We start from the raw sequence: 114,889 nt of genomic DNA, 5'->3' as shown, positions 1-114,889 counted from the left end.
TTCAAGCTGAAATATGCATTGACCAAACTGTGCATAACTTGCCGCATAAGCTATGCAGATCTGCATAAGGAGAAAGATCACTGTTCAGAACCAAATTAAATGTGCATTAGGAGAGTGCATAGCTTATGCACATTCTCGCCTCCCTTATGCACATTCACTAAATGGTGCATAAACTATGAACCAAGTCATGCAAACCGCATAAGTGACCTGAACCAGCTGAAAATCAGATAAGGGATCGCATAACTTATGCATCCACTTATGCAAATCCCATGAAGAGTTCATTAATGAGTCGGTGAGATTCCTCAAATACTTCCTCCTAGAACATACCATTTTAGGGCTCCATGTCAGAAAAATGCTATAAATAGTCCCATTTTCTCATTTTAGAAGGGAGGCAAGGAGAAAAGAAGAAGAGGAGAAGAGAGGCAGAATTTGAGGAGTCATTTTCACCTTCCACACCATTTTTAACCAAGATTTGCATTTCTTCCTTCCTTTACATTTTTCTACATTCCTAGTGTTTAATTTCTTACTTCTTAGCTTAGATTAAAGCTTTATTTCCATTTAAACTCATCATATCTTGTAAGCATTATGGATAGTGAGTAGTTTACTTTTGATTCGGAGTAATGGATTTAATATTTTAGTTATTTTTGTGGATTTGAACTGGGTTAGTCCCAATTTAATGAATTTATGAGGTTTAATCCATTTCTTGTGTGATTATTCACATGCTTAATGAATGGCCCCATTAAGTTATGTTATTAATCCTTGTTTGAAGCACAGAAAGGAGAAAACCAAGTGATAGTTAATCAAGAAATTGGACTTAATTAACTTAGATCTAGAAATAGACTAAGGGTTAAGAGGGTTTTAATAGATTGATTAAAGAACCTAATGGGTCTTGGTTAATTTTAAACTCCACGAAAGTAGGATTAAGTTAATTAAGGCACTCTTTGTCTCACTCGAAAGAGTTTTCAAAGGATTTTAGAATTAATCTCCTTTAAACCCATAAATTTCATGGATTGGGCTAGCTAGGGAAAATCCCAAAATAGCTTGAATATGAAATCCCGAACTCCGGAATCGCCTTTTTATCATTGTTAATTTCCAATCGAATTTAATTACTTGCCATTTTTAACCTTGCCATATTTCAACTTGCTTATTTCAATTTGATGCAATTTTAGTCTAATTAATACATTGTTGAATAGAATATTAATTTTGCACATTTAGATTTCATACTCCATTACCCATTAATCCATTATTTTAATTTCATAAATACTTCAATTTAGTCAACTTTTATATCGAAAATTCAATCATTAACACAACTCCTCGTGGGATCGATATTTTTCTATACTACTTGTACGACCCGTGCACTTGCGGTTGGGACGCATCAAGTTTTTGGCGCCATGTCGGGAGTTGTTTGTTTAAGATTGAATTCTTGATCATTTTAGTTGTTTTTAGTTTTATCTTTGTTATCTTTTCATTTTGTGTTTGTTTGTTCTTTTTCAGGTACTTTTAATCTTTTATGAGAAGAGCTAGAAGCACAAGTGATACATCCTTATTATTCAACCCTGAAATTGAGAAATTTTGTAAGGCCAACAAGAAAGAAACCAGAAAAAGAAAAGAAGCCTTGATAGAAACTGAATTAGAAGCATATGGTGATGAAAGAATTAGAATTGGTGTTGGTAATGCTGAAAATGGTCAAAATAATGAAAATGCAGCCCATGGTGAAGAGGTAGTAAATGCTAATCATTTAGGGAAGTATGATGGATCATGCTTTTCCTCGCTTTGATGACTTGAGAGAGAGCATAGCAAGACCAAGAATTGATGTAAATAGTTACAAGATGGATTTTGGAGTCCTTCAAATGATTGAATTCTCAATTTGGGGTCATCCTTCAAAATCCACACACACATCTCAAGAAGTTTGCTATGATTTGTGACATGCAAAAACAACTGGAGTATCTCGATGATGCAAAGAAGGCTAAAATTGTTTCCATTCTCTTTGAAGGATAAAGCATTGGATTGGCTTGATTCTCTACACCATAACTCGATTATAAATTGGGAGCAACTCACTGATGCATTTCTTGCGTAATATTTCCTACTTGGAAAAACTCAAGAATTGAGGAATCAAATGATTGCTTTTAGACCTAGAGAGGATGAGACTCTTTATGAGTAATGGATGAGATGGAAGGAGTTAGAGAGATAATGTCCACATCATGCCATTCCTAAATGGATGATTAACCAGAATTTTTATACAAATGTTACTCCCGCTATCGAGGAATCATTGATGCTCAAACCGAGGGGAATTCATCATTAAGCATGAAGATGAAGCTTATGAGTTATTAGAGAAAATAGCAAAGAATAGTCATCTATGGAGTAGTCCAAGAGGGTCAACTCCAACTCAAAAAGGCAAGTTCTTTGGAATGTATGAGCTTGATCCATTCAACATGATCAATGCCAAATTTGATGCACTCACTAATGTCCTTGCTAAGAAAATGGAGGATTTAAGTATGCTAATCAGTTCATCATCATGCTCTGGAAGTTCTCAACAAGTTACTTATGCAGAAGGAACAATTAGCTGTGGAGTGGATTATCCTTCATATGCTTGGAGGAATCATCCCAATTTTTCATGGGAGAATCAGAAAATCAAGCTTCAACTCGTAACTTTCCATCACAACAACAAGAGCATCAATACCAACAACCTAGGCAACCACCACCTAGTTTTCAAAGAAAAGAATGCAAATCGCACCTTTACCAAGACAAAGAAGAACAAAGTTCCACCACAGAGGCTTTATTACAACAAATTCTTGCTAATCAAATTAAGCGTGATGAAGAGTTGAGAGAGATGAAAGCAAGGCTGGAACAAATGCAAACACACAATAGGATCTTTGGAAAATCGATTGCACAACAAGCATGCTCATCAAGTACCAATTCTATGGGGAAACTTCCTAGTAAAACAGAAAATCCAAGGGAGCAATGTAATGCCATCACACTTAGGAGTGGTAAAATAGTGCATAATGAGAATTGTGAAAAAGTTGAAAAGAGAGTATATGAGGATGATTTTGAGGGAGATGAAAAACAAAAGAGTGAAAAAGGGAGTGCAAGAAAAGGGAAAGAGGAGGTTGGAGAGAAAGAAGAGAAATATATACCTCCAGAGCCTTACCAGCCACGCCTTCCTTTCCACAGAGATTTCAAAAGCCAAGCTTGATAAGCAATTTGGGAAGTTCTTAGAGGTTTTGAAGAAGCTATATATAAATGTGCCTTTTATCGATGCTCTTTCCCAAATGCCTTCTTATGCTAAGTTTTGAAAGAAATTCTCTCAAACAAAAGAAGACTTGAAGATTATGAGATCAGAGCCTTAATCGAGGAATGCAGTGCTATCCTCCAAAGGAAACTTCCTCCAAAGCTCAAGGATCCAGGGAGTTTTTCAATTCCATGCCATATTGGGGAATCATGTTCTATAAAAGCTTTATGTGATTTAGGGGCTAGTGTAAGCCTTATGCCCCTCTCCATCTATGAGAAGCTTAACATGGGAGATCTTAAGCCAACCCACATTTCTCTTCGGGCCATGCAGATCAATTAAATATCCGTATGGGATCTTGGAAAATATACCATCAAGGTTGGAAAATTTTACATCCCCTTGACTTTGTCATTTTGGACATGGAAGAGGATTCTCATATGCCAATCATTTTGGGGAGGCCTTTCCTGGCTACAGCTGGTGCTTTGATTGACGTGAAAGGTGAAAAGCTTACTCTTAGAATCGGAGAGGATCAGTTAGTCTTCAATATTGGCAATGATAAGAAGAAGCAACATGAAGATGTAGACTCTTGTTTGAGAATTGATATAGTTGATGAGTTAGTAAAAGAGCACTTTAGAAAGAGCTATCCGAAGGCTTCTCTTGAAAGTTGTCTTATCCATGAAGGGAGTATCAATGATGAAAATCCAAAAGAGGCTGCATTTGCACAAGATTTGAATAGTAATCCACCTTGTCCTATGGCACCAATCTTTCAAGTTGAGGAAGTGGAGAAAAGTGAAGTAAAGCAACCATCTCTCAAAGAAAAAGATGCACCAAAGGTTGTCAAGAAAGAAATGGTGATTTTTAGACAAAGCAACAAGGATCTTCTCATGTGATGGAAAGAAAATGAAGTATAGATTCATTGAAGCACCTATTGGAAACAGAGGCAACAAATTCCAATTTCAGCCACCATGAAACATGAAAAGAGTCTAGCTAAGGACTATAAATTAGCGCTCTTGGGAGGCATCCCAAGTCCTTTTATTTTGCTTTTGTTGATTTACTTTCATTTTCATTAATTTTGTTTTTATCTTAAATTTCCTCAAATTCAATTTTTGACATTATTAAATCTTGTCCCTTGTAGATGTATATCAATGAAGAAAGGCTGGTGAACTATTGGGAGCTGCAATCTGGTTATTGCAGAGGAAAATGCAATCTGCAGAAAAGGAAAAGTCTCAGCAGATAGATTCTGTCCTTGAGCCGCAACTGGTTTATGCAGAGAGGAAGAAGAAATTCTGCAGCAAAGAGGGTGTTTGCAGCAGATGGCTTGTGTTTTTGGTGAGGTTGGGTGTGAGACTTTTAAGTATGTGTGATTTTAATCTTAATATGTTGGTAAGTGAGTCATTTTTGCAGTTTTGAGCTTCTTTGGGTTGTAGGATTCAAGGTAAAAATGCTGCATTTTCTTGGCAAAACTTGGAGACTTCATTTCATCATTTGTGGTTAGATGCAACTTCATGCAAATTTTATGGAGTTTTATGTGCTAAATGTTGATTTGCAGAATTTGTCTTAAAATGGCATAGTTCTCAAAGGTCTTTTATGTAGGATCCATTTTTACATGCTTGTGTGATGCCTTTTTGATATACTTTGTATATATTGATGTGTTTTTGGTGAAACTTCTCATGGTTTATGCTTCATGGAATTATATTTCTTCATTTTAGGGTATTTTTCACACTTGCAAATCATGTTTCTTTGCAATCTTAATTTTGTTGAATTGTGCATAAGCAACTGCATAGCTTATGCAATCCTGCATAACCACAATTCTTGCCATTTTTCACCTTTATTGCAAGTGCATAAGGAGAGTGCATAGCTTATGCAACTCTGCATAACCTCATTTTGTCAAATTTCATATCTGTCAAACCTTGCATAAGGTGAGTGCATGACTTATGCACATTTGCATAACTTCAAATCCTTCATTTTCTCTCTCTGCCGAAGTTTGCATAAGGAGAGTGCATGACTTATGCACTTCTGCATAACCAAAAATCCAAAACTCCAATTCTGCCGAAGGGTGCATAAGCAGAGTGCATAACCTATGCACTTCTGCATGACCAGAAACCCAGAAAAATCAAACCTGCCGAAGGGTGCATAAGCAGAGTGCATAACCTATGCACTTCTGCATGACCAGAAACCCAGAAAAATCAAACCTGCCGAAGGGTGCATAAGGAAGGTGCATAAGTTATGCACTTCCGCATGACCAGAAACTCCAAAAAATTCAAACTTGCCGAGGGGTGCATAAGCAGAGTGCATAACCTATGCACTTCTGCATGACCAGCAACACAGAAAAACCAAAGTTGCCGAGACCTGCATAAGCAATGTGCATAGCCTATGCACTTCTGCATAACCAAAGATTCTGAATTTCAAAACCCACCGCAGAGTGCATAGCTTATGCACATCTGCATGACCACCAACCAAAATTCCAAAAATTGCCGAACAGTGCATGAGCAGAGTGCATAACCTATGCACTTCTGCATGACCCGATTTTCTGAACAACCACTTCTGCCGAGAGATGCATAAGGGGAGTGCATAACTTATGCACTCCCGCATGACTTCGCTCCTCAAAATTTCAAGGGTCACCGAAACTTGCATAAGGAGAGTGCATAACTTATGCACTTCCGCATGACCAAAAAAAAAAAAAAAAAAAATTTTGCAAATATTTTACATAGCCTATGCAACCCTTATTGCCACTCATGCAGAACCGCACGGCTTATGCACCCTACTTATGCACATGTTCTGGAAAAGTTAAAACCTGCTGAGACTTGCATAAGGAGAGTGCATAACTTATGCACTTCCGCATGACCAAAAAAAAAAAAAAAAAAAAAAATTTATGCAAATATTTTACATAGCCTATGCAACCCTTATTGCCACTCATGCGTAATCGCACGCTTATGCACCCTACTTATGCACATGTTCTGACAAAGACTTTACTCTGCATAACCTGCAGACCTCTTATGCATCACCATTATTCCTTGAATTCTCATCCGCTCTATACTGTAACTCTTTCCTTTTGCTCTTAAATTTCACAATTCCTGGTAATTTCTCTTTACTTTGAATTTTGATAATGCACTACTTGAGACATTGAGGACAATGTCTAATTTTGAGTTTGGGGGTGCACATTCATTTTGATTTTTGCTTCATTTTTTTTACATTTTGAGTATAGGAACATCTCATCCCATTTCATTTACATATATTGTAAATATTTTACATATACATCCATACATACATATACATAACACATTTACACACACATTATACATCACTTAGAAATTATACACTTTGCACACAAATAGACTTCTTCCATTTAGTTAATGCATTGCTCATTTTTAGGAATCATGCATCATGCATTAAAATCTTTTGCCAAATCCCTTGAGTATTGAAAAGTTGCCTATGAGAGTGATTTGACTTACCTTTAGTTGGGTTTGTGGATTGAAAGTTTCCTAAGAGGTGCAAAGTTTTGAAGTGTCTATCCCTTGCCTATATCTTCTTAGCCAAAAAGCCACCCAACTAGTCCTTTAGAGATTGGAGTGTTTAGAGGGAGTTATTGGATATAAGGTAGTCAAATGATGTCTCACCAATCCTAGAACAAATTTTCTAAACCTTTCAAGGCGAAATATCAGCTTATACTTGAAAAGAGAGATGATTAGGCATTCTTTGATTTAAACCTTCTCATTTTAAACCTTTGGCCCTTTTTCCTAATTAAAATTGACCTTTGAAAACCCCTTTGAGCCTTTTTATCCCTAATTTTTCTTGAAATCCTTATTGCTACCTAGCCAATGAACCAAACACTCCAACCCTTTTCATGAGAATAATATTGAATATTAGGTACACTTTCTAAAAAAAAAAAAAAAAAAAAAAAAAGAAAAAAAATACAATAAAAGGGAGAAGAAGTGCTTGTCATCTTGTACAAGTGCTACTATATGTGATTTTCACTATTGTCATTCAAATTGAAAGAAATCCACTCAAAGTATTAAAAGGAATGAGTTTGGGGGTGGCAATTTTAGGGACAATCATAAAAAAAAAAAAAAAAAAAATGCAAGATACAAGTTTAAAGTATCAAAATGTCCCTCCATTTTTATGTGTTTTGCTAGCACTTGACAATTCTCATTGTGTACTTCTCTCCTCCATATATACAAAAAAAAAAAAAATTATAATAAAATAAGAAGTGTACCTTATGTTGTTAAGATTTGAAATATTCTCATGCTTTGAATCCTTTTTACCCATTCTTCTTCTTAGCCTCATTTTGAACCCCATGGCCCCATTACATCCCTAAAAAGACCTTTGATCTCTTGATAGTATTTGCTACATTAGTGGAGATAGGAGTAGGGAATTTGCCTATGGGATTGGAAAATTATCCATTCATTCATTTAATTCCATCATTCTATATAGAGACACTTTGACTATTGATTGTTCTAGAATTCCTTTTGAGCATGACTCTCTCTCTTTTGATTGGTTGGTTTGGGGATTTTGAATGATAATTGACTTGATGGCTAAGCGGTGAAAGCTTGGATAAGCATTAGATTCTTTGCATTTTGAAGGATGGGTATATGGATTGTTAGTATGGCTAAAGGTATGTTTAGTTACTTTAATAGGTAATTTTCATAGCTCTTTGGATAAGGCACCCCTAAAAATTTTGCATTACATTTTAAAGTTTGCTTGAGGACAAGCAAAAGCTTGAGTTTGGGGGTATTTGATGCATACATTTTGCATAATCATTTAGGTTTAATTTCATAACCATTTTTATTTGATTATTAGTCATTTTTAGCTAATTTTATTAGTTAATTAGTTAGTTTTTCATAATTGTCGATTTTGGATTAATTTGTAATTTTTACTTTGTTTTGTAGGAAAAATGGTGTTTTTGAAGGACTAAAGAGAATTTTGCCATTGAGGAGTATCTTCTACAGCAAAAAGATGTCAAAAACAAGTTTTCAAGCTGAAATATGCATTGACCAAACTGTGCATAACTTGCCGCATAAGCTATGCAGATCTGCATAAGGAGAAAGATCACTGTTCCAGAACCAGCCGAAATGTGCATAAGGAGAGTGCATAGCTTATGCACATTCTCGCCTCCCTTATGCACATTCACGAAATTGTGCATAACCTATGCACCAAGTCATGCGACCGCATAAGTGACCCAGAACTGGAAAGCGCATAAGGGACTGCATAACTTATGCGATCCACTTATGCGATCCATGAAGAGTTCATTAATGAGCTGGCAGGAGATTCCCTCAAATAATTCCTCCTAGAACATACCATTTTAGGGCTCCATGTCAGAAAAATGCTATAAATAGTCCCATTTTCTCATTTTAGAAGGGAGGCAAGGAGAAAAGAAGAAGAGGAGAAGAGAGGCAGAATTTGAGGAGTCATTTTCACCTTCCACACCATTTTTAACCAAGATTTGCAGATTTCTTCCTTCCTTTACATTTTTCTACATTCCTAGTGTTTAATTTCTTACTTCTTAGCTTAGATTAAAGCTTTATTTCCATTTAAACTCATCATATCTTGTAAGCATTATGGATAGTGAGTAGTTTACTTTTGATTCTGGAGTAAGGGATGTAATATTTTAGTTATTTTTGTGGATTTGAACTGGGTTAGTCCCAATTTAATGAATTTATGAGGTTTAATCCATTTCTTGTGTGCTTATTCACATGCTTAATGAAGGGCCCCATTAAGTTATGTTCTTAATCCTTGGTTGAAGCACCGAAAGGAGAAAACCAAGTGATAGTTAATCAAGAAATTGGACTTAATTAACTTAGATCTAGAAATAGACTAAGGGTTAAGAGGGTTTTAATAGATTGATTAAAGAACCTAATGGGTCTTGGTTAATTTTAAACTCCATGAAAGTAGGATTAAGTTAATTAAGGCACTCTTTGTCTCACTCGAAAGAGTTTTCAAAGGATTTTAGAATTAATCTCCTTTAAACCCATAAATTTCATGGATTGGGCTAGCTAGGGAAAATCCCAAAATAGCTTGAATATGAAATCCCGAACTCCGGAATCGCCTTTTTATCATTGTTAATTTCCAATCGAATTTAATTACTTGCCATTTTTAACCTTGCCATATTTCAACTTGCTTATTTCAATTTGATGCAATTTTAGTCTAATTAATACATTGTTGAATAGAATATTAATTTTGCACATTTAGATTTCATACTCCATTAACCATTAATCCATTATTTTAATTTCATAAATACTTCAATTTAGTCAACTTTTATATCGAAAATTCAATCATTAACACAACTCCTCGTGGGATCGATATTTTTCTATACTACTTGTACGACCCGTGCACTTGCGGTTGGGACGCATCAAGCAGCCAATCTAAGCTCCATATTATCAGAAAAAGAAGCAGATTCATGAAGGGGTTGCAAACAATCTCTAAAAGACACAAATCCATGCTCATTTGAATATATACCCAACAAAGACCCAAACCATATGAAGCTCTAGCATGAGAACAAAAGAAAATAAGATGTTATAAAGATTCCTCAGCTTGATAACATAGAGGACAAACTGGAGAGGGTGAACTTCCCCACTTAAATAAATTCTCTCGAGTTGCTAGGGAATTATGACATGTCCTCTATAAAAAAATTTGGATTTTTGGAGGAATTTGGAGTGCCCAAATCATCTTCCAAAAGATTGGGGAGTATAACTCGATGAAAAAGGGACGTTGAGTTGCACATTTCAAGTCTGATAGAGCTTTATTTGGAAATACACAGACCTGACAGATAAAAGGCCATTAGAGATTATATTGCTATATATATAGATAGAGAGAAATTGGCAACGAAATAAATTGAGTTTAAATTAATGGGGGAGCTAAAAAGATAACATAAGTAATTTATTTTAGAGATGTTAAATTTGGATGGATAATTATTATTAGTAGTTTATATTATTATTGGTTGGAAGATAGGGGTTACGAAGCTCAAGGGAGAGATGGGGAGATGGAGGGAAGGAATCTGAGTGAACGAAATGGGCAGCTAAGTGTGTTTGCCACAATGAACAACAAAATAAAGTAATTACTGTCATTACATGCTTCGGACATTGCTTAAAAAGCCCCACCTGACTCTCCATACCACCAACGATCATCATACACGGTAACACACATCCACCGTTTGATCTACATGTGAGGTTTCGTTTGAGAGTATTAAAGATTTATGAGCATTTATTGATCCGACGATAGCTTCTCCGTTGCCAACTTTCCAATCTTCAACAACATTGGCACCTCACCATCCCTTGACAGAATCTAAGAGCATTTCCCAACTCTTATCACACATCCAGATTCTCCTCCGCCGCAGGCCTATACTCGGGCCATCTTCAACTTTGCCAAGATTGTGGAAGCTTGTCGTGGAGTCCCATAGGGATAATTAATGTTAGAATGTTACCTCCACAAGTCCATTTGGTGATTGCAGCAAGATCTTAGCTCTTAACCCTGTGTGCATCTTGAGACCACGGCCTCGCTTTTATATACTATTCGTTGCTTCCATTATTGTCCACGCAATCTTGAAGACTTGAAACTCTTGTACAACTCATTCTTGCATACAAGGCCAAGTAGAAATCAATTTTAATGGAAAATTAATTGATCAATTTTTTGATAAATTGATTCAGTTTCAACCACCATTATAAATTTTTTTTCTCTATTTAATTAGTTCAATAAGAAAAACTAATATCGAACTAAATCATGTGTTAAGGAGAGAGTGAATTTATTAATGATAGATTTGTTAGAGATAGGGAGATTTTTACATAAGAGGGAGAATTATTACAGGATCTAACTAGGATTACTAAAAATAAATTAAATAAATATTAAAACTAGTTATATATAAAAATATTTTATTAAGCATCATAAAAAAAATAAGAGATTTTGAAATTGTTAAATTTTCATTAAATTTAAGTATATCATTAAAATAAATTTAATAATTTGAAATTATAAGTTAATATGATAGAAAATGTTGTAAAAATTACACTCACATAAATTAAAGAATATAAAATTTAATGTGATTCGGTGTAAGCCTATTACATCAACAAATGAAAAATAATTATAATTATTAATATATTTTTCTTTCTCACAAGTCACTCAAAGAAACTCACAATTTGCCTTATTCAATTCGATGCATTGCACCTCTTCCTCTCTACTTCGTGATCTCTCTTCAGTACAATATAATGGCCAACCAACTATTCATATATATAGACTACGAAAATCTAGTTCTTTTGAAACTTTAATTATTAAATTTCATAATTCATATTCTACTAAATTTCTTTTTTTATCTAATATCTTAATTTCAATTTAAATTGGACTCTAACAATCTTTTACCTCCAAGTCAAATGAAATTAATTTTTACAATTTCTGCAAAAGTTAATTTGCTCTTGGATATTTCCTTGCACTCTTGATTGTTGATGTTGCCTCTTACTTCAACTTGCGTTCTTCCAATTAATGTGTTTTCTTCCAATTTGTAGAGACTTTTCTTCTCACTTTTCATGATCACAAGAGTACATCAGCTAACTCTCATAACTCCACCATAAATCGAATACCCATAACCTAAAGAATCCAACTCACGCAAGGAAATTAAATTCCTTTCAAATTTTGGAACATTCCTCACTTCATTGAACACTTTTACTCGATCACCGTGCACCTTGATCTTCACTCTTCCAACACCTTCAAGTTCCATCTTATTCCCATTGACTAGCTTCACTTTCTCTCTTTCCTTCTCTTTAATCATATCAAACTACTATTTCTTTGAACAAATATGGAATATTGAGCAAGCAAAATCCATTAACTATTCACTTTATAAAGGATCTTTTGCCTTTTTTTTATCATTATCTACAATCAAACATTTGCCGTCAATACCATCATCAATTGCAATTGCAGCAGTTCCTTCTTTTTTTTTTTATGACTCTTCTTGAATTGTTTAAACTTTGCAAGATCTTCATTCATCTTCATATAATAGTATTGAATGTGGTATTTCTCATAACAGTAGTAGCATCTTTATCTTCATGGTCTACCTGTAGTCTCGATCTCGATCTATTATTCATTCTCTAATTATTTCCACGTGAATTGCTTATACCACGACTATAACCAACAATAAGAGCTCCACCTTCATTGACTACGGTAACTTCCTCCACCTTCAAAATCTCCTTCCTAATTGTTAAAGCTATTACCAAACTTTAATAAGATTGTGGGAGAGAGATTAGAAATAAGAGGGCTTTATCTTCATCATCTACATTCGCATCAACACCAACCAATTGGGTAATTAATTTATTAAAAATACTGAGGTGATCCCTCACATTAGTACCTTCATCTATTTTGAGTTGGTATAACTTATTCTTCAAATACAAGCGATTTGTAAGTGATTTTAACATGTTCAAACTCTCTAATTTCTTTCACAAAACAATTGGTAAAATCTCTTCCAAAATATTGTACTTTACATTAGGAGTTAACGTCAATCTAATCGTACTCACGGTCCTTTGTTGAAACTCCTCCCAATTATTATCTTTCATGGTCGCCGGTTGCTTCTTGTTCAATGTTTTAATTAATTCTTATTGTACAAGGACATCTTTCACTTTCACATGCATTGTCACAAACTGAAATTATTTTTCCCATCGAACTGCTCCACCTTAAATTTTATGCTTGTCATCTTTGACATCTTAAAATACAGCTCTGATACCACTTGTTATAAAAATTACACTCACAAAAATTAAAGAATATAAAATTTAACGTGATTCAACATAAGCCTACTCCATCAACAAATTGACTATCAAGAAAAAATAATTACAATCACTAAATTATTTTTCTCCCTCACAAGTCACTCAAAGAAACTCACAATTTACCTTACTCAATTCGGAGCACTGCAACTCTTCCTCTCCACTTCGTGAGCCCTCTTTAATACAATATAATGGCCAACAAAGTATTCATATATATAAGCCACTAAAATCTAATTTTTTTGGAACTTTAATTATTAAATTCATAATTCAAATTCTACTAAATTTCTTATTTTATATAATCTCCTAATTCTAATTTAACTTGAATTCGAACAGAAAAAATAGTTTTGTGAAAATTTTATATTACAATAAAATTACTTGAGTTAATGAAAAATTAATTTAGTTTAAATTTTTACATTACAAATTTCTTTCAAAATGTAATTAAAATAATTTTTAATTACTAATAAAATATTATTATATAAATTAAATGTCAATATTGAGTATTAGGTCAAATGGCAATCATATAAGCATCTTATTTCAAGTCGAATTAATAGCTTTTTAAATTTATGAATAAAGGTTATATATATTAATTTTCTCTCATAAATGAAAGTGCATTTTCACTTATTTTCAAATCAAATCATCAATTTAGCAGAGTAATTACTTTTTTTTAGTTAATCATTGTATCATTGAAAAGCAGATCCATTTTATTACGATAAGATCAAATCAAATTTGGTTGAAATTTATGCACGTGAATGATAATAGATCAAAGTGTTTGATTTAGCTTCATTGCTTTTTTTTTTTTTCCACCTTTAAAATGTAAAGAGTAGAGAGACGTTAAATTTGACTCTCTCAATTTACCTATTTTGATATTATTCATCTTTATAGTGAGAAAATAAGATGAATATCTCTCGCTATATAGTCTATCAATTATTGTAACATAATTAGATCGTTCGGATTATAGAAAAAATAACTGAACTTAATTCAACAAAAAAACCAGCTTAAGAGGATATTTAACACAAAATTCTTATCCTAAAACATGGATCCACTTGATTAAAAGAGATTTTTTTATGTGGATTGTGTTTTAACGGATAATTAGTGGTTGGATGACCATTATTAAGAAGAAATCCTGATTTGGCTTTATTTTGTTTGCATTAGCGAGACACTACAGTCTATAGATATGGATGCAACCACAGACGCTAATGCAATATCCTTATCTCATCTCACAAAATCTAGTCTTAATAATTATATTGAATTTGATTTATGAGAAGAGAAGAGATTCCATTATGAGCTCTATTAACGCTATGTTTGGATACAAAATGGGAGAGGTAGGAAAATAAATAAAGAAAAATATTTTTTATTTTTTATCTTTTTATTTAGAAATGAAAGAAAAATAATAAGAAGAAGGAAAATAAAGTTTATTTTTGATTGTCTGAAAAGATATAAGAGAGGAAATAAAATAATATTATTTTTTAAATTTATTATTTTACTCTTAATTTTATAAGTTATTTAAAAAGTTAAAATAAAAAACAAGAGTATATAGATAATTTTTTTAATCAAAATTTTTTTCTCTTGATTAATTTATTTTTTCTCAAAATAAAAAATAATAATAAATATAAAATTAATTTTTTTTTTCTCTCAATATTTTTCTTCTATCTTCAAATATAAAAAAAAAATAATAATCTCACTGTATTTTTTATTTTTTATCATTTATTTTCTTTACTCTCCCCTTTTCATATATCCCAATCAAAGGCTAAGGGTCTACACTCCAAATCCGATTAAAACCAGTCAGTTTGGACCCCTATTTCAACACAATTTTAGGTCTCTCTCTCCCCCAAGACCACAGCCATGGGTCCCCTGAAAACCACCTCCAGCTTATCTTCATCAACTAATCATCATCCCATCTTTTTTTTTTTAATATTTCATTCAATGGTCAAAAGTTCATAATGTTAAATTCAACAAGTAAAGGATAGAATGGCAACTAAAAACTAGAAAATTGGAGTTAAAAGAAGGTAGGATACAATGCATCTGCAACTGCAACTGTAAGAGGACTGTGAGGATCAAAGAGGGTACTCTGTTGTCTACGTTGAAAACTGTAAGCGGAGGAGGAGGAGAAAACTGGAACTACAAGAAAACTGCACACGTGTGGGGTCTGATCGCTGAATGTGACAGTGGTGGGTCCAACCCACACGAGGGGACATCTCAGTGCTGGGATTGGCTGCTGTGGTCCCCTCGCTCTCTCTCTCTCTCTGTACCTTTTTTTCCTTTCCTTGAATTGCTTTTTGTGTTTTGTCGTCTTTTTTCTCTATCTTCTTGCTGGCCATGACCCATCATCCACGATCTGCCATCATCACATTCACATTACCATTATCATACATCATCATCATCATCATAATAAAATCTAATTTCGAGCATATTTATAATATATTATTTATATTAATTTACACCTTAAGCCTAACCAATTTCATGTGAAGAGACTGAAATAATTTAGTAGTTTTATTATCTATCAATAATTTAAAGAATTGGTTGACAATGCGTGGATCTAATCCATAGTCCTTAGCTAGAGCCTAACTAACTACAGTTAGGCTTAGGTTAATGTCAAAAGGTTAATTTTTGAAAAAAAAAATTTAATATTATTGAAAAATAATAAAAAATAATTATTTATATAATTTTTATAATTGAATATATTAAATTTAAATATAATAGTCAATGAGATTATCTCTTCAAGTTTGAGCAGTAATACATTTGATAGACATTTCATATATATATATATATATATATATATATATATATATATATATATATATATATGTGTGTATATACACACATATTAGATTCATAACCCATATCTGTGTTGCCCCTAATATATCAAAATCTCTCTTGTTTAGACAACAATTACCAAATCCAGACCAATATTATACATGCATGGAAGCCATTAATTCATGAAACAATGCACGAGTAGAGGTACGAGATGCAGAGATGTCTCACAACAAAATTTGGTAAGAAGGGGGCCATCTAAGACCCTCTACACCAATCAACCCAAATATCACATGTTTCATACTTTGACAATCTAGCTTCTGCTCCACATGTCTTCATTTGATTCCTCGAAAATTCATGCAAAGAGCGATCATAAAGAAAATGATGAACACGATGAGATACCCATAAGCGACTGTAATTGCAATCTGCAATTTTTTTAATTAAAGTAAATGTAAAGATTAAAGAAGATTAATTTGGGAGGAAGCCCATTGATTAGGTGCTCCAATGGTCACCGCACGAGGCGCAGAAACTCCATGACTGTGAAGATTGAGAAAAACTTTGGAATGATGACACTGGGTATCTGCTCTATATGACAATGAAATTTGATTTCTTTCTATTCTACTGAATATGTTTGAAGGACCCTTTGGATTCCACGTTAGTTATGGGGTGTGCATATATTTAAGTTATATATGAAATAAAAATCTCTTTAAAATTATTATAATTTTGAAGTATAATCTATTTTTATCACTGACTCAAATATATGTATATTTTTATTTAACGAAAGAAAAAATAGTAACTTTTATTGTTGTTTCTGGAGTGATCGACGTGGTTAGAGCTTGATTGAGATTCTATGTAAAATTCTTATGATTTTAAGGTATGATTTATTTTTTTCACTAATTTAAGTATATATGTGTTTTTATCTAATGAAAGAAAAAAAATGTGTTTAGAGCACATTACTGAGTGAATATTAACACTAATATAATAATTAAATATTATTTTTATTTAAAAATATATTAAAAATTAATTATAAATTATTTAATAATTTATTTTATTAAATATCATCTCAAATTTAATGATAAATTACTTTTTATATTATTAAAGTATACAGAGAACATCAACCGTCAACGCTAAACCGTGGGTTTAAGGAGGCTAAGGATTGGATCTTTTCTTTTTCAATTCTAACCTCCTAACTTAACTGTGCTTAATTTGACTTCATAAAAATTCACTTTTATAATTGAATGAATTAAAAGTAATAATAAAAATAATATAATAATTAATATAATATTGGTGGGCCACGTTAACAAATAAAAAGGCAAACAGAGCCAACTTGTCCTGTTCACTACCCTAGGCTCGCCTCGCCACAATAATTCTAAAATGACGTCATCCATGACATCATTCTCCCGACAAAACTGTGAACTGTCCAACTATCTCCACCCTCCACGTGGCATTATCTAGTCCATCTAACCTTATATCATCACACACTATAGCCTACCTTGGCCCTTCTTTATTTCTTCTACTTTTATTACATAAAAATCTGTCTACCAAAGACAGGCAGGAGATTTCAAGAAAAAAAAAAAAAAAGGGTTAAAGGGAGGAAGCCGAGACTGGTGTATTGAAGAAGGCTGAAACGAGGGTTTTCGGCGTAAATTTAGTGCAAAATGACTAATATAATGAGCACAGAGCATGATAAATATGCTACGATCAATTTCGAAGAGACAGAATTGCGTCTGGGGTTACCTTGTTCTGCAGGCAATGCACATGAAGGTGAGATTGCCAAGAGTAATGGAAAGAGAGGGTTCTCGGAGACTCTAGTGGATTTGAAGCTTAATCTTTCCACCAAAGAATCTGCAAGGAAGGATATTGGAGAGGAGAAGATGAAGGAGAAAGCTGCTGTACTTCCTTCTTCTACTGATCCAGCAAAACCTCCTGCCAAGTATGTATTTTTCTCTAAGGCTTTTGCTTTCCTTAATTTTATCTTGCTGCTGTTGTTTCTTTTTCTCTGTTAAACCAGCCATATCAATCTCATAATCCTTTAGAAAAATTCAAGTTAAAAAGTGTGTGTGTGTGTGTGTGTGTATTTGATCTTAAATCTTTGAAATTTATGTATTTATTGTGTCTGAGATAGGCGTAGAAATGGAAGTCTTCAATTAAAACAGTTCATATGATTAGCAATGATATTATGAACCAGCTACAGAAGATTTCATTGAAATTCAGAAATTCAACTGTCATAATAGACTTTAATTATTTCCTACTATTTTTTTATTGCACATAATTAAATTTTCTTCTTTTCTTCTTTGTAAAGATGATAATCATTAACAATATTGGTGGAGGAATTTAAGAGAGAGATGCAGGGCATCATAATTTCCTTGAAATGTGGATTTTTCATGGCTTTGTTTTGGTTGTCGGGAGCAGAGAAAAAGAACAAAACATAAGGAATCTTTACTTTTCTTGACAGCCAAACAACTCAGGATAAGAGGAAAAAGGAATAGATAGAAGTGTACTACAGCTAAGCAACCTAACAGACAATAAATAAAATAATTCAGTCGTACGAATTCCCCAAATAAGAAAAATTCAGCTCATTTTGATTTCGTTGACCTATATATATATATATATATATATATATATATATTTATATTTTCACCTGCAAAATAAAATAAATATTTTCACCTACAAAATAAAATAAAAATATTGAAGAGATGCGAAGGGTTAAAGGTTAAAATCTTTTACCAAAATCGTTTGAAAAAATGAATCTAATGCTGTGCCTAAAGCTATGAGATTTAAGATTGTTAATAGTGGAAATGATTTCAGGGCACAAGTTGTGGGTTGGCCACCAATTCGATCATTCCGAAAGAATGTCATGTCTGTACAGAAAAACAGCAGTGATGAGGCCGCCGGCAGTAGCAGCAGCAGTGCTGCTTTTGTGAAGGTGAGCATGGATGGTGCGCCATACTTGCGAAAAGTGGACTTGAAATTGTACAAGAGCTACCAAGAACTCTCTGATGCCTTAGGCAAAATGTTCAGCTCCTTTACCATTGGTAATAAAATATATAATTTTACTTATTTGACTATAAAATTTGTATTTATAATTTAACCAATCTTATTAATTATGAATTGAATGTTTTTGAAGGTAACTGTGGATCTCAAGGAATGAAGGATTTCATGAACGAGAGCAAATTGATAGACCTGTTGAATGGTTCTGAGTATGTTCCAACTTATGAAGACAAAGACGGAGATTGGATGCTTGTAGGAGATGTGCCATGGGAGTAAGTTATTTTTCAAATCTTACATGTTGGATTAATTCTGAAAACATTTGATTAAACCACTAATTTTCTTTCCTTCTCTTCACAGAATGTTTGTCGATTCATGCAAACGATTGAGGATAATGAAGGGGTCTGAGGCAATAGGACTTGGTTGGTAGCATCCACAGATCAAATTTTCATCAGTAGTAATACATAGCTTGTATAACAATATGCTAATATGATTTCAATTAATCGATTTTTACAGCTCCAAGAGCTGTGGAGAAGTGCAAGAACAGGAGCTGAAGAGGAGTTTTGCTGTTGATTCGAGAAATGGAATCCATTGACTGAACCTTCAAAAGGAAAAAGCAGACCGGCTCAAGAGGAATTAAGCAAGGAGTTTGGATGTCTGTGTACATGGTTTTTTTTCCTTCATTTTTATTTTCTCATGACGTATATGAATATATGAGGAACATATTCGGAGATTTATTAGGAATATCAAGTAATAATATATAGGAGATGTTTATATATATATATATATATATATATATGCAACCTTGCTCTTTTTCCATTTTTAATATTGTCAAATGGGTTGCTTAATAATCATCGATACCTTCCATATATTTAATCAAGCTGTGATGAGTGTTTTTGTTCATTTTGTAATTTGAAAATTTATATTTCGAAAAATTAAAAAAATTATGTGATTGGTTGAGATGGTAAATGAATAAGGTCCATCAACAAAGTGATAAGGTGGACCAGACCCATGTGGTTGCTGTTGGGGGCATCCTCTTCATAGACTATGTTAATTTAATGTTGTCCTGTCCTGGCAACACACCAGATCCATTACAGGTTGCTTCAGACCATTAAATATCTTTTTTTCCCCCTTTCTGTAGCTGTCTTTTGTAAATGATTTGTTTATTAATTGAGTTTATTTATTTTTGTCATTGAAAAAAATTTAATGATTAATTGATGTTTTAGGTGAGAAATGCAGGAATTGTTTGGGCTCATGCATGTGTGTTATAAGATTTCCAACATAATGCTGGGGATTTATGCAATTGTCTTCTCCTCTTTAAAAAGATCCACAATTTCTCTTCTTAATCTCTATGGTATAATACTAGGGATTTGTAAGATTTCTTTATCTTCAAAGATTCTTGAAACCAGTAACATCACGAGTATAATCCTCCCTTCTTTTAGCGACTAATTAATTTTTTATTTAAAAAATAAAAATATAATATAAATATGAAGTACATAATTTCGTATTATTATAATTTTATATAAAAAAAATTAAAAATAAATTATTTGTATAAAATATTATAATAATTATTTTGATTTTAAGATCTTAATTGAGTTAATAGCGCATTTGAATCGGTAATTTAATGGAAAATACTTATTTGGTGATAATTTACCTTATACGGCATTTGTATTCAATTTAAAAATTATTAAATTTTAATATTTTTATAAAAATTTTTTATTTTCTATTATTAGACTTTTATCCAAATAACAAACTAAAATACCTAATAATTATATATTAAAAAAATAAAAAATATATCCATATAGTATAGGAAATACTAAATCCTCAACGTTAATAAATCCCATGAAAGGAGAAGATAAAATTCAAACAATCCGAGAACAAATGCAAATATGTTATAAAATATTACAGATTTGAGGATTATTAAAAAAATATAGAATAAATATAAAAAAATATAAAAAGAAAAAAAAGAAGCAATAATCGATGAAAATACTTATCGGTAATTGTCAAATAGCTCACAAGTGAAAAGAAAGATGAAAAAATAATTGATAGTTTGGTAGTTGTCACTCTCATTCTTAAGTTAGAGAGCGATTCATATCATATGAGAGAATAATAAATCATACTCATGGCGGAGCCAGCATGAGCGATTATTGTATGAGCGAATCATACTCATGGCGGAGCAAGTATGGCTGGACTGCATTCTGTGATCCTGTTGGACCACACGGACAGGCCTCCTGTGGAAAGTGCTTAAGGGTAAGAAAATCATAAACTCTCCTAATTAATTATATTAATTAACCTTAATTTCGAGATTAAGATGAATGTTAATTATATATGTAGGTGACAAATACAAGGACTGGAGCTAAAACGACAGTGAGGATTGTGGATCAGTGTAGTAATGGAGGACTAGATTTAGACGTGAATGTCTTCCGTAAATTGGACACAGATGGGAAGGGATATAAACAAGGTCATCTTACAGTGAACTACGAATTTGTTAATTGTGGAGATTCCTTCAACCCTCTATTCTCCATTATGGATCATCAGTACATTAATTATTTAATTAATAACATTGGGTAAGTCAATTGTAATAATTAAGCTTCTCAAGCAATAATAAGCAACAAGGCCAATTAATAATGGCTACTGTAATAACTTGTGAATTGTGATAGATTTTATTCAACCAATATGCAAAGTGGGTTTGGCTTGGAAAGTTAGAATTTCTCTTGTATAAGATTGATTGATAAAAAAAATAATAATAAAATAAAATTAAGTCTAATTTTTCAATATAAGGGATGAAAATTTATTTGAATTCAATTCCCAACTTGCTTTGGCTGGACTGAAAAATGAACATGTTTATTGATTATGAGAAATGCGAAATTGAGCCTTTTTATGTTTTATTTTGTTCAATTGAGTACAAAACTCTTATTTTATACAGTAGCGGATTCAAAAAAAAAAGTTTATTCTGGGGTTAATATACAAAAAAATATAATAAAATATATTATCATAATTGTATTCAATAACTTTAATATATATTTTTTGTCAAAAAAGGATTCAAAATTTAATTTAAGATTGATTAATTTATAATAATATTTATATATACATAAAAATAATTTTAAAAAAATAAGGGTCAATTAACTCTTATTTACATTCACACATCTGCCATTAATTTTATCTTCAATTGAACCTTCAAGAAATAAAACAATATAAAAATTGCTGATTAGATAAAAATTTGGTTACTTTTATAATTTTTTTATATTTTAATTAATTTATAAAAAATTTGAAAAAACGTATTTTCTCTCTCACTAAATTTTCTATATTCTTCTCTTTAATTCCTCTCTATTTTTTTTTTCATTTTCTTAGAAATTATCACGACCCAACCTATGGACCGGACCGGCACTAGGACCTGGGACAGTTTAAAGCCCTCGAGACTCGTAGTAAGCCTAACTATTCCTTAACCTAATCCTAAGGCCCATATTGAGCCCAATTTCAAGAAATCAACCGGATAGGGTCCGACCATAATGTAGACCATCCAACGAGAAGTTTTTGACTCACCTGACCTGTAAGCACAATATATAACAATTTGGGAAGTTCAGCTCACCCTCTACATACTCATCATGTCATAAAATCAAATGGGAGTTCAGCTCCCTCATCCAATCCAATCATACATGCATTTAATAGATTTACAGATCCAACATGGCATTATATTACAGACCCAAATCAAATAAAATACTTCTAACACATGCGAAGGAGAGAGGCAGGTTAGAACTCAATAAAGGACCTCTTGTATCCTGAAAAAAATAGGTGAACAGGAGTGAGCGTTCGACTGAGAGAGTAAAATACCAATTTTAAGTACAATTTTTATAGTTATCTAAAGCTAATCTATCCTAAAGAGTGGAATGCAACACTTTCATAGTTTTCATACACAAATCATATCATAAATAACAAAAAGGTAATTTGGAGCACTCACACACCCATATAATATTCAAACAGTACATATATGGGAGCTGATCCCCTATACAGCTCTCTTAATCCAACCTCTGCCAGTGAGTACATCTCAAGCCGGACTTTCGCTTAATAGACTAAATGCGGGGGCCAGCGAGATCATTTCGATACCGTGCCTACCCCGACTTATTCATAAAAGGATCGAGTCCCAGCGAGTCAAGCTCTAGCCGTGTCTATCCCTCCTGTCCATATCCAATACCACACACTACACGCACGCCAACACACGCACACTGCTCCAAATTACCATAAAACAACATCCATAACATTTCAACAATTAAGAATGCAATATAAAACGTGCCTAGTGTTTAACTATATAGATATATATTTATAAGTGATGCATAGACATGCCTGAACATATAATAATATCGAAATTATAATTAAAATTAATATTTTAGTCACATACGTAAACTGAGGTCAATGTGGTGGCTGGGCGGATAAAAAAGACAGTTTCGGCTTACCTAACAATTACATTACATTTATTTAATATAATTGACTCAATATAACTTAAAAAGAACCAAAGACACCCTAAGTTGTGCCGAAAATCTGGCAGAGTTCTCCTTATACCTAGAACTTACTCAACTTGCAAAAGGGCTCAAAAATATACTTCTATATCCACAAGTCACACAATTCAATCACATCACATGGCCCCTCTTGGGCCCATCCAAATAGTCAACAACCATAATTTTAAAAAATTATAATTTAGTCCTTACAACTAATACTTTTTGCAAAAACTACCAAAATGAGCTCTAAAAATTCTAAAATTTTACCCTGCGGTCCTTAGCAATATTACTAATCTAATACAAAAGGAATTATAATTTTCTAACTACCTACGAATATTTTATGGAATTTTATTCTAAATCCAGCACTATAAAATTGAAGAAACTCGGAGTTCGGGTTTACCTATGGTGAATTGAGCTGGTGGGCTTCTTATACCAAGCTTATCCTTCTTATTCTCTTCTTAGTTAATTGTCAGTCCATTAAATCAATTCAATCCAGCCTTTGTTCTAGCTTAAGTCCAGCCTTTTGCTCCAGCTTGCTCCAACTCTCCAGTCTACTATGCTCTAGTTATCTGTCAGGTCCCCCCTCAAGATGGAGACTCGTGTACATCATGGAGTCCCATCTTGTAGAGATGCTCATTGAACAAGACATAAGTGAGGGGTTTTGTGAACAGGTCAGCAAGCTGATGTTTAGATGGTGCATGCACAGTAGTAATGAAACCCTGATTTAGTTGCTCGCGGACTACATGGCAGTCAATTTCAAAGTGCTTCGTTCTCTCATGGAAGACTGGATTTGCCACAATGTGCTCTGCTGCCTTGTTGTCACAGTGAAGGGCGATGGGAAAAGAAAGTTGTATGCCAAAATCATTGAGCAGGTAACTAATCCATTTTAGTTCACAAACCGTTGTTGCCATGCTTTTATACTCAGCTTCAGTGAGGATCTACTCACGGTACTCTGCTTCTTTGCTTTCCAGGAAACTAAAGAGAGCCCTAAGAAGATGCAAAAGCCAGTAATAGATTTTCTGCTCATAGGGCAAGATGCCCAATCTGCATCACAGAATGCTCGGAGCTTCAAATCATTGTCTTGTTTGAAGAATAAGCTCTTGGAAGGGCAACCTTTCAAATATTTGAGAACTTGGATAGCTGCATCCTAGTGCGATTGACGTGCAGCTTGCATAAACTGACTCAACTTTTGAGTTACGTGTGAAAGATCTGGCCTGGTAAGTCCCGGGTATAGCAATCTGCTTACAAGCCTCCTATACTTATCTAGTTCCTTTAATAACTCCCCTTTTTAATTATCCAACTTCAAACCCTTAAGCATAGGGTATGGGCTTGATTTTGCATTTTGTAATCCCATGTCTTTGATTATGTCCATGATATATTTCCTTTGATTCAGTAACATCCCTTTCTCTAATCTGGCAATTTCAAGGCCTAGGAAATATCTGGCATATCCTAGGTCTTTAATGGAGAATTGCTCATCTAAGAATTGTTTGACTTCTTTGATGTGAGCTTCATCTGCTCCTGCAATTAACAAATCATCTACAAAGACAATTAGTGAGATAAAAGTGGAGCCAGACCCTTTTGTAAACAGGCAATGATCAAAAGCTGACTAATGAAACCCAAATTCTTGTAATTTTCCTATTAACTCTTTATTCCATTGCCTCCCTACTTGCTTAAAGCCATAGAGGCTGCGAATCAATTTGCATACTTGTCCTTTACCAGCTTTTGTGTAACCCTCCGGAGGCTGCATATAAACATCATCATCCAAGTAGCCATGTAAGTATGCATTATTAATATCTAATTGATGAATAGGCCAGTTATGGCTAGAAATATTCTCACAGTGACCAATTTAGCTACAGGTGAGAAGTTGTCATGGTAATCAATTCCAACCAATTGACTATACCCTTTTGCAACCAACCTGGCCTTGTACTTGTCTATAGTGCCATTTGGCCTATTTTTGACTCTGTACACCCACTTAGAAGCAATTGCCTTTTTGCCTTTGGGAAGGGTGGTAAGGACCCAGGTATTATTTCTCTCTAAAGCCTCCAATTTAATTTTTATAGCAAGATTCCAATTACTATCCTCCCTAGCTTGATGGTAAGTGTGTGGTTCATGAACAGTAGATACATTTTCCATAAATGTTATGTAATCATGATTATATTCTGGTTTTGAAGGAAGATATAAGAGAAGTGGGGATGAAAAAGTACCTGTTGGATCTGAGAAGGCAGTAACAAGTGGGACAGCAAGAAAATTTTCTTTCTCAACTTGTGCCACAAAGTCATTCAACCATTGAGGTCTTATTGTCACCCTTATGCTTCTTCTAACTGGTAAAGGACTATTTGGTGTTTGAGTTGAGCCTGAAGAAGGTGGGGAAGATGGACTGACTACTGTGTCAAGTGGAGGGACAATAGTTTCTTATGTGTCATCTGAATTGTGTGATAAGGTGGTATCAAAGGAAGGTGAGTTGGTTCTATATCTGTTGTTGTTAATGGAATGACACTGGTATCTTCTTGCTCAGAATGCCCACTTGTGTATGGAAAACAGTTTTCATAGAAAATCAAATCTCTTGAAATGAGTATTTTCTTGTTATGCAAATCATATAATTTATATGCCTTAAATCTTGAAGCGTAACCAATAAAAATGCATTTGAAAGCCCTTTCTTCAAATTTGTGCTTTTGTGGTCTGATGTTAGTAGCATAACATAGACAGCCAAAAATTTTGAGATGATTATAATCTGGTTTTTTGTTGAATAAAATTTCATAAGGGATTTTCCAGTTTAAAACAGTGCTTGGCATCCTATTTATGAGATAAGTTGTAGTCAAAATACTTTCTCCCCAAAAACATTTTGGGATTTTTGATGCAAACATTAAGGCCCTTGCCACTTGCAACAAATGCTTGTGTTTTCTTTCCACCACTCCATTTTGTTGTGGAGAATATGGACAAGTCCTTTGATGTAAAATCCCCTCATTTTTGAAAAATGTGGAGCATTGTTGATTGATGAATTCAGTACCATTATCTGACCTTATTATTTTAATTTGTTTTTGAAACTGGTTTTGGACCATGTTTAAAAACTCAATCAATGCATTGTAAACTCTAATTTTATCATGCAATAAATATGTCCACGTGACCCTTGAGAAATCATCAACAATGGTGAGAACATACTTGGAATTTGAAATAGAATGCACTTGATATGGTCCCCATAAATCAATGTGAATCAAATCAAAAATAGAGTTTGTAGTAATTTTGCTTTTTTGGAAACTGAGTCTTTGTTGTTTGGCAAGTGGGCATACCTCACATATTTCATGACTTTTGTGCTTTGGTGTAATGGCTGTGATGTGAGACAGTTTGGTGTTTGATATATGCCCAAGTCTGTAATTCCACATTTCATAAGAATTAGATGAGGCAAATGTTTGATGAACTTCATTCATTTGAAATTTGGGTTGAGTACACCAGATTTTAGAAGCAGGATTACAATTGTTTTCATAGACCTCATGCATGGTTACACTTATTCCCCTTCAATATGTATAACCCCCCCTACAGTTCTCCTCTTGCTACTACTTTCTCAGTCACTGGGTCCTGCAAAATGCAATGGTTAGTGAAGAAATGGACATTTATGTTAGATTGCTTGGTAAGTGCGCTAACAGATATGAAATTGTATTTGAAGCTTGGTGTGTGCAGTACATGAGAGAGGTGTAGGTGTGGGTTTATTTTGATGTTTCCTTTGTATTTTACTGGTTTTGAATTTCTATCTGGTAGGGTAACAAAACAGTGGTTGTTCAACTTTGTGGGGTTTTGGAAGAGAGAAAAATCATGACACATATGTATGGAGGCTCCTGAATCCACTATCCACATACCACAATCCTTACCATGTCTGCTAGGAGAGTAGTAAGTTGGATTCTGACCTGCATAACCAGTAAAATTAGAGCAGCTTGCCTCATTTGCTGTAGGATTTTGGTACTGCATATACTTGGCAATCTCAAGCTGGATCATACTTCCCCAGTCAACCCCTGCTGCCTCATTCTTGTGTTCAGGTTTGCTCTCACATTCAGGTACCTTCTCATATGCATTAGCTGCCATATTTACCTTAGCTTTGCCTTTTTTTTGTTTTAGTTCAGTAAACCATTTTGGACAGCCATGAAGCTTGAAGCATGTGTCCCTAGTGTGACCACTTGCATTGTAGTAATAACAGGTTCTGGTTTCTTTCTTCTCAAACTCCTTTTTCTTGCGCTGAAATTTGTCTTTCTGAAATTGTCCCTTGACTGCCATTACTGAGTTAAACTCTTCTGCTGTATCAATATGGATCTCTCTCTGTTTCTCTACTTTTAGCACCATGGAATATGCCTTGTTGAAGCCAGGTAATGGATCCATGAGAACGATCTGGTTTCTGACATGGTCATAAGTTTCATTCAACCCCATCAAAAATTGGATAAGTTTATCCTGACTGGTAATTTCATCCATTTGTTTTGCCGCATTACACTCACATACTGGTAGAGGCTTGAGACATGCCAATTCATCCCACAATCTTTTGAGCTTAGTAAAATACACTGAAACAGATGTATTTGCTGGAGTTAAAGTACTTATCTCTCTTTTCAGCTGGTATAGGAGAGGTCCATTGCTCTTTCTAAATCTCTCCTTAATCTCTTCCCATAGGTTCTTTGAAGAAGTAGCATAAATGAAGGCATCAACCAGACTCTGATACCATGAAGAAATAGCTATAGAATTTGTAAAATTGAGCAGAAGATAACTGCTTTGTACTGAATGAATTGATGTCTTTATATACAATCTCAAAGAATAATCTAGAATCAAATTAATTTCCTATTTTGCCCTACCATATTTATAGGATATAAAAAAGTAATCTACAAAAAATTTGCTGGAGCTAAGAAACGTGAATGATGAGCTGGAATTCTTCTAGCTTCTTCTTGTTGCTTCTGTTGAGAAAGTATATGGTGAATTGAGTTGGTGGGCTTCTTATACCAGGCCCGTCCTTCTTCTTCTCTTCTTAGTTAATTGTCAGTCCATTAAATCAATTAAATCTAGCCTTTGTCCCAGCTTAAGTCCAGCCTTCTGCTCCAACTCTCCAGTCTACTCTGCTCCAGCTTGCTCCAACTCTCCAGTCTACTCTTTGTCAAAAACAACAATAGCATTAGCACCACCAAACTTTTGAATATTTACTAAAATCTCTTTTTAAATAGCTTTATTATTTATTTTTTTTAGAGAATTTGGAGTTTTTAAGAACTTTTTGAAATTTTTTAAAATTTTATCTTTCATTAATTGTTATAAATAAAAATTATCTCTTTTATTTGCAGGACTAGAAGACATATAATCCTATTCTTTATAAGCCCTTGAGAGTAGAATGATAAAAGGAAAGGCGTGAATCAGGTAAATGCACTGAATTAATATATAGACTTTTTAAGTCTGTTCTTTTATTAAGGATAAGGGATTGAATGCCAAAAATTTTGTTGCACAGGAGAATAATGAAGGGCTCCAAAAAAGGAAAACCTCAAGTTGAGCAGATCTCAGGAAACAAAGTTGAAGAAACTGGAGGTGTGTCGTGCTTGAATACGGATTCTATCTTGCTTTTCTTCATTTTTATGTTCATCAAAGTTAAAGACAGCTTTTGGTTTCTGCAGCATTGATGCATGCATTTAATATCATCATTTAGGAGTAATTTTTGCACATAATTTACCCTTGTTTGTAGCCATTATTATAGATATTAGTATATATTTAGTCAATTTTACAATTTTCACATTTCTTAGTTTAATTTTTGGAATTTATTTGTTTTGTAGGGTAAATTTGGAGAAATTTGATGTATTTTGATCAGAGTAGCCATTTGGAGGAGATTAAAGTCGAATTGCAAAAATTTTGAAGTTGAGTAAAAAAATGGCCGAGAGCGACACAACCTGCAGCACAACCGATTTAGCTTATGTCGCAGGTTGTGTCGAATCGTCAGATATTCAGGCAGATTGTTGCACAACCTGCAGCACAACAGAATTAGCTTATGTCGCAGCTTGTGTCGATCGTCAGATATTCAGGCCGAGAGCTACACAACCCACGACACAACCCGCGACACAACCGACTCAGCTTATGTCGTTTTTACTGGAAATGGCTGACGTGGCATTCTCGTTACTCTGACTTTTTACCTTACTTTCTCTGGAACCTTCCCCCTTTTTACCCATTCTAGGGCAGACCCTTAACCCATATAAAGTCTCATTTATCATTTTCTTTAAATAGAGAGCAAGGGAGGCATTTTTGGCAAGAATAGAAAGAGAGAAGGAGGGAGCACGGGATTCATTTTTCCAGCAGCAGCAGGAGCACGTTTCTGCACTTTTCTGTAGCAGCTTCATCTGCATTTTTCTGGGTTTTTCTACTCCTTAGCTTACATTTCCATTATTTCTTCATTTATACATTTGGGTTTGTCTTGAAACTATGAATAGTGAGTAGTTGTTTGAGATTTTAGAGATGGGTTTGTAAATATTGCTTTGTATTGTGGTTTTGAATTGATTTAGCCATTTAAATGAGGTTTGTTACATTTTGATTTGTTGCTTGTGTGCTTATTGCCTTGCTTGATGAATGGGCCCTCATTAAGTTAAGCTTTAATCCTTAATAGATGGACTGAAAAGTGAATATTAGGGATAGATAATCTTGCAATAAACTTTATTTTCTTGGTGTTAGAGATAAGCTAAGAGGATTAAGGGGAACTTTCCAAAAATCAATTAGAGCTTTAAATGGGTTTTTGTTAGGTTTGAAATACCGTGAAAACAGTGTTTGATTTAATGAAAACCAACTTTGGAATGCTTGAAAAAGGTTTCAAAAATTTAAGAATTGATTTCCCTCAAAATTGCAATTCTCATGTGTTTGGCTAAATTAGGGATAAACCACATGCAAACAATATTGAAAAATCCAATCTCTAGAATCACTTTAATTTTTATTAAATTTAGATTTAATTCCTCTCAAAATTCATAAATAGCAATTTCAAATTAATTTTTGGTAATCTAGTTTAATTAATTTTAGTTAATTGTTTGATTTAGCATTAATTCCTTAAATACCAATTTTAATTCCAAATTTCATTTTACATCTTTAAATTTTGTCACTCTAATTAGCTTATACTTTTATTTCCAATTTAAACACAATTCCCTGTGGGATCGATATCATTTTTTTTAAACTATACTACTGTGGCCCGTGCACTTGCGGACACACCACATCAAGCATGAAAGGAGAAAGCATTTTTACTGGCAAAAAGCACTGAGAAGTCACTGCCTTTTAGCCCCCAGATGCTTAACTTTTATTTTTTCTGTTAACTTTTCAGGAAGCTTTTACAAAGTATGAAAACCACTATAAAATTATTTTTTTAGGAAATACAAGATACCAGAGGATGCTTTTTCACTTCTGCGATCATCAAGAAATATAAGTCGACTTTGTATCATTTGATCAACTTTTTTTTTTTTCTTTTTAAAGATTACAATGAAATTCTATTATATTTTATATACATTACTCATTATTAATTTTTTTTTTATCTCCAAGTAGGTTGAAACTATGAGAGAAAAACGCAAAATGACAGTACAATTTTCTAAGGTAGGTCTCGAAGTTTCACATAGTGATCAATGTTTCAAACTGCGTACTGATGGAACTTCTTGCGAGCTGAAGCTGAATCAAAAAGCATTAACTAGCAAAGTATGAACATGAATGACCATTTGCTGCCAATGGTAACAGAAACAGAAGTTGATTCATCGATCTGATTCATTGTCTATCTATTAAAATTATATTGATAGATTAGTTAATAGAAATTTTAATGAGAAAACAATTAAAAAAATTTATATTGTTAAAGTTAAATTTCAGGCGCAATTAGGCATAGAAAATGAAGACATTTTTATTAAACAGAAAATATATGTACTTTTATTAAGTAGAAAATGTCTAAATTTACTTTTTATAAAATTATTATAATTTTTCATATGTGAACAGGCGTTTAGACTTATTGAACTTTATAATTTTGCACATATTCCTTTAAGCATAATGATGAGGAAAAATAAGGATGGACACGATGGTGTAGAAGGATTTCAAATCATACATGATGATTTTGGATAAAATCTTATGAGGAACAAACTCAAAAGTGTAGGGTTTTTATTAGTTTTGATTCAATTTTATTTCAATTTTGATCTCATTTGGTTTAATTTTAATTTCAATCATATTAAATTGTTAATTTTTCATTTTTTAAATAAAAAAAATATAATTCTAAATAAAACTGAAATCATACAATTTTGTTATAATTTAAAGTCAATGTTGATCATTTCAATCTATTTCAATTCTAAGTTAAACCATTTCAATTTTAATTTAATTCCGATTTTAAACTAGATCATGATTGATTCTAAGGAAAATTCTATGAAATTAAAGCTATGCATTTATTATAAATGGTATAATATGTGCACTGAATTCATTAAATAACCAATTAATATTAATATATTTTTTAATTTAATATTTTATATAAATATAACCATATTAATTAATTAAAAATAATATTTTTATATAATTATTAATTATAATATTGGAAATGTAATTATATTAATTATTTAAAAATTAATATTTTTATATAATTATAGATTTTCTTTTATTTTTATTAATGTTATTTAGATAAAGTCAAAGAATTAATATTGAATATTAGATTAGATATTCTTAGAATTGTTAGTTAAAAAAATATTCAATGAATTTTTAAGTAATTAATAAATGAATTATTATTTAAAATACACTAAAAATAAATGAATTATCTCAATGAATTATGAAATAATTGTATTATATGATATTTTTTTTTGGCATGAAAACTTATTTATGAAATAATAATAATAATGATTAAAAAGAAATATTCAATGAATTCTAAAATAATTAATAAATGTTATTATTTCAGTTAGACTTCATATATAGGAGTAATGTCGTATGCATAACGAATTGGGGAGGATATGTTAATTGTATTTCTCTGCTTCTTGAAAAGGTCAAAGCTAATCTGACATTAAGAAATTAATCTGAATAATAATGCTCAAAAACTCAAGCCTCTAATAGGGATGACAATAGTTAGAGTACCCGTAAAAATTAACCTATCCGAACCCGAACTCGATTAATATTATCAAAACCTGAATCCGTCCTAAACCCGATTAAAATTTATTCTCAACTATCCGAATCCGTCCCAAATCTGATTATTATTACAAAAAAAAAAACTCGAACCCGTTTAATTTTATATATTTTAATTAATATTTTGCATAAAAAATTATTTTGATTAATAATTTATATTTTAAAAATTTAATAATTCCATAAATTATTTAAATTCACTTTTATATAAAATAAAATATATAAAAATATATAAATATTATTATAAAAAAATATATTTTATATTTAATTAAGTATTTATATAGACAGGTTCAGGTAACGGATACTCAATATGTAAAATCTGAATCCGATCCAAACTCGTCATGGGTATTATTTCTCAAATTCGAACTAATTCCAAACTCTATTATATAATACCCAAATTTATCCTAGTAGAGTTTGATTGGATCTGGTACCCACAAAAACCCGAACCATTCCATCCCTAGCCTCAAGCAAAAGACAGGAAGGCAAAACAAAGGCATGCGGTTAAAATTCTTTTTCAAGAAAGAAAAGCAATAGAATGTTGGCTTATTACAGTAAATCGGTTAATAATTTTAATATGTTAACAGTTCAGTTATTTATATATATATTTATATTAAAAGTCATTTATATATATATTTATATTAAAATAAATTATCTCTGAATTTTTATATAGTATCAGAATCTCAATTGAGTTATGAGTTTCAATGGCCTATAAAACTATATAATTAGATTCATATTGAGTTAAATACAAATCAATTATTAAGTGATAATCATGTAATTGCACTTCAGAAAAAGTAAGAGAAAATGAATTAAGTTAAATGTCTCACATTGAAAATATACATAATTAAAAGGCATTGCAATATTGAATTGGTCAGTTATATATATGTAAGCAGCTCAATTATTTGTGTATATTCGTATTAAAATAAATTAATATATAATAATCTCAGTACTCTGTATGAATTTTAGATAAAAACAAAAATAGAGATTAAATTAATTTTTTTCTATTTATGCTTGGAAAAATAATTCATAATATATAATTACATATGAAGTGTAAATTACATGTTCATGTGATAGGGTAAAACAGATAAACGGAAATGTAATAAATTAAAAGGAAAATGAGTGAAAATGAAAAAATTCACAAGTTTTAGATATTGATATGGGTTTAATATTTAACAGATTAAATGACAAAAAATGATTTATATAGCCAATTCTAATAAGTTTAAATTAAGATTTAATTACTATTGCGTTGTTATAAGAATTTATTTTGATTATTTTTAGCTCTGGTGATGATTATCAAAATAATTAACTATTGCTTGAAAAATATGAGTAATTAATTTCTGTTATAAAATTCTAATTTGCAGATTTGAATGTTGAATAATGGACTCACTTTGTCAAAGATGGTGAACTGTAATCATTAATTACAGAAGGAGAAAACCCAAATCTCTTTTTATAGTAGCTCGAACATGCCGTGATCTACTGATGTACAATTAATGCATCAATCAATAGAGCTCTTTCTCTCTACTTGTTTTGCTGGGTCTGGATAAAGCCCTATGAATTGACTCCTGATATTCAAGGTCTCCGGTCTAAGTTCAAATGCCATAATTTTCCAAGTTTCCAACCGACATTTTCCCATAAATTCAACCATTCTTGCACCAATGTTCTTCACAAAACCAAAACACATAACCATGAGGAAGGTAAGTGTAACCTTGTGCATGGCTTTCCTAGTCTTTCTCATAGCTAAAGCCAATTCCCAGAGTGCTTCCAATGTGAGAGCAACCTATCATTTCTACAATCCCGAACAAAATGGATGGGACTTGAATGCTGTAAGTGCTTACTGCGCAACATGGGATGCAAGCAAGCCTCTCGAATGACGCCAGAAGTACGGATGGACGGCCTTCTGTGGACCGGCCGGACCTCAAGGACAAGCTGCTTGCGGCAAGTGCTTAAGTGTAAGAAATATATATATATATATATATATATATATATATATATATATATATATATCTGTGTGTTTGTGTGTGTGTGTGAAAGAGAACTCATCAATTTTCATTAATTTATAAAATTCTGCCAGTTGTATTTACTAAAATTAATTCTTGTTTGCACATGATGCGTTCAGGTGACCAATACTGGAACAGGAGATAATGTGACGGTGAAAATTGTTGATCAGTGCAGCAATGGAGGTTTGGACTTAGACGAAGGTGCTTTCCCGCAGATAGACACCGATGGAAAAGGCTATGCTCAAGGCTATCTTATTGTGAACTACCAATTTGTGGATTGTGGTGATTGAATTAACTAATAAGCAACTGAATGTTAATTTCCAGAATAAGAAAACTTGCTGATTGTAATCTCAAGTTCTAGAGTGAAAATAAAGATAATTATATAAAATATATGGAAATTATTATCCTAGAGGAATTTTTTTTTTTAAATTAATAAAATTTTTGTAATTAAAAATTTTACGAAAAAAAATCTAATAAAATAAATTTATGTAAAATTACTTTATTTTTTATAAGAAAATAATTACATTATGTATGAAACTAAGTAATCATAGAATATATATATATATATATATATATATATATATATATATATATATATATATATATATATATTATTTAGTTTATGTGTCAAATATAATAGATTAATATTTTCTTTATTATTTTTCAAAATAATTTTCATGTCAACCCAATTAAATAAATATCCAACTAATTTTTTTAAAAATATTTTCACATATTTTGCCTCTGTTTATTTCACAAAGAATAATTTGTATATAAAAAATATTTTTCATGAAAATTATTTTTTTTTAAATAATTTTCATAAAAATATTTTTTATTATTTAATTTTAACATTAATTAATGGTACGTGTTCATATTATATATGAATAATATTTTTATATTTTAATAAAATTATCAAAGTTGAGAAAATGATTTGCTCTTTTAAGTTCTCTCTTAAAAAAGAAAGTCATTTTTCTTAAAAATAATTTAATTTCTCTTTGACTAAAATATTTTTTGTTAATTATTTTTTTAATATTCCAAACACAAAAAATGTGAAAAAAAAAAATATTTTCCACGACACAAACAAACAGAATTTTAGCCAATCAATTAGCGCAATTTTCAACTCCCCCGCCTCCTAAAGTCTGGACTGGTGTTGTTCCTGGAGGCTGATATCCTAAGCAGGTTTCTGGATTTGCACTGATTCCATGATGGTTGAGGCAAGAGGGTATTTCTAATGAGTTTTTATTTAGCCCTCTTGGTTGTTGCCTGCCACTGGAAATCACCATGGAAACATATATGAAGTCAAATGACAATTTTTATTTTTTAAATTTTCTGAGAGTGAGGAAATGAATAAGAAGAATTTGTTATTTTTCTTTAAAGTCGTGTTACTTTTACATAATATATTAAGTCAAATTTATCGACTCAGTGAAAATAATTTATATTTTATAAATGAGAAAAATCTTGTTATATAATTTAATATAAATTTTATATCTTTTTTTTTTTTGAAGGAAATAAATTTTATATCTTGATGATAAGATAGAGATAAGATCGAGTTAACCCTTGCGTTAATTGGATGTTTAAATGCTTAATGCATGGCTAAGGAAATTAATGTCTAAAATAACAGAAATGAGAAAAATAAATGAAGGGTGAAAAATAAATAAAACCTGGTCCTATGCTCTATATTGGGGATGGAGTGGGAGCCACCTAATGTGTCAGTGTTCATCTTCGAACAACGACTCGATTCAAAGCACACCCATGAAGCCGCTTCACATCATCCCTTTGAAACTTTCCACCCTAATCAGCTATCACACGATCTACTTTCCAATCTCATCAACGCTCCAAATCTCACCACCATTCAGTCCACTTTCACTTCCTCCTTGTCCTAATCATCTTTAATCCATCAGGGTATTATGGTAATTACATGATCAAGTCTCTCTGCTATAAATAAAGCCAAGTGAACTTAGCTCATCATCACATCATTTGCATACCAGAAAATCAAGAATTGGGAAGAAATGGGAAGAGTTTTGAATATATTTATAGTTGTTTTATTATGTTTAACAGGTGTTGCAATTGCTGAGCAATGTGGTCGGCAAGCAGGTGGCAAGCTCTGCCCCAATAACCTATGTTGTAGCCAGTGGGGGTGGTGTGGCTCCACTGATGAATATTGTTCACCTGATCATAACTGCCAAAGCAATTGCAAAGACAGCGGCGAAGGTGTTGGTGGTGGAAGTGCTTCCAACGTTCTTGCGACGTACCATTTGTATAATTCACAGGATCATGGATGGGACTTGAATGCCGCAAGTGCATATTGCTCTACATGGGATGCTAACAAGCCATATTCATGGCGGAGCAAGTATGGCTGGACTGCATTCTGCGGTCCCGTCGGAGCACACGGCCAACCCTCCTGTGGAAAGTGCTTGAGTGTAAGAAAATCATAATGGTTTTCTCACCTTTTGTCTCCTCCGAATAATTAGCTTAATTAACCTTAATTTCGCAATGTTAATATGGATCTAATTCTATATGTAGGTGACAAATACAGGGACTGGAGCTAAAACGACAGTGAGGATTGTGGATCAGTGTAGTAATGGAGGACTAGATTTGGACGTGAATGTTTTCCGTCAACTGGACACAGATGGGAAAGGATATGAACGAGGTCATCTTACAGTGAACTACCAATTTGTTGATTGTGGAGATTCCTTCAATCCTCTATTCTCCGTTATGAAATCATCAGTAATTAATTAATAACATTGGATTGGATGTATGTTTAAGTCCAATCGTAGTAACTAAGCTTCTCAAGCAATAAGCAACAACAAGGCCAATTAATACTTCGTTGGCCACTATAAAAACTTGTGAAATGTTATGAGTTGTTGAAAGAGTTTGTTGTTGGAAATAATGGCATTTGAGCCAGCTCTGTAAGGTATTGGTGAAGATTATTGGGAAGATCGGCTATCTCTTTAGTGAGATATCCATTGTTTTCCTTCTCTTCTAAGTTGGGTGTATTTGAGTTACGATTGCGAGTTCAAGGTTGAGTGGCTTGTTATGAGTGAAAAAAATATTTAATGTTTATATTTTTTTTTATATAATAAAAGTTTTGTTTGCATAATAGTCTTATGTTGAATAATCTTAAATTTTTTTCTTTTTATTTATAAGTTATTCTTTTAATAAGAGTGTTTAGTTTAACTTTAAAATGAGTGCAGTGTTGATATTTTAAAAATTATTAAAATAATATAAATTTTATTTAATTAAATAATAATTTTAGAGTAAAAGACAAAGGATACCTAATTTATAAGTTTTTTTTATTTATTTTAAGTAATTTTTAAAATTTTAAAATCAAATCAAATATTACTCTACTTAAAATTTTTTGTTTATAAATAAATTTAATTGATTTATAAATTAAATCAAAACCCTTCTTTGCCCTGGCCAAGGAATGAAGGCATCCATAGTAATAAATGTACAAAATAGTAATTCTTCTTAGTTGAATATATTAATTCTAATTTTTATTATTTATGTAACGCCCTCACCGTAGGTAGTCTGTACATTTTACTGTTCCGACGACTAATGTCTGTTCGAACAGTCAAAATGTCTGGAACTACACCTAGACTATAGTGAGGAGGCATAAATTGAAGAGATAAATGTTAAGAAAATATAGGAAAAATGTAGAGAAAAAAATAAATTAAAGTTTAGAGAATTTATAAATTGATACAAAAATAATAAAAATAACCCAATATGCACTACTAAGGGCATTTTGGTCATTTCACCCCCAAAGGTGAATTTTGACCTAAATGTCAAAATAAAAAAAAATTGAGAATAAAATAATTAACATTAATTAAAATTTATGAAATAGATTAGGAAAATGAGAAGAGAAAAGAAAAGAAAAGAAAAGAAAGGAAAAGAAAAGAAAAGAAAAGAAAAGAAAAGGCTTAGGAAAATTAAAAAAAAAAAATGTATATAAATAGACACAAGAAGACAAACCCCACCAACCCCAAGCTTCCATCTTCTTCTTCCTTCTTCTCTCTCTCTCCCTCTCTTGGAAACCGTCCACCATGGGAGCTCTCTCCCTCCATTTTTGTTCTTCTTAAAGCTTGATTTTCCAAGCTTTCTTCTCCCCAAAACCCATAGACCCCTTCACAAAAAATTTAGCCCACACCATAAGGAAGCTTTAGATACCCATAAGAAGAAGAAAGATTAAAGTTTGAAGTGGGTCACAAGAGGTTAGTGCACTAATCCCTCTTCTTCTCTTTATTAAACATGAAAAGCATGTTTAGCTAAGCATAAATACCATTAAAACAAAAAGAAAATCTAGAGGAAAGAACCCTTGAATTTTTGGCAGCCATGGAACTTGAAGTTTATTGCTTTTAAGTGATGAAAAATGGTTCCATGAGAATGTGTAATTAGTTGAAATGTTTGGGTGTTTGATTGTGTAGTGTTTGTGTAAATTTGAAACTTTGAAAACTAGGGTTTGTGTAAATGTTGAGAACTTTGTGCAAAATGTTGAAATTGACCTATTGGGATGAGATTGTTGCTTATAGAAGTGTATTGCATGCAAATTGAAGTAAGGAAGTTGGAGGAGATTGAGTTTTGGAAGTGTTAATTTTCTGCAGGTTGTGTTTGTTGAGGGCAGTGTACATTTTAGGCCATAAATAAAATTGTGTTACCCCAATTGGTATGAGGCCAATTGGAGGTGAAACTAGACCCAAAATAGCCCATTTTCCATGAAGAAACTATGCCCAAATTCTGTCCAAAACTTGAGCTAAATACTGCCCACATTCGGATTTCCCTGCACCCAACCCAAAAAATGACCAAATGAACACCTGTTCATTTGGTCATAACTCTCTCTATACTGGTCCAAATGACCTAAAATTTTACCCATGGAAAGTTTAGACATAGGGCTACACTTTTTATGAAGACCACTTAACCCAGTTTTGCCTTTAACAAATTCAAATTGTTAGCACAAGTTGGGTCAGTGAAACTGCCAACCCAGAAAATGACCAAATGAACAGTGCGTGTTCATTTGGTCATAACTCTCTCTATACTGGTCCAAATGACCTAAAATTTTGCCCATGGAAAGTTTAGACATAGGGCTATACTTTTCATGAAGACCACTTAACCCAGTTTTGCCTTTAACAAATTCAAATTGTTAGCACAAGTTGGGTCACTGAAACTGCCAACCCAGAAAATGTCCCAAAATACTATTCCTTTGATATTTTGACCATAACTTGAGTTCTATAACCCCAAACTCAGTGATTCAAAAACTGAAATTCAAGTTTAAACATAGAGGAGCAATTGTTATGAAGGAATTGTGACTAAATAGACATCCCAACCTAGTCAAATTCCTAGATAAAGATAACACATTAACATGAGCCTAAAGAAAGGTTCATGGGAAAAATGCTATATAGGATAATTAAAATACTCATAAGGAAAATTTAATATTAAAAATGATACGAATATGTAAATTAGGACTAATGTCCTATTAATATGAAATTTATGGTACCAATGAACAGTACTAGAAAATAGTAATAGTGAATAGTGCTAAATTAATTAAAAATATTTAATTGCCCATAGTATACCTAGACTTATTTATTTAGTTGGATAAATTGGTATACCAATTAGGGACTACAGATAGCAGTACTGCCTACCGAGAAAATCATGAACTTACAATATATGTCTGGTATGATTGTTCTACAGTCTATATGCCTACTTTATTTCTGGCTTTACAGGCCTAACAGCGGGTCTCGTGCCCGACAGCTGGCCTCGTGCGATGTGACGATATCTTGGATAGACATATGGCTGTCTAACCAGTATACACCCGTACATCCAGCTTTTATAATTTGTTATAGGTTTTCTTGGGCACTGATAAAAAAAAAATTAATTAAGACTTAAAATACAATAAGTAATCATAAAAGATCCCAATAATGTTAATTATTTCCAAAGAGCAATAAAAATGTAAAAGACCCAGAAATTATGAGTTAACTCAAGCCTCTAATAGGGATGGCAACAAAGTCTGGTCCGTGCGCTCAATCAGGCTAATTTGATATTATCTTTCTTTTTTTTTTTTAATATTTTTAAAGTGTAGATATTTTGAGTTAGAGTTTTTTATTTAAAATTAATTATTTTTATAATAAAAAATTATAATTATATATATTAATTATTATCTGAACCATTTAGCTTACGCGGGGCGGATTCACGCCCATAGTGAGGGGCCCTGGCCCTCTTCATTTAAAATTTTTTTTTATTAAATTGATATGATAAGCAATTTTATGAAAAAAAATTAAAATTTCAGTAATTTTTATATTTAAATTTATTAAAAATTATAATTTTAGTGACTAATTTTATTAATGTCTCTAAAAATTTTTCGGCTAAATTTCTCTCACCGTCCTTTAATTTTGAGGGTTGCTTCAGTAATGTCTTTAAATTTCAATTTGTATAACAAAAATACTCAAATTTTAATTTAATACAATCCCAAGTCTCTCAAGTTACTTTTCAATGGCAGCTACCGTCATGGACATGCCTATGTGAAATAAAAAAAATAAAAAAGATTCTCTCAGCCACATGGCATTTTAATAATAATAATTAAAAAAAAAAATCTGTCCTACACCTCTTTTCTCTCAAACCTTGCTATCCCTTTATGCAACACCCAAAACCTAGAATCATTCCATCATATTAACCAAATCAACAACAAAACAAAATCACACGTGTTTCAAGCAAACCCATTTGCATACAGAAATAAAAATTAAAAAAAAAAAGATTTAGCCTAGATGCAATATAAATCATCATTCATTACAATATGTAACAATATCAATCACAATCAAATTTAACAAAATTAATCAATCCATGCCAACAAATTTAATCCATCCCACAGAACAAACCTAAATTAACAAAATTATTTCAATCCCACAAAAACCAGTTAACAAATTTCATGCAGATAACAAACCAAGTGAAAAAGATGAGATAAAATATCAACCAATGAAGAATTGAACTGCATGAGTTCTAAGTGAGATGAAGAGCTAGAGAATGAGATGAGAAAGGTGGAGGGAGGCTGAATTTCAGTCCAATTAACAAAATTGATTAGAATATAAATCAATTAACTAAATTTCAACTCAGATGAACACAAAATTCAATTACTAAAGAACTAAAAGAAAGGCAGAGGGAGGGCGACTAGTGAGAGGAAGAACAAGTATGAGACTTTGAGAAACAGAGGTGAGAGAGGCTGATTCTGTGGATGTGAAGATTCAAGAACCTTCCTTCACAACAGGCAAAGCACGATCTGTGAGCGCGAGGATTTGAAACGCTTGAAGATATTAAGCAAAATGAAGGCTATGAAAAGGCATGAAAGAATGCAAAGCATTGGTGAAGAATGACTAAGGTTATAAGGAAGGAGTGAAAAGGCGAGTTATAGGCAGAGTAGAGAATGACGTGAGGGAATCTGAAAATGGGAGAGCTGGATTTGTGAGGATAGAGGAGAGTGTGGCTAAAGGCAAAGGAGTCGACGCCTGTCAAGGATGAGATTTTAGGAGATTTAAGGTGGCATGGAGTCATGGATGGGATGATATTGAAAAGAAAAGAAAAGGGATTCGGTTGAAAAGAAAAGAAAAGGGATTCGGCCATTAGGGAAGAGAAAATGAAGGTTTGATGTCAAAAAGAGAAAAGAGAAAGGGCAGGAAAGAGAAAAAAATATTTTTTTAATTATTAAAATGCCACATGGTGGAAAGAGACTTTTATTTATTTATTTTTTATTTCATGTAGGCATGTCCATGTCAGCATTTGGTTGGAAGTCGGAAAATGGCATGCGGGACTTTGAATAATATTAAATTGAAGTTTATGTATTTTTCTGATGCAAATTAAAATTCAAAAATATTAATGAAATAATTCTTAAAGTTAAGGGATGATAGGTGAAATTTAATCAAAATTTTCCCCTAAATTTGAGAATACTAATTTTATCAAATTTTATCAAAAAGCCTAAAAAGAAGAGAAACCAAACCGTTTTCGTATTGATTTCTCCATGCAACTTCTTTGCAAGTCATCCCAGCCTAGTCGCAACAGATGCCTCATCCTCGAAGATCTCAATCTCCTCACAATTCCTGCTAATGTTTTGTTGAAAAGCTTCGCAGGTCGAGCCTTGGTGGCATATTCAATCTCTTACTCCCCTTTGAAGGGTTTCTCCAAACTCACTGTGGTTCTACTGATTGATTTACTTCCCCTTCCCCATTCATTTTTCTTTTATTTTTCATATCGTTTGCGCTTTTCTAAGGTTTATTTTTCATAACATTTTATTAAAATTGCAAAAATTATTTTTGTCCAGTAATTAATTGTTGTATTATTTTATTGCTCAAAGGTTTCATTGAACATAAAATAAAAGTTATGTTTTCAGTTGAACAAAATAAAATATGAAGGGGCTTAATTGTGTATTTAGCGTAAAAACCAACTGGACTCTACTTCCAACACTTGCTTATTATTATGAGCCTTTTATTGTATAAGGCAAGGGTCTATCCTCCAAATCCAATTAAAGCTAACCAATTTGGACCCATTCCAACACAATTTTAGGTCGGTCTTCCCCGCATATCTACTCAACTCAACTCAACTCAACTGAGTCTTTATCTCAAAAATAATAAAAATAATAATAATTATTTTATAAAAATAATCAAATAATTAAAATCTATTAAAAAGGTATATGTTTTTAATAACAGCTCCATAGACTTTTATAATATGAAAATTTCTTTTTTTTTTCAAATAATTGTGAATATTTTCCTAAATAGCGAATAAAAGAAGGATTATTGAAGTCTCTATTTCCATATTCTTTATACAAATTCAAGTGTCCATTGAAGTGGCTCGCTTGTCAAGACGATAGAATCTGCACAAGGGGCTGGTTGTTTTCCATCAATTTGATATAAGTTCTGACCTTAATGTTTGCCCAAGATGTGATGAATATGATGAAATAGTTCCTCATTTATTTCTCTGTAATTTTTCGTGGAAGATATGGTCTTGGATCCTCAATTGGTGCATGGGGCGTCTCTCTCTGCCTACCAAACTCTGTAGCTATATTATTTGCTGAATGGAAAAACCTTTCACGAGGGGAATTTCATACTAAAGTTTGGGTTTGCTTGTTTTATGTCACTGATTGATCTATGTGGCATAGTAGAAATGATAGTATCTTTAACAAAAAAGAATGGTCATTTGAGAATCTTTGCTCTCTTATTCTTTTTCGTCTGCTACTGATTTATTAGTCTCATCACAATCCATTGGGACTTGGTCTTATCCACATCACATCAGACCATCAATATTATGTTTAATCCCTCCTCCATCCTATATAGAGTGGAATGTTAACGTTTCAGCTCAAGGGAATCCTAGTAATACGTGGTGGAATGCTTAGGGATAATGGGTCAATTTCTCTGCATTTTCTCTTACTTTACAGGTATAGATGACTCAAATGGTGCAGAATTTAGAGCAACATGCAAAGCCTTGGAGTTTCTTCTATCTTCGCGTCATCTTTGCTGTAATATCGATCGCATCATTGTGGAGTCTTAAGTCTCATGTGGCTTTGTCTTGGGTCAATAACCTAAATGAATCACCTTGGCAATTGTCAAGCGCTGTTAACTCTCTAGCTTCTAGTCTGTTGGTGTTGCCTAATGTTGAATTTCTTCATGTACTGAGGGAAGCGAATTCATTGGCTGATTCTCTAGCTAAACAAGGGCTGGTTCATTCTGAGGATTTTGTAGCTTTCTTTTAGTTTTTGTGTATATTGCTGTGTTTTTTTGTTTTGGCTTTGATGTTGTATCCCCTACATTTTGCTGTTCTGTTTCTTGTGTCCTGGATTTTGGTGCATTGCTTTTGCTGGAATGGTTTAGTATCCTTGTTTTTTTATGAATTTTTTCATCACCATTAGAAGTTAGTTTATAGGCGAGTGTATGGGGTTGAACCTATTGGTCTGAGGTCTTCTAATGGTGGATTTTCCCCTTTATAATTTTATATTTCAATCCTATTAATAAATCTCTTGCTTCTTAAAAAAAAATTCAAGTAAACCAATATATAATTACAACTTGTTTTAATAAAATATTTTCAATTGTATTTGTTTTCTTCAAAGGTTACTTCAATTGTTGCTTCCTTGTGGGCTGAATGACTCGTCAATTCTAAACTTAGAACTAGCCAACATCATGTTAGTTGAACTATAAATAATTCAGAAGTATTATTAAAAGTTCTAAAAAATTCTTATTCATTATAATTTAGATCAAAATTAGTCATATTATTTCACTTGTAAAGGCATTTTAAAAAGATGGATTTACATTGGGGATGAATAGTATAATATTTCTTATTATAGTGTGAGAAATTTAATATATATAATTTTTTTAACCTAAAAAATTTTCAAAAAAAAATTGAGCTTGAACTCAGGAATAAAGTAAACGTGAAAATGACAAACCTTTAACCTTGAATTTTGTGGAATTTAGAAACATTCTAAATATATGATGTTTGTAATAATTCATGTTATTGGATTAGTGAAAATGGAGTGCCTATTTTATATACTAATTTTTTTCACGTTATTGTTTCAGTTATATATATATATATATATATATATATAATTTATTTTTTTATACAATTTTTTATATAAGACATAATACTATAAATATTATGTTTAACTATTTAAATTAAATATTAATTTTAATATTATTTTAATTAATTATATACATAAAATTATTTATTAATTTAAATTTATTGAATCATATTTTTATGAAAATTATGTGTTATATATAATAATAACATAATTATAAATTTAAATGTAATATAATAAAAAATTATATAATAAGTTTTAAAAATATAAATAGTTGAATATATTTAAAAATTAAAATAAATTAAAAAAATGTAAATTAGCTCATTGAATTAAATTTATTAAATTTTGTTAAGTTTGATTTGTCCATATTATATTTTTTATAATTTAAAATAATATTAATTTACATAATCAGGTTGCATAATTAAATTAATGTAAAAGAAAATCATTTATAAAATTAGAAATAGGATAATTTTTAAAATATATTTTATAGTTTAGTGCATTATCATTATAAAATTTTTATTTTATTATATTGATATCTTGAAATTTTATATTGTAATATTGTTTAATAAAAATAATTTTAAAATATATATAATATATTTTAATTTTTTAAATCATAAATTATACTATATATGTTATAAATAATTGTAGATTAAAATATAAATATAAATATAAATTTAATCTTAAATTTTTAATTAATTCATATTAATTATATAGTTAATATTCTCAAGTAGTCATATTTTTTTTCTTTATTTTTCTTTTCGTATCTTTCTCTTGTTTTTATTCTTTTAAAAATCTAAACCACAATAACTTAAAATTAATATTGAAAGAAGCATAGTTTCTCATATAAATATATGTAAAAATATAATTTATTTTTTTTTATAATCTTATAGGCAAAATCAATAATCTAGCTAAGATTGACTAATAAATTAAAAATAAAATATGTTCATACATATAAAGATATTAGCAAACTATAATTCATCTATATTTAAATTAAATAGATCAAAGAAAATTAAAATCTCATACAATTACATGTAAAATGTAATTTTTTTTATGTAAAAATGATATTAATCATTCTAAATATTTTAGAATGCATCAATATTAAATATAAAAAAAAAGAAAATTAATCTATGTTAACCTATATCAATACCATTGAATTTGTAAGGATATTTGTTTCTTTTGATATTGGCAATAATAACAAAATTTTAGCAATCATATTCACATGCAACTACCCTTATAAAAATAATATCTATGACATATTATAACTCAAAAAATTTAAAAATTTATAAATATATTTTACCTATTGCAGAAAAAACACATAAAAATATAGTGAAGAAAGAAAAAAATCATATTATAAGTCAGAGTTAATTATCCTTTTATTGCATGAAAATAGAGAGTGTAAATATAAAAGTTATCTATGACTAATATTTAAAATAAAATAGCTACAAATTTATAATAAATAAAATATTTGTTGTTGAATAGTATAGAATTTTATATCTATTGATATAAATACAAATTTTTTATTTAATTAAATAGTTAAATTTTAATAATAATTTTATAATTATGTTAATTAAATAGTTATTTTTTAATAGTAATTTTATAATTTAATTGTAACGTCCTCACTTTAGGTAGCCCGAACATTATACTGTTCCGACGACTAATGTCTGTCCGGACAGTCAGAATGTCTGGAACTAAACTTCAACTACAGTAAGGAGGCATAAATTGACTGAATAAAAATTAAGAAAAATCAAGGAAAAATAAAACAAGCAAAGTGCGACTCGGTTAAACGAGTTGGGGTCACAGCGATGGGTGACCTTACAGGGAAGCGACTGCAGAGACAGTTGTCAATCCCAAACTCGTGGGAAAACCCTCTGAGACAAATAATAGGATTAAATTGAAGGCTTTAAGAAGTTTAAAAGGCAATAAAAATGCTAAGGAAAAATTAAGAAAATTTAATTAATTAGTACAGACAAATATAAACCGATAACCTCAATAAGGGGCATTTTGGTCATTTCAACCCTAGAGTTGAATTTTGACCTAAATGTTAGTTAAAATAAGAGAGATTAAAATATATAAAATGAATTAAAATCATGAAATTATGTATGGGAAAATGAAGAAAAAGAAAAGGAAAAAGAAAGAATTGAAAATATAAATACTAATTAAATTATGACATCATAAATAAAGTGTTAACCAATGGGAACTTAACAAACACATTAAGGGATAAGAAGAGGAGTTAAAATAAGACAAGTTTGACCAAGTAAATCATTTTCTTCACCTCCTTCTTCCTCTTGCCGTCCACCATGGTCATGGTGCTCTCTCCCTTTTCAAGCTTTTGAGCTTGAAATTTTCCCCTTTCTCACCATAATTTTCCTAAGTCCTTTCATTAAAAACTTACCCTACACCATTAGCAAGACTTTGGCTGCCAAGAAATTGAAGGATTTTAAAGTTTCTACAAGAGCAAAAAGTGGTCATTAAGAGGTTAGTGCCTAAACATGTCTCTTCCTTCTTTAACTAGCTTAGGCATGCTAATTCAAGTGTAAATTTCAAGAAATTAAAAGAAAACTTGGAGTGTGTAGTAACTTGATTTTTAGAAGCCATGAAAATGGTGTGAAATTGATGATTTTAATGGTTTTAAAATGGTTAGTGATAACATGTGATGAGGTTTTATGTGCTAGAAATTAAATTGGATGAGAATTTTATGGTGTTAGGAATATTGAGTTAGGGTTTTGACCTAATTTGGTACTTTTGCATTATGGCTTGAAATTAAGCATATTGAGATGAATTGTTGATCATTTGAAGTGCAATGAATGACAAATTGTAGTTTGGGAGTAATGAGGAATGAATATTGGTAGTGTATGTTCTTTGTAGGAAATTCGGACTTATGAGTCTAGTGTGAAAAATTGTCTATAACTGAAATTGTATGGCTCCAATTGGTATGAGGCCAATTGGAGATGAAACTAGAGCCAAAATACCCCATTTTTCATGAAGAAACCCTGCCTAAATTCTGCCCATAAGTTGACCAATTTATTGTCCCAACCCGGATATCCAAATACTAGACCCAGAAAAATGACCAATTGAACAGTAGATATTCATTTGGCCATAACTTCCTCTAGACAGGTCCAAAAGACCTGATTTTTGTGTCATTGGAAAGCTTAGACATAGGACTACAACTTTCATTAAGAACACAAGCCCAGAAAATGCACCTAACTAAATGAAATTGCTGGCTTAAGTGAGGTCACCAAACTGACCAGAACCACTCTGCCTAAAATTTTTTAGACATAAGCCTACCCGACCAGTTTGGCAAAATTGCCATAACTTGGGCTATAAAAATTCAAATGTAATGAAACAAATGGAAAATTTTTTATAAGACATAGGTCTACAATATTGGTCTTTTGACCAAAACCCAGAACCCAAAGGAACTAGGTCAAATGGTTAGAAGAAATTAACACATCAAAATCTGGAGTTTGACCAAATTACACTTGACCCCAGAATAGTGTTTATAGTATATCTTCCACTAGGAAACTCTAATTAGGATGAGCCATACTGATCTGGAACCCTAAGAAACAGGGCTCCAACTTTGTTTCAGACATTGTCCTCAAATAATGAACATAAGGACCCTAAAAGTTGAGTCAAAGCTACTAACCTGAACTTTGACCCTGAAGACACAGGGTACTTGAGTCTAGGCCAGTTATTTGGTCATAATTAATTCTACAAAACTTGAAAAATTGTAATTTAAATATTTGAGTGACCATAAGACATAGGGTAACAATTTCTGTGAAGAACACTAGGCCTAATTTTGGCTATAACATATTCAATTAATTAGGTAAAATGTAACTCTAAAATCTGCCTATTTATGGAACCAGAATTACAAAATGAACCAGTTATGGTTATTTGATCATAAATTGAGTTCTAAAACTTCAAATGACATGATTCAAAAGAGAAAACAAAAACAAGACATAGAGGAACAACTTCCATGAAGGAAGTGTAGCCAAATAAAGGCCACATCTTGGCCAAATTATTAGGTGAATTTAAGATACTAAACCTGGACCTTGAGAAAGGTTCCTAATATGATTTGGCATATGAGATGAAATAAATTACAATAACTTGTTAAGCATGAAAATGACATGAATAAATGAAACTATGAGTATTAAATAACATTATTTTGCCCAAAGTACACCTAGACTCATTTATATAGCTTGGATAGATTGGTATACCAATTAGGGACTACAGATTGCAGTAGTGCCCATATGAATGTGTTAGTAGCATGCCCTAGAGCATATCATTTAGTATGTATCTTGTACATGTTTTATTAATAAAAGGCATTTTCACTTTTTCGTTTATATAATATATTTATGTGTAATAGAAAAGGTCCATTGATATTTTGTTAGAAATTCTATTCTTAAGTTGTTAAGAATATGAGTGATAGTATTTCTAGCACAAAGTATCATAAATTGGTTCACAATCGAGAATACTTCACAATAAGGATATGACTTATCCAGAAATATTGTAATCATGTTTGTTCCCAAGTTATTTATATGAGATGTAAATAAGATGGAATGGTGAGTCTCATGCCATATAACAAACATGATAGGCATTTATGCATGATAAGTAGACCGAACCAGTGACATTTATGATAAGCACATGGAGTTTACTCTTGTCATTGCATTGTCATGAATCATATCAGTGCATATAATCTTTAGACCTGAGATAGCACAGTTATCTTGTATATAGGTGGTTTGAGTTTGATACTGCTTTCATACTTGTACTATGCATGGGTATATGGGCATGTGTTGGCTCCTACTAGTTATATATGGAGGTAGGTGTTGATCAAGATGGAATCTGTTACCCTAAGTAAATAGGGATAAAATCCTATGTTCATTTAATCATTCTTGATGTTTCAAGTTTCTGGCCAGGACAGATAGATTTAATCAGAAAAGAGTTTCTGATGAGAAAATCTTTTTAGTAAAAAATTAGAATTAAAAGAGAACATAATATTCATAGCAAATGTGGTTTGACATAAACCATGACTCCAGCTCGAATTGGGATTTTGTAAGAGAGATATTCTAGTGCATGGTAACATATGATAAAAGGTTCATTTAAGGTATTCCTTATTACTAATTGGGTGGCCATGGCATGTTAGGTGTTAACTATGGTCTATGAGGTGCATAAAATGATTTAGAGAAATCATTTATGGTAAGAAAGAGTTCTGATGATATTAAGAGTTAATATCATATCTCATTGCCAATTAGTGATGAGCCTAATTAGTCACACACATACACAAGTAATCACCAAGTTAAATGTGATTTAATTAATTAGTTAAAAAGTTTAATTGATTAATTAAATAGGTTTGGTTTGTAATTAGATTGTAAAGTCCCTAGCATGGCTTGAAACCAAATTTAAGTTATTGGATGTATAGTATAAGTTAAATTTATATTTAAAGTATTTAAATATGAAATTTTTAAATATGAATTTAATCATAAGAAATTAATTAATAGAGATTAATTAATTAATTTATATTTGATATAAATTGATTAGAAGAGGAGAAATAATTATTTTGGGTTGAGAACTCAAAATTGAAACACAAGGGTAATTTGGTCATTTCACAGGGTAACATGTGGCACCATGAGATGGTGACACATGGCACCATATAAGCTTGCCATTTGTCTTCCAATCATGTAAGATGATCAAAGTCAAGATTAAACCTAGCTTTGACACTTGGCTTAATGTGATTAAGCCAATTAAAATTCTGGCCAATCAGAAGATGACATGTGGCAAGGGTTTTAAGTGATGACCTAATTATATAATGTGATGTTATGAAAGAATAAAAAAACAATATGCTATTCTCTCGTATGTGCCGCCACCTTTGAGCCTCTCTTGCTCTCTTCTTCTTCATCTCTCATCAATTCAAAGAGAATTGCCAATATTCTCTTGAATCAAAATTGCTAGAAATCGTTTCTAGTGTCCTGTATACATCTACAACCTCTCTAAAGGCAAATCCCTATTTTCTAATTGGTTGGCAAGGCTTTAGAAGCTATTCAAGGGGCTGCCATTGGTGATCTTAGTGTGGACAAGCTAGAAGGACAACATCTGGGGTCCTAGGTGCTTCAAAAAGGTACTAAACACAACTACAATGCATCAAAAGGTTAGTGCACATGTTCTTGATTTAATCTAGGTTTCTAATGAATTAATATGTTAATTCTAAAATCTTAAATGACAAACATAGATCCAAATACATCTTAAAAGAGTTTTAATATGCAAGTGAATATTGAAATCAATAGGTAAAAAATTAAATCTTGCATGATGCATGAGACCCTAGAAGAAAATTTTTGAATTCAATATTCTAATATGATAATTTTCACGCTTCTGCTCCTTCAATTGGTATCAGAGCCACTATATTTTCCATTTAGATTGTTTAATATCTGATTTAATTGTGTGATTTGATCAAAAGTTGATTGATTCATTGCTGGTTGCAAAGAATAGGTGGCGGCATGCTTGGTTGGGCACTATGGTGCGCATGGTTTGAGCACTACCATGGTGCGCATGGTATTGGTCTTCAATTGTGCAATTGTTGTATGCTTGATGTCCATAATTATGCCTATGTCTAATTAAATTATTTAATTAGAATTATAATCACACAATTAAATTTGTTTTAATGTGATTTAAATATGAATTTTTAAATTTGTTTGAATGTGATTAAAATCTGAATTTTTAAATTTATTTGAATGAGATTCAAATCTGGATTTTTAAGTTGAATATGAGATATTCAATTTAATTTTAGTGTATATGTTTTATTTAATTGTTAAATGGTGATATGCATGATGGATGATCATGGACAATAAAAGACCAATGTGATTGGATTTATTTCTTTTATGTTTCCTTGGGTAGTAAATTAATTAATTTAATTTTAGTAGCATGTATCATAAAGGTTGTAATATTTTTGAGTTAAAATTTCATTTATTTGGTTCTTGTAAATTCGCCTTGCTATGCCAAGGGTTCCTATGTAATTGGATTGCAAGAAGATCAAGGAGGTCAAGAGTATTGGTGGGACCAGTGGAAGGAATTCAAGATCAAGTGTTGATTATGCACTCCTTCAGCAACTCTTGTAATATGAATGAATGAAATTGTACAAGAGCTACCTAGAACTCTCTGATGCCTTAGGCAAAATGTTCAGCTCCTTTACCATTGGTAATAAAATATATAATTTTACTTATTTGACTATAAAATTTGTATTTAAAATTTAACCAATCTTATTAATTATGAATTGAATGTTTTTGAAGGGAACTGTGGATCTCAAGGAATGAAGGATTTCATGAACGAGAGCAATTGATAGACCTGTTGAATGGTTCTGAGTATGTTCCAACTTATGAAGACAAAGACGGAGATTGGATGCTTGTAGGAGATGTACCATGGGAGTAGGTTCTTTTTCAAATCTTACATGTTGGATTAGTTCTGAAAACATTTGATTAAACCACTAATTTTCTTTCCTTCTCTTCACAGAATGTTTGTCGATTCATGCAAACGATTAAGGATAATGAAGGGGTCTGAGGCAATAGGACTTGGTTAGCCTCATCCACAGATCAAATTTTCATCAGTAGTAATACATAGCTTGTATAACAATATGCTAATATGAGTTCAATTAATCGATTTTTACAGCTCCAAGAGCTGTGGAGAAGTGCAAGAACAGGAGCTGAAGAGGAGTTTTGCTGTTGATTCGAGAAATGGAATCCATTGAATGAAACTGTGATCAAACGGAAAAAGCAGACCGGCTCAAGGGGAATTAAGCAAGGAGTTTGGATGTCTGTGTCCATGGTGTTTTTTCCTTTATTTTTATTTTCTCATGACGTATATGAATATACGAGGAACATATTCGGAGATTTATTAGGAATATCAAGTAATAATATATAGGAGATGTTTATATATATATATATATATATGATCATATGCAACCTTGCTCTTCTTTCTTTTTTAATATTGTCAAATGGGTTGCTTAGTAACCACCGATACCTTCTATATATTTAATCAAAGTTGTGATGAGTGTTTTTGTTCATTTTGTAATTTGAAAATTTATATTTCGAAAAATTAAAAAAATTATATGATTGGTTGAGATGGTAAATGAATAAGGTCCATCAACAAAGTGATAAGGTGGACCAGACCCATGTGGTTGCTGTTGGGGGCATCCTCTTCATAGACTATGTTAATTTTATGTTGTCCTGTCCTGGCAACACACCAGCTCCATTACAGGTTGCTTCAGACCATTAAATATCTTTTTCCCCCTTTCTCTAGCTGTCTTTTGTAAATGATTTGTTTATTAGTTGAGTTTATTTATTTTTGTCATTGAAAAAAATTTAATGATTAATTGATGTTTTAGGTGAGAAATGCAGGAATTGTTTGGGCTCATGCATGTGTGTTATAAGATTTCCAACATAATGCTGGGGATTTGTGCAATTGTCTTCTCCTCTTTAAAAAGATCCACAATTTCTCTTCTTAATCTCTATGGTATAATACTAGGGATTTGTAAGATTTCTTTATCTTCAAAGATTCTTGAAACCAGTAACATCACGAGTACAATCCTCCCTTCTTTTAGCGACTAATTAATTTTTTATTTAAAAAATAAAAATATAATATAAATATGAAGTACATAATTTCGTATTATTATAATTTTATATAAAAAAATTAAAAATAAATTATTTATATAAAATATTATAATAATTATTTTGATTTTAAGAACTTAATCTAGTTAACAGCCCATTTGAATTGGTAATTTAACGGAAAATACTTATTTGGTGATAATTTACCTTATACGGCATTTGTATTCAATTTCAAAATTATTAAATTTTAATATTTTTATAAAAAAAATTCATATTTTCTATTATTGGACTTATATCCAAATAACAAACTAAAACACCTAATAACTACATATTAAAAAAATCAAAAATATATCCTTATAGTATAGCAAATACTAAATCCTCAACGTTAATAAATCCCACGAAAGGAGAAGATAAAATTCAAACAATCTGAGAATAAATATAAATATGTTACAAAATATTACAGATTTGAAAATTATTAAAAAAATATAAAATAAATATAAAAAAATGTAAAAAGAATGAAAAAGGAAGCAATAATCGATGAAAATACTTATTGGTAATTGTCAAATAGCTCACAAGTGAAAAGAAAGATGAAAAAATAATTGATAGTTTGGTAGCTGTCACTCTGATTCTTAAGTTAGAGAGCAATTCATATTATATGAGAGAATAATAAATCAGAGCAATGATGAAAAATAAGAATGAAATAAGAAAATAAAATTTCATTTATAAATGATAATAGCGCCAAAAAAAAGGATTTTATGTGATATTTTCCTCTTTTAATTAACTTTATATTGAATAAGTTTTTTATTTGCAATTAAAATATTTTTTTGTTAATCTTCATACAGTAAAATTAAATTTTTGTTTTTAAGTAACTATCAAAGCTGTATTTTTTTTATAGATTTAATATATTTAAAATAAATAATTTAAAAATATTCGTAAATAGATGCTAATTCAACTATATGGACATGGACCATTGATGTGCTACACTATCACAAGGCACAAGCCATCGGAACCAACACCAAAATACTCATCCAAACATATCCTAATAATTGAACAGTCATTTCTACTCTAAAATGGCAGCTATTGACCCATTTTGGCTCAAATTTGACCGTATTTTTTTAAATTTTTAGTCAAATAATTCTCAATTCATTAAAAACGATTTATATTTTATAAATGAGAAAATATATTGTTATGATTTAATATTATCAAATTTTGAACTTGATAATAAGATAAAAGTAAATCTGGTTAACCCTTAATTGGATGTTTAAATGCTTAATGGCTAAGGAAATTCATGTCTAAAATAAAAGAATTGAGAAAAATAAATGAAAGTGTGAAAAATAAATAAAATTTGGCCTTATCCTCTTTATTAGGGATGGAGTGGAAGCCACCTCTCATGTGTCGTGTTCATCTTCGAACAACGACTCAACCCAAAGCACACACAGGTAGCCGCCTCACATCATCCCTTTGAATATTTCCACCCTAACCAGCCACCACACGATCTATTTTCCAATCTCATCAATGTTGAGGCAGTGAGTGTAGAATAGACTTTGAGGCGTGATGAATCACTATCTTTAAGGTATTAATTGCCCCCACTAGATTGCTGCGAGGTTATGACAATATACCTCCAGGATACAACAAAGCCTGAAATCTGCAGACAACAACTCCTGAAGATTTCCCTTAAGAACTCTTTATACGAACCGAATTTAGAGAGACTAAAAGAAAAGAAGAAGAAGCAGAAGTAGTATATTTCTGGATTGAAAAACTCATCCATATTTATAAAGAATGAAAAGTCATGGCACATTTTCTAGATAGACACATCTGTTTATCTCTAATAGATATAACTGTTTGTGTAATAGACATGTCTGTTTATTAAAAGACACCTATACAAATAGTTGTGACTATTTGTATAGACATATCTGTTTATTAACAGACACCTATATAAATAGTTATAACTTTTTGTATAGAATAGACATGTCTGTTTATTAACAGACACCTATACAAACAGTTGTGACTGTTTGTATAGAATTGACATGTCTGTCTATTAACAGACACATCTACTTATTAATAAACACATCTGTTCGTAATTTATTTATGAAAATTACAATATGATAATTATTTTATTTCACACATATACGTGCTAAGTGCCATAATAGAATAATATATATTGAATTATATATATATAATTCTATACATATTTCACTCTTGTCATTCCCTTATATTTTAACAATATAGGAATTCTTTCTCTCTATACTGTCTAACATATAAGCTATTTATAACAATCCCCCACTTAGCTTGTATTGTTAGATCCCATTGTTTCATGCATAATGAAAAATATCTTTCGATTTAAACTTTTCCTTAGTGTAAGTATTTCAAAGTTCTAAAGAAATCATGGTGGCCTTATCTTAAACCTAGATTCCTATTAAATAGAACCGGAAATACTACACACACGAATTAATTAGTTCGACTTAAAAAGTTCATCAAAATTTTAGCCCGAATATGGCCTTGTGCTACCTCCTGTTTTCATGAACATTTACAAAAGTTATTCTCACTTTTGTTGAAGCGGCACCACTTCCTATGTTCATATAGGTGAAGTTTCCTTTGTAATAATTTTAAACTTCATTAAGAATATAAATACTTATCCTCATTCCATTAACTTAGTACATTAAGTACTTTAATTACAACATTTACTAATGACTTGTTGTTACCCTTTAAACTTTATTTAGTAATACTACTATAAATTAGGGTTCCTATCATTAGTAAATTTAATGGAATATTCTAAATCCTAATCAGCACATGTACTTATGATCATAACTCTCGAGAGCCCTTTTATTAAAGGATTTGCTAGATTATTATAGGATTTAACATGAACATGGTAATAACACCATTAGAGACTAATTGTCTTACATTTTCATGTCTTAAGCTTATATATATACTTTCAATTGTATATTTTATTATAAGCTTTAACCATCATGATTTGACTATCAGAATATAAAGAAATAGACGGCACAGGTTGTGGCTATAACTTAATATCGAATAACAAGTTTCTCAGCTATTCTACTTCTTTACCAACATTCGCCAAAATTATAAATTCGGATTCTACCGTAGAATGAGTTATACAAGTTTGTTTCTTTGATGCCCAAGAAACAAAACCTCCACCTAAAGTGGACACCCAACCAAAGGTTGATTTATTATCCTTAGTACTACTTATCCAATTGGCATTTATATAACCCTAGGATCTCCACCATATTTGTTTCACTAGTCAACCATATAATCATATGTTTATAACATGAACTACATAAATAATTCATAGTCTAGATTTGTACCTTATTTGTAGAAATAAATTACTCCAAAGTTTAGCACATACACACAAATGCATACTCATTTGTCCTTTTGTCACTTCTTACAAATGACTTATAAGGCTCTTATATTTACTACTCAAAATGTATAAACCTTTTGGCCAATAAATTCATCTCTTCATACATGTAACTATTAAGAAGAATTGCATCTTTTTACTTAGTTACATCTTTTGGCCAAGAGACACAACTCTTTGCATGAATACAACTCTTTATATGGTTTTAGCACATTTGGAAATTTATCACAGAATAATCTATAGTTTATAATTCTTTTTTTTTTAATATCCAAAAATCCTTGAAATTTCTTTCTAGTATTTCATACTAATATTACTAGTATAACTTGGTAATTTAAATACTGCGAAAGCAATATCAGGTGTAGTGCAATACATAGCATATATTAAGCTATCAATAGCATTAGTATACTCAATTTGAGTAATTATTCTACCAAAATTTCCAATCTAAGTTCAAATGCCATAATTTTCCAAGTTTCCAACCGACATTTTCCCATAAATTCAACCATTCTTGCACCAATGTTCTTCACAAAACCAAAACACATAACCATGAGGAAGGTAAGTGTAACCTTGTTCATGGCTTTCCTAGTCTTTCTCATAGCTAAAGCCAATTCCCAGAGTGCTTCCAATGTGAGAGCAACCTATCATTTCTACAATCCCGAACAAAATGGATGGGACTTGAATGCTGTAAGTGCTTACTGCGCAACATGGGATGCAAGCAAGCCTCTCGAATGACGCCAGAAGTACGGATGGACGGCCTTCTGTGGACCGGCCGGACCTCAAGGACAAGCAGCTTGCGGCAAGTGCTTAAGTGTAAGAAATATATATATATATATATATATATATATATATATATATATATATATATATATATATATATATATATATATATATATATATATATATATATATATTATTTAGTTTATGTGTCAAATATAATAGATTAATATTTTCTTTATTATTTTTCAAAATAATTTTCATGTCAACCCAATTAAATAAATATCCAACTAATTTTTTTAAAAATATTTTCACATATTTTGCCTCTGTTTATTTCACAAAGAATAATTTGTATATAAAAAATATTTTTCATGAAAATTATTTTTTTTTAAATAATTTTCATAAAAATATTTTTTATTATTTAATTTTAACATTAATTAATGGTACGTGTTCATATTATATATGAATAATATTTTTATATTTTAATAAAATTATCAAAATTGAGAAAATGATTTGCTCTTTTAAGTTCTCTCTTAAAAAAGAAAGTCATTTTTCTTAAAAATAATTTAATTTCTCTTTGACTAAAATATTTTTTGTTAATTATTTTTTTAATATTCCAAACACAAAAAATGTGAAAAAAAAAAATATTTTCCACGACACAAACAAACAGAATTTTAGCCAATCAATTAGCCCAATTTTCAACTCCCCCGCCTCCTAAAGTCTGGACTGGTGTTGTTCCTGGAGGCTGATATCCTAAGCAGGTTTCTGGATTTGCACTGATTCCATGATGGTTGAGGCAAGAGGGTATTTCTAATGAGTTTTTATTTAGCCCTCTTGGTTGTTGCCTGCCACTGGAAATCACCATGGAAACATATATGAAGTCAAATGACAATTTTTATTTTTTAAATTTTCTGAGAGTGAGGAAATGAATAAGAAGAATTTGTTATTTTTCTTTAAAGTCGTGTTACTTTTACATAATATATTAAGTCAAATTTATCGACTCAGTGAAAATAATTTATATTTTATAAATGAGAAAAATCTTGTTATATAATTTAATATAAATTTTATATCTTTTTTTTTTGAAGGAAATAAATTTTATATCTTGATGATAAGATAGAGATAAGATCGAGTTAACCCTTGCGTTAATTGGATGTTTAAATGCTTAATGCATTCTAAGGAAATTAATGTCTAAAATAACAGAAATGAGAAAAATAAATGAAGGGTGAAAAATAAATAAAACCTGGTCCTATGCTCTATATTGGGGATGGAGTGGGAGCCACCTAATGTGTCAGTGTTCATCTTCGAACAACGACTCGATTCAAAGCACACCCATGAAGCCGCTTCACATCATCCCTTTGAAACTTTCCACCCTAATCAGCTATCACACGATCTACTTTCCAATCTCGTCAACGCTCCAAATCTCACCACCATTCAGTCCACTTTCACTTCCTCCTTGTCCTAATCATCTTTAATCCATCAGGGTATTATGGTAATTACATGATCAAGTCTCTCTGCTATAAATAAAGCCAAGTGAACTTAGCTCATCATCACATCATTTGCATACAAGAAAATCAAGAATTGGGAAGAAATGGGAAGAGTTTTGAATATATTTATAGTTGTTTTATTATGTTTAACAGGTATTGCAATTGCTGAGCAATGTGGTCGGCAAGCAGGTGGCAAGCTCTGCCCCAATAACCTATGTTGTAGCCAGTGGGGGTGGTGTGGCTCCACTGATGAATATTGTTCACCTGATCATAACTGCCAAAGCAATTGCAAAGACAGCGGCGAAGGTGTTGGTGGTGGAAGTGCTTCCAACGTTCTTGCGACGTACCATTTGTATAATTCACAGGATCATGGATGGGACTTGAATGCCGCAAGTGCATATTGCTCTACATGGGATGCTAACAAGCCATATTCATGGCGGAGCAAGTATGGCTGGACTGCATTCTGCGGTCCCGTCGGAGCACACGGCCAACCCTCCTGTGGAAAGTGCTTGAGTGTAAGAGAATCATAATGGTTTTCTCACCTTTTGTCTCCTCCGAATAATTAGCTTAATTAACCTTAATTTCGCAATGTTAATATGGATCTAATTCTATATGTAGGTGACAAATACAGGGACTGGAGCTAAAACGACAGTAAGGATTGTGGATCAGTGTAGTAATGGAGGACTAGATTTGGACGTGAATGTTTTCCGTCAACTGGACACAGATGGGAAAGGATATGAACGAGGTCATCTTACAGTGAACTACCAATTTGTTGATTGTGGAGATTCCTTCAATCCTCTATTCTCCGTTATGGAATCATCAGTAATTAATTAATAACATTGGATTGGATGTATGTTTAAGTCCAATCGTAGTAACTAAGCTTCTCAAGCAATAAGCAACAACAAGGCCAATTAATACTTCGTTGGCCACTATAAAAACTTGTGAAATGTTATGAGTTGTTGAAAGAGTTTGTTGTTGGAAATAATGGCATTTGAGCCAGCTCTGTAAGGTATTGGTGAAGATTATTGGGAAGATCGGCTATCTCTTTAGTGAGATATCCATTGTTTTCCTTCTCTTCTAAGTTGGGTGTATTTGAGTTACGATTGTGAGTTCAAGGTTGAGTGGCTTGTTATGAGTGAAAAAAATATTTAATGTTTTTATATTTTTTTTTTATATAATAAAAGTTTTGTTTGCATAATAGTCTTATGTTGAATAATCTTAAATTTTTTTCTTTTTATTTATAAGTTATTCTTTTAATAAGAGTGTTTAGTTTAACTTTAAAATGAGTGCAGTGTTGATATTTTAAAAATTATTAAAATAATATAAATTTTATTTAATTAAATAATAATTTTAGAGTAAAAGACAAAGGATACCTAATTTATAAGTTTTTTTTTATTTATTTTAAGTAATTTTTAAAATTTTAAAATCAAATCAAATATTACTCTACTTAAAATTTTTTGTTTATAAATAAATTTAATTGATTTATAAATTAAATCAAAACCCTTCTTTGCCCTGGCCAAGGAATGAAGGCATCCATAGTAATAAATGTACAAAATAGTAATTCTTCTTAGTTGAATATATTAATTCTAATTTTTATTATTTATGTAACGTCCTCACCGTAGGTAGTCTGTACATTTTACTGTTCCGACGACTAATGTCTGTTCGAACAGTCAAAATGTCTGGAACTACACCTAGACTATAGTGAGGAGGCATAAATTGAAGAGATAAATGTTAAGAAAATATAGGAAAAATATAGAGAAAAAAATAAATTAAAGTTTAGAGAATTTATAAATTGATACAAAAATAATAAAAATAACCCAATATGCACTACTAAGGGCATTTTGGTTATTTCACCCCCAAAGGTGAATTTTGACCTAAATGTCAAAATAAAAAAAAATTGAGAATAAAATAATTAACATTAATTAAAATTTATGAAATAGATTAGGAAAATGAGAAGAGAAAAGAAAAGAAAAGAAAAGAAAGGAAAAGAAAAGAAAAGAAAGAAAAAATGTATATAAATAGACACAAGAAGACAAAGCCCACCAACCCCAAGCTTCCATCTTCTTCTTCCCTCTTCTCTCTCTCTCCCTCTCTTGGAAACCGTCCACCATGGGAGCTCTCTCCCTCCATTTTTGTTCTTCTTAAAGCTTAATTTTCCAAGCTTTCTCCTCCCCAAAACCCATAGACCCATTCACAAAAAATTTAGCCCACACAATAAGGAAGCTTTAGATACCCATAAGAAGAAGAAAGATTAAAGTTTGAAGTGGGTCACAAGAGGTTAGTGCACTAATCCCTCTTCTTCTCTTTATTAAACATGAAAAGCATGTTTAGCTAAGCATAAATACCATTAAAAAAAAAAGAAAATCTAGAGGAAAGAACCCTTGAATTTTTGGCAGCCATGAAACTTGAAGTTTATTGCTTTTAAGTGATGAAAAATGGTTCCATGAGAATGTGTAATTAGTTGAAATGTTTGGGTGTTTGATTGTATAGTGTTTGTGTAAATTTGAAACTTTGAAAACTAGGGTTTGTGTAAATGTTGAGGACTTTGTGTAAAATGTTGAAATTGACCTATTGGGATGAGATTGTTGCTTATAGAAGTGTATTGCATGCAAATTGAAGTAAGGAAGTTGGAGGAGATTGAGTTTTGGAAGTCTTAATTTTCTACAGGTTGTGTTTGTTGAGGGCAATGTACATTTTAGGCCATAAATAAAATTGTGTGACCCCAATTGGTATGAGGCCAATTAGAGGTGAAACTAGACCCAAAATAGCCCATTTTCCATGAAGAAACCATGCCCAAATTCTGTCTAAAACTTGAGCTAAATACTGCCCAAATTAGGATTTCCCTGCACCCAACCCAGAAAATGACCAAATGAACAGTGCGTGTTCATTTGGTCATAACTCTCTCTATACTGGTCCAAATGACCTAAAATTTTACCCATGGAAAGTTTAGACATAGGGCTACACTTTTTATGAAGACCACTTAACCCAGTTTTGCCTTTAACAAATTCAAATTGTTAGCACAAGTTGGGTCAGTGAAACTGCCAACCCAGAAATGACCAAATGAACAGTGCGTGTTCATTTGGTCATAACTCTCTCTATACTGGTCCAAATGACCTAAAATTTTGCCCATGGAAAGTTTAGACATAGGGATATACTTTTCATGAAGACCACTTAACCCATTTTGCCTTTAACAAATTCAAATTGTTAGCACAATTTGGGTCACTGAAACTGCCAACCCAGAAAATGTCCCAAAATATTATTCCTTTGGTATTTTGACCATAACTTGAGTTCTATAACCCCAAACTCAGTGATTCAAAAACTGAAATTCAAGTTTAAACATAGAGGAGCAATTGTTATGAAGGAATTGTGACTAAATAGACATCCCAACCTAGTCAAATTCCTAGATAAAGATAACACATTAACATGAGCCTAAAGAAAGGTTCATGGGAAAAATGCTATATAGGATAATTAAAATACTCATAAGGAAAATTTAATATTAAAAATGATATGAATATGTAAATTAGGACTAATGTCCTATTAATATGAAATTTATGGTACCAATGAACAGTACTAGAAAATAGTAATAGTGAATAGTGCTAAATTAATTAAAAATATTTAATTGCCCATAGTATACCTAGACTTATTTATTTAGTTGGATAAATTGGTATACCAATTAGGGACTACAGATAGCAGTACTGCCTACCGAGAAAATCATGAACTGACAATATATATGCGGTATGATTGTTCTCTGATCTATATGCCTACTTTATTTACGGCTTTACAAGCTGTGGTAGTCTCGTGCGACGGTGGCCTCGTGCACGACAGGGCGTATCTTTGGATAGACATATGGCTGTCTAACCAGTATACACCCGTACATCCAGCTTTTATAATTTGTTATAGGTTTTCTTGGGCACTGATAAAAAAAAATAATTAAGACTTAAAATACAATAAGTAATCATAAAAGATCCCAATAATGTTAATTATTTCCAAAAAGCAACAAATGTAAAAGACCCAGAAATTATGAGTTAACTCAAGCCTCTAATAGGGATGGCAACAAAGTCTGGTCCGTGCGCTCAATCAGGCTAATTTGATATTATCTTTCTTTTTTTTTTTTAATATTTTTAAAGTGTAGATATTTTGAGTTAGAGTTTTTTTATTTAAAATTAATTATTTTTATGATAAAAAATTATAATTATATATATTAATTATTATCTGAACCATTTAGCTTACGCGGGGCGGATTCACGTCCATAGTGAGGGGCCCTGGCCCTCTTCATTTAAAATTTTTTTTTTATTAAATTGATATGATAAGCAATTTTATAAAAAATAAAATAAAATTTCAGTAATTTTTATATTTAAATTTATTAAAAATTATAATTTTAGTGACTAATTTTATTAATGTCTCTAAAAATTTTTCGGCTAAATTTCACTCACCGTCCTTTAATTTTGAGGGTTGCTTCAGTAATGTCTTTAAATTTCAATTTGTATCGCAAAAATACTCAAATTTTAATTTAATACAATCCCAAGTCTCTCATGTTACTTTTCGATGGCAGCTACCGTCATGGACATGCCTATGTGAAATAAAAAAAATAAAAAAGATTCTCTCTCAGCCACATGGCATTTTAATAATAATAATTAAAAAAAAATCTGTCCTACACCTCTTTTCTCTCAAACCTTGCTATCCCTTTATGCAACACCCAAAACCTAGAATCATTCCATCATATTAACCAAATCAACAACAAAACAAAATCACACGTGTTTCAAGCAAACCCATTTGCATACAGAAATAAAAATTAAAAAAAAAAAAGATTTAACCTAGATGCAATATAAATCATCATTCATTACAATATGTAACAATATCAATCACAATCAAATTTAACAAAATTAATCAATCCATGCCAACAAATTTAATCCATCCCACAGAACAAACCTAAATTAACAAAATTATTTCAATCCCACAAAAACCAATTAACAAATTTCATGCAGATAACAAACCAAGTGAAAAAGATGAGACAAAATATCAACCAATGAAGAATTGAACTGCATGAGTTCTAAGTGAGATGAAGAGCTAGAGAATGAGATGAGAAAGGTGGAGGGAGGCTGAATTTCAGTCCAATTAACAAAATTGATTAGAATATAAATCAATTAACTAAATTTCAACTCAGATGAACACAAAATTCAATTACTAAAGAACTAAAAGAAAGGCAGAGGGAGGGCGACTAGTGAGAGGAAGAACAAGTATGAGACTTTGAGAAACAGAGGTGAGAGAGGCTGATTCTGTGGATGTGAAGATTCAAGAACCTTCCTTCACAACAGGCAAAGCACAATCTGTGAGCGCGAGGATTTGAAACGCTTCAAGATATTAAGCAAAATGAAGGCTATGAAAAGGCATGAAAGAATGCAAAGCATTGGTGAAGAATGACTAAGGTTATAAGGAAGGAGTGAAAAGGCGAGTTATAGGCAGAGTAGAGAATGACGTGAGGGAATCTGAAAATGGGAGAGCTGGATTTGTGAGGATAGAGGAGAGTGTGGCTAAAGGCAAAGGAGTCGACGCCTGTCAAGGATGAGATTTTAGGAGATTTAAGGTGGCATGGAGTCATGGATGGGATGATATTGAAAAGAAAAGAAAAGGGATTCGGTTGAAAAGAAAAGAAAAGGGATTCGGCCATTAGGGAAGAGAAAATGAAGGTTTGATGTCAAAAAGAGAAAAGAGAAAGGGCAGGAAAGAGAAAAAAATATTTTTTTAATTATTAAAATGCCACATGGTGGAAAGAGACTTTTATTTATTTATTTTTTATTTCATGTAGGCATGTCCATGTCAGCATTTGGTTGGAAGTCGGAAAATGGCATGCAGGACTTTGAATAATATTAAATTGAAGTTTATGTATTTTTCTGATGCAAATTAAAATTCAAAAATATTAATGAAATAATTCTTAAAGTTAAGGGATGATAGGTGAAATTTAATCAAAATTTTCCCCTAAATTTGAGAATACTAATTTTATCAAATTTTATCAAAAAGCCTAAAAAGAAGAGAAACCAAACCGTTTTCGTATTGATTTCTCCATGCAACTTCTTTGCAAGTCATCCCAGCCTAGTCGCAACAGATGCCTCATCCTCGAAGATCTCAATCTCCTCACAATTCCTGCTAATGTTTTGTTGAAAAGCTTCGCAGGTCGAGCCTTGGTGGCATATTCAATCTCTTACTCCCCTTTGAAGGGTTTCTCCAAACTCCCTGTGGTTCTACTGATTGATTTACTTCCCCTTCCCCATTCATTTTTCTTTTATTTTTCATATCGTTTGCGCTTTTCTAAGGTTTATTTTTCATAACATTTTATTAAAATTGCAAAAATTATTTTTGTCCAGTAATTAATTGTTATATTATTTTATTGCTCAAAGGTTTCATTGAACATAAAATAAAAGTTATGTATTGAACATAAAATAAAAGTTATGTATTCAGTTGAACAAAATAAAATATGAAGGGGCTTAATTGTGTATTTAGCGTAAAAACCAACTGGACTCTACTTCCAACACTTGCTTATTATTATGAGCCTTTTATTGTATAAGGCAAGGGTCTATCCTCCAAATCCAATTAAAGCTAACCAATTTGGACCCATTCCAACACAATTTTAGGTCGGTCTTCCCCGCAGATCTACTCAACTCAACTCAACTCAACTGAGTCTTTATCTCAAAAATAATAAAAATAATAATTATTATTTTATAAAAATAATCAAATAATAAAAATCTATTTAAAAGGTATATGTTTTTAATAACAGCTCCATAGACTTTTATAATATGAAAATTTCTTTTTTTTTTTCAAATAATTGTGAATATTTTCCTAAATAGCGAATAAAAGAAGGATTATTGAAGTCTCTATTTCCATATTCTTTATACAAATTCAAGTGTCCATTGAAGTGGCTCGCTTGTCAAGACGATAGAATCTGCACAAGGGGCTGGTTGTTTTCCATCAATTTGATATAAGTTCTGACCTTAATGTTTGCCCAAGATGTGATGAATATGATGAAATAGTTCCTCATTTATTTCTCCTCTGTAATTTTTCGTGGAAGATATGGTCTTGGATCCTCAATTGGTGCATGGGGCGTCTCTCTCTGCCTACCAAACTCTGTAGCTATATTATTTGCTGAATGGAAAAACCTTTCACGAGGGGAATTTCATACTAAAGTTTGGGTTTGCTTGTTTTATGTCACTGATTGATCTATGTGGCATAGTAGAAATGATAGTATCTTTAACAAAAAAGAATGGTCATTTGAGAATCTTTGCTCTCTTATTCTTTTTCGTCTGCTACTGATTTATTAGTCTCATCACAATCCATTGGGACTTGGTCTTATCCACATCACATCAGACCATCAATATTATGTTTAAGCCCTCCTCCATCCTATATAGAGTGGAATGTTAACGGTTCAGCTCAAGGGAATCCTAGTAATACGTGGTGGAATGCTTAGGGATAATGGGTCAATTTCTCTGCATTTTCTCTTACTTTACAGGTATAGATGACTCAAATGGTGCAGAATTTAGAGCAACATGCAAAGCCTTGGAGTTTCTTCTATCTTCGCGTCATCTTTGCTGTAATATCGATCGCATCATTGTGGAGTCTTAAGTCTCATGTGGCTTTGTCTTGGGTCAATAACCTAAATGATTCACCTTGGCAATTGTCAAGCGCTGTTAACTCTCTAGCTTCTAGTCTGTTGGTGTTGCCTAATGTTGAATTTCTTCATGTACTGAGGGAAGCGAATTCATTGGCTGATTCTCTAGCTAAACAAGGGCTGGTTCATTCTGAGGATTTTGTAGCTTTCTTTTAGTTTTTGTGTATATTGCTGTGTTTTTTTGTTTTGGCTTTGATGTTGTATCCCCTACATTTTGCTGTTCTGTTTCTTGTGTCCTGGATTTTGGTGCATTGTCTTTGCTGGAATGGTTTAGTATCCTTTTTTTTTTATGAATTTTTTCATCACCATTAGAAGTTAGTTTATAGGCGAGTGTATGGGGTTGAACCTATTGGTCTGAGGTCTTCTAATGGTGGATTTTCCCCTTTATAATTTTATATTTCAATCCTATTAATAAATCTCTTGCTTCTTAAAAAAAAATTCAAGTAAACCAATATATAATTACAACTTGTTTTAATAAAATATTTTCAATTGTATTTGTTTTCTTCAAAGGTTACTTCAATTGTTGCTTCCTTGTGGGCTGAATGACTCGTCAATTCTAAACTTAGAACTAGCCAACATCATGTTAGTTGAACTATAAATAATTCAGAAGTATTATTAAAAGTTCTAAAAAATTCTTATTCATTATAATTTAGATCAAAATTAGTCATATTATTTCACTTGTAAAGGCATTTTAAAAAGATGGATTTACATTGGGGATGAATAGTATAATATTTCTTATTATAGTGTGAGAAATTTAATATATATAATTTTTTTAACCTAAAAAATTTTCAAAAAAAAATTGAGCTTGAACTCAGGAATAAAGTAAACGTGAAAATGACAAACCTTTAACCTTGAATTTTGTGGAATTTAGAAACATTCTAAATATATGATGTTTGTAATAATTCATGTTATTGGATTAGTGAAAATGGAGTGCCTATTTTATATACTAATTTTTTTCACGTTATTGTTTCAGTTATATATATATATATATATATATATATATATATATATATATATAATTTATTTTTTTATACAATTTTTTATATAAGACATAATACTATAAATATTATGTTTAACTATTTAAATTAAATATTAATTTTAATATTATTTTAATTAATTATATACATAAAATTATTTATTAATTTAAATTTATTGAATCATATTTTTATGAAAATTATGTGTTATATATAATAATAACATAATTATAAATTTAAATGTAATATAATAAAAAATGATATAATAAGTTTTAAAAATATAAATAGTTGAATATATTTAAAAATTAAAATAAATTAAAAAAATGTAAATTAGCTCATTGAATTAAATTTATTAAATTTTGTTAAGTTTGATTTGTCCATATTATATTTTTTATAATTTAAAATAATATTAATTTACATAATCAGGTTGCATAATTAAATTAATGTAAAAGAAAATCATTTATAAAATTAGAAATAGGATAATTTTTAAAATATATTTTATAGTTTAGTGCATTATCATTATAAAATTTTTATTTTATTATATTGATATCTTGAAATTTTATATTGTAATATTGTTTAATAAAATAATTTTAAAATATATATAATATATTTTAATTTTTTAAATCATAAATTATACTATATATGTTATAAATAATTGTAGATTAAAATATAAATATAAATATAAATTTAATCTTAAAATTTTAATTAATTCATATTAATTATATAGTTAATATTCTCAAGTAGTCATATTTTTTTTCTTTATTTTTCTTTTCGTATCTTTCTCTTGTTTTTATTCTTTTAAAAATCTAAACCACAATAACTTAAAATTAATATTGAAAGAAGCATAGTTTCTCATATAAATATATGTAAAAATATAATTAATTTTTTTTTATAATCTTATAGTCAAAATCAATAATCTAGCTAAGATTGACTAATAAATTAAAAATAAAATATGTTCATACATATAAAGATATTAGCAAACTATAATTCATCTATATTTAAATTAAATAGATCAAAGAAAATTAAAATCTCATACAATTACATGTAAAATGTAATTTTTTTTATGTAAAAATGATATTAATCATTCTAAATATTTTAGAATGCATCAATATTAAATATAAAAAAAAAGAAAATTAATCAATGTTAACCTATATCAATACCATTGAATTTGTAAGGATATTTGTTTCTTTTGATATTGGCAATAATAACAAAATTTTAGCAATCATATTCACATGCAACTACCCTTATAAAAATAATATCTATGACATATTATAACTCAAAAAATTTAAAAATTTATAAATATATTTTACCTATTGCAGAAAAAACACATAAAAATATAGTGAAGAAAGAAAAAAATCATATTATAAGTAAGAGTTAATTATCCTTTTATTGCATGAAAATAGAGATTGTAAATATAAAAGTTATCTATGACTAATATTTAAAATAAAATAGCTACAAATTTATAATAAATAAAATATTTGTTGTTGAATGGTATAGAATTTTATATCTATTGATATAAATACAAATTTTTTATTTAATTAAATAGTTAAATTTTAATAATAATTTTATAATTATGTTAATTAAATAGTTATTTTTTAATAGTAATTTTATAATTTAATTGTAACGTCCTCACTTTAGGTAGCCCGAACATTATACTGTTCCGACGACTAATGTCTGTCCGGATAGTTAGAATGTCTGGAACTAAACTTCAACTACAGTAAGGAGGCATAAATTGACTGAATAAAAATTAAGAAAAATCAAGGAAAAATAAAACAAGCAAAGTGCGACTCGGTTAAACGAGTTGGGGTCACAGCGATGGGTGACCTTACAGGGAAGCGACTGCAGAGACAGTTGTCAATCCCAAACTCGTGGGAAAACCCTCTGAGACAAATAATAGGATTAAATTGAAGGCTTTAAGAAGTTTAAAAGGCAATAAAAATGCTAAGGAAAAATTAAGAAAATTTAATTAATTAGTACAGACAAATATAAACCGATAACCTCAATAAGGGGCATTTTGGTCATTTCAACCCTATAGTTGAATTTTGACCTAAATGTTAGTTAAAATAAGAGAGATTAAAATATATAAAATGAATTAAAATCATGAAATTATGTATGGGAAAATGAAGAAAAAGAAAAGGAAAAAGAAAGAATTGAAAATATAAATACTAATTAAATTATGACATCATAAATAAAGTGTTAACCAATGGGAACTTAACAAACACATTAAGGGATAAGAAGAGGAGTTAAAATAAGACAAGTTTGACCAAGTAAATCATTTTCTTCACCTCCTTCTTCCTCTTGCCGTCCACCATGGTCATGGTGCTCTCTCCCTTTTCAAGCTTTTGAGCTTGAAATTTTCCCCTTTCTCACTATAATTTTCCTAAGTCCTTTCATTAAAAACTTACCCTACACCATTAGCAAGACTTTGGCTGCCAAGAAATTGAAGGATTTTAAAGTTTCTACAAGAGCAAAAAGTGGTCATTAAGAGGTTAGTGCCTAAACATGTCTCTTCCTTCTTTAACTAGCTTAGGCATGCTAATTCAAGTGTAAATTTCAAGAAATTAAAAGAAAACTTGGAGTGTGTAGTAACTTGATTTTTAGAAGCCATGAAAATGGTGTGAAATTGATGATTTTAATGGTTTTAAAATGGTTAGTGATAACATGTGATGAGGTTTTATGTGCTAGAAATTAAATTGGATGAGAATTTTATGGTGTTAGGAATATTGAGTTAGGGTTTTGACCTAATTTGGTACTTTTGCATTATGGCTTGAAATTAAGCATATTGAGATGAATTGTTGATCATTTGAAGTGCAATGAATGACAAATTGTAGTTTGGGAGTAAGGAGGAATGAATATTGGTAGTGTATGTTCTTTGTAGGAAATTCGGACTTATGAGTCTAGTGTGAAAAATTGTCTATAACTGAAATTGTATGGCTCCAATTGGTATGAGGCCAATTGGAGATGAAACTAGAGCCAAAATACCCCATTTTTCATGAAGAAAACCTGCCTAAATTCTGCCCATAAGTTGACCAATTTATTGTCCCAACCCGGATATCCAAATACTAAACCCAGAAAAATGACCAATTGAACAGTACATATTCATTTGGCCATAACTTCCTCTAGACAGGTCCAAAAGACCTGATTTTTGTGTCATTGGAAAGCTTAGACATAGGACTACAACTTTCATTAAGAACACAAGCCCAGAAAATGCACCTAACTAAATGAAATTGCTGGCTTAAGTGAGGTCACCAAACTGACCAGAACCACTCTGCCTAAAATTTTTTGGACATAAGCCTACCCGACCAGTTTGGCAAAATTGCCATAACTTGGGCTATAAAAATTCAAATGTAATGAAACAAATGGAAAAATTTTTATAAGATATAGGTCTACAATATTGGTCTTTTGACCAAAACCCAGAACCCAAAGGAACTAGGTCAAATGGTTAGAAGAAATTAACACATCAAAATCTGGAGTTTGACCAAATTACACTTGACCCCAGAATAGTGTTTATAGTATATCTTCCACTAGGAAACTCTAATTAGGATGAGCCATACTGATCTGGAACCCTAAGAAACAGGGCTCCAACTTTGTTTCAGACATTGTCCTCAAATAATGAACATAAGGACCCTAAAAGTTGAGTCAAAGCTACTGACCTGAACTTTGACCCTGAAGACACAGGGTACTTGAGTCTAGGCCAGTTATTTGGTCATAATTAATTCTACAAAACTTGAAAAATTGTAATTTAAATATTTGAGTGACCATAAGACATAGGGTAACAATTTCTGTGAAGAACACTAGGCCTAATTTTGGCTATAACATATTCAATTAATTAGGTAAAATGTAACTCTAAAATCTGACTATTTATGGAACCAGAATTACGAAATGAACCAGTTATGGTTATTTGATCATAACTTGAGTTCTAAAACTTCAAATGACATGATTCAAAAGAGAAAACAAAAACAAGACATAGAGGAACAACTTCCATGAAGGAAGTGTAGCCAAATAAAGGCCACATCTTGGCCAAATTGTTAGGTGAATCTAAGATACTAAACCTGGACCTTGAGAAAGGTTCCTAATATGATTTGGCATATGAGATGAAATAAAATACAATAACTTGTTAAGCATGAAAATGACATGAATAAATGAAACTATGAGTATTAAATAACATTATTTTGCCCAAAGTACACCTAGACTCATTTATATAGCTTGGATAGATTGGTATACCAATTAGGGACTACAGATTGCAGTAGTGCCCATATGAATGTGTTAGTAGCATGCCCTAGAGCATATCATTTAGTATGTATCTTGTACATGTTTTATTAATAAAAGGCATTTTCACTTTTTCGTTTATATAATATATTTATGTGTAATAGAAAAGGTCCATTGATATTTTGTTAGAAATTCTATTCTTAAGTTGTTAAGAATATGAGTGATAGTATTTCTAGCACAAAGTATCATAAATTGGTTCACAATCGAGAATACTTCACAATAAGGATATGACTTATTGATGCATGCATTAAATATCATCATTTAGGAGTAATTTTTGCACATAATTTACCCTTATTCATAGTTATTATTTTAGATATTAGTATATATTTAGTCAATTTTACAATTTTCACATTTCTTAGTTTAATTTTTGGAATTTATTTGTTTTGTAGGTTAAATCTGGAGAAATTTGATGTATTTTGATCAGAGTAGCCATTTGGAGGAGATTAAAGTCGAATTGCAAAAATTTTGAAGTTGAGTAAAAAAATGGCCGAGAGCGACACAACCTGCAGCACAACCGAATTAGCTTATGTCGCAGGTTGTGTCGATCGTCAGATATTCACGCCGAGAGCGACACAACCCGCGACACAACTGACTCGGCTTATGTCGTTTTTACTGGAAAATAATTGACGTGGCATTTCCGTTACTCCAGCTTTTTACCTCACTTTCTCTGGATCCTTCCCCCTTTTACCCATTCTAGAACAGTCCCCTCGCCTATATAAAGTGCCCTTTATCACTTTCTTTCCATATAGAGAGCAAGGGAGTCATTTTCGGAAAAGTTAGAAAGAGAGAAGGGAGCACTTTCTGCATTTCTTTTTCCAGCAGCTGCAGATCACGTTTTCTGCACTTTTGTGCAGCAGAATCTGCTGCAAATTTGCTGGGTTTTTCTACCCCTTTTAGCTTACATTTCCATTATTTCTTCATTTCTTCATTTGGGTTTGTCTTTAAACAATGATTTGTGAGTAGTTGATTGAGATTCTAGAGATGGGTTTGTAAATATTGATTTGTATTGTGGTTTTGAACTGATTTAGCCATTTAAATGGGATTTGTTATATTTTGATTTATTGCTTGTGTGCTTATTGCCTTGCTTGATGAATGGACCCTCATTAAGTTAAGTTTTAATCCTTAATAGATGGACTGAAAAGTGAATATTGGGGATGGATAATCTTGCAATAAACTTTATTTTCTTGGTGTTAGAAATAAGCTAAGAAGATTAAGGGGAATTTTCCAAAAATCAATTTTATGCATTAGTTGGGTTTTTGTTAGATTTGAAATACCGTGAAAACATGATTTGATTTAATGAAAACCAATTTTGAGATGCTTGAAAAAGGTTTCAAAAATTTAAGAATTGATTTCCCTCAAAATTGCAATTCTCATGTGTTTGGCTAAATTAAGGATAAACCACATGCAAACAATATTGAAAATCCAATCTTTAGAATCAATTTAATTTTCATTGCATTTAGATTTAAATCCTCCAAATCTCATAAATAGCAATTTCAATTTAAATCCAATTTAAATTTAAATCCAATTTAAATCCAATCTCTAGAATCACTTTATTTTTATTTTTATTGAATTTAGATTTAATTCCTCTCAAATTTCATAAATAGAAATTCCACATTAATTTTTGGTAATCTAGTTTAATTAATTTTAGTTAATTGTTTGATTTAGCATTAATTCCTTAAATACCAATTTTAATTCCAAATTTCATTTTACATCTTTAATTTTTGTCTTAATTTTAATTTTTAGATTTTATTTTTAATATCTTTTAATTTTTGTCATTCTAATTAGCTTATACTTTTATTTCCAATTTAAGCACAATTCCCTGTGGGATCGATATCATTTTTTTAAAACTATACTACTGTGACCCGTGCACTTGCGGACACACAACACCGTATCAAGTTTTTGGCGCCGTTGCCGGGGAATTGTTTGTTTTTAAGTTGGATTTTAATTTTTTTAAGCTAATTAGAATTTTTATTTTCTTTTATTTTCACTATTGTTCCTTGTGTTTTTCAGGTACTTTTCTTGTTTATGAGACGATCGAAAAGCACAAGTGATACTGAATTGTTGTTCAATCCTGAAATTGAAAAATTCTGTCGAGCCAACAAAAAGGAGTACAAAAAAAGAAAAGAAGCAGAAAAAGAAGAACAACAAATATTTGAGCAAGAGGAGACAATAGAAAATATGGAGAATCAAAATAGAGCTATTGGTGGAGACAATGGAGGAAATGAGCAAAACGGGCAAAATGCAGTTGCTAATCAAAATGATCCTCAAAGAAGATCCATGTTGGATTATGCTTTTCCTAGATGTGCAGATGTGAGAGATAACAGACCTATTATTGGAGCTAATCAATTCGAGTTAAAGACTGGTCTTATTCAAATGGTTCAGAATTCACAATTTGGAGGTAGCCCACTTGAAAATCCTCATTCTCATTTGAAGAAATTTTTGATGATATGTGGTACACAAAGACAACCTGGAGTTTCTGATGAAGTTATTCTACCACCTTATTTCCATTCTCTCTTCGGGATTCAGCATTGGAGTGGTATGATTCACTTCCACAAGCTATTATAGCTACTTGGGAGCAGCTATCTCAAGCTTTTCTATCTCAATTTTTCCCACCTGGGAAAACTACTCATTTGAGGAATTTGATGGTAGCTTTTAAACCAAGGGATGATGAAACTTTGTATGAATCTTGGATGAGATTTAAGGAGCTTGAAAGGCAATGTCCTCATCATGAAATACCGAAATGGATGATTGTTCAGAATTTCTACACCAGAGTTACTCCAGCCATAAGAAACACAATTGATTCACAAGCAGGAGGAGATTTCATGAGAATGACAAGTGAAGAATGCTATGATCTATTAGAGAAGATTGCTCATAATACCCATTTATGGGGAAATCCTAGAGCACTTGAGCCAAAGAAGGCTGGGATTTATGAACTTGACTCAGTTAGCTACATGAATGCAAGATTTGACCAGTTGACTCAGCTTCTTAGTGATTTTTGCACAAAGGCAACAAACTCAACTCCTACAACTATGCAACAAGTTGCCTTCACAGATGGAACTCAAAGTTGTGGAGTTGATTACTCTTCTTATGGAGATGATTATTTGCAAGAACAAGCTGCTTATGCAGGAGGTTATCAACAGAAACCTATGGGAAATGCTTATTTTAATGTGAACAACTCAACATGGAAACCACAAGCAACTTTTTCTCAACAAGGCCAAAGCTCAAATCATGCTCATAACCAGCAGTTTATGCAGCAAAATAGGCCTCAATTTCAGCCTCAATTTCAGCCCACAAGGCAGCCACAACCTGGATATCAAGCAAGAGCACAACAATCCCTTCCACCTCATGAACCGAAGCCAACCTTGGAGAGCATGATGGAGAAATTTTTTGCTGAACAAAGCAAGATGAATAGCAAATTGGAGGAAGAAATGCAACACATGAGACAAACCATGGATCAATTACAAGTCCACAACCGCATGTTGGAGACTCAATTGGCGCAACAAGCAAGCTCATCGGGAAGCAACTCCTATGGTAAACTACCTAGCCAACCACAAAACCCTCATGAACAATGTAAGGTTGTAACCTTGAGAAGTGGTAAAAAAGTTGGTCAAGAGAGTGAAAACAAGAGAGAAGAAAAAGAGAGCACAAAAGAAGAAAATTCAGTTGAGAGCAAGAAAAATGAAAAAGAAAAAGAAAGCAAAAGTGAGCAAGATGAGGGAGAGAAACCATATATCCCACCTGAACCTTACAAGCCCACCCTTCCCTACCCCCAAAGATTCATCAAACACAAGCTAGACAAACAATTTGGCAAGTTCCTTGAAGTGCTAAAGAAGTTGTACATCAATGTGCCATTCACTGAAGCACTATCCCAAATGCCAAGTTATGCCAAATTTTTGAAGGAGATTCTTTCCAACAAGAGAAGGCTAGAAGATTATGACACCATCAACTTGGGAGAGCAATGCAGTGCTATAATTCAGAAGAAGTTACCTCCCAAACTCAAAGATCCGGGTGTGTTTTCCATCCCTTGTCATATTGGTGATAATTGTGTGGCAAATGCCTTATGTGACCTTGGAGCTAGCGTCAGCCTAATGCCACTTTCAATATATGAGAAGTTGAATATGGGAGAGTTGAAGCCCACAAACATGTATCTTTCATTGGCTGACCGTTCAATTAAGTATCCAGAAGGCATTCTAGAAAATGTGCCTATCAAGGTTGGGAAATTTTACATTCCGGTGGACTTTGTCATTTTAGATATGGAAGAAGACACAAAAGTTCCTATCTTATTGGGAAGACCCTTTTTGGCAACAGCTAGTGCATTAATTGATGTGAAGGGTGAGAAATTGACACTTAGAGTGGGAGATGATCAAATGATATTCAACATCAATCCTGCCATGAAAAGGAAACATGAAGAAGTTGAGTCTTGTTTGCGGGTAGACATTATTGATGAGATTGTTCAAGAGCATTTCAGAAAAAGCTATCCACAAGACCCACTTGAAAATTGCTTAGTCCATGGTGGGAGCATTGATGATGATAATCATAACATGGCTACTTTTGCACAATATTTGGAAAGCTCTCCACCACATCCTGAAGCCACAATTTTTCAACTTGAAGGAGTGCAAACTTTGGAGATCAAACCACCATCATTAAAGGTAGAGGATGCCCCAAAGGTAGATCTTAAACCTCTTCCTTCCAACCTCAGGTATGCTTTTCTTGGACCGAATGAAACATATCCAGTTATAATTAATGCATCATTGACTAATATTGAGAATGAAAAATTGTTGAGAGTTTTAAGAAAATATAGAAGAGTTTTGGGTTATGCAATTGATGATATAAAGGGAATTAGTCCAACAGTTTGTATGCATAGGATTTTCCTTGAGCCAAATAGTAAACCTTCCATTGAACACCAAAGAAGATTGAATCCTACAATGAAGGATGTTGTAAAAAAGGAAATCCTAAAATTACTAGTCACTGGAATTATTTACCCCATTTCCGATAAAGGAGTGGGTTAGTCCTGTGCATGTTGTACCAAAAAAGGTGGGGTGATTGTTAAAAATGAGAATAATGAATTGATACCCACTAGAATCATACAGGTTGGAGAATGTGCATAGACTATAGGAAGTTGAACAATGCTACAAGAAAAGACCATTTTCCCCTTCCTTTTATGGATCAAATGTTAGAAAGATTAGCCAAGCATTCATTCTTTTGTTACTTAGACGGATATTCTGGTTTCTTTCAAATTCCAATACATCCTGATGACCAAGAAAAAACTACCTTTACCTGTCCCTATGGCACCTTTGCCTATCGAAGGATGCCATTCGGATTGTGTAATGCACCTGGCACATTTCAAAGGTGCATGATGGCCATTTTTTCTGATTTTATTGAAGAAATTATGGAGGTCTTCATGGATGACTTTTCAGTTTATGGCACTAATTTTGATTCATGCTTGACTAATTTGTCTAAAATCTTGCAGAGATGTGCTGATAATGATTTGGTGTTGAATTGGGAGAAATGCCACTTTATGGTCCAAGAGGGAATCGTTTTAGGGCATTTGATCTCAAATAGGGGAATTGAAGTGGATAGAGCTAAAATAGAAATTATTGAAAAAATGCCCCCTCCAACCACTGTCAAAGGAGTGCGGAGTTTCCTTGGACATGCCGGGTTTTATCGGCGATTTATTCAGGATTTTTCTAAACTTGCTAAACCCTTAACAAATCTTTTGAATCATGATGTTAAATTTGATTTTAATCAAGATTGTATGGTTGCTTTTTGCAGATTGAAGACGGCCTTAACAACAGCTCCTATCATGCAACCCCCGGATTGGACTTTGCCATTCGAAATTATGTGTGATGCAAGCGAGTTTCTTTGTTGAGCCGCCTGGCCAATGGGAAAGATAGGAAACCTTATGCCATTTACTATGCAAGCCGAACCCTTGATGAAGCTCAAGTCAATTACGCTACAACTGAAAAGGAGTTCCTTGCGGTAGTATTTGCACTCAATAAATTCTGTTCTTATTTGGTCAACTCAAAGGTAATAGTTTTCACTGATCATGCAGCAATAAAGTATTTAATGAGCAAGAAAGAAGCTAAATCTAGGTTGATTAGATGGATATTGTTACTTCAAGAATTTGATTTGGAAATAAGAGATAAAAAGGGTGTTGAGAATGTGGTGGCTGATCACCTTTCTAGGATAAAAACTGAAAATGGAGATGATGAAATTGTGCCAATTGATGAATTTTTCATGAATGAGCAGTTGTATGTGTTGAATTCTGCACTTCCATGGTTTGCTGATATTGTGAATTTCTTGTCTTGTGGTGTCTTGCCACCTGATTTATCTTGGCAGCAAAAGAAAAGATTCTTGCACGATGTTAAATTTTATTCTTGGGAAGAACCTCTTTTGTTTAGAAGATGTAATGATGGAATAATTAGGAGATGTATACCAGAGGAAGAAATACATGATGTTATTTACCATTGTCATTCCTCTGAATATGGTGGTCATTTTAGTATCTCAAAAACTGTTGAAAAAGTCTTGACATCAGGTTTCTATTGGCCTAAAATGTTTAAACATGAGAGAGACTTTGTAAGCAAGTGTGATAGGTGCCAAAGGGTAGGCAACATTTCCAAAAGAGATGAAATGCCCCAACAATCCATATTAGAAGTTGAATTGTTTGATGTGTGGGGAATTGATTTCATGGGGCCATTTCCATCTTCTTATGGAAATAAATATATCTTGGTAGGGGTGGACTATGTATCTAAATGGGTAGAAGCTATTGCTACACCTACCAATGATGCAAAAGTTGTGGTGAAATTTCTGAAAAAATTTGTTTTGACCAGGTTTGGTGCCCCACGTGCCATAATCAGTGATGGTGGTAGCCATTTTTGCAACCACCAATTTGAAAAATTGATGAGAAAATATGGGGTAAAGCATAGGATTGCCACACCATATCACCCTCAAACAAATGGCCAAGTAGAAATCACAAATAGAGAAATCAAGCAAATCTTAGAGAAAATCACAATAAGTCCAGAAAAGATTGGTCCCTTAAATTAGATGACACTCTTTGGGCATATAGAACAGCATTTAAAACCCCCATAGGAACTACACCTTATAGGTTAGTTTTTGGGAAATCATGCCATTTGCCCGTAGAGTTAGAACACAAAGCTTATTGGGCCATAAGAGCAATCAATTTTGATTTACAAGCTGCTGGACACAAAAGACTTTTGCAACTTGATGAGTTAGAAGAATTGAGACTTGATGCTTATGAAAATGCTAGGATCTATAAAGAAAGAACAAAAAAATGGCATGATAAGCATATCAAGAAAAAGGACTTTAAAGAAGGAGATTTGGTTCTCTTATTCAATTCAAGGTTAAAATTTTTTCCAGGAAAATTAAAATCAAGGTGGTCAGGCCCATTTAAAATTGTGAAAGTTTTCCCCCATGGTGCTGTTGAAATTTTTGGTGAAAAATCGGGTAATTTCAAGGTAAATGGGCAAAGGTTGAGGCACTATTCAGTTGGTGAGCCAATTGAGAAGATAGCAACTTGCTATCTTTCTCATTCTCCATGAAATTTTGAGTAAGTATGGTCAAGCTAAAGACCTAAACTTAGCATTTTTGTGCATAACTCCCAATTTTTCATTGATTCTTTATTTCTTTCATATATATATTTGTTTTAAGTTTTTCTATACTCCTTATTCAGAGTTTGACATTGTTCTAATTTCCTTGTGCAGATGGGATGCAATGCATTGCAAGCAAATGAGCAATAAAAATTTTATTTAGCTTTAAATTTTAGCTTTAAATTTTAGGTTTTTAATTTGTTCACTTATAATTTTCATCTCTATTTTGTTGAATATTTGCTGGTTCATATTGATGGATTCATTGCCCTTTTGGTTAATTTTAAGAGAGAATTTTTCCAAATTTTAAAGAAAATTATTTGAAAATGGGTGTGTGAATTGGTGCTTTGAAAAATTATTTTGTGTAAGTATTTGATGAACATAACAGGTTGAACAATTAGAATTCATGTTATGAAGGTTTAATCATTTGAAATCTAATTTGTTTCAATTTTTTTAGGTGCTATGAAATTGGGCAGCAGATTACATAATCGGGTTTTGCTTGTGTCACCACTTGTGTTCGCTGGGCACCCTTTTGAGATAAAAACTCCCTTCACCGGAATGGGCCAGCAGCAAACCCAAAGCCCTAAAAACCGTACCCCACCAGCCCAAGCCCGAAATTAAACCTAAATATCCAAACAAAACCCAAAGCCTATACCCAAGCCCACAACCCAAACCTAAAGACCCTAACCCAATAGCCCATTACCTTCATCTTCCTCTCGACATCGCCCCCGACACAACCCTCCCTGCCGTAACCTCCATTTTTCCCGTCGCCTTCACCGGCCGCCATTCTTCCCATATTTCTCTTTCCCCGATCACGACCCTCCATTTCGCCATGACCGACTCTCCATTATCATTCGAAAACTCGCCTCCCCACTCCTCACAAGCGCCGCAGCCCCAAACCACCCCACCCATGCACGCCGACCCTTCGTCGGCCCATTCTGCTGATGCTCCGATCGCCACACTCAAAAAGAAAAAGGCGAAAAATATCAAACCTCACAAATCGATGGGCGGCGTCAAGCGGAAACAACCCGAACCGGCCACACAACAACCCCCAAGCTCGCCTCCAATGCCCGCCGCGCCTGCTGACCGACGTGGCATTCCGAAATCAGCGGTCAAGCGCCCCGGTACATCTAGAGGTAACCTTGCATTCCCTTCCTCTTCGCCATCGCTATACATTGGATATTACCTACTGCCGAAATGAAGAAAAATAAGGCAAGAGTTGCAGCCCGACAAATGGTTCAAACTCGGTATTTGGATGTGTCTACACTTAAAACCTTGAAGATTTATGATGAAATGCAGTCTCTGTTAGATGCTTTAGGTTGGGTGCGATTTGCACATAAACAGGAACTGGTCTACCCCATTTTAGTGCAGGAATTTCTGGCCTCCCTGTCCACTAATGAGCATAAAATTGCTTTGGACAATGACTTGACGATCCATTTTAGATGCCTTGGTCAAGATAGGGTGCTGTCTATGGATAATTTTCACCATATATTTGGCTTTCCACCTGATGGTCTGTTCAAAATACCTACTAACCAATGGGACTATAATGCGTGTGAATTTTGGAAGCGCATTGCACCTTCAGCAGGCAACTTCAAACCAGGACACAGTAAGGCCTCCAAAATTGAGAATCATGCCTTGAGATTGCTTCAGCGCCTAATTGCAAATACAATTTTAGGCAGAGGATCCAGTGTTGGCACAATGTCACAGTATGATCTATTCTTTTTGTGGTGTGCAAAAACTGGCAGAAAGGCTTCCCCTGGTTATTATTTCTGCCGCCATGTGATTCGCCAGACCACTAGGGGTACTGGTAGTATTGTCTTTGGAGGCTTAGTCACACCTATTGCACATTATCTTGGGTTTAATCCTCAAATGCACAAGTGTCCTGCTCTTCCAACTGGTTTGTTATTTTTGGATGGACCTCATCTAGCCAACCAAAAATTTTGTATCAAAAATGAAGCTACCAAGCAGTATGAGATTCCTGCACTAACAGACAAACCACCTGGTTCTCCCACTGCCATTAGTTCCTCCTTAGCATCTGAGCGACCATTTGTGCAGCCTCCTACACAACCTTCACGCCGAGCTCCACCAGCCGCTCAACCTGCTTCATCAATTGCTTCTGGACCATCCATAGCAACTCTTTTGACATTCATGGAGAACCTCAGTGATGAGATCTATTCTTTTTGGCAAATTACGGAGGTCAATTTTCAGACACTACGAGATTTAGCTGACATATATTTGGATCGAAGTGCTGAAATGCAAGACGAATTGAAAATCATGCGAGCTAAACTGGAGAAGATCGAAACAAACCAAGCACTGATTTTGAACATTCTCTCTCCACAGCAGCCACCACAAGCACCACCACCTTCACAAGATGGCAAGGGCAAAGGACTTCTCATACCCGACTGACCAGCTTTTATTCTCCATTTACATTTCATGTCTTTTAATTTCGTTAATTAGTATTTTGAACTTGTTTAATTAATATTTTGCTTGTGTTGTTTTTATTTTAAACCATTTACTTATTCAGTTTTTTTTAGTTCCTCATAACGTACATTTTTAGTACATTACTCACTTGCTTTGATATGCTCCTTTGGAATTTCCATTTGATAATTATATTCTCTGCACTTAACTTCCCTATTCCAAATTTTTGAGATTAATCGATTTAATTAATGGATTCCATTGCACTGTTTCTTTTGCAATGAGTGCAGCAGCTGTCCAAATTTTATCTAATTAAATTGGCTGCACTTCAATGAGGTAACAATTCTCATCTCAGCTTGTGTCACTATCAACACAAGTTGTGCTCTCGCTTATGTAACATGGTAATAATTCTTTATGCACATATCAGCTACCCATTTTCTGCACATTTTTAACATTGAGGACAATGTTCATTCTGAGTATGGGGGAGAGGGTAAATTTTTTGCAAAAAAAAAAAAAAAAAAAAAAAACTACTTTTTCCTTTTTCATTTGCATATAGCGACTCATTCATTATTTCATACTTGTACATATTCACATACATACACTTGCATATAGCTTCATATACTTAGTTATGCATACTTAGTTGCATATAGGTTGACTATACATTTACACTCATGCATTTCATTCATTCATTTAAAATTTTTTGGATTTTTAAACCAGTCTTTGAATTCCATAAGCCACTTATTCAAGCAATCCAACTTGCCTTTAGATGGTTAGTGGAATGAAAGTTCCAGCTGGGTACAAAGTCTTAAGCATTATTCTTTCTCTTACTTAATAGCTGAAAATTAATACATTCATCTAGGTATACAGATTCTGATTAGTTATTTTGAGTTTTGAGTGTCTGGATAAGCCTTTAAGAAAGAAAATGATCATTGTCGACTCACCATTCCTAGAACAAGCATCTTAGATCTTTCAAAGCGAAATTTTTAACTTGCATTTGATAAGAATATGACTTAGGCATTTCTTCATATTTTAAACCTCACATTTAGCCTTAACCTACCTTAATTTCATTTTAACCCTTGCAAACCCCCTTGAACCTTAAATCCCTAACTTCTTTGGAACCCAAATCATTTACCGAGCCATTAAACCTAAACACTACCACCTATCTATGAGAATAGTATTTTAGCAATTAAGTGCATAAAAAAAATGATAATATAAAAATAAAAATAAAAATAAAATAAAAAAATCTCGGAGGATTGAAACATCTTGAAAAGTGCTAAAATAATCGTGAAAAGTTGAAAAGGTCACCAAAATATCCCAAAGGTAATTTTGGGTGTGACATGAAATAGGGACACATACAAAATAAAAATAAAATAAAATAAGCATAAAAAAATAGTCCCTTTGTATAATCATTGTGATAGCACTTGAGATTCATCGTGAATTTCTTTCCTCCTGATTTAAAAAAAAAAAAAATGCACTATGAGTTTCATGATTAATATTATTCTCATATTTTGTTTACCTTATTCCCTTTCTTTGTTAACCACAATTTTACCCTATTTGACCCCATTACAACCCTTAAAAAAGACCTAATGATTCTTTGAAAAATGCTTGTTACATTAGTGGAGTTAGATCTTTTATGCTTGCATATGGGTTTGGCAATATAATCTTCCATACATTACTCACCATCTATTTGAGACACATTGGCTATCTATTTCATTTAGGTTTGTTTTGGCATAATTGACTCTTGTAGCTGATTAGTATTTGTTGCTTGGGTTGATTGGTTAATTCTTAGCTATTCTGTAATTGTTGAGAGTGCTTGCTTCATTCTTTGTGCTTTTGCTGGTGGGAATTTGGAATGTTAGTGGCTAGAGGTAAGTTGGTGGTTTGGATTAGTGAATTTTGTGTTTTCAAAGACTGATTCTATTCCCTTCCAAATGAGTTTTAATGAAATTTTGCTTGAGGACAAGCAAGAGTCTGAGTATGGGGGAATTTGATGCATGCATTAAATATCATCATTTAGGAGTAATTTTTGCACATAATTTACCCTTATTCATAGTTATTATTTTAGATATTAGTATATATTTAGTCAATTTTACAATTTTCACATTTCTTAGTTTAATTTTTGGAATTTATTTGTTTTGTAGGTTAAATCTGGAGAAATTTGATGTATTTTGATCAGAGTAGCCATTTGGAGGAGATTAAAGTCGAATTGCAAAAATTTTGAAGTTGAGTAAAAAAAATGGCCGAGAGCGACACAACCTGCAGCACAACCGAATTAGCTTATGTCGCAGGTTGTGTCAATCGTCAGATATTCACGCCTAGAGCGACACAACCCGCGACACAACTGACTCGGCTTATGTCGTTTTTACTGGAAAATAATTGACGTGGCATTTCCGTTACTCCAGCTTTTTTACCTCACTTTCTCTGGATCCTTCCCCCTTTTACCCATTCTAGAACAGTCCCCTCGCCTATATAAAGTGCCCTTTATCACTTTCTTTCCATATAGAGAGCAAGGGAGTCATTTTCGGAAAAGTTAGAAAGAGAGAAGGGAGCACTTTCTGCATTTCTTTTTCCAAAGAATGCAGATCACGTTTTCAGACTTTTGTGCAAAGCAGACCACTGCAAATTTGCTGGGTTTTTCTACCCCTTTTAGCTTACATTTCCATTATTTCTTCATTTCTTCATTTGGGTTTGTCTTTAAACAATGATTTGTGAGTAGTTGATTGAGATTCTAGAGATGGGTTTGTAAATATTGATTTGTATTGTGGTTTTGAACTGATTTAGCCATTTAAATGGGATTTGTTATATTTTGATTTATTGCTTGTGTGCTTATTGCCTTGCTTGATGAATGGGCCCTCATTAAGTTAAGTTTTAATCCTTAATAGATGGACTGAAAAGTGAATATTGGGGATGGATAATCTTGCAATAAACTTTATTTTCTTGGTGTTACAAAAAAGCTAAGAAGATTAAGGGGAATTTTCCAAAAATCAATTTTATGCATTAGTTGGGTTTTTGTTAGATTTAAAATACCGTGAAAACAGGGTTTGATTTAATGAAAACCAATTTTGAGATGCTTGAAAAAGGTTTCAAAAATTTAAGAATTGATTTCCCTCAAAATTGCAATTCTCATGTGATTGGCTAAATTAAGGATAAACCACATGCAAACAATATTGAAAATCCAATCTCTAGAATCAATTTAATTTTCATTGCATTTAGATTTAAATCCTCCAAATCTCATAAATAGCAATTTCAATTTAAATCCAATTTAAATTTAAATCCAATTTAAATCCAATCTCTAGAATCACTTTATTTTTATTTTTATTGAATTTAGATTTAATTCCTCTCAAATTTCATAAATAGAAATTCCACATTAATTTTTGGTAATCTAGTTTAATTAATTTTAGTTAATTGTTTGATTTAGCATTAATTCCTTAAATACCAATTTTAATTCCAAATTTCATTTTACATCTTTAATTTTTGTCTTAATTTTAATTTTTAGATTTTATTTTTAATATCTTTTAATTTTTGTCATTCTAATTAGCTTATACTTTTATTTCCAATTTAAGCACAATTCCCTGTAGGATCGATATCATTTTTTTAAAACTATACTACTGTGACCCGTGCACTTGCGGACACACAACACCGTATCACTTATCCAGAAATATTGTAATCATGTTTGTTCCCAAGTTATTTATATGAGATGTAAATAAGATGGAATGGTGAGCCTCATGCCATATAACAAACATGATAGGCATTTATGCATGATAAGTAGGCCGAACCAGTGACATTTATGACAAGCACATGGAGTTTACTCTTGTCAATGCATTGTCATAAATCATATCAGTGCATATAATCTTTAGACCTGAGATAGCACAGTTATCTTGTATATAGGTGGTTTGAGTTTGATACTGCTTTCATACTTGTACTGTGCATGGGTATATGGGCATGTGTTGGCTCCTACTAGTTATATATGGAGGTAGGTGTTGATCAAGATGGAATCTGTTACCCTAAGTAAATAGGGATAAAATCCTATGTTCATTTAATCATTCTTGATGTTTCAAGTTTCTGGCCAGGACAGATAGATTTAATCAGAAAAGAGTTTCTGATGTGAAAATCTTTTTAGTAAAAAATTAGAATTAAGAGAGAACATAATATTCATAGCAAATGTGGTTTGACATAAACCATTACTCCAGCTCGAATTGGGATTTTGTAAGAGAGATATTCTAGTGCATGGTAACATATGATAAAAGGTTCATTTAAGGTATTCCTTATTACTAATTGGGTGGCCATGGCATGCTAGGTGTTAACTATGGTCTATGAGGTGCATAAAATGATTTAGAGAAATCATTTATGGTAAGAAAGAGTTCTGATGATATTAAGAGTTAATATCATATCTCATTGCCAATTAGTGATGAGCCTAATGAGTCACACACATACACAAGTAATCACCAAGTTAAATGTGATTTAATTAATTAGTTAAAAAGTTTAATTGATTAATTAAATAGATTTGGTTTGCAATTAGATTGTAAAGTCCCTAGCATGGCTTGAAACCAAATTTAGGCTATTGGATGTATAGTATAAGTTAAATTTATATTTAAAGTATTTAAATATGAATTTTTTAAATATGAATTTAATCATAAGAAATTAATTAATAGAGATTAATTAATTAATTTATATTTGATATAAATTGATTAGAAGAGGAGAGATAATTATTTTGGGTTGAGAACTCAAAATTGAAACACAAGGGTAATTTGGTCATTTCACAGGGTGACATGTGGCACCATGAGATGGTGACACATGGCACCATATAAGCTTGCCATTTGTCTTCCAATCATGTAAGATGATCAAAGTCAAGATTAAACCTAGCTTTGACACTTGGCTTAATGTGATTAAGCCAATTAAAATTCTAGCCAATCAGAAGATGACTTGTGGCAAGGGTTTTAAGTGATGACCTAATTATATAATGTGATGTTATGAAAGAATAAAAAAACAATATGCTATTCTCTCGTATGTGCCGCCACCTTTGAGCCTCTCTTGCTCTCTTCTTCTTCATCTCTCATCAATTCAAAGAGAATTGCCAATATTCTCTTGAATCAAAATTGCTAGAAATCGTTTCTAGTGTTCTGTATACATCTACAACCTCTCTAAAGGCAAATCCCTATTTTCTAATTGGTTGGCAAGGCTTTAGAAGCTATTCAAGGGGCTGCCATTGGTGATCTTAGCGTGGACAAGCTAGAAGGACAACATCTGGGGTCCTAGGTGCTTCAAAAAGGTACCAAACACAACTACAATGCATCAAAAGGTTAGTGCACATGTTCTTGATTTAATCTAGGTTTCTAATGAATTAATATGTTAATTCTAAAATCTTAAATGACAAACATAGATCCAAATACATCTTAAAAGAGTTTTAATATGCAAGTGAATATTGAAATCAATAGGTAAAAAATTAAATCTTGCATGATGCATGAGACCCTAGAAGAAAATTTTTGAATTCAATATTCTAATATGATAATTTTCACGCTTCCGCTCCTTCAATTGGTATCAGAGCCACTATATTTGCCATTTAGATTGTTTAATATCTGATTTAATTGTGTGATTTGATCAAAAGTTGATTGATTCATTGCTGGTTGCAAAGAATAGGTGGCGGCATGCTTGGTTGGGCACTATGGTGCGCATGGTTTGAGCACTACCATGGTGCGCATGGTATTGGTCTTCAATTGTGCAATTGTTGTATGCTTGATGTCCATAATTATGCCTATGTCTAATTAAATTATTTAATTAGAATTATAATCACACAATTAAATTTGTTTTAATGTGATTTAAATATGAATTTTTAAATTTGTTTGAATGTGATTCAAATCTGAATTTTTAAATTTATTTGAATGAGATTCAAATCTGGATTTTTAAGTTGAATATGAGATATTCAATTTAATTTTAGTGTATATGTTTTATTTAATTGTTAAATGGTGATATGCATGATGGATGATCATGGACAATAAAAGACCAATGTGATTGGATTTATTTCTTTTATGTTTCCTTGGGTAGTAAATTAATTAATTTAATTTTAGTAGCATGTATCATAAAGGTTGTAATATTTTTGAGTTAAAATTTCATGTATCATAAAGGTTGTAATATTTTTGAGTTAAAATTTCATTTATTGGTGGGACCAGTGGAAGGAATTCAAGATCAAGTGTTGATTATGCACTCCTTCAGCAACTCTTGTAATATGAATGAATGAAATTATACAAGAGCTACCAAGAACTCTCTGATGCCTTAGGCAAAATGTTCAGCTCCTTTACCATTGGTAATAAAATATATAATTTTACTTATTTGACTATAAAATTTGTATTTAAAATTTAACCAATCTTATTAATTATGAATTGAATGTTTTTGAAGGAAACTGTGGATCTCAAGGAATGAAGGATTTCATGAACGAGAGCAAATTGATAGACCTGTTGAATGGTTCTTCTGAGTATGTTCCAACTTATGAAGACAAAGACGGAGATTGGATGCTTGTAGGAGATGTACCATGGGAGTAAGTTCTTTTTCAAATCTTACATGTTGGATTAGTTCTGAAAACATTTGATTAAACCACTAATTTTCTTTCCTTCTCTTCACAGAATGTTTGTCGATTCATGCAAACGATTAACGATAATGAAGGGGTCTGAGGCAATAGGACTTGGTTAGCATCATCCACAGATCAAATTTTCATCAGTAGTAATACATAGCTTGTATAACAATATGCTAATATGAGTTCAATTAATCGATTTTTACAGCTCCAAGAGCTGTGGAGAAGTGCAAGAACAGGAGCTGAAGAGGAGTTTTGCTGTTGATTCGAGAAATGGAATCCATTGAATGAAACTGTGATCAAACGGAAAAAGCAGACCGGCTCAAGGGGAATTAAGCAAGGAGTTTGGATGTCTGTGTCCATTGTGTTTTTTCCTTTATTTTTATTTTCTCATGACGTATATGAATATACGAGGAACATATTCGGAGATTTATTAGGAATATCAAGTAATAATATATAGGAGATGTTTATATATATATATATATATATATATATATATATATATATGATCATATGCAACCTTGCTCTTCTTTCTTTTTTAATATTGTCAAATGGGTTGCTTAGTAACCACCGATACCTTCTATATATTTAATCAAAGTTGTGATGAGTGTTTTTGTTCATTTTGTAATTTGAAAATTTATATTTCGAAAAATTAAAAAAATTATGTGATTGGTTGAGATGGTAAATGAATAAGGTCCATCAACACAGTGATAAAGTGGACCAGACCCATGTGGTTGCTGTTGGGGGGGGGGGGGGGTCACATCCTCTTCATAGACTATGTTAATTTAATGTTGTCCTGTCCTGGCAACACACCAGATCCATTACAGGTTGCTTCAGACCATTAAATATCTTTTTTTCCCCCTTTCTGTAGCTGTCTTTTGTAAATGATTTGTTTATTAATTGAGTTTATTTATTTTTGTCATTGAAAAAAATTTAATGATTAATTGATGTTTTAGGTGAGAAATGCAGGAATTGTTTGGGCTCATGCATGTGTGTTATAAGATTTCCAACATAATGCTGGGGATTTATGCAATTGTCTTCTCCTCTTTAAAAAGATCCACAATTTCTCTTCTTAATCTCTATGGTATAATACTAGGGATTTGTAAGATTTCTTTATCTTCAAAGATTCTTGAAACCAGTAACATCACGAGTATAATCCTCCCTTCTTTTAGCGACTAATTAATTTTTTATTTAAAAAATAAAAATATAATATAAATATGAAGTACATAATTTCGTATTATTATAATTTTATATAAAAAAAATTAAAAATAAATTATATGTATAAAATATTATAATAATTATTTTGATTTTAAGAACTTAATCTAGTTAACAGCCCATTTGAATTGGTAATTTAACGGAAAATACTTATTTGGTGATAATTTACCTTATACGGCATTTGTATTCAATTTCAAAATTATTAAATTTTAATATTTTTATAAAAAAATTCATATTTTCTATTATTGGACTTATATCCAAATAACAAACTAAAACACCTAATAACTACATATTAAAAAAATCAAAAATATATCCTTATAGTATAGCAAATACTAAATCCTCAACGTTAATAAATCCCACGAAAGGAGAAGATAAAATTCAAACAATCTGAGAATAAATATAAATATGTTACAAAATATTACAGATTTGAAAATTATTAAAAAAATATAAAATAAATATAAAAAAATGTAAAAAGAATGAAAAAGGAAGCAATAATCGATGAAAATACTTATTGGTAATTGTCAAATAGCTCACAAGTGAAAAGAAAGATGAAAAAATAATTGATAGTTTGGTAGCTGTCACTCTGAATCTTAAGTTAGAGAGCAATTCATATTATATGAGAGAATAATAAATCAGAGCAATGATGAAAAATAAGAATGAAATAAGAAAATAAAATTTCATTTATAAATGATAATAGCGCCCAAAAAAAGGATTTTATGTGATATTTTCCTCTTTTAATTAATTTTATATTGAATAAGTTTTTTATTTGCAATTAAAATATTTTTTTGTTAATCTTCATACAGTAAAATTAAATTTTTGTTTTTAAGTAACTATCAAAGCTGTATTTTTTTTATAGATTTAATATATTTAAAATAAATAATTTAAAAATATTCGTAAATAGATGCTAATTCAACTATATGGACATGGACCATTGATGTGCTACACTATCACAAGGCACAAGCCATCGGAACCAACACCAAAATACTCATCCAAACATATCCTAATAATTGAACAGTCATTTCTACTCTAAAATGGCAGCTATTGACCCATTTTGGCTCAAATTTGACCGTATTTTTTTTTTAATTTTTAGTCAAATAATTCTCAATTCATTAAAAACGTTTATATTTTATAAATGAGAAAATATATTGTTATGATTTAATATTATAAAATTTAGAACTTGATAACAAGATAAAAGTAAATCTGGTTAACCTTTACTTGAATGTTTGAATGCTTAATGGCTAAGGAAATTCATGTCTAAAATAATAGAATTGAGAAAAATAAATGAAAGTGTGAAAAATAAATAAAATTTGGCCTTATCCTCTTTATTAGGGATGGAGTGGAAGCCACCTCTCATATGTGTCGTGCTCATCTTCGAACAACGACTCAACCCAAAGCACACCCGCTTAGCCGCCTCACATCATCCCTTTGAATATTTCCACCCTAACCAGCCACCACATGATCAATTTTCCAATCTCATCAACGCTCCGAATTTCACCACCATTCAGTCCATTTCTACCTTTTTCTTGTCCTAATCTTCTTTAATCCTTCAGGGTATTATGGTATTAGGTGATCAACCCACCTTAGCTATACGTCTCTCGGCTATAAATAACGCCAAGTGAGCATAGCTCATCATCATTTCATTTGCATACCGAAAAATCAAGAATAGGAAAGAAATGGGAAGAGTTATGAATATATGTGTGGTTGTTTTATTATGTTTAATAGGTGGTGCAATTGCTGAGCAATGTGGTAGGCAAGCAGGTGGCAAGCTCTGTCCTAATAACCTATGTTGTAGCCAGTATGGGTGGTGTGGCAGTAGTGATGACTATTGTTCACCCTCCAAAAACTGCCAGAGCAATTGCAAAGGCGGCGGCGGTGGTGGAGGTGGCGGTGGCGGTGGCGGTGGCGGTGGCGGTGGTGGAAGTGCTTCCAACGTTCGTGCGACGTACCATTTGTACAATCCGCAGCAACATGGATGGGATTTGAATGCTGTAAGTGCATATTGCTCTACATGGGATGCTAACAAGCCATACTCATGGCGGAGCAAGTATGGCTGGACTGCATTCTGTGGTCCTGTTGGACCACACGGACAGGCCTCCTGTGGAAAGTGCTTAAGGGTAAGAAAATCATAAACTCTCCTAATTAATTATATTAATTAACCTTAATTTCGAGATTAAGATGAATGTTAATTATATATGTAGGTGACAAATACAAGGACTGGAGCTAAAACGACAGTGAGGATTGTGGATCAGTGTAGTAATGGAGGACTAGATTTAGACGTGAATGTCTTCCGTAAATTGGACACAGATGGGAAGGGATATGAACAAGGTCATCTTACAGTGAACTACGAATTTGTTAATTGTGGAGATTCCTTCAACCCTCTATTCTCCATTATGGATCATCAGTACATTAATTAATAACAATGGGTAAGTCAATTGTAATAATTAAGCTTCTCAAGCAATAATAAGCAACAAGGCCAATTAATGCTTTATTAATTGGCTACTGTAATAACTTGTGAATTGTGATAGATTTTATTCAATCAATATGCAAAGTGAGTTTGGCTTGGAAAGTTAGAATTTCTCTTGTATAAGATTGATTGATAAAAAAATAATAATAATAAAATAGAAAATTTATTTGAATTCAATTCCCAAATTGCTTTGGCTGGACTGAAAAATGAACATGTTTATTGATTTTGAGAAATGTGAAATTGAGCCTTTTTATGTTTTATTTTGTTCAATTGAGTACAAAGTTTTTATTTTATATAGTAGCAGATTAAAAAAATAGTTTTTCTGGGGTCAATATTAAAAAAAATATAATAAAATATATTATCATAATTGTATTTAATGAGACTTAATAGCTAAAAAGTAGGGATAAGTAGATTTCGGTTCAAATCAAAAAATGAAATCGAATTGAATTAATTTAGTTCAATCAGTTCGGTTTTAAAATTTAATCAGTTCGGCTCGATTTTATATTATAAAAATTTCAATTATTTCGGTTCGATTCAATTTTAAAAGAAAAAAATCGGTTAAACCGAACAGAATAGTAATTTTAAATATTCAAATCTAATCAAATCGAATCGAATTGATTTTTGAATTGATTTATTTTATGGAAAATTTATGAATTATATTTAATTTTTTTATGTAAATTGTTTAATTTTATTGATTAATGATTTTTAGGTTCAAATCAAAATCAAAATTAGACCAAATAACTTGAAAATCAAGTCTAAATTAAAAAATTAATCAAAAATCAAAACCGATCTATTTGAATCGAACTGAATCTAAATAGAGTGATTTGGTTCGATTTGGTTTTTCCATCCATTTAGGTTCGATTCGATTTCTAAAATATATAATTCACTTTTTATAATTTAATTTGGTTTGATTTGGTTCGGGTCGGTTTGAACCAAATACTCACCCCTACTAAAAAGTAATAAAAATTGTAAGATGGATTAATTTATAATAATACTTATATTTAGATAAAAATAATTTCAAAAAGAATAAAGATTAATTGACCCTTATTTACATTCATACATCTGCCATTGATTTTATATTCAATTGAACCCTTCAAGAAATAAAACAATATAAGAATTACTGATTAGATAAAAATACGACTATTTTATTATTTTAAACATTTTGGTTACTTTTATAATTTTTTTATATTTTTAATTAATTTATAAAAAATTTGAAAAAAACCTATTTTCTCTCCCACTAAATTTTCTATATTCTTCTCTTTAATTCCTCTCTTTTTTTTTTTTTTTTTCATTTTCTGAGAAATTCTCGCAAACCAAACACAATTCTCATACATACCAAACTCATAACAACATAAAATTTCTACACAACTCGTAACACTACAAAATTATAGACGAAAAGCAAACATAGGGCCATTGATTAATTAGAATTTTTAAAATAATTTCACCAAACCCAATATCAAAATGCAAAACCACTAATTTCACAAGCTTTGGAAGGAGAAATTAACATCAGTAGCAGAGTAGCACTAACAAGTAAAAACAACACAGCAGCAGCAACGTCTTCTTGATGGGGCAAGCCTAACGCCTGCACTCTAGATGCTGAAGAAGAATACGTAGACGAACCCTTTTCATTGCAACCAAACAGCCTTCAATTTTCTAAATTCTGAAAATTCATAACATTTTATCAAAATTGAAATAATTATTTTTAGCTAATAATTAATTTTTATATTATTTTATTGCTCAAAGGGTTCATTGTACATATATAAAATAAAAGATATTTATTCAATTCAACAAAATAAAATATGAAGGGCTCAATTGCATATTTAGCATAAACATAGGGCCTTTATTTGCATTTATTAAAAATACCAACTAGAGTCTAATATAGGTCATTCCAACAGTTGCTTAGTGTTTGGTTTGTTCATGAAAATAACTTGTATATGAAAAATATTTTTTATAAAAAATATTTTATAAAAAAATATATTTTATGAAAATATTTTTTTATTTTTTAATTGTAATATTGAACTAATAATCTGTATTTATATCATATATGTATAATTATTTTCATATTTTAATAAGATTGACAAAATAAAGAATAAAATGACTTTCTCTATTAAAAATTGAAAGTCATTTTTCTTAAAAATAACCTAGTTTTCATTTAATTAGAAAAATATTTTTCTTTAACTCTTTTTTTTTTGTGCTCAAAATATAAAAAAAATATAAATAGAAACACTTTTCAAGAAAATATTTATCGAGAAATAAACATAGTGTAAATTTCATACGCTTTTGCGAATTAATTTTGAGATTTTGAGTTTCAATTTTATCAAAGTCAAATAAAAAAATATTTTTAATTATTATAAACTTTTATCTATTTTTAATTTTATCTAAAAAGTTAATATATATTTATATATTTAAAAATTATTTAATAAATTATAATAAATCAAACCGATTGAATTCATTAAATAAATAATTTACTATCAGATCTGATTTTTTAAAGAAAATAATTTCATTGAGATCTTAATTGAAGCTACTATTCTATATAAAATAATTTGCAGTGAAAGAGAAGTAAGAAAAATGTGAAATCTAGCTAGAGTCAATGGCAGCAATCCGCAGCAATTGACATGAAAGGGATGTATAACGAATTGGGGAGGATATATGTGTTTCTCTGCTTCTTGAATACGTTACCACATTAAGAAATTAATCTGAATAATAATGCTCAAGCCTCAAGCAAAAGACATGAATGCAAGACAAAGGCATGCGAGTAAAAATTCCTTTTCAAGGAAAAAAGGAATATATAAAAACAAAAATAGATAAAATTAATTATCTTCTATCTATACTTGTTAAATTTTTATGCTACAAAAAATTAAATTTTTAGCTTCAATATTTAATTTATTTTCATAATTAATGGTAAAATTAATTTTAAATATTAAATTTAGTAAAATTATTATTCCCAAATTTGAAAGAAAATTTTTAGAGACGTTAATAAATTTAATCATTAAAATTATATAGTTAATCTCAACAAATTTAAGATTAAAATCTAATTGTTAATGTGTTATAAATTTTGATTAATAATTAAGTATTGCTTGAAAATTTTGAGTAATTAATTCTGTTATAAAATTATAAATTTTTGGATTTGAATGTTGAATAATAGATTAGAATTGTCAAAGATGGTGACCTGCAATATCCTTGCAAGTGGAGATAACCCAAATCTCTTTTTCTAGTAGCTCGAACAAGCTCAATTAATGCCGTGTTCTAACCGAAATTTTCCTATAAATATTGAACCATTCTTGCACCAGTGTTCTTCACAAAAACAAAACCAGATAAACCATGGGGAAGATAAGTGTAACCTTGTGCATGGCTTTCTTAGTCTTTCTCATAGCTAAAGCCAATTCCCAAAGTGCTTCCAATGTGAGAGCAACCTATAATTTCTACAATCCTGAACAAAAAGGATGGGACTTGAATGCTGCAAGTGTTTACTGCGCAACATGGGATGCAAGCAAGCCACTCGAATGGCGCAAGAAGTATGGATGGACGGCCTTCTGTGGACCAGTCGGACCTCAAGGACAAGCTGCTTGTGGCAAGTGCTTAAGTGTAAGAAACATATATATACGTAAAAGGAACCCATCAATATTCATTAATTAATCTATAAAATCCTGTCAGTTTTATTTACTAAAATTCTTGTTTGCGCATGATGTGTTCAGGTGACCAATACTGGAACAGGAGCTACAGTGACGGTGAGAATTGTTGATCAGTGCAGCAATGGAGGGTTGGACTTGGACGAAGGTGTTTTCCGACAGATAGACACCGATGGAAAAGGCTATGCTCAAGGCCACCTTATTGTGAACTATCAATTTGTGGATTGTGGTGATTGAATTAACTAATAAGCAACTGAATGTTAATTTCCTGAATAAGAAAACTTGCTGATTGTAATCTCAAGTTCTTGAGTCAAAATAAAGATAATTATATATTTATTAGAAAAAATTATTGGATTATTATCCTATATATAATATTTTCTTTATTACTTTTCAATGTCAACCCGATTAAATAAATATCCAAAATAATTTCTTAAAAATTCTTCTCTATTAATTCCTTTCTACTTTTTTTTTTTCCATTTTCTTACAAATTCTCTCAAACCAAACGCCATTCTCACACATACCAAACTCAATCATAAAAATGTAAAATTTCTATAAAACTCATAGCACTTCAAAATTATCGACGAAAAGCAAAAATAAAATCATTGATTGATTAGAATTTTTAAATAATTTTACCAAACCCAATATCAAAATGCAAAATCACTAATTTCACAAGCTTTGGAGAGAGAAATTGAAGAAATAGCCATAGAATTTATAAAATTGAGCAGAAAATAACTGCTTTGTATTGAATGAATTATTGTCTTTATATACACTCTCAAAGAATAATCTAGAATCAAATTAATTTCCTATTTTGCCCTACCATATTTATAAGATCTAAAAAACTAATCTACAACAAATTTGCTGGAGCTAAGAAACGTGAATGATGAGCTACAATTCTTTTAGCTTCTTCTTGTTGCTTCTGTTGAGAAAGTATATGGTGAATTGAGCTGGTGGGCTTCTTATACCAGGCTTATCATTCTTATTCTCTTCTTAGTTAATTGTCAGTCCATTCAATCAATTAAATCCAGCCTTTGTTACAGCTTAAGTCCAGCCTTTTGCTCCAGCTTGCTCCAACTCTCCAGTCTACTATGCTCCAGCTATCTGTCAGGTCCCCCCTCAAGATGGAGACTCGTGTACAACATGGAGTCCCATCTTGCAGAGATGCTCGTTGAACAAGACAGAAGTGAGGGGTTTCGTGAACAGGTCAGCAAGCTGATGTCTAGATGGTACATGCACAGTAGTAATGAAACCCTGATTTAGTTGCTCGCGGACTACATGGCAGTCAATTTCAAAGTGCTTCGTTCTCTCATGGAAGACTAGGTTTGCTGCAATGTGCTCTGCTGCCTTGTTGTCACAGTGAAGGGCGATAGGAAGAGAAAGTTGTATGCCAAAATTATTGAGCAGGTAACTAATCCATTTTAGTTCACAAATCGTTGTTGCCATGCTTCTATACTCAGCTTCAGCTGAGGATCTACTCACGGTACTCTGCTTCTTTGCTTTCCAGGAAACTAAAGAGAGCCCTAAGAAGATGCAAAAGCCAGTAATAGATTTTCTGCTCATAGGGCAAGATGCCCAATCTACATTACAGAATGCTCGGAGCTTCAAATCATTGTCTTGTGGGAAGAATAAGCTCTTGGAAGGGCAACCTTTCAAATATTTGAGAACTTGGATAGCTGCATCCTAGTGCGATTGTCATGGAGCCTACATAAACTGACTCAACTTTTGAGTTATGTGTGAAAGATCTGGCCTAGTAAGTCCCGGGTATAGCAATCTGCTTACAAGCCTCCTATACTTGTCTAGTTCCTTTAATAACTCCCCTTTTTCATTATCCAACTTCAAACCCTTAAGCATAGGGTATGGGCTTGATTTTGCATTTTGTAATCCCATGTCTTTGATTATGTCCATGATATATTTCCTTTGATTCATTAACATCCCTTTCTCTAATCTGGCAATTTCAAGGCCTAGGAAATATCTGGCATATCCTAGGTCTTTGATGGTGAATTGCTCATCTAAGAATTGTTTGACTTCTTTGATGTGAGCTTCATCTGCTCATGTAAGTAACAAATCATTAGACAATTAGTGAGATAAAAGTGGAGCCAGACCCTTTTGTAAATAGGCAATGATCAAAAGCTGACTAATGAAACCCAAATTCTTGTAATTTTCCTATTAACTCTTTATTCCATTACCTCCCTACTTGCTTAAAGCCATAGAGGCTGCGAATCAATTTGCATACTTGTCCTTTACCAGCTTTTGTGTAACCTTCCGAAGGCTGCATATAAACATCATCATCCAAGTAGCCATGTAAGTATGCATTATTAATATCTAATTGATGAATAGGCCAGTTAAATTTTGTAGCTATGGCTAGAAATATTCTCACAGTGACCAATTTAGCTACAGGTGAAAAGTTGTCATGGTAATCAATTCCAACCAATTGACTATACCCTTTTGCAACCAACCTGGCCTTGTACTTGTCTACAGTGCCATCTGGCCTATATTTGACTCTGTACACCCACTTAGAAGCCTTTTTGCCTTTGGGAAGACCCAGGTATTATTTCTCTCTAAAGCCTCCAATTTAATTTTCATAGCAAGATTCCAATTACTATCCTCCCTAGCTTGATGGTAAGTGTGTGGTTCATGAACAGTAGATACATTTGCTATAAATGTTATGTAATCATGATTATATTATGATTTTGAAGGAAGATATAAGAGAAGTGGGGATGAAAAAGTACTTGTTGGATCTGAGAAGGCAGTAACAAGTGGAACTGCAGGAAAATTTTCTTTCTCAACTTGTGCCACAAAGTCATTCAACCATTGACGTCTTGTTGTCACCCTTATGCTTCTTCTAACTGGTAAAGGACTATTTGGTGTTTGAGTTGAGCCTGAAGTAGGTGGGGAAGATGGACTGACTACTGTGTCAAGTGACGGGACAGTAGTTTCTTATGTGTCATCTGAATTGTGTGGTAAGGTGGTATCAAAAGGAAGGTAAGTTGGTTCTATATCTGTTATTGCTAATGGAATGACACTGGTATCTTCTTGCTCAGAATGCCCACTTGTGTATGGAAAACAGTTTTCATAGAAAATCACATCTCTTGAAATGAGTATTTTCTTGTTATGCAAATCATATAATTTATATTCCTTAAATCCTGAAGCATAACCAATAAAAATGCATTTGAAAGCCCTTTCTTCAAATTTGTGCTTTGGTGGTCAGATGTTAGTAGCATAACATAGACAGCTGAAAATTTTGAGATGATTATAATCTGGTTTTTTGTTGAATAAAATTTCATAAGGGGTTTTCCAGTTTAAAGCAGTGCTTGGCATCCTATTTATGAGATAAGTTGTAGTCAAAATACTTTCTCCTCAAAAACATTTTGGGATTTTTACTGCAAACATTAAGGCCCTTGCCACTTGCAACAAATGCTTGTGTTTTCTTTCCACCCCTCCATTCTGTTGTGGAGGATATGGACAAGTCCTTTGATGTAAAATCCCCTTATTTTTGAAAAATGTGGAGCATTGTTGATTGATGAATTCAGTACCATTATCTGACCTTATTATTTTAATTTGTTTTTGAAACTGGTTTTGGACCATGTTGAAAAACTCAATCAATCCATTGTAAACTCTAATTTTATCATGCAATAAATATGTCCACGTGACCCTTGAGAAATCATCAACAATGGTGAGAACATACTTGGAATTTGAAATAGAATGCACTTGATATGGTCCCCATAAATCAATGTGAATCAAATCAAAAATAGAGTTTGTAGTAATTTTGCTTTTTTGGAAACCAAGTCTTTGTTGTTTGGTAAGTGGGCATACCTCACATATTTCATGACTTTTGTGCTTTGGTGTAATGGCTGTGATGTGAGACAATTTGGTGTTTGATATATGCCCAAGTCTGTAATTCCACAGTTCATAAGAATTAGATGAGGCAAATGTTTGATGAACTTCATTCATTTGAAATTTGGGTTGAGTACAACTGATTTTAGAAGCAGGATTACAATTGTTTTCATAGACCTCATGCATGGTTACACTTATTCCCCTTCAATATGTATAACCTCCCCTGCAATTCTCCTCTTGCTACTACTTTCTCAGTCACTGGGTCCTGCAAAATGCAATGGTTAGTGAAGAAATGGACATTTATGTTAGATTGCTTGGTAAGTGCGCTAACAGATATCAAATTATATTTGAAGCTTGGTGTGTGCAGTACATGAGAGAGGTGTAGGTGTGGGTTTATTTTGATGTTTCCTTTGTATTTTACTGGTTTTGTATTTCTATCTGGTAGGGTAACAAAACAGTGGTTGTTCAACTTTGGGGGGATTTGGAAGAGAGAAAAATCATGACACATGTATGGAGGCTCCTGAATCCACTATCCACATACCACAGTCCTTACCATGTCGGCTAGAAGAGTAGTAAGTTGGATTCTGACCTGCATAACCAGTAAAATTAAAGCAGCTTGCCTCATTTGCTGTAGGATTTTGGTACTGCATATACTTGGCAATCTCAAGCTGGATCATACTTCCCCAGTCAACCCCTGCTGCCTCATTCTTGTGTTCAGCTTTGCTCTCACATTCAGGTACCTTCTCATATGCATTAGCTGCCATATTTACCTTAGCTTTGCCTTTTTTTTGTTTTAGTTCAGTAAACCATTTTGGACAGCCATGAAGCTTGAAGCATGTGTCCCTAGTGTGACCACTTGCATTGTAGTAATAACAGGTTCTGGTTTCTTTCTTCCCAAACTCCTTTTTCTTGCGCTGAAATTTGTCTTTCTGAAATTGTCCCTTGAATGCCATTACTGAGTTAAACTCTTCTGCTGTATCAATATGGATCTCTCTCTGTTTCTCTACTTTTAGCACCATGGAATATGCCTTGTTGAAGCCAGGTAATGGATCCATGAGAACGATCTGTTTTCTGACATGGTCATAAGTTTCATTCAACCCCATCAAAAATTGGATAAGTTTATCCTCACTGGTAATTTCATCCATTTGTTTTACCGCATTACACTCACATACTGGTAGAGGCTTGAGACATGCCAATTCATCCCACAATCTTTTGAGCTTAGTAAAATACACTGAAACAGATGTATTTGCTGGAGTTAAAGTACTTATCTCTCTTTTCAGCTGGTATAGGAGAGGTCCATTGCTCTTTCTAAATCTCTCCTTAATCTCTTACCATAGGTTCTTTGAAGAAGTTGTTAGAACAAAAATAAATGCAGAAAATTAAAGAACATTTTTATTGAATAGGAAGAAACAATCCGTACAATTCTCTACATCCAAAGACTATTAATTGTGCTATTTATATAGCAAAAGTTTAACTAAATACAATAAAATCTCATGTAAATCTCAACACTTAGTCAAGATTAGATCATTATTTTAAAAATTGAAATGCAACAACCTTAAAACCTATTATTTCTAAAATCTTGAAGGATATTATGAAGACTAAATCAATCATGTTTGAATTAGGTTCTAACATTCTCTCCCTTAATTCAAACATGGACTTAAAACAATTTTTTTTTGAATGGAGCACTTCTCTCCATCTGGCAATTTGAGTCTTGGAGCACTTCTCTCCAGTCGACAAATTTGTGTGTTAGAGCACTTCTCTCCAACTGACAATTTTGGTGCACTTCTCACCATTTGTTGATGCACTTCTCACCAACTTTTGCTTCTGATTTTCTTGGAGCACTTCTCTCCAATTTCTTCATTATTGATGCACTTCAAATTTTCTTGGAGCACTTCTCTCCAATAACCCATGATAAATTTGTGTTTAAAGATTTCTCTTATTTGCCCATAAGATCATTGAGGCTCTGATACCGCTGTTAGAACAAAAATAAATGCAGAAAATTAAAGAACATTTTTATTGAATAGGAAGAAACAATCCGTACAATTCTCTACATCCAAAGACTATTAATTGTGCTATTTATATAGCAAAAGTCTAACTAAATACAATAAAATCCCATGTAAATCTCAACACTTAGTCAAGATTAGATCATTCTTTTAAAAATTGAAATGCAACAACCTTAAAACCTATTATCTCTAAAATCTTGAAGGATATTATGAAAACTAAATCAATCCTGTTTGAATTAGGTTCTAACAGAAGTAGCATAAATGAAGGCATCAACCAGACTCTGATACCATGAAGAAATAGCTATAGAATTTGTAAAATTGAGCAGAAGATAACTGCTTTGAACTGAATGAATTGATGTCTTTATATACAATCTCAAAGAATAATCTAGAATCAAATTAATTTCCTATTTGCCCTACCATATTTATAGGATCTAAAAAAGTAATCTACAAAAAATTTGCTGGAGCTAAGAAACGTGAATGATGAGCTGGAATTCTTCTAGCTTCTTCTTGTTGCTTCTGTTGAGAAAGTATATGGTGAATTGAGCTGGTGGGCTTCTTATACCAGGCCCGTCCTTCTTCTTCTCTTCTTTGTTAATTGTCAGTCCATTAAATCAATTAAATCCAGCCTTTGTCCCAGCTTAAGTCCAGCCTTCTGCTCCAGCTTGCTCCAACTCTCCAGTCTACTTTGCTCCAGCTTGCTCCAACTCTCCAGTCTACTCTTTGTCAAAAACAACAATAGCATTAGCACCACCAAACTTTTGAATATTTACTAAAATCTCTTTTTAAATAGCTTTATTATTTATTTTTTTAGAGAATTTGGAGTTTTTAAAGAACTTTTTGAAATTTTTTAAAATTTTATCTTTCATTAATTGTTATAAATAAAAATTATCTCTTTTATTTGCAGGACTAGAAGACATATAATCCTATTCTTTATAAGCCCTTGAGAGTAGAATGATAAAAGGAAAGGCCTGAATCAGGTAAATGCACTGAATTAATATATAGACTTTTTAAGTCTGTTCTTTTATTAAGGATAAGGGATTGAATGCCAAAAATTTTGTTGCACAGGAGAATAATGAAGGGGTCCAAAAAAGGAAAACCTCAAGTTGAGCAGATCTCAGGAAACAAAGTTGAAGAAACTGGAGGTGTGTCGTGCTTGAATACGGATTCTATCTTGCTTTTCTTCATTTTTATGTTCATCAAAGTTAAAGACAGCTTTTGGTTTCTACAGCATGAAAAGGAGAAAGCATTTTTACTGGCAAAAAGCACTGAGAAGTCACTGCCTTTTAGCCCCCAGATGCTTAACTTTTATTTTTTCTGTTAACTTTTCAGGAAGCTTTTACAAAGTATGAAACCACTATAAAATTATTTTTTTAGGAAATACAAGATACCAGAGGATGCTTTTTCACTTCTGCGATCATCAAGAAATATAAGTCGACTTTGTATCATTTGATCAACTTTTTTTTTTTTTTTTTTAAAGATTACAATGAAATTCTATTATATTTTATATACATTACTCTTTTTTTTTTTTTATCTCCAAGTAGGTTGAAACTATGAGAGAAAAACGCAAAATGACAGTACAATTTTCTAAGGTAGGTCTCGAAGTTTCACATAGTGATCAATGTTTCAAACTGCGTACTGATGGAACTTCTTGCGAGCTGAAGCTGAATCAAAAAGCATTAACTAGCAAAGTATGAACATGAATGACCATTTACTGCCAATGGTAACAGAAACAGAAGTTGATTCATCGATCTGATTCATTGGCTATCTATTAAAATTATATTGATAGATTAGTTAATAGAAATTTTAATGAGAAAACAATTAAAAAAATTTATATTGTTAAAGTTAAATTTCAGGCGCAATTAGGCATAGAAAATGAAGACATTTTTATTAAATAGAAAATATATGTACTTTTATTAAGTAGAAAATGTCTAAATTTACTTTTTATAAAATTATTATAATTTTTCATATGTGAACAGGCGTTTAGACTTATTGAACTTTATAATTTTGCACATATTCCTTTAAGCATAATGATGAGGAAAAATAAGGATGGACACAATGGTGTAGAAGGATTTCAAATCATACATGATAATTTTGGATAAAATCTTATGAGGAACAAACTCACAAGTGTAGGGTTTTTATTAGTTTTGATTCAATTTTATTTCAATTTTGATCTCATTTGGTTTAATTTTAATTTCAATCATATTAAATTGTTAATTTTTCATTTTTTAAATAAAAAAATATAATTCTAAATAAAACTGAAATCATACAATTTTGTTATAATTTAAAATCAATGTTGATCATTTCAATCTATTTCAATTCTAAGTTAAACCATTTCAATTTTAATTTAATTCCGATTTTAAACTAGATCATGATTGATTCTAAGGAAAATTCTATGAAATTAAAGCTATGCATTTATTATAAATGGTATAATATATGCACTGAATTCATTAAATAACCAATTAATACTAATATATTTTTTAATTTAATATTTTATATAAATATAACCATATTAATTAATTAAAAATAATATTTTTATATAATTATTAATTATAATATTGGAAATGTAATTATATTATTTATTTAAAAATTAATATTTTTATATAATTATTGATTTTCTTTTATTTTTATTAATGTTATTTAGATAAAGTCAAAGAATTAATATTGAATATTAGATTAGATATTCTTAGAATTGTTGGTTAAAAAAATATTCAATGAATTTTTAAGTAATTAATAAATGAATTATTATTTAAAATACACTAAAAATAAATGAATTATCTCAATGAATTATGAAATAATTGTATTATATGATATATTTTTTTTTTGGCATGAAAACTTATTTATGAAATAATAATAATAATAATAATAATAATAATAATAATAAAAAGAAATATTCAATGAATTTTAAAATAATTAATAAATGTTATTATTTCAGTTAGACTTCATAATTTATTTATATAACTTTTATAATAATCGTTGTGGAAGCACGACTAGCTGTATATAAATAAAGCTTGCAGGGGTGGAGAGGTAAGGAAAAATGTGAAATCTAGCTAGCTGCGAGTCAAAGGTAGCGATCCTGATCAGCATTTGACATGAAAGGGATGTATAACGAATTGGGGAGGATATGTTAAATTGTATTTCTCTGCTTCTTGAAAAGGTCAAAGCTAATCTGACATTAAGAAATTAATCTGAATAATAATGCTCAAAAACTTATGCCTCTAGAGATAGCAACAGGTAGGGTATCCGCAAAAATTAACCTATTCGAATCCGAACTTGATTAATATTATCAAAACCTGAATCCGTCCCAAACCTGATTAAAATTTATTCTCAATCATTCGAACTCGTCCCAAATCTGATTATTATTATCTAAAAAAAAAACTGAAACCCGTTTAATTTTATATATTTTAATTAATATTTTGCATAAAAAATTATTTTAATTAATAATTTATATTTTAAAATTTTAATAATTTCATAAAACATTTAAATTCAATTTTATATAAAATAAAATATATAAAAATTTACAAATATTATTGTAAAAAATATATATTTTATATTTAATTAAGTATTTATATAAACAGATTCAGGTAACGGATACTCAATATATAAAATCTGAATCCGACCTGAAGCCGTCATGGGTATTATTTCTCAAACTCGAACTCGTCCCAAACCCGATTATATAATACTCAAATCTATCCTATTAGAGTTTAATTGAATCTGATACCTGTAAAAATCCGATCCATTGCCGTCCCTAGCCTCAAGCAAAAGACAGGAAGGCAAAACAAAGGCATGCGGTTAAAATTCTTTTTCAAGAAAGAAAAGCAATAGAAGGTTGGCTTATTACAGTAAATTGGTTAATAATTTTAATATGTAAACAGTTGAGTCATTCATATATATATTTATATTAAAATGAATTACCTCTGAATTTTTATATGGTATCAAAATTTCAATTGAGCTATGAGTTTCAATGGTCTATAAAACTATATAATTAGATTCATATTGAGTTAAATACAAATCAATTATTAAGTGATAATTATGTAATTGCACTTAAGAAAAAATAAGGAAATGAATTAAGTTAAATGTCTCACATTGAAAATATACATTATTTAAAGGCATTGCAATAGTGAATTAATCAGTTATATATATGTAAGCAGCTCAATTATTTGTATGTATTCGTATTAAAACAAATTAATATATAATAATCTCAGCACTCTGTATGAATTTTAGATAAAAACAAAAATAGAGATTAAATTAATTTTCTTATATTTATGCTTGGAAAAATAATTCATAATATATAATTACATATGAAGTGTAAATTACATGTTCATGTGATAGGGTAAAACAGATAAACGGAAATGTAATAAATTAAAAGAAAAATGAGTGAAAATGAAAAAATTCACAAGTTTTAAATATTGATATGGATTTAATATTTAACAGATTAAATGATAAAAAATGATTTATATGCAACATGGGATGCAAGCAAACCTCTCGAATGGCGCCAGAAGTATTGATGGACGGCCTTCTGTGGACCGACCGGACCTCAAGGACAAGCTGCTTGCGGCAAGTGTATATATATATATATATGTGTGTGTGTGTGTGAAAGAGAACTCATCAATTTTCATTAATTTATAAAATTCTGCCAGTTGTATTTACTAAAATTAATTCTTGTTTGCACATGATGCATTCAGGTGACCAATACTGGAACAGGAGATAATGTGACGGTGAGAATTGTTGAACAGTGCAGCAATGGAGGTTTGGACTTAGACGAAGGTGTTTTCCGGCAGATAGACACCGATGGAAAAGGCTATGCTCAAGGCCACCTTATTGTGAACTACTAATTTGTGGATTGTGGTGATTGAATTAACTAATAAGCAACTGAATGTTAATTTCCTGAATAAGAATACTTACTGATTGTAATCTCAAGTTCTTGAGTGAAAATAAAGGTAATTATATAAAATATATGGGAATTATTATCCTAGAGGAAATTTTATTTTTTTTAAATTGATAAAATTTTCGTAATTAAAAATTTTACGATAAAAAAAATCTAATAAAATGAATTATAAATTTATGTAAAATTACCTTATTTTTTATAATAAAATAATTACATTATATATGAAACTAAGTAATCATATAAAATATATATATATATTATTTAGTTTATGTGTCAAATATAATACATTAATATTTTCTTTATTATTTTTCAAAATAATTTTCATGTCAACCCAATTAAATAAATATCCAACTAATTTTTTTAAAAATATTTTCACATATTTAACCTCTATTTATTTCACATAGAATAATTTGTATATAAGAAATATTTTTTATAAAAATTAAAAATAATTTTCATAAAAATATTTTTTACTATTTAATTTTAATATTAATTAATGATATGTGTTTATATTATATATGAATAGCATTTTTATATTTTAATAAAATTATCAAAGTTGAAAAAATAATTTACTCTTTTAAATTATCTCTTAAAAAAAAAGTCATTTTTATTAAGAATAACTTAATTTTTCTTTGACTAAAATATTTTATTGATTATTTTTTTAATATTCCAAACATAAAAAATGTGAAAGAAAAGATATTTTCCGCAACACAAACAAACAGAATTTTAGCCAATCAATTAACGCAATTTTCAACTTCCCCGCCTCCTAAAACCAAAAATATTTTTTCCGAATATACATTACAAAGCTAATAATTAGCATTAATTACCTTTAATAATTAATTTTTTTTTCTTCATAGGTTAATTATTTAACTCTTCATGTCAACAAATAATAAAACACTCCAAATTAGATGCATCGAGCACAATAATTGATATATATATATATTTTTTTACTTAAATTTAGTTTATCATAAATTTAAAATATAAATTATATGATATAATTTATTTATTAAATATATAAATTTTATATATTTATGTCTTAGATCATGATAAATTGAATCTAAATAAGAATTTTTTTTATATCAAATAGCTTAAAACCACAATAAAAGATTTACTATTAAAGAGAGATAGAAAGTGATACGAAATTAAATATATAAAATTTAACATAATATATATTAAATTAAATTACGTTAGCTGATAAACTAAGCTTTTGAGTCGAATAAAATGGCATCATTTAGTAACATCTTGGGTGCACTAGAAATGACTAAATACAACCCAAGATGAGCTAAGAATTTAGAGAGGGTTGCCATACGGTGAAGAATATTGCTAACGCTCCAAATGCTTGGTTTATGCCATGGGCCTGGTTCTCAAGTGGTTCGGCCATCTGGGGGCCCATTTCTTGTCCTGGGCTCTTGCTGTGCTCATCATTGGGTGTGGGTTTGGAAAAGGCTGGACTGGTGTTGTTCCTGGAGGCTGATATCCTAAGCAGGTTTCTGGATTTGCACTGATTCCATGATGGTTGAGGCAAGAGGGCATTTCTAATGAGTTTTTATTTAGCCCTCTTGGTTGTTGCCTGCCACTATGGAAACATATATGAAGTCAAATGACAAGTTTTATTTTTTAAATTTTCTGAGAGTGAGGAAATGAATAAGAAGAATTGGATATTTTTCTTTAAACTCGTGTTACTTTTACATAATATATTAAGTCAAATTTATCAACTCAGTGAAAATAATTTATATTTTATAAATGAGAAAAATTTTGTTATATAATTTAATATAAATTTTATATCTTTTTTATGAAGGAAATAAATTTTATATGTTGATGATAAGATAGAGATAAGATCGAGTTAACCCTTGCGTTAATTGGATGTTTAAATGCTTAATGCATGGTTAAGGAAATTAATGTCTAAAATAAAAGAAATGAGAAAAATAAATGAAGGGTGAAAAATAAATAAAACTTGGCCCTATGCTCTTTATTGGGGATGGAGTGGGAGCCACCTAATGCGGCAGTGTTCATCTTCGAACAACTACTCGATTCAAAGCACACCCATGAAGCCGCCTCACATCATCCCTTTGAAACTTTCCACCCTAATCAGCTACCACACGATCAACTTTCCAATCTCATCAACGCTCCAAATCTCACCACCATTCAGTCCACTTTCACTTCCTCCTTGTCCTAATCATCTCTAATCCATCAGGGTATTATGGTAATTACATGATCAACCCACCTTAGCTCTGCGTCTCTCTGCTATAAATAAAGCCAAGTGAGCTTAGCTCATCATCACATTATTTGCATACCAGAAAATCAAGAATTGGGCTGAAATGGGAAGAGTTATGAATATATTTATAGTTGTTTTATTATGTTTAACAGGTGTTGCAATTGCTGAGCAATGTGGTAGGCAAGCAGGTGGCAAGCTCTGCCCCAATAACCTATGTTGTAGCCAGTATGGGTGGTGTGGCTCCAGTGATGACTATTGTTCACCCTCCAAAAACTGCCAGAGCAATTGCAAAGGCGGCGGCGGAGGTGGAGGTGGCGGTGGTGGAAGTGCTTCCAACGTTCTTGCGACGTACCATTTGTATAATCCGCAGCAACATGGATGGGATTTGAATGCTGTAAGTGCATATTGCTCTACATGGGATGCTAACAAGCCATATTCATGGCGGAGCAAGTATGGCTGGACTGCATTCTGCGGTCCCGTCGGAGCACACGGCCAGCCCTCCTGTGGAAAGTGCTTGAGTGTAAGAAAATCATAATGGTTTTCTCACCTTTCGTCTCCTCCGAATAATTAGCTTAATTAACCTTAATTTCGCAATGTTAATATGGATCTAATTCTATATGTAGGTGACAAATACAGGGACTGGAGCTAAAACGACCGTGAGGATTGTGGATCAGTGTAGTAATGGAGGACTAGATTTGGACGTGAATGTTTTTCGTCAACTGGACACAGATGGGAAAGGATATGAACGAGGTCATCTTACAGTGAACTACCAATTTGTTAATTGCGGAGATTCCTTCAATCCTTTATTCTCCATTATGAAATCATCAGTAATTAATTAATAACATTGGATTGGATGTATGTTTAAGTCAAATCGTAGTAACTAAGCTTCTCAAGCAATAAGCAACAACAAGGCCAATTAATGCTTCGTTGGCCACTATAAAAACTTGTGAAATGTTATGAGTAGTTGAAAGAGTTTGTTGTTGGAAATAATAGCATTTGAGCCAGCTCTGTAAGGTATTGGTGAAGATTATTGGGAAGATCAGCTATCTCTTTAGTGAGATATCCAATGTTTTCCTTCTCTTCTAAGTTGGGTGTATTTGAGTTACGATTGTGAGTTCAAGGTTGAGTAGTTTGTCACGAGTGAGAAAAATATTTAAAGTTTATAAGTTTTTTTTATATAATAAAAGTTGCATGTTGAATCATCTTAAATTTTTTTTCTTTTTATTTATAAGTTATTTTTTAATAAGTGTGTTTAATTTAACTTTAAAATGAGTGTAGTGTTGATATTTTAATAATTATTAAAATAATATAAATTTTATTTAATTAAATAATAATTTTAGAATAAAAGACAAAGGATACCTAATTTATAAGTTTTTTTTATCTATTTTAAGTAATTTTTAAAATTTTAAAATCAAATCAAATATTACTCTATTTAAAATTTTTTATTTATAAATAAATTTAATTAATTTATAAATTAAATCAAAACCCTTCTTTGCCCTGGCCAAGGAAAGAAGGCATCCATAGAAATCAATGTACAAAATAGTAATTCTTCTTAGTTAAATATATTAATTCTAATTTTTATTATTTAAGCAGTTATTTTTTAGACATGTGGAACAAAGTCTGGTCCACGTGCTCAATCAGGCTAATTTTTTTAATATTTTTAAAGTGTAGATATTTTGAGTTAGAGTTTTTTTTTATTTAAAATTAATTATTTTTATGATAAAAATTATAATTATATATATTAATTATTATCTGATCCATTTAGCTTACGCGGGGCGGATTCACGCCCATGGTGAGGGGCCCTGGCCCTCTTCATTTTTAAATTTTTTTTTTATTAAATTGATATAATAAGCAATTTTATAAAAAAAAAATTTCATTAATTTTTATATTTAAATTTATTAAAAATTATAATTTTAGTGACTAATTTTATTAATGTCTCTAAAAATTTTCCTCCTAAATTTCACTTACCGTCCTTTAATTTTGAGAGTTGCTCAGTAATGTTTTTAAATTTCAATTTGTATCACAAAAATACTCAAATTTTAATTTAATACAATCCAAAGCCTCTCATGCCACTTTTCGATGGAAGCTACCGTCATGGACATGCCTATGTGAAATAAAAAAAATTAAAAAGATTCTCTCTTAGCCACATGGCATTTTAATAATAATAATTAAAAAAAAAATATGTCCTACACCTCTTTTCTCTCAAACCTTGCTATCCCTTTATGCAACACCCAAAACCTAGAATCATTCCATCATATTAACCAAATCAACAACAAAACAAAATCACACGTGTTTCAAGCAAACCCATTTGCATACAGAAATTAAAAAAAAAAAAAAAAGATTAACCTAGATGCAATATAAATCATCATTCATCACAATATGTAACAATATCAATCACAATTAAATTTAACAAAATTAATCAATCCATGCCAACAAATTTAATCCATCCCACAGAACAAACTTAAATTAACAAAATTATTTTAATTCCACAAAATCCAGTTAACAAATTTCATGCAAATAACAAACCAAGTGAAAAAGATGAGACAAAATTTCAACCATTGAAGAATTGAACTGCATGAGTTCTAGGTGAGATGAAGAGCTAGAGAATGAGATGAGAAAGGTGGAGGGAGGCTGAATTTCAGTCCAATTAACAAAATTGATTAGAATATAAATCAATTAACAAAATTTCAACTCAAATGAACACAAAATTCAATTACTAAAGAACTAAAGGAAAGGTAGAGGGAGGGCGACTGGTGAGAGGAAGAATAAGTATGAAACTTTGAGAAACAGAGGTGAGAGAGGTTGATTCTATGGATGTGAAGATTTAAGAACCTTCCTTCACAACAGGCAAAGCACGATCTGTGAGCGCAAGGATTTGAAACGCTTCAAGACATTAAGCAAAATGAAGGCTGTGAAAAGGCATGAAAGAATGCAAAGCATAGGTGAAGAATGACTAAGGTTATAAGGAATGAGTGAAAAGGCGAGTTATAGGCAGAGTAGAAAATGACGTGAGGGAAGCTGAAAATGGGATAGCTGGATTTGTGAGGATAGACGAGAGTGTGGCTAAAGGCAAAGGAGTCAAAGCCTGTCAAGGATGAGATTTTAGGAGATTTGAGGTGGCATGGGGTTATGGATGAGATAAGATTGAAAAAAAAAAAAGAAAAGAGATTCGGCCATTAGGGAAGAGAAAATGAAGGTCTGATGTCAAAAAGAGAAAAAAGAAAGGGCAGGAAGGAGAAAAAATATTTTTTTTAATTATTAAAATGCCACATGGTGAAGAGAGACTTTTAATTTTTTTTTTTATTCCATGTAGGCATGTCCGTGTCAGCATTTGGTTGGAAGTCGGAAAATGGCATGCGGGACTTTGAATAATATTAAATTGAAGTTTATGTATTTTTCTGATACAAATTAAAATTCAAAAATATTAATGAAATAATTCTTAAAGTTAAGGGATGATAGGCGAAATTTAATCAAAATTTTCCTTTAAATTTGAGAATAGTAATTTTATCAAATTTTATCAAAAAGCCTAAAAAGAAGAGAAACCAAACCGTTTTCATATTGATTTCTCCATGCAACTTCTTTGCAAGTCATCCCAGCCTAGTCGCAACAGATGCCTCATCCTCGAAGATCTCAATCTCCTCACAATTCCTGCTAATGTTTTGTTGAAAAGCTTCGCAGGTCGAGCCTTGGTGGCATATTCAATCTCTTACTCCCCTTTGAAGGGTTTCTCCAAACTCCCTGCGGTTCTACTGATTGATTTACTTCCCCTTCCCCATTCATTTTTCTTTTATTTTTCTTATCGTTTGCGCTTTTCTAAGGTTTATTTTTCATAACATTTTATTAAAATTGCAAAAATTATTTTTGTCCAGTAATTAATTGTTATATTATTTTATTGCTCAAAGGGTTCATTGAACATAAAATAAAAGTTATGTATTCAGTTGAACAAAATAAAATATGAAGGGGCTTAATTGTGTATTTAGCATAAAAACCAACTGGACTCTACTTCCAACACTTGCTTATTATCATGAGCCTTTTATTGTATAAGGCAAGGGTCTATCCTCCAATTTCAATAAAAGCCAGCCAATTTGGACCCATTCTAACACAATTTTAAGTCGGTCTTCCCCGCAGATCTACTCAATTCAACTGAGTCTTTATCACAAAAATAATAAAAATAATTATTATTATTTTATAAAAATAATCAAATAATAAAAATATATTAAAAAGGTAAATGATTTTAATAACAGCTCCATAGACTTTTATAATATGAAAATTTCTTTTTTTTTTTTCAAATAATTGTGAATATTTTCCTAAATAGCGAATAAAAGAAGGATTATTGAAGTCTCTATTTCCATATTCTTTATACAAATTCTAGTGTCCATTGAAGTGGCTCGCTTGTCAAGACTATAGAATCTGCACAAGGGGCTGGTTGTTTTCCATCAATTTGATATAAGCTCTGACCTTAATGTTTGCCCAAGATGTGATGAATATGATGAAATAGTTCCTCATTTATTTCTCCTCTGTAATTTTTCGTGGAAGATATGGTCTTGGATCCTCAATTGTGCATGGGGCGTCTCTCTCTGCCTACCAAACTCTGTAGCTATATTATTTGCTGAATGGAAACACCTTTCACGAGCGGAATTTCATACTAAAGTTTGGGTTTGCTTGTTTTATGTCACTGATTGATCTATGGGGCATGGCAGAAATGATAGTATCTTTAACAAAAAAGAATGGTCATTTGAGAATCTTTGCTCTCTTATTCTTTTTCGTCTGCTACTGATTTATTAGTCTCATCACAACCCATTGGGAGTTGGTCTTATCCACTTCACATCAGACCATCAATATTATGTTTAAGCCCTCCTCCATCCTATATAGAGTGGAATGTTAACGGTTCAGTTCTAGGGAATCCTAGTAATACGTCGTGGAATGCGTAGGCATAATGGGTCAATTTCTCTGCATTTTCTCTTACTTTACAGGTATAGATGACTCAAATGGTGCGGAATTTAGAGCAACATGCAAAGCCTTGGAGTTTCTTCTATCTTCGCGTCATCTTTGCTGTAATATCGATCGCATCATTGTGGAGTCTTAAGTCTCATGTGGCTTTTTCTTGGGTCAATAACCTAAATGATTCACCTTGGCAATTGTCAAGCGCTGTTAACTCTCTAGCTTCTAGTCTGTTGGTGTTGCCTAATGTTGAATTTCTTCATTTACTGAGGGAAGCGAATTCATTGGCTGATTCTCTAGCTAAACAAGGGCTGGTTCATTCTGAGGATTTTGTAGCTTTCTTTTAGTTTTAGTGTATATTGCTGTGTTTTTTTGTTTTGGCTTTGATGTTGTATCCCCTACATTTTGCTGTTCTGTTTCTTGTGTCCTGGATTTTGGTGCATTGACTTTGCTGGAATGGTTTAGTATCCTTGTTTTTTTATGAATTTTTTCATCTCCATTAGAAGTTAGTTTATAGACGAGTGTATGGGGTTGAACCTATTGGTCTGAGGTCTTCTAATGGTGGATTTTCCCCTTTATACTTTTCTATTTCAATCCTATTAATAAATCTCTTGCTTCTTAAAAAAAAATTCAGGTAAACCAATGTATAATTACAACTTGTTTTAATAAAATATTTTCAATTGTATTTGTTTTCTTCAAATGTTACTTCAATTGTTGCTTCCTTGTGGGCTGAATGACTCATCTATTCTAAACTTAGAACTAGCCAACCTCATGTTAGTTGAACTATAAGTAATTCAGAAGTATTATTGAAAGTTTTAAAAAATTCTTATTCATTATAATTTAGATCAAAATTAGTCATATTATTTCACTTGTAAAGTTATTTTAAAATGATGGATTTACAATGGGGATGAATAGTATAATATTTCTTATTATAGTGTGAGAAATTTAATATATATAATTTTTTTGAACCTAAAAAATTTCAAAAAAAAATTGAGCTTGGACTAATCTATCTATATGCATTTTCAATTTGGTGAATCCATAATAAATTGAGCTTGAACTCAGAAACAAAGTAAACGTGAAAATGACAAATCTTTAACCTTGAATTTTGTGGAATTTAGAAACATTCTAAATATATGATGTTTGTAATAATTCATGTTATTGGATTAGTGAAAATGGAGTGCCTATTTTATATACTAATTTTTTTCACGTTATTGTTTCAGTTATATATATATATATATATATATATA

At 31.5% G+C, this 114,889-nt stretch overlaps 7 protein-coding genes, 1 long non-coding RNA gene, 1 other non-coding gene and 2 pseudogenes across 9 annotated transcripts; 10 read left to right on the top strand and 1 right to left on the bottom strand.

Annotated features, from left to right (window-relative positions):
• The first annotated feature begins 17,223 nt into the window (after positions 1 to 17,223).
• LOC110643025 (auxin-responsive protein IAA16) lies at positions 17,224 to 19,476 on the top strand. Its single transcript, XM_058146717.1, has 5 exons — positions 17,224 to 17,641; positions 18,517 to 18,743; positions 18,836 to 18,971; positions 19,057 to 19,118; positions 19,213 to 19,476. Exons 1-5 carry the CDS (start codon positions 17,367 to 17,369, stop codon positions 19,248 to 19,250), a joined length of 738 nt encoding a protein of 245 aa, XP_058002700.1. The 5' UTR covers positions 17,224 to 17,366; the 3' UTR covers positions 19,251 to 19,476.
• A 4,428-nt stretch (positions 19,477 to 23,904) lies between these two features.
• On the top strand, positions 23,905 to 103,571 carry LOC110658836 (uncharacterized). The gene is made up of 5 exons (XR_009148778.1): positions 23,905 to 24,061; positions 24,161 to 24,406; positions 28,493 to 28,565; positions 102,670 to 102,746; positions 102,833 to 103,571. It is a non-coding gene; the product is annotated as an uncharacterized LOC110658836 (long non-coding RNA).
• On the top strand, positions 33,742 to 34,692 carry LOC110643020 (pathogenesis-related protein PR-4-like; annotated as a pseudogene).
• LOC131179877 (pro-hevein-like) lies at positions 36,264 to 37,391 on the top strand. Its single transcript, XM_058146719.1, has 2 exons — positions 36,264 to 36,711; positions 36,815 to 37,391. The coding sequence occupies exons 1-2, from the start codon at positions 36,301 to 36,303 to the stop codon at positions 37,028 to 37,030; spliced, it is 627 nt and encodes a 208-aa protein (XP_058002702.1). The 5' UTR covers positions 36,264 to 36,300; the 3' UTR covers positions 37,031 to 37,391.
• Positions 51,926 to 52,794, top strand: LOC131179880 (auxin-responsive protein IAA16-like; annotated as a pseudogene).
• On the top strand, positions 58,846 to 60,173 carry LOC131179878 (pro-hevein-like). Its single transcript, XM_058146720.1, has 2 exons — positions 58,846 to 59,490; positions 59,594 to 60,173. Exons 1-2 carry the CDS (start codon positions 59,080 to 59,082, stop codon positions 59,807 to 59,809), a joined length of 627 nt encoding a protein of 208 aa, XP_058002703.1. The 5' UTR covers positions 58,846 to 59,079; the 3' UTR covers positions 59,810 to 60,173.
• On the bottom strand, positions 74,506 to 74,612 carry LOC131180399 (small nucleolar RNA R71). Its single transcript, XR_009149174.1, has one exon. It is a non-coding gene; the product is annotated as a small nucleolar RNA R71 (small nucleolar RNA).
• Positions 88,129 to 88,940, top strand: LOC131179879 (auxin-responsive protein IAA16-like). Its single transcript, XM_058146721.1, has 4 exons — positions 88,129 to 88,198; positions 88,291 to 88,429; positions 88,515 to 88,576; positions 88,671 to 88,940. The coding sequence occupies exons 1-4, from the start codon at positions 88,129 to 88,131 to the stop codon at positions 88,706 to 88,708; spliced, it is 309 nt and encodes a 102-aa protein (XP_058002704.1). The 3' UTR covers positions 88,709 to 88,940.
• On the top strand, positions 91,018 to 92,318 carry LOC110643017 (pro-hevein-like). The gene is made up of 2 exons (XM_058146718.1): positions 91,018 to 91,791; positions 91,876 to 92,318. The coding sequence occupies exons 1-2, from the start codon at positions 91,351 to 91,353 to the stop codon at positions 92,089 to 92,091; spliced, it is 657 nt and encodes a 218-aa protein (XP_058002701.1). The 5' UTR covers positions 91,018 to 91,350; the 3' UTR covers positions 92,092 to 92,318.
• LOC110643021 (pathogenesis-related protein PR-4) lies at positions 95,426 to 96,156 on the top strand. Its single transcript, XM_021795239.2, has 2 exons — positions 95,426 to 95,726; positions 95,837 to 96,156. Exons 1-2 carry the CDS (start codon positions 95,463 to 95,465, stop codon positions 96,005 to 96,007), a joined length of 435 nt encoding a protein of 144 aa, XP_021650931.2. The 5' UTR covers positions 95,426 to 95,462; the 3' UTR covers positions 96,008 to 96,156.
• Positions 103,572 to 108,753: 5,182 nt separating the features above from the next.
• LOC110658837 (pro-hevein-like) lies at positions 108,754 to 109,903 on the top strand. The gene is made up of 2 exons (XM_021816593.2): positions 108,754 to 109,221; positions 109,325 to 109,903. The coding sequence occupies exons 1-2, from the start codon at positions 108,805 to 108,807 to the stop codon at positions 109,538 to 109,540; spliced, it is 633 nt and encodes a 210-aa protein (XP_021672285.1). The 5' UTR covers positions 108,754 to 108,804; the 3' UTR covers positions 109,541 to 109,903.
• Positions 109,904 to 114,889: the final 4,986 nt, after the last annotated feature.

Source organism: Hevea brasiliensis, chromosome 5, assembly GCF_030052815.1.
Source record: "Hevea brasiliensis isolate MT/VB/25A 57/8 chromosome 5, ASM3005281v1, whole genome shotgun sequence".
In the NCBI taxonomy this organism is placed as follows: Eukaryota; Viridiplantae; Streptophyta; class Magnoliopsida; order Malpighiales; family Euphorbiaceae; genus Hevea; species Hevea brasiliensis.
Note: the sequence above shows the minus strand (reverse complement) of the source record. Positions and strands in the feature narration are given on the sequence as shown.

Bases quoted from the DNA above. Each gene is read 5' to 3' on its own strand.
- LOC131179878 (XM_058146720.1), top strand. From the start codon at position 59,080: ATGGGAAGAGTTTTGAATATATTTATAGTTGTTTTATTATGTTTAACA. The intron at 59,491-59,593 runs GTAAGAGAATCA...TTCTATATGTAG, and splicing joins CCTGTGGAAAGTGCTTGAGT to GTGACAAATACAGGGACTGG.
- LOC131179877 (XM_058146719.1), top strand. From the start codon at position 36,301: ATGGGAAGAGTTTTGAATATATTTATAGTTGTTTTATTATGTTTAACA. The intron at 36,712-36,814 runs GTAAGAAAATCA...TTCTATATGTAG, and splicing joins CCTGTGGAAAGTGCTTGAGT to GTGACAAATACAGGGACTGG.
- LOC110643025 (XM_058146717.1), top strand. From the start codon at position 17,367: ATGACTAATATAATGAGCACAGAGCATGATAAATATGCTACGATCAAT. The intron at 17,642-18,516 runs GTATGTATTTTT...AAATGATTTCAG, and splicing joins CCAGCAAAACCTCCTGCCAA to GGCACAAGTTGTGGGTTGGC. The intron at 18,744-18,835 runs GTAATAAAATAT...ATGTTTTTGAAG, and splicing joins GTTCAGCTCCTTTACCATTG to GTAACTGTGGATCTCAAGGA.
- LOC110643017 (XM_058146718.1), top strand. From the start codon at position 91,351: ATGGGAAGAGTTATGAATATATGTGTGGTTGTTTTATTATGTTTAATA. The intron at 91,792-91,875 runs GTAAGAAAATCA...TTATATATGTAG, and splicing joins CCTGTGGAAAGTGCTTAAGG to GTGACAAATACAAGGACTGG.
- LOC131179879 (XM_058146721.1), top strand. From the start codon at position 88,129: ATGAAATTATACAAGAGCTACCAAGAACTCTCTGATGCCTTAGGCAAA. The intron at 88,430-88,514 runs GTAAGTTCTTTT...TTCTCTTCACAG, and splicing joins GTAGGAGATGTACCATGGGA to AATGTTTGTCGATTCATGCA. The intron at 88,577-88,670 runs GTTAGCATCATC...CGATTTTTACAG, and splicing joins GTCTGAGGCAATAGGACTTG to CTCCAAGAGCTGTGGAGAAG.
- LOC110658837 (XM_021816593.2), top strand. From the start codon at position 108,805: ATGGGAAGAGTTATGAATATATTTATAGTTGTTTTATTATGTTTAACA. The intron at 109,222-109,324 runs GTAAGAAAATCA...TTCTATATGTAG, and splicing joins CCTGTGGAAAGTGCTTGAGT to GTGACAAATACAGGGACTGG.
- LOC110643021 (XM_021795239.2), top strand. From the start codon at position 95,463: ATGGGGAAGATAAGTGTAACCTTGTGCATGGCTTTCTTAGTCTTTCTC. The intron at 95,727-95,836 runs GTAAGAAACATA...TGATGTGTTCAG, and splicing joins CTTGTGGCAAGTGCTTAAGT to GTGACCAATACTGGAACAGG.